Genomic DNA, 144,179 nt, shown 5'->3' with positions numbered 1-144,179 from the left:
TTATAAAACTAAATAGTTTTCTACTGAAACATATTTTTATTTTTATGTATGGTAAATTTTATATTTGTTCGATACAAAGTTTTTATATTTAAATTTTAAAAAATACCTAGGTTTATCAAAATTTAAATATATTTATTAATTAATACTTATAATTTTCAAAGCAATATTAAAAACGTCTGTTAGCTAATAATAATATGACATTAGTTACATTCAATTAATTTCTTTAAAAGAAAAATAAAATTATTTTATTTTTTTAAAAGGTTTGTATTTCAGAAATAATAAACTATCATATTTTTTATAAAATAAATATATTTATATAATAAATTAGACAAATATATTTATATTTTATATGTTTAAAATGTTTATATTTATTTATGATGTTTAAATTTTTTATTATATTTTTATAAAAAAAATGTTTATAATCTTAAGGGTTTTTTTGCAAAATATTTGTAAACTTAAGGGTTTTTTCGCAATAAATAATTAATAGTAACCTGGAAACCTGCTATTGCAGGTAATAAGGGCAAAACCGACAAAAAAATGACAAGTTTGCGGTATAAACGAACCAAAAATCTGCCGAAAGGTAAAACCGATATTTTCTGCCAAACTTAAGGTTTTTTATGATATTATCCCATGAAAATTAAGAAACAATTTTATGACAATTGAGATTCACCACACTAAAATTTCAAAAAATAACAACATGAAACAAGAATGAGAATGAAGTCTTTTATGAATGACATTGTATTCTTATAGAATGAAGATTTTTTCAAGAATGACTCACTATAAAACTTGTATTCTAATAGAATGCGACAAAAATTCAAAAAATAACGTTGTATTTTTATAGAATGTGACATTAAAATTTATTATTTTTTGTTTATTTTTGGACTTTATATTATTCAATAATATTAATAACAAATGATTATTCTTTAAAAAGACTGTTATTTTTGAACTTATGGTTCAAAAAATAGTTATTTTTCAAAATGTTCATTCACTCTGAATTTGTATTCAATAAGAATATATATTCTATTAGAATGTGTATTTTAAATTTTTGGTCCGCATTTATTTCTACATCCACACAATATTTATAATCCACGCTATAACCTATATATATATATATATATATATATATATATATATATATATATATATATATATATATATATATATATATATATATATATATATATATATATATTTAGTTTAGTTTTTTCTTTACTTAGTGAGCATAAAAACGTAAGTTAGATTGTTACTTAATTTATGATGTCAAGCTTTTTTTTTTTTTTTTTTTTTTTTTTTTTTTTATTTTAAATATAAATATTCTTTGTTAACAAGATTTTTTAAAGAATATTTATTAAAATTTGGCCACATTTTCAAGAAACATCCATATAGTCGTAAAAATGATGTATATGCTTAAAAATAATATATATCTTATGAACCCATTAATACTATGAGATTGCAAGTTCAAGGAGATCGAATATATTGGATTGCTTTTGTTAACATGCAAATGAGAAACTTATATAAAAAAAGTGGGTTAATTTGAGAAAAAAGAGTAGAGCAATTTAGATTTTTTTTAATAAAGAAATAATGGATTTAATATGAACCGGCTTTTACCGAATTTTGTATAAGATATAAATTTACCGTATACCATTTACAAATTAACATATAGATGGAGGATAATTAAATAATATAAATTTTATTCAAACAAACATGAAAAATATATTAAATAACATCATTAAATATTATAAACTAAAAACATAAAAAAATAACAATATATTTGAACAAAACGTCAAAAAGACTTTGTATTCGAAAAAAGGTAAAACTTATTTAAATAAAATGTAACGCAAATAATAATATTTTTTTAAATAATTTAAATAAAAATATAAAATAATAATAATAATATTATTTGTTTATTTTATATAAAGAAAAGAAGAAAACATATATATTAAACAATACATATCTTAAATAAAAAACTAAAAAAAGCATAATTATTAAAGGTTTGATATGAAAGATATAACATGAAGGTTTTTTTTTCCTAAAATTTAAGGTTATTTATTTATTTTTTAATTTTTTAATTTTATTTTTTTAAAGAAACCCCTTGGACTATAGTGTCCAACATGCAACTAGACCCTCGATTTTTTTTTAGTATATTTAACTTGACCTTCTCAATCATTATTTGTTGGTATATTTATACCCTGAGTTTTTTTAGTATATTTAACTTGACCTTCTCAATCATTAACTTTTTGGTATAACATTAAAATAAAACTCTAATGATTAACTAATCATAACTTTTTATTTTTAAATAATAATTAATTTTATTTTTAATTAATTATTAGTTATTTTAAAATAGAATAAATATTATATATGTCTTAATTATAAAATAACAAACTAAATTATAAGAATTGTTTTTCGAATGATTGTCAAAATACTTTGGTTTTTATTTTTAAAAATTAATTTAAATTATTTAGTGTTTGATTTAATCTTGCATGCTAGTGTCATATTTTTTTTCAATTAATTTAATGTTTTTATTATGATTTTCAATTAAAAAATAAATAATAAACGCCACCTTCCTTTTATTTTCCCTAATCTATCCACAATCAGAGAGAAACACAAACATGCTGACCGATGAGAGAAAAGGAAGACTTTAACTCGTTGAAAACACAAACATGCGAACCTTCCCAACCCCTTTCACTATGTTATTGATCGAGAAAACAAGAAACATAAAACACACAAGCTGTAGATAAATGGTTGTGGTTTTGGCTGGGTTTTCTGGGAGGATATCGGCGGTGGGTTAATGGAGATCGGAAAAAAGAGCATGAGAAGGAGGAAGGTGCGAGTGTGCTTGTCAATAAAGGAGGTCCGATCAGATTTTGATCAACCTGTATGGTGGCTACGACAGTAGTTGGTCTTGTCGGACAAAAATGATGAGGAGTACTAGTGAGGAAGTGGCATGGTGGCTAGGGTAGTAGTTGGTCTTGTCGGAGAAAGAAAAATGATGAGGAGTACTAGTGATAGGAAGTAGAGAGGAGAGCCTACGACGGGTAGGGTTTTGGGTGGTTGTTGGGGTGCAATTCTGTCTTCAACCTCCTTCACCTCCATCTGAGATGCCGCAAAAAGGACAAAGAATGGCAATGAATAAGATATCGAGATCCATACAGTCATCCTGTAACCACCACTTTTCAATTTCGTCTTCAGAGGTTAAGTGTCGTAGGACATGATTTATTGCGTCATGTGATTCTTGTTGCTCAATCATTATTGTTCTTCTTCAAACTTTACCGACCTATTCGTCTTCAACCAAAACATATCGTGAGTGATCGATTGAAAGCCAGATCAATCAAATACACAAAATTATAGAAGTTATGGGAAACATATGGTTGTAAACGAACCAAATAGATGTTTAAGAGATAATGATTATATGATTATCCATTTTATTGACTAATTAAATCATCAAATAGGATAATTGTTCGTCGTACACGTTACAAACTATATAAATATTTATTATTGTACTAGTTTATAACCCGTGGAAACCATAATTATAAAATTAATTAAACTTTTAAAGTAAAAACTCAAAATTATTAATCAATAATTTTAAATAAATTATTAATTAAGAGATATTTTTATTAGTTATATGAAATTATAATCGTTGATTCAAATAAATATGTAAAACTAATTTTTAATATATATTAGACATTTTTTATTTGTGAATTAATGAAAACAATAATATAAAATTTAAATTTAAAATTTAAATTAGAGAATAAATACATTGACAAATAGCAGCACATTAATGATGATGTCTAATAAATTTAAAATAAAAAACTAATAAATTAACAAGTGGCAACACATTAATTAAAATATCTAATATGATGACACATGGAAAAAAAACTACTCTTTTATTAGTATAGAGATACACATGATGTGTAGAAATATTATGAATATAAGAAAATCTTATTATCGTTAAATGATAAAATAACATTTTTAAATGAAATGTTATTTAGGATAAATAGTTTTAATGAAAATCGTAGTAGTCGTGATTACGAACCCGTGAATATAATGAACGCCCAAACCTGACTTCATATGAAGAAATTATGATTTTTCGAAGTTTCACGTTCGATACAATACAACGATGTGTTATAAAATATGAAATGAAAATAGGTTGCTCGTTAGCCAAAATAGTCTAAACGAAAGTTGATGTGTACGTAAATATGAATCCACCAATATTGAGAACGGAGTTCATATGAAAATATTATGAATTTCGTAGAGTATTTTATAGTGTAACCTTCACAAACTGTAAAATTAAAAATAAAATTTGAATTAGCTAGCGAACTCTAAATGAAACTTGTAGTACTCGTCAATACAAAAACGAGAATATAAAGATCGTCGAAAACAGAGCTCGTATGCGAAATATACGATTTTTCAAAGATCTGAAATTTACCAACAAACTTGATGACATGGATCATTGAGAAACGGATACGTGGTATCACCCGACGTGCGACACGTGTCATGCCAACAAGCAACCCTTCCTCACTACACAAAGAGACAGATGGCAAAAGGAGAGGTTGCTACGTCACCAGGCGTGGTACGCCTGAGTGTAACACGCCCCTCTTGAAAATTTGTATATAGTTTGAATTTTTTTATCAATTTTCCATACTTTTCTCTTCTGTGTTCTATCAAACTTTTCCTGCAACCCAAGGCCCAACTTTAGGAGTTTTTAAGTAGGAAAAATGTCATATTAGCCCATCGAACTTGTCACGTATGTATTAAAAGGTCACCATACTCCTTTTTTTTTCTTTTTTTTTTTTGCTTTTACATTAAAGGAATGAACTCATATTTGACCGTTAAAAAATACCCTGGCAGCGATGGATTTCGTGCCTATTCCTTAGGAAAATTCTTAGGAATAAATATTGAAGAATAGATGATTCTCAGGGTAGATACTTAAGAATAAAAAAGATAATGAGGATGGGTAATCGGGTTAATTGTTGGACATGAAGTATGTGAAGAGACAAATTAACTATATTATTATGGGTTGAAAACCCTATGTACTCACCGAGTTTCCCAACCTTACCCACTCAGTTTATTTGTATCATAGGTATCGATGCAAAAATATATTACACTGAAAGATTAAAGGATATGTAAATCATTAGTGTAAATGAATGTAAGGTCTGTTTATGCTTATATTTATGTATTGACGATGACATCCCAATGTTTTAATATAAACAAAATACATTTCTTCGGAAATGCTTTGATAATATATTTATCATATTTTTAGGGACAAATTGCGAAATAATATTCTTCAAAAAGGATATTCTGATTTTAAAATAAGCATAAATAAATTTTTTAAAATGATCGTGAATTTGGGGATGTCACAAAAATTCACTAAGCTTTATGTTTACCTAGTTGTTTATTGTTTCAGGTATCATTAGTGGCTATGGGAAGACAAAGGCGGGAGTGTACACACATCAGCAACATTGAGGATTTCGCGTTCACTATAATACTCTAATTTTAAATAATTATAATTGGGAACAAACGGTTTTCTTAAAACGGTTTTATAATTAGGAGGTTTTACTTTAAATAAAATGAAAAGTTTTTGGTTATGAAAATGGGGCATTACAAAAAATCTACTATGACTACTTACCCAAATGTAATACATACCTAAAATAACATTGTAGTTTTGTCTGGCTGTTAATACACCTAAAATAACCATGTACTTTTGTTTGACTGTTAATATACCGAAATAGACATTGTAATTTTGTTTGATTGTTACTACACCTAAAATAACATTGTACTTTTGTTTGAGTGTTAGTAGACCTAAAATAACATTGCACTTTTGTTTGACTGTTAATACACCTAAAATAACATTGTACTTTTGATTGTACTCTTTATGTTGACAATTAGGTAGCACACTAGCATCCCACTATTCTACCATCCATCTAAACACAATTTTCAACATCAAAACACAACCTTTAACACTGATCTACTAGTGATGTAAAAAATATTGATTCAAAATGCATGCACTAATAACAAATCAAAATATAACATGAAAAGGTAGTAGCATACAGTTTCCATTCGATTCTAAAGAACATTCATACAATAGTGGTCATACATACATGATTCACCAGGTCTTCTACTATCCAAAAACCCCCAAAAAAAACAATTTGAAGCCATCAAAATACCACTGTTAGTTACAAACTTAAGCCTAACATAATACTATCTTATGATGATGATGACTAGAACCAAAACCAACAGAAAACCCTAACATCCCCAAAATTCATAACCCAATATACCTAAAATCGCCATCATCAACCCACAAACTACTGCGACCCAAAACCAAAAACTCTATAAACGACACCAGGAAGGAAAGTAATACTAGTCGCTACCATCGACTTTAAGAAGTTCTTCATCCTACGAAGCTCATCCCTCACTGATGCCATATCTTCCTATAACTCTTGTCTCATCTACTCCAGCTCCTCTTGAGTTTCCATGGAAAAAAACTTGTATTCAGTAGGTGGAATGTCTAAATCCGAATTACGAAATCCACCGTTGTGGGAGAAGCGTTGTTAAGACATTGTCTGGAAATGGTCGGGGTTAAAAGGGTATTTGATGGAGAAGGAAGAACAAACGAGAAATTGATCAGGGTAACAAAGTGGGACATATTGATCTATTAGGGCATCACTTTGATTATATACTGGGTCCATCAACGACGTGGAAATTCTTGGGGCACAAGGGTTGTCCACTGGACCACACTCAATAGCCACCAAGTAGTGAGTTGACATCCACATCATTTTTTCTAATTTAGTAGCGACATTGTCTATCAATGGTTGAAGGGTATTTTAGAACGGTCAAATGTGAGTTCATTCCCTTAATGTAAAAAAAAAAGTTAGGTGACCTTTCAAAACAAACGTGAAAAGTTTGATGGGCTAATATGAAAATTTCCCTTTTAAGTATTAGTGGCGAAGCTCTTGAGCAATGTAAAACTCGATAAAAAGGAGCTTTTGGTATCGAAGTTCTGCCCGTGCAATTTATGGTTTTCTGCTAGAAAACCTATAAGTTGAGTTATAATTTGCTTTAAAGTGTGATTTATATTTATATTTATATTCGTTATTATGAACTTATAAAAAAGATTTATCAATAATACCAGCTGTTATACTGATCGATCTACTTACGAGAGTGATGTCTATACTAGATTTGTGAGGTGTTTAAAGTGGAATTTCCAAACGGTACATCTTTTTATAAAACATATCCTACCTCTAGAGTGATCTTACCTGGTCATTCGTTATCTAATAGAACTTGGTATTTCTTTGAGATTATTAAAGAATCTGATAATTTTTAATATAAATTTATAAATACGAAAGAAAGGTAAGGCTTAGTAGTATTCGTATTTAGGTCGTTTAAAAAGGAAAACTGAAGTGTTAGTCAGGAAGCTAACCTTCACGCGAGTCTTCCACCTCAATCAGGTGAGTGCATAGTTACTTTAATGAACATGATTTTAATATAAGTATTTATTAAAAGTATTAAATATCAGTTAAAACCCTATGTGTGAATTAAATGCTTATTATCTAAAGTACACATTAAATGTATATTTTGTAACATTATATAAACATTGTGCAAACCATATATGGTTATATATGTGTTAAAGTGTATATGTGGTATTAATACATGATAATCTAATGGAAGTATTATTACTTAAGAAGATTAAATGTATATTGAATACTTGATGCTTTAGGTTAAATATTTATACACTGTGATATGATAGTAATGCATAAACAGGGATTTGTATTGGAAATTGATTACATAGATTGTACTATTGTCTAGTTTTAAACAAAGACGTATAAAGGATGTTTAGTTCCAAGTAAGTTGAATAAGGGTGTAGTCATACCCTATATTGTGATAATATTGCATGACCAAGAAAACTGTTTTGAAAGGGAGTATTATAATCTGGTCTAGTTACAAACTAAGGTTTTTCAAGAATATTTAGTTCAAAGTAAGTTGAATAAGTGCCTAGTTATACCTTGTATTGTAATGATATTGCATAAAATGGATATTTGAATTTGAAGTTGATTACATGTATTGTAATCTTTTCTAGTTATAAACTAAGACCTAAAGGGGATGCTTAATTCAATTAAGTTTGAATATTGGGTAGCATCATACTAAAGGTATATGTGAGATTAGAACGAAGAGTAGAACTTTATTCTATGACACTATTGTGTGGCAGGGTATGTGTTATGTACTGGAGTACTGTATTAGTATTCACCCTCCTTTTTAGATAGTCATAAACGGTGTGTCTGTATCAAGCTACCGGTGGGTATGTCTGGTCATCAGCTGGAGTAAGATGACAACCACAAGCTAAACTGTCTTGTGGAAACGCTAGCAGACATATAGTCTGTAAGTGTTAACGAACTATATTGATCCTAGGAAAAGGATTTTATGTTCATTCGTTGTACTATATCCCCCATAGTTGCCTTTATTGACTAACATTTGTTGCCAATGAATCCCCAAAGCAGTATAGTCAACTTGTCTCTTACAGTGATCCATCGGTATAGATCTCATAAGATCACTGTTATCAGATCAGTATGTGAGGATCTACATGATGGGTAACTAAGGATAAAATGTCTTATAAATATTTATGTTGTGTTATTAGATAACAATTGGTTTTGCAGGTTTATTAATTATAATATATTATCATTAAAGTATTATGGGATTGAAAACCCTATGTGTCTCACCAAGTTTTTCAAAACCTGACTCACTCAATCTATATGCATCACATGTAACGATGTTAAGGCTGCTGAATCTTGAATAGGATGCCGAGTGATTAAAGAGACAAATCTGCAATAATCTTCATGACTGTTAGGTCTTTACGCTGTAACTATGTTATGTATTGATTATAACATCCTGAACGTTTTTGTTATTTTGAAAAGGGAAAATGTCATTGTAGCCCCACTAACTTACAAGTTTTGGTTTAAAAGGTACCTTATTTTATTTTTTAGCTTTAGAAAGGCATAAACTAACATTTAACCGGCTAATTTGGGATTTTGACCCAATTCAACCGGTTTTCTTGCCATGTCATCATCCAAGTAAGCTACTGAGTCAACTCAAACGAGTCGGTTTACACGTCATCGACTCACCACCGAGTTCACTTACTTGGGTACTAAGGGTTTGGTGGTCCCGTACTATATAAATGGATGGTCTCTTGGACAAAACCCAAAGACTTTGTTACCACTTCCGGCCAAACACAACCCGACAAACGAAAATAGAATACTCGTGTTCCCTTTCACTGCCTTCCATGGAGCCTACCCCACTACCATCACCAGATAATATAAACTCCAACAACTCGATTAGCTCAAGAGACGGGCTATACTCGAACGATTTGCACATGATTTTCTGCGACTGTGGTGATAAAATAGTCGAGCAAAAAGGTGAGGTGGAGCGTATGAAGGAGGAGATGGGTCGCGATTACCTTCATTCCAGGGTTGATGTCCTGAACATGCAGCTAAGGTTCGAGAAGGTTGAGAAGCATATTAAATCTATTGCGTTGTTGGTTGTGGGTCTTGTCATGGTGATGCTCCTGCTAATGATTTTCATCATTTACTTGATAGTCAGCAAGTGATTCTCAAGGAGGTGAATAGTAGTGGTATGATAATATAGTGTTCGTCGTAATCGTGTATTATGTTTAAGGTTTTTATTGTAATATATGTTATTAGGATTGTGTGTGTTCATTTGTGTTTGTGCTAATCATGTATGATGTTTGTGGTAATCTACTGGTGGTTGTTTACGGATGTTTTTTGAAGTCCTGGGAACATGTAACAAGCATTTTGATATTATCTTGATGAAATGTAAAGACCTTGAATGCATTTTGATTTGTTGGGATCAATGTTCTTGATTAAGACTAACGATTTGGACACTTGGTTGGCTTAATTAATGAAATTTAATTGTTGTTGGTACACCAACTGTCACAGATGTTAATAAGGTCAAACATTAGGGTAATTTCATCAAGGGGTATGTTCGGAATTTACAATTTTTAAGAACTTACTTCCTTACTCGGCTGGGGTATTTTCATCATTTGCTCTTTATAAGTACTTTACCTCCTTTACTCGGCAGTACATCCCAATTATTTGTACATGTTCTTGTTTGCATTTTGAAGTATCTCAAAAATAACGAAGCAAAAATGGTGAAATGCTCATGTGGATATTTGGCCATAATCAGAATGTCTTCCAATCCATCAAACCCTGGAAGACCATTCTATGCTTTCCCCACTAAGGTTTGTTTGAATTTCTTTATCAGGTCACTGTAGCCCTAATTTATTTGTTTTTATCTTTGCATTCTACACTTCTAACTTCTAAATTGATTTTGTTAGGGACCTCGTAATGGTTTTATTTGTTGGGTAGAAGAAGCAGACACTAAGAATATGAGTGCTGAAGCAGTTATGATTGCAGGATTGGCTAGGTCAAAAAAGAAGCTTGAATCAAAGATTTGGAAACTGAAGATGTCTTTAGTTCTATGTTGGATTATTTTCTTTAGCATAGTTGTGTACAAGTTGTAATTCGTATGTAGCAGGTTTTTATGTCCTTGTCAGGGAAACTGTTATGGTTATTTACATTATCCTTGTAATGACTTTCAATCACTAATGTCAATAATAGACACCAATGCCATGTTCACCTAGAGTAAATTGGACCATATATATCCAACACTAATGTAAATAATGGACCCCAATACCATGCACGTCCATAAACACAACACACCATCATAAGGACATTGTAACCTTTTGCATACATAACACCGCAGTGAGTTCATAACATAGTAATTTATATTAGATTAAAATTAAACAAAAATAGTACATAACATAAAATCGAAACACTTAATCCAACATTCTTTAGCATAACCAAAGTGACTACATAACACCATAGTGAGTACATAACATAAAATTGAAACACTTAATCCAACATTGTTTATCATGACCAAAGTGAGTACAAAAACATCAAATTAAAACACTTAACCCGGAATCAATTGTCATAAACACATTGACTACATAACGACATTGACCACACTTAACCTATTCTAGTTCCATTGGCTTGTCAATAGTGTGGCCTTCCCCATTTTTACCCTCAACCCGTGTACCAAGTTTTCTCTTCAAAATTCTTTCCGATGTCTTTCTTGTCTTGATAATTACCTTTTTACCCCTCCCTCCTATATCATCTTTACCATCCTTTGTCTTCCTACCATTGCTTCTTTCCCCAACATTACCATTACTGCCCTTTTTACCCCTCCCCCCTTTATCATCTATAACATCATTTGCCTTCTTACCACTGCTTCCTTCCCCAACTTTTCCATTATTGCCCTTATTACCTCCCCCCTTTATCATCTATAACATCATTTGCCTTCTTACCACTGCTTCCTTCCCAAACTTTTCCATTAATGCCCTTATTACCCCTCCCTCCTTCCTCATCTATCATAACTTTTACCTTCTTAGCACTGCTTCCCTCCCCATCAATAACATCTTATCTCTTCCTTTTCCTTACCTTTAGTTTTGTTGGCTTTTTAAATTTAGAACATGTAACCTTGTTATGTCCTGCTTGTTTGTATACACTGCACATAATATTTTTCCCAACCTTTGACACATTATGTTTAGCACCCCTTTCACTTGAACCCTTTCTTCTATTAACTTTAGGTCCACCTGGCATTTTTCATTTCAATGGTGGCATAGGTGGAATGAATTTAGTAGGTGGCCACATGTTGCTACCATTCATCCCACGCATAGGATACTTGTAAGTGTTCTTATAAATTGCTCCATAGTACATTGGATCCACATAATTACCAACATCACTGTTAAGGTATGAGATTGTTGCAACTGAATGCACACATCCATACCCATTTAGTTGCCACACTCTACATGAACAAGTCTTCTTATCTACATCCAGAACGTAAGACTCTGCCAAATTCCTTGTTTCAAACTGCTTTAAACCAGTAGGTAAAACCTGCCAATACCTGATGCAATGGTATAAAAGTTAGGGTGTATAGTGGAAAAACTAAATAAAGTATTTATAGAAAAGAAAAAACCTTTGAGCTCTTTTCAACTGATTCAATAGGATTGTAATGGCTGGTCATGGTTTATAATCAGGCCATGAACAACCTTTGATGGTAAGATTGAATTGCCTCTCCATAACATACAACCTAATTTCTTCTAACATTGTGATTATTGGTTTTTCCTTGCATCTCTAATGACATTGTTGAAGCTTTCAGATAATCCGTTTTCAACTGCATCACACATCCTCCCCTCTCTAAAGAAAGCTCTACACCATGATTTTGGGTTCTTTTCCATAAGGTAGTCAAATGCTACAGGATTTAGTACTTGTATTTCCTTCATTGCTGCATTGAATAAATGTTCAGTTGATGCTTTGCAAGCTTTCCAAAACATCCTCTCATAATGCACACCACTGAACATTTTCCTAAAGTTAGCAACAATATGCCTTGCACACTATCTGTGTTCAACATTAGGCATTACTTCCTTCACAGCCTCCAATAGCCCCTATACAATTTAAATTCATATGTTAAGAACATGGAAATTTATTAACAAGAAATATGAAGTATAATAAGTGATTTACCTTATGTTGATCTGACATCAGGGTGATACCACTACCATCATCAACTTCTAGATCATCTTGAAGATTCTCCAAAAACCATTTCTAATTTTCTTTATTTTTCACACACACAACTACCCATGCTATTGGGAAAATATGATTGTTAGCATCTCTTCCTACGGAACATATCAATTCTTCACTACATAATCCCTTTAAGAAACAACCATCCAGGTTTATTACTCTTCTACAACTTCCTTTCCAACCTTGTTTCAGCCCCTCAAAGCATATGTAAAACTTACTAAAATATGTCTTCCCATCAGGCATATTGTTGACATCCAATTTGACAGTTGATCCTGGTTTGGATCTTCTTATCTCTTCACCATATGACCAAAGCTTGGCATAATGCTCAACTAGTGTACCTTCAATAAGTTCAATTGCATATTTCTTTGCTCTTCTACACTGTCCCATACTCACATCAATTCCAAATTTTTGGTTTACTTCTTCCTTTAGTAGCCCAACACTCATTTTTTGTTTTTGTAAAAATTTGGATGTGAAATGGCTACCAATCCATGCATAACTTACAATTGACCCAATTTTAAAATTTCTAGCACAATTATGGTAATCTATAAGAGACTTAGTCTGAAAAGATTTTTCCTCACTCATCCATGAAGCCCACAATCTAAACTTGCATTGCCCTGAACAACATTTAACTAAAAGCCTCCTACTATCATTTTTTGTAGCACAATTGATATCCTTTAGCAACAACATAATTACACAACATATGTTTTAATTGTTTAGGATTTTCAAATCTCATTCCTAACACAAGTTTTTGTTTTTTCCAATGAACATTTTCATTAAAAGCTATTACCTCCTCATGAATTGGGTCGTGTTCATCCATCAGATCAAATGGATCTTCATGAGATAGATCCTCTTGAGGTGGAGTGTCTGGAGTTGGCTGCTCCTTGGGGCATAGCTTGTTCAAAAATACATCATTCAAGGTCTTGTTCATGGGGATGCAATCTCCATCTTCAATGTTATCGTCCAAATCACCTTGCACTTGTACTTCATCTAGGTCAATGCCTCCTTCTGTCTCAACATGCAACTCTTCTACTACTTTACCTACACCAGAAAACTTGTCATCAGGGGTGCATACTTCAGCCATCTCATCAAGAATCCATTGATGAACATGAACACCAACATGATCCATGTACACAAAAATTACACAACTAGAATTATACCCTACTTCGATAAACTCCTGGTAGTCTTTCTCAGTTGCTATTATCCTCAGTCCTTCATGGAACTCAATATCGGGCATGCAAAAGTACATATCAACACATGTATTGTTTGTGAATCTCTGAATGAACACTAGAATTTCGTTTTTGTCCATTCCAGCAAAATTCACATCATCAGACCTTTGCTCCACTCCATCTGAGTAATTGATCACTAGATACCTCGTAAACAAACCAGCAAAATGAAGATCTATCTTCATGTAGACGGCCATAGAAAAAATCCAGGTTTGATTTTCAGATGAACAGTAGAAGAAAAAGTAGATATTGGTAGATGAAACCGATTAAAGACGAAAATTACTTGGAGAGGAAGGGTTGGTGTCATTTATTGATACACTAACACGTGACATATGATTTAGTTTAATGACCTGACTTTCTTTTAATGACATGTCCAAGAAATAATGCTGATTGGGATTGGGGTCACCCGGTGACCCCTTCACTTTATAAAAAATGGCCTAATTAGCCGGTTAGATGTTAGTTTATGCCAAGCCAAAAAATAAAATAAGAGACCTTTTAAACCAAAACTTGTAAGTTAGTGCGGCTACAATGACATTTTCCCTTTTGAAAACAAACATGTACTAAAGATATTTTAATAAAACGAGACAGTTGCTGCAAAATGTTTTATTATACTGAGATTTTCCGCAGACAAAGATAATATGGTATTGAAAGCGTAAAGAAAAGTTTTTTTTTTCCGGTTTTGAAAAATACGAGTTGTCATACACATCAATCGAACATATCCACACCAATGCAAAAGGATAAAGGGTGGGGGAAGAATGCAAAAGGATAACAACTAAAAAATAATGAAAATAGGAATAAATGGTGGTGTTGATGTTTTGGTCTTACCGGAGAGATGTTTTGGTCTTGCCGAAGAGTCAGGGAGGCAATAGAAAATTAGGGGAAAAATGGGAGGGGTGGGTTGTCGGAGATTTAGGTAGAAAATAGAAAATTGGGGGAAAAAGGGGTAGGGCCGTAGGGGTGGGTTGGTGAATTTTCTTTATCTTTTTTAATCTAAAAATAAAAAATTAAAAAAGAAATTATTAAGTGCAAAATAGTTTTTTTTAATGTCCGAAGGGATAAAACGTGCAATTTAAAACAAACAAGGGACCGTCCGAGTTAATTTTTGAAAATAGAGACTGAACGGGTTTTTTTGTAACTGCACAAAGGATGATTCATGTAATTTATTCTTTTTTTTTTTTTAATTTTAATTATTTAACATAATCTTATTATTTGTGTTTGTTTTCTTAATACATTATTTAATGATTTTTTTATATATATATTTTATTGATTTTGAGTTATACAGGTGCACAAAAACGATCTAGTTCTAAAAAAATATAAATATTTATCCAATTAAAACCTAGTTTTTTTTTTTCAAAACAAAACGTTAAAAATACATTAAAAATATATTCAAACGAAGTTTTAAATTATAAAAAAAATTATTCTAACAAAACGTCAAAAATAATGTAAACAAATAAAACATTAAAAATTTTATTCGAACAAAACATCAAGAAAAATCGAAACGAAAAAACCTTCACGTTGCAAAAATAAATTAAATTTCAACAACGATGATAGTGATCATGAATACATAGATGAACAAAACGTTAAAAATGAAAAATACATTTGACCAAAACGTTAAAAAAATAAAAAATTGTTTGAACAAAACTTCAAAAGGAATGTGAAGAATAAAATGGCGAAAAAACATTAAAAATTTTATTCCAACAAAATTTCACAAAGAATAATGTATTCGTACAAAACTTCAAAACTTCAAAATAATTGAAAGGATTTCTAAATTATAAAAATAAAGATAAATAAAGAAATTGTATAAAGCCGGTTTTACGATTTATTAAAAAAGAATATTTGTTATTATTTAATAACCAGTTAATAATTGTAGGTAAGTAAATAAAATTTATTATTTAATACGGAGTAATATTTAATAATTATAGAAAAAAAATTATTTTATATTTTAAAAAATTATTAAAGGGTCTATTAAAAGTTTCAAAGCCTACCCATTATGTTTTGGTCAAGTCTAACATGAAGTAGGTGACATATACTAATAATAATTAGAAGTCTACCTTAATAATAGTTAGAAGTCTACCATGAAGTAGGTGACATTATGTTTTGATCGAGTCTAACATGAAGTAGGTGACATTATATTTATGGTTAATAGATGTAAAATACTTTGAATTGTCGTGGATGAAATTTCTCTTGGCATTCAAAAGATATTATGGTATATGTTTTTGGTAGAATTTCATTTATATTTTTGTATAATTTTATAATTACGGCTATAGGCTATATGCTTGTAAAATTTCAAATTACATGTATATCCTTATGAAATCTTAAACCGACATATATACCAAAACATTTAATTTAGTTATAGTTAATCTATTTAAACATTAAAAACATTATCTTTAAATTAGATTATAACTAAAGTATTAAAATACTTATTTTGAATCATTGCCATATATGATATTTTTATTTACTATATGGTTATTCATGACATTATTCAATACGAGTTATGCATAATCGATTAGCATAATTTGATTATATTGAATATTCCTAATCGATTTCTAAAGAATATATTTCATTTTTTATAATCGATTTAAGAGACTTGCGAATGTTCTTCTTTAAACATTATTGTTATGAAATAAGTATGGTCGTTATGCAATTGGTATTTACAGCTCCAAACATGCGAGTTCAATCAACCATGTCACTAATATCTATCAATAACTATCAATGTTGATACTGAATTTTGGTTGATGAATATGTTTTGGATTGATGACATTTCAATGCCGAATTTTGAATTTAGTAACCAAACTTTGTTTGATCGGTCAATATTATTGGGCGAATTCGTGAAAGAGATATCGAGTCTAATTCTATTATTGATCGACTATATCTAAATTTCTAGGGAAAACTACAATAAAATCTCTACATATTTGCCTCATAATCGATTTAGTCATTATATATATTTTTTATTCAATTAAGTCCCAAATACCGGTAATCGTATTCAATTTAACCATTTGAGCTGGTCAACAGGTCATCTAACTTTCAAAAATTATATTTTCGGCCCAGATTTCAAATTTTATTACAAATTTGATCCATATTTTACATTTCTGGCCCAGATTTAATTTTTTTTTACAAATTTGGTTCAAAATTTACACTTTTTGCCTAAATTTTAGAATTTTATTATGAATTCATCCTAACTTTAGTCTTTTTTACAACTTTTTTTCTCAAAAGTTTGTTTATAATATGTTTTTTCTTTAAAACTCATATTTATACAAAAAAACATATTTTTCACATAAAAATCTTATTTTTTCTATATAAAAACTTTTTTGTATATGAAATATCTAATTATAAAAATAGTTTTGGATTATTTGTGTGATTTCTCTTAAAAAATCAATTAAGAAATTAAAAGTAACCCTAAATTATACTATTAAATTATAGTTTGTCAAAAACTAGTTACACTAGTTACCCTAAATTAAAAATAACCCTAAATTATACTATTAATATAGATATTTTAATATGTGTTCTATTTAGTGTGTATTCTTTTTTTATGAGATTTTAATATAGTTGTATATCTGTATTTTTCAATCTGTTGCATCTTCATAATTTAAATCATACCTTCGATCACATATATATGACAAAAGGTATGTAAAGTTGTTCTAATCTCATATATAACAATCCATATTGATTTCAGTATGAGTTGTAACTATCAATGTTTGTAATACTTTTTTACATTTGTTAAATGCCATTTTCTGCCAAAAACCTCCTTATCGACAAATGACAATTGCTCCATTCTAGATAGTTATTTTTTGTTATTATAACAAACAAAATTGACACATGAATCCGATTTTACAAAGAAGTTTAAATAAAGAAATCCAAAGTGATAATGAACTATACGTATGAACATGTATTCAGCGAGAAACAAAAAAATATGAAGTTTTCAATATGTAGCATCTTCTATTATCTAAAATTTTCCTATAAATGTGATTAAAGAACAAATAAATAATATTAAAATGAGTGTAACTAGTTTTTGACAAACTATAATTTAATAGTATAATTTAAGGTTACTTTTAATTTCTTAATTGATTTTTTAAGAGAAATCACAAAAATAATCCAAACTTATTTTTATAATTAGATATTTCATATACAAAAAAGTTTTTTAAAAAAGTTTTTATATAGAAAAAATAAGATTTTTATGTGAAATATGTTTTTTTTGTATATGAGTTTTAAAGAAAAAACATATTAGAAACAAACTTTTGAGAAAAAAAGTTGTAAAGAAAACTAAAGTTAGGATGAATTCATAATAAAAATCCTAAAATTTGAGCAAAAAGGGTAAACTTTGGACCAAATTTGTAAAAAAAATTAAAATATGGGCCAAGAGTGTAAAGTTTGGACCAAATTTGTAATAAATTTTGAAATCTGGGCCGAAAATGTAATTTTTGAAAGGGTGATGACCTGTTGACCGGGTCAAAGGGTTAAATTGAATACGATTACCGGTATTTGAGACTTAATTGAATAAAAAAATATATATATAAGGGCTAAATCGATTATGAGGCCAATATGTAGGGACTTTATTGCAGTTTTCTCAAATTTCTATTCATATTTTTGGGAATTTTAAGAGAAGAGTAATGTTGCCATGTTACAAGTTAATTAGTTTTTATTAATAAAAAAATAAATTTAAAGATATTTAACAAAAGTTTAATTATGATTAAGACCTCAACTCTATTATTGATCGACTACGTCCAAATTTTTATTGATATGTTTAGGACATTTGGTAGAAAGGCAATATTGCAATGTTACAAGTTAATTAGTTTCTAATAATAAAAAATCAATTTAAAGATAGTTTTTAAAAAGTTAGATTAATTCTTCCTAATAAATGAAAATAACTTTGTCATTTGTCATCCTCTTATGCATTATGTAACATGTTATTTTGTGGTAAATTTAGATTAAATTCTATCTATGTATCGTTTTGTGGGTTTTTTTTTCTCCCATTTTATTAAATTTATGTAATACTTAAATGTAATAATAAATGTATATCCAATTTATCAATACAATTTTCTTTATAATTTATAAATTGAATACAATTAATTTAGCTGTTTATTTATTTAAATTATTAGTTTAATTTTAAAAATAAATAAGCATTTAAATTTTAATAATTAATATTTTACTTTTTTTTTCTTATAAACTTAAATTTTTTTAAATTGTTAGATCTTCATTTTTGTTTATTTTTTTAAGGGTAAATGACATCAAAAAAACACTTTTTTTACATATAAATTCGATTTTGATACCGTGTTTTTTTTGTGTGTCAATTTTGACATTGTGTTTTCCAATTTGTTACAATTCTGACCACTTCACCGGTTAACCAGGTTACATGCTGACGTGGCATGATGACGTGTTAGTTTTTGATGACGTGACATGCTGACGTGTCAAAATTGATTTTTTTTTCCCGCAAAAAACACTAACTTTTCACTTTTTTTTGATTTTGACACTAAGTTTAATTTTTTATTTCAATTTTGACACTATGTTTTTTTTTGTTCCAATCGAACATCATTTATCAAATTTTGTTCAATTTTGTCTATTTTCCATTTGATACCGTATAAATATATTTTTTTCAATTACATTTTAAACCGTATAAACATATTTTTTTCTTTTAAAAACCACATTTTTATTTAGATACAAAGTGTATTTTTTCTTACATTCAAAACATTAGTTATATCATGAGAATCAAACTAACCATAAGCTTCTAATAACATGTAAAAATTTGATGGGTTGCAAACTTGATATCCAAGTTTTGATCGACTACACGCCTCCAAACCTCCACACACATTTTAAAGTTGCATATTTAATATAAAATATAATTTTTATATTACTAATACATATTTATACATAAAAATATGGTTTGAGTGTAAAAAAAATGTGTTTAATACAAAACTATGGTTTTTAAATGAAAAAAAAAAACATATTTATACGGTTTAAATGTATTAAAAATATATTTATACGGTTTCAAATAGAAAATTGTCAACATTGAAGAAAATTGGAAAAAATGATGTTGATTTGGAACAAAAAAACAGTGTCAAAGTTGAAAGAAAAAAATTAAACTTAGTGTCAAAATCGAAAAAAATGAAAACTTAGTGTTTTTTTGTGAGAAAAAAAATTCAATTTTGACACGTCAGCATATCATGTCAGCATGCCACGTCGGCATGCAACCTGGTTAACCGGTCAAGTGATCAGAATTGTAACAAATTGGAAAACATAGTGTCAAAATTGACAAAAAAAAAACAAAACACGGTGTCAAAATCGAATTTCTGTGTAAAAAGAGTGTTTTTTGTGCCATTTTCCTTTTTTTTTTAAAATAAACTCATGTAATATATAGGTGTCACAACTACATATGATTAAATTAAGTATTTAGGTATGATTAAATTAAGTATTCAAGTATATATATGAGTTTCTAAGTTTAATAAGGATATACATTTAATTTAATTTGAAGATATTATTTTTCTTTGTTTTTAAAGGTTTGTAGGTTTTCTATCATTTTTGTATGACTTTTGATTGTGTGATGGGGTTGGTGCAAAAACCAGGAATGGAAATCACGGTACATTAGACCGTTTGGTAACTGGTATGTATACCACAAAATGGGTCGTGGTCTAAGTAGACACGATCGTGTTTGTGTACACCATCCTAAACCTTAGTGGTTCTTTGTAGTCGTTATAAATTGTGGTGGGGAGAACGGATGAGCATGCCCAATCAAATTTTTTCTTCTCTTTTCTTCTCTCTATCTCTCTCTACAATATGTGCATGTGAATATATATATATATATATATATATATATATATATATATATATATATATATATATATATATAATCAAAAAATAAGAGGGATATAATGGTAGGTATACCAACCTTTTAGTAGTGGTTAGGGTGATGATGTAGCATCCACCACTATAATGATTAGTAGTAGGTATAACGGATGAACTTAGGAATACCAAAAAATGGTATATCATTTGTTTACCTACGAGTATAGTAAGCGTTCCGACCAAGCATCATCGTAGTTACTATTTTCAATGCCACATAACCCTAAACAAATTCTATTGGCTCGTCGTAAGGAACTAAAATGATATCATTAAAAACAGGAAGTACCTAGTATCGTCTTGTGTACCAAAATATAGAATATATGGGAATGAGAGAGAGAAAAATACCTAATTGATTGTTGTTTTCTTTTCCACTACATCAGTTTTTGTTGGATCATCTTCCACTAAATAGCCTTTGGTCGTATATGGCAAACACTTTCTACACAGAGAAAAGGTAAGACTATCTAAGCCATACTTTTTTTTTCTTACCAAATGGGATTACAATATTTTGTGACCTTTTCCCCATTGGCCAGATTCAAATCAAACAAACTCCAATCACGCCCTTTATATAATCACCCCAACAAACAAGAAAAACAAAGACATCAACCATTAAAAATAAATTAAAATGATGCACACAATTGAGTTGGAAAATGGGTAGTCATTGAAAAGATAAAACCACCTAATCCTCTCTAAAAACTCTAATAATAATAATAATAATATCATCATCACACAACCATACCAACACACAATCCATCACCAATAACTTCCAACTCCACAATCAACACCAATTTTTTCTCTATTCGCCACTCCCTTCACTGAAATTAAAAATTAAAAATTAAATTAAAACGTAGTAAAAAAACTAAAACTAAAATGAATCACCAACCTCTGCATTCTCAATCTCACCACCAGTTTTACCACCACCATCGTGCTTGTGTAAATCTTCTGTAACATCAAAAACTTAAAGAGTCAAAAAACTAAAATGATAATTACAAGTTATTAAAAAAAAAACACATAAAATAAAGTTACCTCCTTCCTCTGAAATATCAGATGTCCACAAGGTGAGATTGTCCCTTAGAAGCTGCATAATCAAAGTACTATCTTTGTATGACTCCTCATTCAAAGTATCAAGCTCTGAAATTGCTTCATCAAAAGCCTGTTTGGCTAAGTGACATGCTCTGTTAATCACAAATGAAAAATCAGCTTGATTGATGATTAAAAGTTAAAACTTAAAACTTAAAACTTAAAACCAAACCTTTCAGCTGAATTCATGATTTCATAATAGAAGACTGAGAAATTTAAAGCCAGTCCCAATCGAATAGGATGTGTAGGTGGCAATTCAGCTTCTGCAGTAGTGGTAGCTGCCTCATATGCTTTCATTGAAAGATCAGCAACATCTTTCTTGTCATTTCCAGACTTAAATTCTGCCATATATCGATAGTAATCTCCTTTCCTGCAAGAATGGAATGGAATCCAAAATTTTCAAATACAATGAATGCAAAATCTTGAAATGGGATGAAGAAAGTAGAAAATTATTTGAGTTTTGAACTTACATCTTGTAATAGAATACATTTGATTCACCAGACTCGCCACATGAAGGAATGAGATGATCATCAATCACACTCATGATGTCATTGCAAATGGTGTTGAGTTCTGATTCTACTTTATGTCGATACTCCTTGATACGTTTTGCATTCTGATCATTACCTCGTGATTCCTCTTTCTGTTCTATTGATGAGAGAATCCTCCATGAAGCTCTCCTAGCACCGATTACATTTTTGTACCCTACTGAGAGCAGATTCCTTTCTTCCACAGTTAGTTCCACTCCGAGCTTTGCAACTTTCGTCATTGCTTCTACCATCTCTGTCAACATTAAATCGTAAGAAGAAGAATTAGAATCAACAAAAGCACTAAAGTCGAAACAAGAAACCTAAGTGAAGCGAAGGAAAATCAACAGTTAATCTGATTAGCGGCTTGCAATTTAACAAATCTGAAAAACAGATGGTGATCTAGAAAAAAAAAGAAGCATAACTAGTTAGATTAGGATCTTATTACGAAGCTAATCTATCAAGTTCAAAATCAAATTAACGCCGCAAAAATGTTCTAAAATTTCTAGGTCCTTGGAAATTTGAAAAAAACAGCATACCTAAAGACGTAAAAGTCGATATGTGCAATGGATATAATCAATTTAGGAATCGGAAGTTTATAAAATCCGAATTGTTCAATTCCGATCCGGAAGTAAGCATCCGGTTTAAAACTATTACTTGCTGCAAGTCGTATGTACTAATCAACTAAATTATACAAAGGAGTAGCAAGAAGAGAGAATGAGATCAGTTTTGAGCCGTCTCTTTCTCAATAAATTCCATTTCAGCAACTGGCTGCTGATATGACAAAATTATAAAACTGAAAAAAGCAAAATCACATGAAACGCGAATACAAATCGGATAATCCTTACTCCAAGTACGATGCGTAGTGAAATCGAAATAAAAATGGAAAGATGTACGAAGAAGAATTTTGACTGACCATCATAGCGTTCGGCTTGCTCGGCGAGCTTAGCAGTGTAGACAAAGATCTCGCGTTCTGAAGTAGCCATGGAGATCGATCTATGAGATTTGATGAATAATGGTATAAGGATTCAAGGTTTACTTTGCTGTTAGAGAGAGAGAGAGAGAGGGGGGAAAGATCCTCTCGCTTTTTGGTCGAGACGAGACAACAATTCGTCAGGGCAGAGGAAAGAGACGTCGTGATGGCCGCGTCTATGGAAATTTATTATTCACAAGTTGTACAATTTCTAAAATTTGGGTGAACAAGTCTACCATGGTCCTAGTTGTTTCAAGGATCAATGATTTGTTTATACAACACATTTGTTACTTAAAGTTATATGTGTGTATATATATGTAATGTAAGGTTTTTTAAATTTATGTAATTTTTCTAAACTATTTTCAATTAAAATCATTAGTTTATGTTCACATAAATAAGTAATAGATATATAAACAAGTAAGAGATATATTTTAATGTATAAGTGCATAAAATAGTTAAATGAATTGGTAAGTTGCTTAAATTAATAAAAGTGGGTAGTATCTTTACTTTTTTTTTTCTATAACAATATTATATACTATGTATTTAGAATATTTATTTTAATTTCTTGTATTGTTATATATTTATCATATTAAATGTTACTATCAAGTTATATTCTTTTAACAAATTATAACATGTACTTTAAAAAAAATAGATGAGGTGTTTTATATAATATCCAATAGAAATTAGGATATTTAGTTAATATGAAAAATATATTTTTAAAAAAAGTTAATAATTGAAAAAAGTTTATGATATTAGGTTTTTATTCGATAAGTTATGTTGGATATTTAAATAGTATGGAGCATAGACTATAGAGTTTGAGTGTTAACAGAGTGCGTAAACTTTTGGATTATGTAGCTACATGGGAAATTGTCCTAAAAAAAAGACAATTATGCACTATGATAATCTATGCCATATTATGGAATATTGGCTCGTAAGAAATGACAAAATCTTCAAACATAAGGTGATCTCTCTTGCAAGATTGGTGGATATTAACATGTCTCAAAGTTTTGAATGGAGCAAATATCGGGGGAAGTGTTGTAAAAGCCGGATGGATTAGAATATCACTCCTTTTTAAACGTACATTCTGCTGTATTTTTTTTATCACTACAAAACACCTCCTGTGTTGCTTTATTCCAAACTTATATATATATATATATATATATATATATATATATATATATATATATATATATATATATATATATATATATATATATATATATATATATATATATTCGTCTTTTTTCAAAAAAAAAAAAGTTAAAGAAATCAAACGATTGTGGATGTTATTTGTTGAGCACAAGCTTTTGATATTTGATTCTTGTTTGTATTGGTACTTTGTTAATGGATACGTTAATTACTTTTAGAAAAGGTTTTATTTAATTAAAATGTTATGATTACGGACTAAACTTTATAAATACTATAAGAAAATTTTAATTGGCAAATATCGAAGATAAAGTTATCATAAAAAGCCTAACACTATTTATTTCACAATTTCTAATGTTGAACATATCCATTAAAAAAACATTTACATAGTGCCACCTAATCGTTTGAGTTTTCAAACATGATGATTAGATAAGGGCAAAGGCCACTAAAGGGGAGGAGAAAAAAAAGACAAAGAATAATAGTATAGATTAAGAAAGCCATTTGCACCTAATCTAATCAATTAATCATAATAACAAATTAATTAAATATCGGCAAACACAACGGCGTTAGCCCGTTACCATTACCTTACTTTAACGGACTATAATAAAGAATAGATGACGTACCAAGGTATACTGTAGCAGTGAGATTGTAGTTAAGAATTATTGGCCCAAGTTTGTAATGACCCAATTAATTTGATAAAATATATATACACATTAGATCATGCCTAACCTAAAACGTGGTACATATAAAAAAAATATATATTTGATAAAATATAAAATGTATAAAAAGTTGACACAATAAAAAAAAGTTCATGAAATGATCAAAACAAGAGGTATCCACTATATTATAGTGTGTTGCAACATAGAAGAACATACAAAAAAACACATAAAGAAAATAACAATGTACTTTGGAATATATATACCATATATAGTATTCTACTTTCATTTTTCTATATTTGACAAAATAGAAAACAAGAGTACGATGCTATATTTGACAAAAAATAAAATTACATTGCTATTGGCAAAACAGAAAATAAAAGTAGGATGTTATATTTGAACAAAAAACAAAAGTATATTGCTCTGAAAGTATGAAGCATAAAAAAGATACCATAGTTTCACGATTTATCTTGGATCTGGATTAAACCAACCTGAAACATTGATAAAAGACATCAGTTTTGTTTTCCAATCTTTATGTCAAGAAATTGACCACTTTTGAAAAAAAAAAAATACACATACGAAGAGTTATAGACAATACCTTCAGACAATAGGGTTATTACTGGTACTTATAGTAACATTTTTTTGACATTCAGACCACCGATTTTTCCCCACAACAGCCCCCTTTCCTCACCTAAACAGACCCAAGATAGCAACAAAATACCAGTCATCCCAATCCTCCTTTAAAAAGGTACAAACGCTATATTGGATAACTTTTATCAAAGTAGAATGCATAAAAAATGAAAGGACACTGAATAAAAACAATCTACAATATAAATCCCAGAAAGTCCTTTATTTATTTATTTTTATTTTTTTGTTCTTCTAAAAACTGTCTCAACTCACCCTTTCTTTTTAGGTTGAATGCTAAAAAATAGCAACATACTTTAAGCCAATTCTCATTTTAGGCAATGTACTTGTAAGCTAAATAGAAAATAAAATTTTCCAATGGATTTTGCTAAAAAAATTCATTACAATAACTCACCTTCAAATAGTAATACAATAAAATGATATACAAAAATATTACCAATTTGAAGTAACCACCTACTATCAATTAATACAACATTTCGAATTTGTTTTTCAGTCAAGATCTACGTGTTCCGGATAAACATTTTTGTAGTTATAATTAAATATTTATTAAATACAAGTAAAATAATGAAGAACTTACTTGCAAAACCGCCAACTCATTGAATCGAATATTAATTATTCTTTGGGTTGGACCGGATAGTTCAACTCCAAAATCCCATTCCAATGTACGTAGTTTTTTTTTTCAAAAATAAAAATGAAAATAATGGTTACTTTATTAAAAATATGTTGTTTAGATTACTCAATTTCGTACCTAACAGACATGGTACTTATTAATTTAATTGCAATTACTGTCATGTAAAATCTAAATGTAAAAATCCTTCAAACCATTATGTATATCTGATTGGTTTTTTTGGTCAAGTTATTAGCTTGAGATATTTCAAAAACAAGCATATATCATCAACATTATGGAAACATTAAAGAAAAATAAATAGAGCAACCATAACCAACCAAGCTCAATAGATAAGAAACCATTTCAAACGTCAACCACACATAAATATTAAATAATCAAAAGAAACTCCTAACAAGTAACAACTCACTCAAGTCAAACAACCAAAAACCGAATAACAAATCCAAACATAACCACCTCTAAAGTCTCAAAACCTCGGACATCGATAATTTTAAGAAACAATGTTGTCATTCAATGACAAAGCAACAAGCTGTTCAGCAGGGCTTCTAACTCCACCCTGACCATGACCACCCACATTCCTCAACACATCTATATCATCGTCCACCTTCGACTCAAAGCTTCCGGAGACTCCAACAAATGAAGCACCTCTATCTGACCCATCTCCAACAACATCACTGTTATCTTAGCCGTTGAGTTACACTCCACCTGTTCCACCAACAGGTACAAACTCTCCCCCAACATCTACACACAACCAAATACATTATATTTACACTTTTACCCTCCATCCAGATTCAACAAAAACAACATTTAAATAAAACGAAAAAGAAAGGGCTTACAATTATTTGTTCTGTTGGAGAAGCATTTGCAAGACCAGAAGCCAAAGCTCCGATCGGAATTAGTTATGAAATTCCGTTCTCACAAAGTTGCATGTTGTTTCCGATGTTGTACGGAATGGAACCCATTGGGACTTCGCCAACGTTGCGTCCAAGTGGGTAACGGTACATTCGCCCATGTGGTACCATCTGTTGTTACATGAGGGGAACAGGTTGTTGCTGATTCTGTTGATCGAGCATGCCACCTCGATGCTGTCCTTGTTGACATGGCGGAACCATTAGCATGAAGAATTTGGGCATTGGACCCCCTATTGGCTTCATCCTTGGCACAAGTTATTGTTGGTTAGTTGGTACCCAAAACAAGGTTGCATCCACACACAATAAAAAAAAATCATAATTCAAAATTATTTTCGCAAAAAGATGAAATTGAAATTGGAATTACTTGGGGAGGAATGAAGGTAGGCTGAGCTTGGCCATAAAACATTTGTTGACCAAAACCGGGACCACCAGGGGTACATTGGCATGCGGGGACCACCAGAAGCTGGTGTCATTGCAATAGGCCTCATCTGTGAAATTTGTGCCTGCTTTCATACAATTTAAACCATCACCAATTTTTATTTAAAAATGGAAACAAATTCAGTTTACAAAAGAAAATTGTAAACAAACCTACAATCTTGCCCTTCTGTCTTCTTTGCATTGAGCAAGTGCAACATAAATAGGCTTGCTAGCAATCATCTTCCGATTCATCTCAGCCAACTATAAAATTAGATACAAAAAAAATTTAACTTCTAATATAAATATCCAAACATAATAAAATAATAATAACTGCTTACAACTCTAGAAGCTTCCTCAGAAGCGGAAAATGCAACAAAGCTTGATCCGTTGCTAGTTCAATTAGGATCCCACGTGACCTGTTAATTAAACATATACAATTAAATAACTAATGACCAGTTTATGAAATTAGTTTTGTATCTAATGATTATTGATTAATAGACCTTGCAAGAAGTTATGGTACTAAAAGGAGCAAAGAACTCCTTGAGGCTTTCATTAGAAATGGTATCATCAAGATTCTTAATATAAAGATTCAGCCCTTGTGATTTGTCAACAGCCTCCTTCGAGGTCTTTTTGAATCATTGTTTCAGTTCTTGTTCTCTTTTTATATTTTTATGGGCTTTTCCAAGATACCATTATTTATCATCAAACTTCTATCGAGTAAGACCATCTACTCCTTTAGCAACATCTTTAGCATTCTCAAAGTTAACAAAACGAAAGCACTTGGAGTTGCCTTCTGCATCTCTTATCAAAACAACACTTGTGATTGTTCCGTATTCACTGAATGCCTTGTTTAAGACATAATATGTTGTTGATTCAGACTATGGCGTCAACAATTTAATGTTCTTGTGGACTCAAATTACCAGGCACTTCTTGTTACCTTAAATTTAATTATAGGTTCATTATGAAAATTTTAAAATTTTAAGAGATTAAATTTATAAAAATTAATAAAAAATCATCTACCTTTCTGCAATAAAAATCAACAGTTGATACTGGCACCGACTATGTTCAACAATAGTCATAACATGTTCAATGACAGGAATGATGTTGGTCCTGTAAAAACATGAAACACAAACATAGAGGTTAAAAATGGAAAAATGGTAAATTTTATGTAGCATTCAAGAACATATTATAGATATAAGATCTCAAACCTACAAGCTTTAAATGAGGGACAATTTCCTTATATCTACTCAAGACTTCCTAAAATGCATTACAACCCCATAAAATCAATAAATAAAAAACCGAATATCATACACATTTTTTCTAAACTAAATTATAGCCTAACATTTATACAAACAAATTCAATAAAAAAAATAACAGTTTGAGCTCCAAAACAATCCACTCAGGTCCCTTTTTTTTTTGAAATACACATATTTGAAAATCTGGTTTGATATGGTCCAAAAATGACAGAAGTATAAGACTGGAAAATAATGTCCTAACATGTGCAATTATTGAATGACATATACTTACATAGAATGTTGTGATTGAGTAACTTTTGCAAAGGTAATCCAAGGCCTCTTGATCAGCTAGAAATGTAACACCCAAAAATTTCAAACCAATTTAAACTTTTTATACATGTCAAGCTCATCAAAACATTACAACTTTGTTTTCAAAATATTGGTTATCAGAGTTTTTCCCAGAAACATAAATATAATAGGAGGAGCAGTACGATCACGCCTTCGCCTTGCCGCGATCCTCTGATGTACATGAAACAATAAACTGAAGCTGTAAGCCCGAACGCTTACACCCCATTCCCGAGTTGTAGCAGAGAAAAGAAGAGAAGAGAAAAGAAAGTAAGGAGAGAAAAGAAGAGAAGAGAAAGGAAAAGAAATTTGTGTTTTGTGTTCCCGAGTTGGAGAGAAATGGAAGGAAAGTTAAACATTTTGTTCTTTCTCTCCAAATCCTTCCAAATCGGAAGGAAAGTTAGGAGGGAAAGTGATCCCTCCATTTCCTTCCACTTCCCTTCTTTAATGAAACTCGGGAACACCAATTTCTCTTACTTTCCTCCCATTTCCACCCATTTCCTTTCTTTTCTCTCTTTAAATTGAACTCGGGAACGGGGTGTTAGTGAGTTACCCCCAAAAAATACCGATACACATGCAGTCCACATAGCAATATCAACATTAGCATATCATATCAATAAAACATAACAGCATGCACTGGGCCCACAACTTTACAAGATGGATTACCCCTTGAGCCCTCAGTACGAGTCTGGAATGCCTGCTGGGCCCTTATCTCATATCTGGAATGCCATCGAGCCCTCAGTACGAGTTTGGAATGCCTACTGGGCCCTCAGCTCGTATCTGGAATGCTCCAGAGTCCTCAATATGAGTTTGGAATGCCTATCGGGCCCTCAGCTCATATCTGGAATACTCTCGGGCTTGTTGGCTACCGCACAGAGCAGTACAACCTCAACCCACCCCACATAACATGTCGACATGTAAAAGATAAATGCACATATAGGTAATCAATCAGTATCACAGGCAGTCCTACAGATCTACCCGACTAGCATATCAACTGGCATACATTACTGACTCAACTTATCATATCAATAACTACTAGGATATCAAAATCGTAATGCCCATAACGCGTCCTGAACGCTGTCTTTTGGATGTCCTCATCTCGCACCCTTACCCGATGATATCCAGACCTCAAATCGATCTTGGAGAACGAAGATGCTCCCTGTAATTGATCGAACAAATCATCTTTCACAACTGGTATTTTGCTAGGAAATTCTATTCTCAGGAAATCATTCACCTAGCGTAATAACTTATACTCTAGGTGAATACTATACTCTAATCTCGTTCAAATACATCTCATATGTTCAAATAAGGTTTGGAAACCCTAGAAATCCCGACTCAAGTTCATTATGGACTAGAATTCTCTTATTGGGCCTTAGGGACCAATAAATTATCAATTCATCCATCTATAACATTTTGGGCCATTTGGGCCTAGAATGATTCATTCTACCCATAATGGGCCTTATTGGGCCATAACAACTCCAATTAACCTTAATGGGCCATAAATCCATTCTATTTGTACTAATTGGGCCGTGAACCCTCCTAAATGAATAATGGGCCGAAAACTTATTTAGTGGGCCTCATATTTTCGAGCAAAGATAATGAAAAGGCCCAAATTAATAAACTCCCTTCCAAAATCCAAATTCTCGGCCCAAGTTTAAAAAAAAAGAGTTTAATCCATATAATATAAGGCCTTGACACCTCACTTTTGCTTGGTGGTAATCTAGGCAAAAGGACTCTCATGTAACAAGGTGATGCATCCTTAACCATCATACATTAACCTTGATCCTCTCTCTTCCTATTTCCTTAACCATGACCGAAAATATCAACATACACACACACAATTACACTTCCAAACTCTCTCAATACCATCTCAAAAACTCTTCCTTCACCCATCCAAAATTTCAAGATTTTGGGTGCTCTCAAAAAGATCTTCATCTAAATCATCAACCTTGGTAAGTTCTTACTTATATCTATGATTTAACTTCTTAATTTCTTCAAAAATCACTCCTCTTACACCATATTTTCGTGGATCATGACTCTTAGATCCATCTTGAATTCGAAAACTCTTCTAAAAAAAGCAAGCTAGGCCGAATTCTCCTTCCATCTTCTCACCAAAACTGAACCAAACCCCAAGGTGAGTTTATACCCCCTTGTTTTTTGGTTTTTACTTGTTTTTGGGGGAGAATACAAGTTTATTTGTGTAGATCTATGTGTATATGCATGATTATGTGTGTTTTCTTAAAACATTTGGTGATTATGTGTTGATTACTTCACTAATCTAAAAAAATATGTTAAGAAACTTGAAGTTTATCACTAGGATCTTCATATGCATCTTGAGAAAAGTATGTTTTATCACAAATATTACATGTAAACATGTAGATCTGGGATTTGTATACTTTATATAGCAAAAATGAGTGTTGTGTTCAAAGATTTAGAAACTAAACTCATAAAACAATTCTTGACAGAAAAGTTTTGGTCCAATCTCGGACTGTTTTAACCATCCAAATGGAAGTATTTTTCAAAACTGTTTTACATGGATAAAGTTCAGGTGTATACCTTTAAAATGACTACTCGCACGTTTTCAAACGATTTTTCTACAATTTTTGGCGAATTTTACAAAACTGCTTATCATATTTGAAATAATTTCGGACCAACCTGTGATGATGAGTAATTTCACACTAGTTTGAGGCCATCAAAAATTATGAGAAAAATTGTGAACAAAGTAGACAAAATTTCCAAACTTCCAGAATTTACAGATCCAAATTTTGACTTACGATGAATTTTCTACAAATTTTCTAAAAACTAGGTCGGAAAAGCCAAAAACCAGAAAAATGTGTATTTTCACAAAAACCAAGCCAAAAATGATATTTTTGACAAAAATGGGTTTAAAATGTTATTTTTATCACAAAGTAGTCATCAACACAAGTTTTTAAAAAAATTGGAGATTAAAGTGTTATTCTTACAAACATTGGGCCTTAATTGTAAATTTTTGGCTTATTGGGCCACGAATGTCGTTTTACAAAAAGGTGGGTTTTTTATATCAACATAGTAAATAATCAAGCTAAAATAAACAAAACAATAACAAACGGGTTAAAAACGATATTCATATCCTTATTGAGCTTGGAAATAATGTACATGTTTAGCGGGCCTTAGTGTCCTTTTACTTGTATATTGGGTCTAGGATAAACGTTCACATTCCTTTTGTGCTTGGAAATAATAGACACGTATAGGGAGCCTTAGTGGTCCACTTACATGTTTATTGGGTCTGGGAATGGGTTTTATATGCGTTTTTCTTTTTAAGCTATTTTAGTGAATACTTGAACTAAAACCAATGATAAACCAACAAATGAATTTAATTTGATCATTTTCTAGGTTATTGGGCCTTAGCGACCCATTTCTATGTGTGATAGGTCCTGTATACTATTGACATGTTTATTGGGCCTCATTGACCCATTAACATGTGCGACGGACCTTGGATACTATTTGTGTGCTATTTGGGACTGTAAATACTTTATATGTGAAATGGGCCTTAGTTGTCCTTTCATATATATTTCGGGCCCATGTTATATAATCTCATTCCATTTGGGTCTTGAAATGATTTGCATGTTTAGCGATGCCTTAGTGGTTTACTTACATGGATCATTGGTCCTAGAATGAGTTTATACATTTTTCTTCGCGTAAATTCAATTAAGGATCTAGCGAGTTTTTATCGGTTGGCACCTATTAAGTGTACGATCGTAGCCTGTCGTTATAACCAGAGTCTCCTGGAGGGATAACGGGGATTTGTGTATAGATCTATACAGGGTTGACACCCCACACCTCAGTTGTTCGCTACAGTTAGACTTACTCAGTCTAGGGTGACGAAAACCTAATTCTATTTTCCGTCGGCGTCCAACGACGCCAAGACAGGTGAAATTGTCATTATTTAGTATGGTTATGACGGCTCGCTTAGAGGTATTAACGTTATGAAGTTTACGGAAGACATCTTCTTTTTTTTGGGCAACGTCGGGTTGTTTGGGAACATTCTCTTTACATGCTCTTACATTCTCTCTACATTCTCTTTACCTTTTTAGTCAAATAAACAATAGCATACATGCATTAATACAAGATCTAACACAAACACACTAAACAATTTTCAGAAAATATCGGATTTTCTGGTGGTTTTCAAAGTTATACAAATAATTTTCACAAACATGCTTATGAACTCACCAACATTTTTATATTGACCGTTTTCAAAATAACTTGTATTCTCAGGATACCGTTGAAGCAGGATGAACGAAACAAACTAATGGATATTGTGTGATATTTTGTTTCATCATACTCTTACTATTTTGGCATGTAATATTCAAATACAATACTCGATATAAACAATGAATGTTGTAATATGACATGTGTGATGATGATGATGTTATGTTTCAATTATATTCACTGTAATGATATTTCAAGATGAAGTCACGCGCAAGCCCCCGGACGTTTCCGCCGTCTGGTTCGGGGGTGTGACATCGTCGATCCTCGACAACGGGTAACGGTTCTTGACCGTCAGCTTGTTCAACTCCCGGTAATCAATGCACATCCGGTGTGAAACGTCCTTCTTCTTGACAAAAAGGATAGGCGCTCCCTACGGCGAGCTGCTCGGCCGAATAAATCTCTTTCCCAGTAGCTCCTGAAGCTACGAGGATAACTCTTGCATCTCTGGAGGTGCAAGCCGATAAGGCACCTTGGCAATAGGCGCGACCCTGGGAACCAAATCGATACTGAACTCTACTTGCCTCACGGGAGGCACACCCGACAACTCCTTTGGAAATACATCTGGGAACTCACGCACTATCAGAACCTCCTCCACTGACCTCGGCCTCTCTGAATCAACCTGCGTATCCATTACGTACACCACAAATCCCTTACAGCCCTATTGTAGACATTGCCTCGCTCTAGCGGCCGAACAAAACGGTGACCCAGAACGTGTACCCTCGCCGTATACCGTAAGAACTCCCCCGCTAGGGTCTCGTACGGTCACCAGCTGCCGCTCGTAGTCGATAACCGCTCTAAATCCGCTCAACCAATCCATGCCTACGATGACACAGACGTCCCCCATCGCAATCCGGACCAAATCAATAGGAAACTCTACATCGAAAATCTCAAGTACACATCCTCGAATCACCTCCGTGGCATATACTGCTCTCTCGTCGACGATGGAAACTCTCAGAGGTCGACTCAACGCCTCTCAAATAATGATGATGGGCCGACTGAAAGCCAACGATACAAAATATCGACTCGCTCCCGAGTCAAATAACACCAAAGAAGGTACATAATTCACAAGAAAAGTACCTACACATATCATAATATTAGCATAAAATCTTAAACATTAAGTAATAACATGAAAGAATACATACCAACCATGACATCGGGTGCTGCGCAGACCTCCTCCGCGGTCAACTGGAAGAATCTTCCTCATACCTTCGGCACCTCGGCCTTCACTGGCCGACTCTCGGTAGCTCTGATGGCGGCAGGGGTAGATCCCTGAGGTGATCCTCGCAACTACGGACACTCTGCCTTCCGGTGTCCATTCTGGTTGCAGTGGCAACACACTGCAAACCCCTTGGGGCAGTCCTTGGCCATATGCCCCTCCTTACCACACTTGTATCAAGATCCAGCTCTACAAACTCCATCATGACCCTTGCCGCACTTCCCATAAGTGCGGCCCTTCTGGCTCCCTACTCTGGGATCAGCGCTTGGCTTGCTTCGCTGCCGGCTGAGACTGTGCCGGTCGTCGATCCCTCCCCTGAGACTCCGCCTCCTCCCTCGCCTGAGTCTCTAGCTCGATCTCCATCTTCCGTGCATTTGCCTGAAGCTTGGCAAATGTCCGGTACGAGGAGTTCGCCACGAACTCCCGAATATCCCTCCGCAAAATACTCAAATAACGTCTCATACGTGCCTACTCAGATGACACGTGCTTAGGGCAGAACATCGCCCTCTCATGAAATGTCCTGGTGATAACCGTAAGAGACTCTGTACCCTGCTTAAGGGTCAAAAACTCTTGTGCCAACCGATCCCGTTCCACCGGAGGAACGTACTCATCATGAAACATGGTGGTGAACCTCTCCCAGGTCACTGCAGCAAGCTTTGCTAGAGAATAGTGTGTTGTCGTGAACTTCCACCAGTCCTTCGCCCCCAGGCGAAGCTGGTTCAGCGCAAATCGAACCCTTAAATGCTCCGAGCACGAGCATGTGTAGAAACAACCCTCAATGTCAGACACCCATCTCATCGCCGCAATCGGATCTTACGTCCCATCAAACTCTGGTGGCTTCGTGTTGCTGAACTCTCGGAACAGCAACGCATCACCACCCTGCGGCCTCGCAGCAGCAACAGCTGCGGTGGCCGCTGCAACAGCAGCCACAGAAAAAGCAGCATAACGCTCATCAAAAGTCTCAATCAACGTGGTCTTAATAGACCCGAATATCTCTGGTATCTCTTCCCTGATGGCCGCAGCCACCTCCTCATGGATGATCCGGTGGATCTCCTCATCACTAGCCCCACTGCTCTCTGGCATAAGACGTGTCCTCACCATGATCTACCTTTGAAAGACAACATACGATATATTAGAAATTCACTCGAGTATACTCGCACTCGATAACTCATCCCTCCTTGATCCCTGGCATCCCAAAGATTCTTACTTGGACTGTACACCGACTCGTTGCTTTCAGTAGTACGGGCCCAATACTATTGTCCGCACCGTATCAGTATACACCCAAGTCCTCCTCTTCGGATCCCAAATCCCAAGTACTCTACTATGCATAATCCACTCTCTAACAGATCTCTCATAAGCTCCTCGCTGATACCTATTCACTCTCAAGCATCTCACAGCAGCTCACCTCTCCCTAGGCTAAGGAACCATAAATCAGGCCACTCTAGTCCTAATAGGAATACCTAGCCCACTCTAGCAGTAGAATACATCATATCAATCTCATAAACATTTAACATAAGGGTATTTTGGGAAATCACCGTTCGGGCGCTGACTGATCGTACACACGTTTCTGCTCTATGTTTCTCTAATAATCTTTTACTTGTTTTAGAAAATTTGGTTCTCTTTTGAAAATATTTTCCAAATACTTAGTTTGAGTTCAAATACTCCCGAAGGTGTACCCGAATCCCTCAAACCAAGGCTCTGATACCAACTTGTAACACCGTAAATTTCCCAAACAATTTTTTTTTGCATTTATAAAAACAGAATTCATTTGTAAATCATAAAAACATCATTGTTTGAAACTCAATGTATAACATATAACAATATCCCAAGATCTCGTATCATAAAAATCCCGTGTGTGTACTGGTCAAGCCGGCGCCTTCCCGCGATCCTCACTATTACCTGAAACACATAACACAAAACACTGTAAGCACAAAGCTTAGTGAGTTCCCCAAAATACCACATATAACACATGTTAGCCACTCGAGGCTATAGTTCTGTGAGTCCGTGCACCCAAACTCTGTGAACCCTCAGTTTCTAACTCTGCAAGCATGCACAGTATAAATCACATAGAAGAATGCAGTACAACAATTAATATATATAAAGCACTGTATCACATAACTCAATTTACCTACTCAAGGTAAAGTATAGTGAGAAGACTCACCTCGCGTATCTCGGTAACTCGTAAATCCCTGAAATCACTAGTGCTCGATCTCCCGAGCTATAGTCCTCCTATAACACAATACATCTCTAATTAACACTTTCCCAACTAAGGTTGACTAACCCTATCAAGTCAACACCGGTCAACTCTGGTCAATGGTCAATGGTCAACCCCAACTCGCCGAGTCTGGCGTGGACTTACCGAGTCCGTACGAGGACCCCATTTCCTCTTAGTCCCTTCCGACTCACCGAGTCACTCACCCAACTCGGTTACTCAACCCTTGGTTCGAAATCTATGAACAACCCGCACCAACTCGTCGATTCTGCCAATGGACTCGGTGTGTGCATTCCATGCACAACCCCAAACGACCTTCTGAGGTCAGATCTATTCCACTAATGCATAGATCCAGTCCTTCCAAGCTTATTTATCACGTAAAGTTCATGTCTTAGCGCTCATATCACACCTAATAACTCATAAATGGTGTTTTGACCTCAAACACAAAGATCCCAAACCAAAACCTCCATGGATTCATAAAAAGCTTGGACAAAGGGACACTCTGGACCTCCAAGGGTCCAGATCCAGAACCTAACTCGCTTAAGGGACCAAATGGGCACTAGATCTAGCCATAAAAGGGCTTAATAAACCCTAAATCAACATGAACATCACCTCAAATGTGATGTTCTGGACCTCAAATGTGATGTTCTGGACCTCAAATCTTCAGGAAGTTGTTCCTCTTGCTTCCTCTTGGCTAAAACTTCCTTTCCCTTGCTAGACAACACCTCCAAGGTTGATAATGGCTCATTGTCTCACTCCAAACGCTCAAGTGCACTAGGGTTTTGCTCTCGGGGCTGGTGAGCACAAATGACGGCCATAAGTCCCTTTAAATAGGCCCCAAACCCGAGAAATCCAGGTTTCATTAAACAGCGATGACTCGCCGAGTCCACCAATGCGACTCGTCGAGTCCGGTCATTAATCCGGATGAGAAATCGCGTCTTTACTCGGCGAGTCTACGCACCAACTCGCCGAGTTCTTCCTCAAAACTCAACATAAAAAGAATAAATATAATACCTGAACTTCCAGATGTTACAGAGATAGAGATAGAAAGGTAAGGAAAGAATGACAAGAAAAGGGGACATAAAGAGTAGAAAGTGAAAGAGGGTTGGTATGTCCAGAGAAAGAAAAGAAAGATAGAGAAAGTCCATCTTAGAAATAACCTCACGTCAAAGAGTCAAAGAGACAAAGGGTCTATGAAGTGGACGGAGGAGTACAAGAGTAGATTGGTATTGCTTAAGAGCAAGTAGACATAAAGAAAAGAAAGTCCAGTGTTATGTGGAATGTATGTGAGATATGATGCGTAGAGCTTGCACCATGTTATTGATGCTATAATGATAGCACTGACCAGAGATAAATTAGAAGATATATGAGACAAATATGTAAATAGAGAGAAAGAGGTGCAACAACAGTCATGATTGACACTTAAGAGAAAGTTAGTAAGAATATGCAATTGTTGTTATGTTATGTAACGCATGTGTTTCTGGGCTCATCATTAATATTGATATAGTAGTCTAGGTTAACCTTTGTAACCCGTTTTGAAATAATATAAGTGTATTATTTGAGTATTATGTGTTATGTGCTTAATTGTGTGTCTTAATTTAATCAAGAATAAAAATAAGCGCAAAATGAAATGTTAGATAAAGCCGATATCTATGGATAATGTTTTAGTAGTTGAAACGAGGTTTCCGAATATATAAAGAATGACGAAATCCGAGTTATAATGAAGAAGTTATGACCTGTCGAAGTTTCGCGACAGAACTGGCAACACTGAATGACGTAAAAAGTGAAATTTATGTTAGAGCGATATTTAGCCTTATCGATCTAAATGAAATTCGTAGAGTTCGTTAAATCGAGAGCGTGCATGAAAAGAACGCCCAAATCTGACTTCGTATGAGGAAGTTATGATTTTTCGAAGTTTCGACTTAGTGGTATGCAACCCGAATACTCGAAATAGAGATCGAGTGATATTTAGACAAAAATTTCTAAATGATAATTGAAGATCTCATCGATAGTAGTCCAACGATAAAAAGACAGACGAAAACGGAGTTCAGATGAAGGAGTTATGAATTTCAAACATAGTTTTCTTGTCCCGGTCTACTAAAAACAATATATAAGTAATATACTTATAATATATTAAAAAGCAAGTCAAAATTAGCCAATGGAGTCTAAACGAGAGTTGTAGAGCATAATCTCACCTTTGCGTCGATATAAAGAACGTCGAAAACGGAGTTTGTATGTGAAAGTTATGAATTTATCAAGTTCGGGGCACGAAACCCCAAAACTATCAGATACCACGACGTGGCCAATCTTCTGACGCCTCTGGGAGTCCCCTAGACGCAACATGTGATGACGCATGCAGTGACGACCAAGCCCACGACGTGGAAAAGGGTGCCACGACGTGGCAAGGGCCAGTTTTACCCTATAAATAGATTTGAAGGGCCAACCAAGTTTGGTTGCTCATTCTCTTATCTCTCACCTGTATTGTATCGATTTACGTGCAAAGAAGTACCCCCGAAGCCCCGGTATCATCCCGGGTCCCGAAGCCCCGAAGATCCCGAGAAGTAAGATTCCCGAGCCGAAGCTCTGCCCGCGAGGAGCCCGGTTTTTGTGAAGATCTTCCAGATCTACCGAAGAATACTACTTCTACAAGTCGTAGTGTTGTCCGATCATCTTCTGATCAAGTGAATGTGTAGTTACTTTCTTCTAATTCATAACTATGAAGTATCTTATACGATATACGTGTTATGTGTATATTTTGTTGTTATATGTGTGAATGTATATTCACTTTCTTCTATCTCATAAATCTGATTTATTCTCTATGAAATGTGTGTTATGTGTGTGTGCCTTGTCTGTTATGTGGGATATGTATTGATTGAACATGTTATATAGGTTTTAAACTATGTATAAACATATATATTTTTATCTACTAATATGTTGGGTAGAACATGGGTAGATAGTTGACGTGTGATAAACAGATGAGAGGCCTCGATGTTGTTATTATTGATCTAGTTATTCAGCAGAGTATGGATAACGACCACATACTCTTTTTAGACAGCCTTGTGGAACGCTAGCAGGTTCATAACCTGTAGGTGTTGTGAACGATGTGTTCACCGATGTTGAGGAAACCTCTTAGCAGTAATGTCCATCCCGATGAAAATCCTAGATTAGGTCCCTTGAGATAGATGTTGTTTTAGGGACGTAAAGTGAGGATAACGGGAATGAGTAATCGGGTTATTGTTGTTTGGTGAAATTAAATATAATTTATTTATTGTGGGTTGAAAACCCTATATGCTCACCAGACTCCCAAGCCTAACCCACTCAGTCTTATTTGCATTACAGGAAGTGGCGTGAGGCCATAAGATGGATGAATCATCAAGTTGTTTTGTTTAAAAGTCTGTATATATATATATATATATATATATATATATATATATATATATATATATATATATATATATGTTTGTTGAATGACTTGTAATGTTATCGTTTATGCTTTATGGTCTGTATCGGAACATGACATCCCGAGTTTTGATTATATAATGAAAATGCATCTCTTGATAAAATGCTTTGATAAATATTATTTTATCATATTTTGTTTTGGGAACAAATTCCGCAACTCTTTTAAATCAAAAGGATTTACTCTGAAATTATTTCAAAAAGCATAAATGAAATCGGTTTTTTATGGCCGTGATTTTGGGGATGTCACATGCTAGGAGATAAGGAACACGATAGAATGAGTCAAGACTTCTGAGGAAGTAAGAGGTGTAGAGTATGCAAAGTAAGATGACTCTTTGGTAGTGTGTCCACAAGTGAGAAAAAACAGGAGGTGAAACTCCTAGGTTGAGAAAAGATGGACCTGTAAGATTATGTAGATATGTATATGTTATGTAACAGTTTACTTGTGAGTAACTATTACAGTCCCGCTAGAGAATATAATGGTAAAGTGTCAAATAAATACAAAAGGTTATACATTAAAGGTGTGTGACTTCCTAATGTAAGAGATGGGTATTTATGTGAAAATACATCTTTTTAAATGTATCAGTTATGAAACAAGTAAGAAGAAGAGAGGAAGTGACAACAATTGGATTGCGAGCAGTTGAGGGCTAAAGAAGATGAATACCCATGAAATTTTCATGATCAAACATTTAGGTTATGAAAAAGGAAAAGAGATAGTTGTAAATTATGAAGTGGTAATATTGAAACTAGATAAATATGATGTGCATGTATTGAATGTGCTTATTAAAACTTATGGTGCAATGAAAACTTTTTAGATTTATGTTTATTGTCTTTGTAATTGAACTTCTACACAAGATTTGATCAATGTATTGGATACATTGTGGTAAAAAATATAGAATTTTCATGTCGTTTGATTTTTTTAAACTGCATTTTTTTTAAATCCATTGGAAAAATAAATCCCATATTTTCCCATAATAGCATTGGAAAAATATAACACTTTTTTTTTTTAAAACTAACGCAATTAGTTTTGGTCGAAAATACAATTGTTGAAATTGCATTGATAGGAAACCCTTGTGTCAAAAATGAGTTAGAATGTTTTGGTCGGAAATGCATCTGATATGTGTTGAGAATGCTTTGGTAAAAAATCCATGAAAAAGCAAAATTACCAACATTAAGATACCCACTCTCGTTTTGTTTAAGCAAAAGTGAAGAAATTTCGAACATTATATTATAATCTAAGGGATTCTAGCGATGATCAAACCTAGATAATATTTATTGATTATCCCCCCTTTATGCGATGTGTGAAAAGTGTGTCGATCCTTACGACGACATTTATTTGTCGAAAGCGTTGTTGGAAAGTTTCATAGGACTACCATTATCAAAATTAGTTTTTTCGAAATAGTATCGCTAAAGCTATTTCCTATGCAAATTCTCCCATTTTCCCAATATTGTTCATGGTCTCATGCTTATTTCACAAAGGAGCAACATACTATGACACCCAACTCTTACGTTACTACATCCGGCATCAAAATGGAAAGGACAAGTGTCTCTGCATGTATTTGGGTGTTACAATATATATATATATATATATATATATATATATATATATATATATATATATATATATATATATATATATATATATATATATATATATATATATATATATATACTAGCAGTGTATCCGCGCAAAGCGGTGGGGCGTGTAAATTCTTTCGGTGATATGTTTCCTCTACAAAAATGTTATGTTACAAAAGAAAGTATATGTCGAAGACAAAATAATCAAACTATGGTGTTATTTGGGAGATGAAGTCATCTTTTGTTCCTGGGCGGTGAGCTTTATAGTAGAGGAGGGAACAAAGAGGTATATACGATTGGAGGGATATTTGAATCAACATGCTAAATTTAAGGATATCTAAAAGAGTTCAAAATTTGAATGAATCCGTAATTTAAGGGAACCATATCAAATTGCTGAGAAATATAAGGAGATTTGATGATAAATTTTTGAATTCGAAATGTGGTTAAAATTTAATATTATTTTATTAATGATTACTTGTACTATCAGCTTCATCATTTGAACGTCTTAAAAAATATTATTATTATAATCAATCTATTTTTAGAAATAGTTAGATTTTTTTATAAGATAGTATATATATATATATATATATATATATATATATATATATATATATATATATATATATATATATATATATATATATATATATTAGTTTATAACCCGTGAAACCACGGCTACAAAATTAATTAAACTTTAATAGTTATAACAAAATTATTAATCAGTTATAATCGTTAATTTAAATAAATATGTGAAATTATATCACGTTATAATGTATTAATTTTATTTTAATTTTTATTGATTGTTATTAATTTATTGTAATTAAAAGGAAAATTTTAAAATTTGAAATAGAAAATTAATAAGTTGACAAGTAACATGCATTAATTAAGAGGTTTAATAGGATGACATATAACCAAAAGAAGATTAAAATTATTCTTTTATTAGAATAGGTATATTATATATATATATATATATATATATATATATATATATATATATATATATATATATATATATATATATATATATATATATATATATATATATGATTTGCATCGACTTCAAAAAAATTTATGAGCCACAAACACTAGAAATGTGTTGTAAAGAATATGAAGTTCAATAGCTGTTAAATTCTTCCACGAGAAAAAAAAAAAACTCTTTGAATTCTCAACTATATGTTTTATTAAATATTATAGAATTCAAAATGTAACTTTAAAAAAAAAAAAAAAAGTTTTGTAAATTATAGAATAATACGAACACTTAGTTAAAGAAAAACTCAAATCCACGTGTCACGAATTAACAGTGGCCCTTGTAATTGCCACATGCATTGTTTGACATTACATCCTTTGAGTTGTGTCGAGACCCTCGGTAATGCCTCTGAGACTGATCATAACTACTTTTTATAATAGTTTTAAATGCGAACAGTCAAACCCTCCGTCAAGTAAACAATCAAAATATATAGGAACTATTGTTAAAGACATGTTTGAATCTATGTCCATAGAAATGACATGATGATTTTTACTCATCATAAATAATTATACTACACATTTACTTCCTAACCTATTTGGTTTCGTTCCACTCTTTGGTAGCGTTTTTCACCTATCATGTATGTATGATGTATGAGTAATTAAATATTTTTTTATATTTTATTTCTACTATCCTACTATTCATATTAAATGATCACGATTGGAATAAAATATTATTAATTTTATTAAATGTATTATTAAATATCACATATTAACATTTGATAGGATATTTGATAAGATAGTAAGAAAAATAAAAATAAAATATAAAAGGATATTTAGTTTCTTCGTTATGTATTATATGAATTCTTTAATTGCATGGAGGGTTTCACCGTGGCTCCTATTATTTGTATATAATATGTTCGCATATATAATTGTAAAAATATTAATATATATTTTCGCAATACATAAAAAATTAAATTTATAAATGTGCAAATAGGACGATTTTATCACATATTTGATGAATATGCCAAAGATGTGTGTACAGTTGTACTGTTTTTTTCATTTATGGTATTTTTCGAATTAAATATTCTGAAACATATATAGATGCATTGATTTTACTGCATGCCATCTGTTGACGCGCGTAATGCTTTATTTTGTCGCTATACAAGAATAAATTTTAACAAAATAATTAGAAGAAAACTATTAAATTTAGTAAATAATATGTGAACATATCTATATTGCATAAGCAAGAGTTGCAATTTATTAAAGTAGATTAATCAAAACACTTGACATATAAATAATCCATGTAAAATATAGTATAAAAGTGAACATTAATAAATAATGAGGAACCTAAACCCCGACACATTAAATAAGAAATATAAATAAAAAAAAACTGCATAACAAGCTTCCAAACGTAAAGACACAAGATAAATTAAACCACTGAATACTAATCATGCAATTAAACTGAAAACACATAAATGCTATATATCTTAATTAGTTTCTAAGCTTCATATGACCCTCGTTCGCCAGCTTGAACACCCGAGCCTGAGCTGCGGCAGCCTTGTTGGATCCGACAGCAGCCACGAAACTGTCTTTGACATGGCTGGTTGTGTACGGAAAGTTCTTGTTGACCATGGAGTTTAGTAGGGAAGCTGTTCCTTCCCTGTAAAGTGCACCAATGCCATCTGTTCGGGTGTTTGACAGTGCTTGCACCAAGTTCAGATGTGCTCCGGTTCCGGGAAGAGTAGTAACGCCGAAGGCTGTGCCTACCGTCGTTCCCCACCACCCAAACAGACCCCAGATCACCCCTGGGTGGTTCCTCCAGAAACTGCAGTTACAGAGAAAAGTTAATTAAACATGCATGCATTGTTTATTTTTTTTCTCTTCAAGAAAAATTTGTGAAAACGTATGCATGTTAGTCAAATCAAAGTGGAAGTAGTCACTTACTCGCATGTACCACCAATGGGGGGTGAATTCGGGTCGAATGGAGGTGATGGATATGGCAAACCAGGAGTGGTGGGTGGAAGTACGGTTGGTGGCGTTCCGCTGCCACCACTACCACCAGGACCACCGCTGCCGCCATTACCACCATTACCACCGTTGCCACCACTACCGCCACCACTGGGTGGTGGGCTGTAGTGATATGTCGGAGTAGCTGGAGAAGGGTTGTGATGGGGAGGTGAAGGGTCGACATGCTTTGGTGGTGAGTGATGAGGTGTAGGGTTTCCGCAGTTCTTGGGAGGGGTTCCTCCATGTCCATGGTGGCCACCACTACTACCACTACCATGAGACGGTGTATGATGAGCCGGTGGTGTGTTTCCTCCTGAGCCATGAGTAGGAGGTGGACTATTAGAGTAACCTGCATAACAACAAACAATTTCGAATTGAAGTGTTAGATGAATATATAAACCTCTTACGCATATATATTATATTGTACGTATAGATATGGTGGTGTAGGGAGGTATGTACCTATGGGTGGAGAAGGGTCGACAATGGGAGGAGTGGGGACAACTGGTGGAGAAGGATCGACAATGGGAGGACTGGGGATCACAACTGGTGGAGATGCAACAACACCAGGGTATGGAGGGAAATAGAAAAAGTTCTTTTCATCTTGAAAGGTTGCAGAAAAGGCAGGAAAAACCAAGTTCTGGGAAAGCAAAGCTGCAACAAGACCCCAAACAAGCAAACAAGTGCTTTGGGTTCCTCTTGTTCTCTTCATGATTCTTGAAAAGAGAGATAAGTACTGAGGTAAATAGGTTTTTCGTTGATATATATAAAAGATGGAGTTATGGATGGGTGAGAATAGGTAGGTGATGTTTTGCAGTATGCATTTAAGACCACATTCATTGCTCCCCATTTTCTTCCTGTAATCCAACTAATGCCTTTTCCTTCTCTCTCGATCGTAACAAATTCTTTCACTTACCGGTGGGTGATTCTTCTCACTTGTAAGGTTTCTTTTAGATATTACATCAACATTATGTATTATCTAATTAGATTGTTTTAATATACATCAACATTATGTATTATAAGCTTGTTTAATAAAATTTTAATCGCTTAAAATTTATTTATTAGTGGAATCTTTAGTCAACTAATATCAATATCATTTAATAAATATTCAACACAATATAGAGATTGGGAGTTGAACATTTTTTTAGATTTCTCAAATCAAAATCAAGCACACATGCTGATTAGGCTAGTTGGATCCAATTGCATGACAAGGGTATATATCCGATTGCATGACAATTATCAGACACGTACTAAGGGTTAAATAACGGTGACTAATTAATTTCGCCTTTTGTCACGTCCTCGTATGGAGTAAATATTTGTTTCCTAGTATTTGAATCGTATCGAAATTACAGTACTTTTTAACTCTCGATTTTTGTTGTTTGCAATATATAGTTGGGAACTATTACAATATGTATATATATGTATTTATAAATGGAAATGCTACGGATACACTTTATGTGGTAGAAGTGTTGAGATCCATTTGTGTATATATCATCACATATTTAGGTATATTGGTGGAGGAATGATGGGCCATATTATACTATACATTTATCATCAAGACTAAAGAGCGTAGTGGTTAATTACCCAATATATGTGTAGGAGTGATCGAAGAGGAGAAATAGCAATGAACATTTAATTCGACTAGTACACCAAAAGAAGAAATAGTTTGTACATCATCATTGATAACGAGAAGAGGAGAGTGGCACACAATCAATCGAAGAAGAGGGATCAAAGAGGATAAGAAGGCTTGTGCACATTGTAGGCTGAATCGATCAGTCGTAAAGTAAAGCGATGTCGTTGTATAAGAGCAATCCAAGCCCGAAGATGTGCACCAACAAAGAAAATATGAACTATGAAGTACAAAGGATGTATAAAGTGTTGATAGGATAAGCTTCAACCATTAGTATGTTAATGAGTATCGAGTCACTTATGGAGGATGATGGGTATTTTGTGTTCTCTTTATTTTATATAGCTACTACAGATAATATAATATTTAGTGGCAAATAAAAAGTTTCATAAAATAACAAAAAAGTGTTACTAGATAATTAGCAGCATTAAAAGTGTTGCCACTAAAACATTAAAAAGTGTTGCTAGATAATTAGCAGCATTAAAAGTGTTAGATACTTTTGGTTTTATCGCCGCAATATTTTTGGGTTTTAAAAGCATATTTTTTATGCTATTATAGATTTTTATTTGGTTTTATTGATTTTTTTTTTGCAACTAGATACTTGCTAAAAATAAATGTATTTTCCATTCTTTTAATTTATTTAATAGGAATATAAAATAATGAAAAAAAACCATAACAATAATATTGGAAAACACAATATCATTATTTAAAATAAAAATCAACTTGTCTAACAACAATATTCACTACAAGAATAATAGGCTATCGCGACGACACGTATCCTGACGACAAAAGTCGTCGCTAAAAGGTGGGTTCTGCCGACGACACGTTGTCGACAAAACGTTTCACTACTTTGACCAGATCCATTTGACTTTAAAAGGTATCCCGACGACAAGTCGTTGGGACAACGTAGGCGCGAAAGACAAAAATTTTCGCGGTCATCTGCCGACGACAAGTCGTTGGTATAGGGTACGACAAGTTGAATTTTTATTTATTTTTATTCGATTTTGTAGAAAACCGAAACGACATAGTTTTCTGAAACTCTATACCGACGACAAGTCGTCGATATAGGGTAAGAATCCAACGTGGCGATCCGTGTGAAAATTTTAATTTCTTTTAACAAAAACAAAAGAAAAAACGACGTCGTTATTTGAACCCTATACGGACGACATGTCGTCGGCATAAGATTTTACCCTTACAGAAGAAGGTATCAATGCATCGTTCATTGTTCAGTTGCAGTGAATGATACACTCTTTCTCTCTCAGGCTGATCGGCGATTTTGCATCATCTTCATCGGCAACGAGATATAGGTAAATATTTGGCCCTTGTTTTCTTGATTGTTTATGATTACTTAAGTTTTTAACTCCAAATTTGGGGGGGGGGGGGGGGGGGGGTTATCTGTTGCTGGCCGTGAACCACCCTCCACCCTTCACCAGTTCACCACTGTCTTTCCTTCACCACTATTGTCGACTACCTCACTCCTTCCATCTTATCTTTTTTGCTACAACATATAAGGTTGTGGGTTTTTTGATTTTTGGGGGTTTTCTTTTGTTTTCTTATTTTCTGTTTTTCCAGTGCCCACCAGCCACTACCGGAAGACCACCATCAGATCCGACCATCACATGAAGAACATAACAAATCTGTGAAAAATATTTATAAAAAAAAATCTTATACTGACGACATGTCGTCGGTATAGGTTTATCTGTAAAAATTGTTGGAAACTTTTCGCGACGACATGTCATCGGTATAGATTTATAATAAAACTTTTTTTTTTTACCTCGAAAATCTTTCCCAACGATCCCTTATAGACGACAAGTCGTCAGCATACGTGCATTTGTACCAACGATATCTATACCGACGATATTTTTGACTTTTACCGACGGAGCTATACCGACGACTTTGTAGGGTCGACAAGTCGTCGGTATAGGTCTTACCGATGACATGTCGTCATCATAGGTGTTGAAAAAGTCATTGGTATAAACCTTGTTCGTTGTAGTGATTCTCAATATTTAAAACATAAATGCATTCAAAGTTGTTAATAACTCTAAATATTGTACTAGTAGCACTCAAAACATAAAAATAACAAACTAAGTAGTTGTTGCAGGAAGAATTATGAAACTTAATTACTTAATTCCAGATGAGCTTTATATAATTTCTCATTGTATTGATTCAACTTACGAACAATTTTCTATCATATAAAACATGTAAAAATTAACATAACACATAAAAAGAATAAATCACTTAGTTACCATAGTTAAAAGTAATTATCGTTTGTTATTATGACTTTAACATTATAATCTTTGATTTTCAGATGAGGAACCATATAAAACTTTAGGAACCAAACACTTTTCAAGTCAATATTTGTTAAGAATAGATGATATGGAAGGTACATTACAAGGAAAATAAAATAGTAACTTAAGACATCATAATGTAGTTCTCATTAAAGCAATGCATTATCAGGTCCATACAATGAGTAAACACTCATTATATATATATATATATATATATATATATATATATATATATATATATATATATATATATATATATATATATATATATATATATATACCAATATTTGGATACAGATTGTGACAAGACAATAATTAAAAGAATCATTTTTTATGTGTTACAATGTTAATAAAACAACTTTAAAGACAAACATATGAGCACTATAAATATTTTAAAGACATAAACATATGAGCACTATAAATGTTTTATTATATGTAAAAAAACATCCAATAACAAAACAATTATAGAATTGTTATAACATATGATTAAATCACAAGATAAGTTATAGAGTAATAAAAAACATGAGAGTGGAGAGAACTTTTATTTTCATACTTGTGATGAAGTCATCAAGTTTCTAATACATATGACTCACTATTTATACTATCAAAATAATATGAAAGATGAGTTATAATATGAACACACATTATGATGATGCATTATTGCATTCATAAAACACATTGAAATGGTTGTTACTAATGCTGAATAATAATGAGAAGTTATTGGAGAAATGAGAATCCAATGGTCATTCACAAACTAATATTTCATAATACTCTCCCTTGAATGACGATTGTATCATGCCTCATTAAAACCTTAATTGGTAAATCTCATGGGAAAAAACTCTTTATTAAGGAAAAAGAGTACATAGTTAATAATAGATATTGGGAACACTTGCCTCGTTAAAAACCTTGCTAAGAAACCTCAGTGGGAAAAACATAGCTAACGAAAAGAATACAATATGTTTCTAACTCCCCCTGATCATCACATCACTTGATTTCCTTAAAGTATCACATTCCAATGTTTCGTACCATGTTTTTAAATTTGGATGTAGGAAGCACTTCAGTGAACAAATCTGCCAAGTTGTTGATTGAATTTTCTGGATGTTGATACCATGCTATTTTTGAAGATCATGAGTAAAAAAAAAACTTTGGTGATATATGTTTGGTTCTATCTCCTTTGATAAACCCTTCCTTGAATTGGGCTATACAAGCCGCATTATCTTCATATAGTATGGCTGGAACGTCCCTTTTAGAACTTAGACCACAATTTCACGAATGTGATGAGTTAAATTTCTTAACCAAATATATTCACGGCTTGCCTCATAATTGCTATAATCCCTACATGGTTAGAAGAAGCAACAACTAAAGTTTTTTTTAATAGAACGCCAAGAAATTGCGGTACCTCCACAAGTGAATAAATAACCTGTTTGGGATCAAGCTTTGTGTGGATCAGACAAATATCTAACATCTGCATAACCAATTAACTCTGCATTTGATGAATTTGAATAGTATAAGCCCATATCTATAGTACCTCGAAGATATCAAAGAATGTGTTTGACTCTATTCCAGTGTCTTCTTATTGGGCAACAACTGTATATTGCTAATAAGTTTACAACAAAAGATATATCAAGTCTCATATTATTAGCAAGATACATTAGTGCACCAACAACACTAAGATATGGTAATTCGGGACCAAGAAGTTTTTCATGTTTTTAACAAGGCTGAAATTGGTCCTTTTGGCATCTAAATGCCTTACTACCATTGGGTTACTCAATGGATATGAGTTATCCATATAAAACCATTTAACCACCTTTTATAAATAATTGGATTGATATACAAAAACTCCATTTTTGGTGTGTTATATGTGAAGACCCAAACAAAAAATTGTTTTACCAAGATCATTTATTTCAAAGTTTTCTTTCAAAAAAGAAGTGGCATTTTCCAATTCTCCAGGAGTCTGTAACGTCCCAAAAATATAATAAAAAGTTTTCATTTTTAGTTTAAGTAAAACAATATTCCAATCATCAACCATACATCCCAAATAAAACAAATGTATCAAATATCATAAAATCAGGGTGTAATATCAAATGCGGAATCCACGTGGTGTGTGCAATTCACTTATCCCAAGCTCTTCTCCTTGGAACCGTGCAACGCCCTGTTCCAAATCGCTTTCCTAATTCGGGACTATGGCCTAAAGATAGGTTATACTAAGGCTTAGGGCCTTTGGAAAAGATAGTTCTAGACCTATTTAGGTACGGATAATGTAATTGAGGTGATCCAGGAGTTTGGGTTGTATCTTGGAGCCAAGGGGTATATTGGTAAAGTGGTAGTTCGAGCTCTTTATGAATTTTGAATTTTCGTTCGAAAGGTTTTGAGGTGAGGAGATGTTGATAGTTGTGTAGAGATTCTCAACACCTTTTTGTGGATATAAAGAACGTCAAAAACAGAGTTAAAACGAAGTAGTTATGGTCGTTTGAAGTTGGAGTAGTTCGGGTGAGTGATCGTTGACTTGTCGACCAAGCTCATTTAAGGCTCACGTTGTGAGCATGAAGTGCTCACGATGTGAGGAGCACCTGATACATCAAAACCCTAATTTTCGGGTATTTATGTAACGACCGTCACTTGAGGTAATAATTATTAAATATTTCTTAATTAATTGTTGGGCTAAGTGTTAATAGAAGGACAAATTGAGTGGACCTTTAGTGAGTAGCTGAAGACTTGGGCTGCCCATAAGACATACGTTGGGCGTAGCCTTGGGGTACGTGGGGTGTAGAGAAGCATTGTATGTGGGGGACGCATGCACGTACGCGCAGCATACCAAGGAATACGCGCAGTGTACGTGAGCAGATTCCAAGCCCTAATTTTTAGGGTTTAAGCCATATAAATACCACATTATGACTTAAACCCTAGCCTCCTTACCAGCCCCTCATCCTCAGAAACCCTAGATAGCCTCCCTTTCTCATTCTTGTGTGTGTTTTGGCCTTGTGAAGCTTGTTTGGATCTTAGAAGCTTGAAAGAAGGAATAAGAAGCTAGTGAAGATGAACTTGAGTATCTTGATCTCATAGATCCAGGATAACACCAGCTTTTGGGACTTACCGGAGGTATAAAGCTTTCAACTTTCTTTTTGAATACTTAGATCTAGTTTAGTGTTGTTATTGGGTCTTTTTAGTTTCAAGAATGGACCTTTATGACTCAAGTTCGTTTCTAGGCCAAGAGGTGCCACTCTCAGTGATATTCATGTCCCATAAGCAGTAAAGTCTTGATCTTTAAGGTGCTTTTATGACCATGCATGATTTTGGAGTCATTTCCATGAATTTAGTTGCTATATTCCAAGTTTGGTCTCACTTGGTGGGTTGCAAGCCACCAAGTAATCAACTTTATGAGTTAAGACAGGTTATTGGACTCATATCTGTAATATGGACTTAGTGTCTTAAGGGATTAAGTAGTTTTGAAGAAAAAGGCTTAACAAAGTAGTACATTGGGCATACACACTAGTACACACAGCGTACAAGCCATGCAAGCTATACGGATAGCGTATAGAGGAGTACGCTCAACATACTATTAGATTTTGGGCTTTGCGACATTTGGGCCTCGGTTTAGACCATCTTTGGGCTTAGCAGATGTTAGGCTGAAATGGTCCATCAGAAGTAAGATAATGGACCAAGGACATGTTTGGGCTTAAGGGAAGGCCCATTTGAGGAGTCGGGCCCAATTTAGAAAATTGGGCCATTAGTGAGTTTGGAAAGATTAGAAGGAATTGGGCCTAGGTTATGGTCCAAATTAGATCAGGGGTAAAATGGTTATTTTACCCTTAAAAGGATTCTCATTTTTTGACTAAGTGTTTATTGTGATAATGATATTCGGGGAGTCGTTGGAGCAGCCATAAGAGATTCCCTCACACGAGTTTTCAGCAGCCAGCTTGAGAGGTGAGTTTTCCTCCGGTAGGAATGGGTCTAAGGCACCAATGTCGGCCCGTTTATGTATGTTAGCTTATACCAGACTTGGGTCCGATGTTGGGGCTAGCCCAATGTAGCTTATATGTTTCTGGAATTTGGTTCGATGACGGAGCAAGCCCGAGGAATATTTGTATGCTTGGTGTCTTCGTGATTCTTGCATGTGTTTGTTATGTGTTCCGGACTTCGGTCTGATGCCGAGGAAATCCCGAGGAATGTTTATATGTTTATGTTATGTGTTTATGTTATATGCTTGATGATATGTTATATGTATACCGGACTTCGGTCTGTTTCCGAGCAGGCCAGATGTCGGGCGGGGCCCGATATCATATTCGTCTGATGTCGGGTGGGGCCCGATGTAGTGGGCAAGGCCCAATGTATGTTATTATGTGATTATGTGTATGGTATGTGGTAGTTTGGTGAGACTCACTAAGCTTCGTGCTTATAGTTTTCAGTTTTGGTTTCAGGTACTTCCGCTAGTAAGGGGAAGAGTTCGGGATAACTATTTCCCAATGTATGTTATTATGTGATTAGAAATGTTGCATAAAACCAATTAGCATCTCTAGTGGTGGATTTGAAGGGCCCACACATGTCTGTGTGTATGAGATCCAACAATCCTTCATCTCTTTCACAATATCCAGTGAAATGTGATTTTGTCATCTTGCCCAAAAGACAAGATCCACATCCATCATTTGGAATTAGGCCAAATGATTCCAAGACTCCAACCTTTTGGAGTTGGGCGATGTGTTTTTTGTTAATGTGCCCAAGACGACAATGTCACAAGCATTCCTTGTCTAATCCATTAGACGAATCAATGTGAAATACATTAATGCCTAAGATATCAACACAAGTCGCAGTTTCATACACACCATTACATGGTAAAGCTTCAAATATAGAAACACCATTTTTATAAACTAGAATTGAACCATTTAAATCATCAAAAGAGTAGTGAAAACCTTGTCTACACAGTACATGAAATGAAATAATGTTTTGTGTCATTTTTGACGAGTAACAAAAATCAATTAAACTTATCCTAACATCACTACTAAGTACAAGTTGATAAGTCCCAATCTTAGTAACAGGAGAAGATCACATATTTCCCATGATTAGATTCATCGTTGCATGATCCACCTCCTCACTTTCTTTCAACCCTAACAAATCAGAAAAAATGTGAAAATCACATCCTGTATCAAGGACCCAAGAATGAGTAGATGATGATTTGTTAGTTTGAATAGTGTATATAACTGCTGAGGATGGCTTCACCTTTCCATCCTTGATGTCTTGCAAGTATTTGGGGAACTCCTCTTCCAATGAACCTTGTCATTGCAATAGTAACAAGTGACCTCTTTGGGGTGACTAACAACTGGAATGTCTAATTTGGGCTTCGCCTTTGGCCCATTTCTTGATGACCTAGCTTGTGCCTTGTTCTTTTATCTGCCTTTAGGAACAACATTCCTTTTCTTTCCTTTGCCTTTATGAATGGTGAGAATGGGAACATTAGTAGGAGGGGTCGAATTCTTCCCCTTTAATCCTGACTCAGTTGTCTGTAGCAAGTTGTGGAGTTGGTCCAATGTAGTTTCTGCGTTGTTCAAATGATAAGCTAATATAAAATGATCATAACAACTTGGCAAGTAGTTTAAGACAATGTCAATGGCCAACTCCTCGTCAAATTCCACATTGATCTTAACCAGGCGCTCCAAATATCTTTGCATTCTATGCACGTGGTTGCAGATATACTCTCCCTCTTTCATCTTGCAAGACATGAAGGACTTGAACACTTCAAATTTATCTTGACGAGCTCTCTTGTGGTACTTTTCCACAAGGTCATTGTTCATCTCAAATGGTTAATAGTCCTCATAGAACCTTTTTAATTCAGGAGTCATTGTGGCGACCATGATGCAAGCAACTTTTGTCACACTGTTGTAGTGTTTTCTGTAGGAGGCTAATTGTTCAAGTGTAGCAGTGGCTCCATCAACTTCAATGAGTTTTTCTTCAAGGACATATTCTTTTCCCTCGAATCGAAGAGCCATTCTGATGTTGTGCATCCAATCATTATAGTTGGATACGATGGAGAGTAGGGAAAACCCCAAGTGGTGGGTAGAAGATGATGGATCAGAAGCATCAACAGGAGTAGACATCTATAGAGAAAGAAGGTAAGTTTAATTAGATGACAATTATCCTTGATATTTAACCCATAATAAATGATTAAGGCTAGGACCCAAAATCTCAATTCATAAATAAGAAGAGGGATGTCGTAATCTTATTGCGAATTTATGAAGGTCAGTAAAAGCAATTCACAAATTTTAAACTATGAAATTCCTAGACCTTTTGAGATTCGTTGAATCTATCAATGACATCTTTAATCTCAAATTATGCTCTACTATTTGTGACTGTGATACCGAGGATCAGAAACAAGATGTGAATAACCATACAAATATGTTTGACACTCTCAATTTCATTTATCATCTCATTTTAATGTGTCGCTTAACCACACATGCTCCATTAATAAATGATAATTTCCGAGATTCCCATTACTACTCTTTATAGTCACTATTAGTGTGTCGGTTAACCACATGCGCGCAACTAACTACTATAAAGTATAATGTGAAATTTTATGGATTAACATACTTTTCACATTACACTTTTAATGAAGTTAATGTCCTATCAGATCTGTTCTGCTAATGACCCTCCACCAAACAAGGAAATGGTGGGTGAGAGTGAACACCTAGTTAACTACCATTTTATAGGCAGTTTCCTTATACCCCTTTATAGTTCAACTTCGTGAATGAAGATACTAGAGATCTGGCTGACTTAGTCTAATACATATAGTAATTAACTTTTAATATTATATATGTAATGTGTATTTTAAAACTTTTTCAAAAAATTGAAGTTTAATTACAAATTCGGAATAAATAAAAAATTAATTCACTTTAAATTAAACCAATAAGGATTCAACAATTTATTTAACATTTAAATAATTAATCAAATAAATTTTAATCCTAATCCAATACCCTCTAATTTCAAAAATATGGGTTTGGAATTTACCAAATTTATAATTATCCAATTTAAGGCATTTAAAACTAATAATTATCAAAACAAGGAAACCTTACCTAAACCCTAGCAGTTTTCGAAAAACAAGGACACTAGGGTTTTTGAAATCCTTGCCCAAATCAAAAATCACCAAAAAAGGGTTTTTAATCTTATTCAACTGTGTGCAAGATCACATAGAACATACGCGTTGATACCATTGAATGTTATGGCCACCCTGTAATCTTACAACACTTCTATCATTGTCTGCCAATGTAGTGAATGCTATAGTCACCCCGTAGTTTTACAGCACTTCTACTGTTACTTGCCAATCTAGTGAATACTATAGCCACGTCATAGTCTTACATCACTTCCATGATAGCAATGGACCAAACCCATGGCCTTGCCACCATCTACCATATCACACCATAATCAATTAGGAGTCAAGACTTTATCCGACCACACTTTAGTCAGGTGTGTGGGTTATGCTTCGAACCCTAAAGCCTTAATCAGACAATAATAGGTAAAGAGGCTCTAACACACCCTCAACTTGAACCTAATTACATATCCGCCATGCACCACTGTTGATACGCAAGGTAACCCGAACCCTCATTCCTTGACCAAACCTTAGTCCATACTACGATCATAACTGGTTCTCATCTTTTCGAGGGTATGGAAGTTCTCCTCGTCACATGTCTGAAATCATTCTCATTAATCGAAACGGTTCTCCCCCACTTGGATTCAACTACGTTGTAACATCCAAAATATGGTCCCAAAAATTTTGTTTTTAATAATAAATAAAACAGTGATTTCAATAGTATCCAATCATCTCAAATAAAAACCAATGTATCAATTGTCATAAATCAAAGTACATCATGTGCAGAATCCCAATGGTGTGTGCGATGCAGTCATCTCGAGCTAAAACATCCCAAAAATCATGACCAAAAATATCATTTTTAATTATTAAATAAAACCATAGTTTTCAAAATCATCACATCATCATTAACGGTATATTAATAAAAAAACATCTATCAAATATATTAGAGTAAACATCCCAGGCTAAAACATCATAGTGTGTGCAATGCAGTCATCCCGAGCTCTTCCCTTTGCTACCGGAAGTACCTGAAACCAAAATTGAAAAATGTAAGCACAAAGCTTAGTGAGTCACCCTAAACTACCACATACCATACACATAACATGCAACTAGGAGATATGGGCCCTGCCCACACTCAAGGAGACACGGGCCTCACCTACACTCGGCTAATGGGCCATGCCATATACAATACAGGCCCTGCCCACACTTAGTGAGATATGGGCCTCGCCCACACTCAGCTATCTAGGAGATACGTTCCCCGCCAACACTCGACTAACTAGGAGATTCGGGCCCTGCCCACACTCAGCTAATAGTGAGATTCAGGCCCCGCCCACACTTAGCTAACTAAGAAACACATACAAGTATCACACAGACAACAAGTATAACCAAATCTACCAATCCATTCATATCCATACTCATATAATGCTAAGATACGAGCCTGCCCACACTTAGCTACTAATCTGCACACATAACATACACGGTCCGGTATTGGTGCCTTCGACCCGTTCAAACCAGGAGGAAACTCACCTCGCAAAGCTGAATGCAAAATCTCATGGTAAGAAATCTCTAGCGGCTGCCCTGACGACTCCCCGAGCTATTAGTACATAATAACATTTAGTTAAAACCCAATATTCTTCTAAGGGTAAAATGACCATTTACTCCTGATCTAATCTAGTCCATGACCTAGGCCTAAATCCATAACACAAAAGGCCCAAATCTTTATAGCCTTTCCAAGCCCACTAGTGGCCCACCAATGGCCCAATTTGCTAAATTGGACCTAACTCCTCAAATGGGCCTTCCCTTAAGCCTAAACATATTCTTAGCCCAATATAACTAATTTCTATTGGCCCACTATATCCCAAAATAGCAAAGTCTAAGGAATGGCCCAAACCGAGGCCCAAATGATGCATAGCCCAAATCTAGTGAGTACGTGGGGCGTACTCCTCTATACGCTAAGCATACAGGCTGCATGGCTTGTACGTTGGGCGTACTGGCTTGTACGCCCAACGTACTACCCTGTTAAGGCATAATATCCAAAAATAGATTAACCCCTTAAGACCTAAGGCTCCAAACATAGATCTGAGTCTCATAAAGTGTCTTAACCACTAAATTTGATTACTTGGTGGCTTACAAACCCCCAAATGGATCCAAACTTGAAATATGGAAACCTACTTCCATATAAATGACTAATTCTCATGCATGGCCACATGAAGACCTTCAAGATGGTAACTTTTTTGTCTTTGGGACTCAAATAGCACTATGGGTGGCAACCCAAAGCCTAGAAACGGATTTGGAACCATAAAACTCCATTCTTGGGACCAAAAAGGTCCAAAACCCCATTACAAGAGATCTAAACATTTATGAGGAAAGTTTTTAGCTTTTTACCTCAAATGAGTGCTAAATGATGGTGATGTCTTAGATCCTCAAGCTCAAGCTACACAGGTTCTTCTTCACCTGTGTTTATATGCTTTTGGACTAATGTCCGATGTCGGGCTTCGCCCGACATCTTCTCTTCTGTATCTTCACGAGCCGGACAGAGTTCATCTAATTTGGGAATTGTCCATGATAAAGTCGAAAGTTAAGATTCTAAAGAAAACATAGAGAAACAAAAAAACTAAAACCTTAGCCTCTGTCACAAAATCTTTGGATGGAGAAAGATCATGGCCAAGAGAAGGAACATTGAGAAAGAAATGTATCTTCTTCGAGTCATGATCAATTAGGGAACTTATCAAAACCAAGTAAGGCCTTGAAGTTTGTATCTTAAGAACATCATGAGAATACCAAAAAGTTTGAAGATTGTAAATGCTTGCTATCTTGGATAGTACAAGATATCTACCTTCAGACTCATTTAGATGATGAATCCAAAACAAGATACACCAAGTAAGTGACATAACTTGGGCATAAGAAAGCCGATGTCTTCAAAAAACTTTGAATTCAGAGGAGGAAAAGGGAATGAAAAACCAATATCAAAGGAAATTCATAAAAATGGTTCCAAGTAGGGGAAATATAATCTGATCTCAACAATGATTTAGGAACCCTAACATGATGTACAGAGGAAATTTATCTGATGATCAAAGTAACTCAACATTGGTATTAGAGAAGGTGCTAATCTCACTTTCATCTTAGGGAAACATTCCCAAATCAATGAAGTCCTCAATAAACAGGAGCCTTGGACCTAGTATGCTTCTTGTCCATAATAAAGTCAATAGGAAGCAAAATGAGGTAATAGCCTGAAAGAAATAAAGAAAGAACCCTTCTGACTATGGCTGAATGAAAAAGATCAACTCAAATTTATAATAGGTTTGTTACAATAATCTAGGTCATTCAAAAAATTTAGTTTCATATAGGATAGGGTCAATTATGGAGAAACGTGCCACGTAACATCACTATCTGTAGAATGAATTTTGAACTGAGAAATCTTCACCTCCATGGATCCTGGATTGAAGATTTTTTGGGGGAAATTGTTATGAGTACAAAAATTACTTCTAATTTTTAAACATCTTGATTTATGTTAATATCCCAGGTAAGTCCAAGATCTTGGATTTAGCCAATATATTAGGACTAACTTTATTTTCTTATAATATATTATGTATGTATCCGTGGATTGACTAGAAAGGGATAGACCATGTGAAAAACATGTGGTCCAAAGCCTTGTGAAAGGGATAGATTAGGTGAAAAACTATGTACATAAAGCCTAGTTGATCATCATTCATTGACACATTCTCACTTCTACTCTCACTTTCATTCTCTTAACACTTAAGCTCTCTTACACTTACATCACGATCAACTAGCACTTGTAATTTCATTTTGATTAATATAAGTTCTAAGGCAGATGATTTCATTACCTCCCGATAAAATATTATGCCAGAGATCCAAAATGATAAAAGGCTTTCATTATACATCATTGTGTTTTTACACTTGTTTTTACTTATTTACCTTTTTTTTTATCGATTGCAATATTTTCTCATAATTACATGATTGTTTATCTAATTTTATAGTTAAAACTACGAAAATATTTTATGCTATCTTGGTACCTTTTGAGTATCTTAAGATTAATTGTATAAATTCATTCATTTATGATTTTAATATAAGATAATGGATTGATTCTTATTCAAAAGACAATTACATAGGAATAAATAAAGTATAGCTAAACCCTAAAGGGCTTAGGCCTAAACCCTAATCACTAACATTGTAACATCCGGATTCCCAGGTATATTATTTATTCATTTATTTTGGAATTTATAGAGGGACTCGGCGAGTTGGTGCTTGGACACGCCGAGTAGGGTCGCGGATTCTCATCCGGGTTCATGACCGGACTCCGCGAGTCCATGAGTGGACTCGGTGAGTCCATGCTGTTTAATGAAGCCCTAATTTCCCGGGTTTGGAACCTATTTAAAGGCCCTTAGGGCCGTCATTTGCGGCTACCAAACCCCAGAGAGAGACCCTAAGAGATCTAGAGCATTTGTGAGGGAGGAGAGGCCACTTTTGATCATTTTGTTGGTGTGATTGCAAAAAGGAGGTGACCAAGGCAAGAGGAGGCAGAAGTAGGAGTGGATTTGGTGATTTCACAGTTCAGAGACTTCATCTTGAGGTATTTATTCAGACATTCTTCAGTTTTGGTGTTGATTCTTAGAGTTAGGGTTTTCTAACCCCCTTTAGAGAATGGATATGTCGAGCAATTGGTCCCTTCTCGAGTTTATGCTTTGGATCTGGACTCAAAGAGGTCCATAGACCTTAACCCTTGGAGCTTTATGGGTTATTTTGGGAGCCATGATCTTAGGAGTTTATTTTTGGGGCTAAATCACCAAGTAGGACCATCTAGATGTTATATGAGTGTCAAGGTCTGAACTTTACGTGATTATCATGCTTGGGAAGGTTAGATCTATAGATTTAAGAAACAGATCTGACCTTAGGAGGTCAATGGAGTTTTTGCATGGCATGAACTTGCCGAGTCCAAAGATCAAACTCGACGAGTAGGGTTAGGGTTTCCCGTAAATCACTCAGCGAGTAGACTCACCGAGTTGAGGGAATAACTCAGTAAGTCAGAGAGGGATTTGAGGACTGGAGTTCAAGATGGAACTCGTCGAGTTGATCTTGAGACTCGGCGAGTTGAGTCGGGGTAGCCCCGCGATTTATGCCAGGTGTGACTCGTCAAGCAAGGGGAGGGAATCGACATGCCAAGCGAGACTAGGGGGTTAGTGGACACGTGTAGACTCGCCGAGTTGCCCAAGTGTACTCGACGAGTCGGGTCAAAGTTTGACCGTTGACTTTGGTTGACTTTTAGGGTTTGGTCAACAATAGGTTCCTTTGAGCCAAATGAGGGGTAAAATGGTCTTTTACCCTTATGAGGGTGCCTAGAAAGGGTTGAGTCTAGTCTTGAGAGTTATATTTATGAGAATATTACTTTATGTGATTAGGTGGAGGCTAGATCATATTTCTACCGAGTCAGAGATTTACCGAGACATCTGAGGTGAGTCTTCTCACTATACTTTACCTTGAGTGGCAATTAGAGTCATGTGACAGAGTTACTGTATGCTATTATGTGATGTGTTGCACTGCATTATTTCTATGTGATTTATGCCATGAGTATATCAGAGTTAGAAGCGAAAGGTTCACAGAGCTAGGATCAGAGAGTCCACAGAGTTAGGGCCCACGGGCCCACAGAGTTATAGCCTCGAGTGGCTAGTATGTGTTATGTATGGTATTTTGGGGAACTCACTAAGCTTTATGCTTACAGTGTTATGTGTTATGTGTTTCAGGTACCAGTGATGATTGCGGGAAGGCGCTGACATGATTTGTACACACGCATGGGATTTATGTATTTTGATCTTAGGAAATATTTTGTGAAACAAAGATATGTTACAATGGGATTTTATTAATAATTGTGTTTGGCAAATGTGTTTAAAAATGCGAAAATTTGTTTTAAATTTTATGGTGTTACAAACATCCCCCCTCCCCTACAGTTTGATCGAGAGGGGATGATTAAATAGGGGAAAAAACATAAAAGCTAGATGAAGATAGTGGCAGCGGCGGTGGTATGTCTTTGACGACGGCGACTAACATCAACTACTTGTCGGAGAAGAAGAAAGAAGAAGCAGTAGCTAGAGACGAATCTGTTGTAGAAGAAGAGAAGGGTGACAACAACGACGATCATGCACCAATCAATAGTGGAGTCTAGAGAAAGATAGCGAGAAAGAAAAAGGGCTCGTGTTGTGGCAGACGGAGCCAATTTCAGTGAGATCGGCGACTATAATGTTGCTAGGGAAAGAGATGAGTACATATAGAGGTTGCACTGAGCGAAGAAACAGCAACAACAACATCAAAAGGGCCCGAATTAGAAAAGAGATCTAAAGAAGATGTCAACTGTGGAGGAGAGGAGACAGAAGTATACGATGCAGTAGAAGAAGCCGATGAAAGAGTTGGTTTAGTGTTGGCGGCTATTTTATTATTTAGGTGTAAAAGAGAAGAAAGAGAAAAAATATCAAACATAATAAAGACACCTCCGACGACTATCAGAGAAGGTCGTTGGAGGTGGAGGGCGGCGACTACGGGTTGTGGTTAGTAGTAAGGTTTAACATAGAACTCTGATATCATGTAAGATAATAGATTGATTTTTTTTTCAAAAAGACAATTACATAGAAATAAATAAAGAATACTTAAACCCTAATAGCTAAACCCTAAAGATTTTGGGTCTAAACCCTAATCACTAACATTTAACATTATTTTTATCTCAAACACTTCGGATACATTGATTTGCGTTTCGAAATAAATTAACTTTATTAAAAAGCTTTCTAAATATCATTATTTTCTTCCCATGATCTTGGACACGACCAAGATGTTCGGCATATTTGAAGATCTTAAGCATTTCAATTCTAAATATTTTATTTAAAAATCTCACCACACTTACTAATTTGATTACAAACTTAGTTTATTATTTTTTTTACCAAAACAAAGGTATGAGAATTTTGGATCAATGGGATTGGAAACATTTACCAAAACAAAGGTAATGAGAATTTGGATCAATGGGATTGGAAACAAAAGGAAGCTCATGTCTATAATATATGGTTTTAAGTGAAATTAAAAAAACAAAATTTCATTTCTTATGAGACAAGTTTAAGGAATCTAATAGGGTACAACCTTACCTTAGAAGAAACAAATTTATTGATATTTTGGAGGATTAAAGAATTATCTTGGGCTCCCTTTGTTTTGTAACAACTTTCCTATGTAGTTTGGTGATGCACAAATGACAAGACTTCGATTCTGGATGGATTCATCTCTGATTTTATAAAAAGATTATGGATGTATTGGGGCGTCCATGATTTAAAAAGATGTAAAATAATTTTAATACAATACTATAGTTATTAAAGGGAAAATTATTCGTTTATTATCGATAAAATGGGGGATTCTCTTTCTCTTGCAGATTATATTAGCAGGTCTATCCCCAAAAAAAAATAAATAAATAAATAAAAACTTCGACCATAATTATATTTACAAAATATTGAATAATTTTTGAAACCGATCCAATTTTATAATTGGTTGGTTATAATAAAATTTTAATTTAATTTAAATTATTTAACTCCATATTTTAAAGATGGAAATCAATTTCAAATTACTAGATTAAATCGGATTCATCAGCCCAATTTGACATGAGAACACATTTGACTCATTAAGATATATATCAATTTTCCGGTTGCCCATGACCCCATGTTATAGTGTGTCCTTTTCCACCAACATCTTGACACGATAAATTAATTAATCAAGCTGCGTTTGTGTTTGGGTTTGGCCCATATTTATTTGTTCGGGTCAATCCGAATCGACCAAAACGAACCGGTCACAAATTGCAATCTCTAATCAATACATAAAAAAAATATATAAAAAAATTTGATTTTCTCCAGTGTAATTTACGATGCTCTATAAACACACGCCATCAATAAAATTTGTACATGTGTTGTTTGTATGATAGATGTAATTAACTAATGTATATACATCTTACTATCTTACCTTGCATGAACGTTAGCTTACACAAACAGAAATCATACCAAATTCGATCGCGCAGTAATTCGTAAGTCCAAACTGGACTCGATGAGATGTGGTATAAATTTCACTCTTAACTCTAATGACCTTCAATTTGGAAATCAGACAGGAACCTAAATACATAATCTAGGTTTAGTTCCAAATGTACACAATCGTACGAAATACTTTGATCAGTATTCTCTTTAATATTTTCTGATGCAAAACCAAGAATTATGACTAACAGACAATCAACAACTAATTAACTGACCTCTAATTTGCATGAATATTTTTAAAATAAAAAACTTTTGTCTGAACCAAAACATGCATGCGATAGCTAGTAATATTAATTAAGTTGAATATGATGAAGTCCAGGTATGAGCGTCTAAAAGGGAAAGGATAATATATAAAGTTTGAAGTATGTATGTTGGATATGACAGACAACAAGGATTGTATGATAATTATATGCTGGCAGTGGCAATGGCATTACTCTTGCAGGACACTTCATGTGCTACGACTGTATAATGGCTCTGAAACTGAACTACCTTCGCTGTAGCAGTTTTAATGTAGGGTCAAATTGAAAAGATTTTTCTTGCTCTTGCTCATTGCTCATGTGGAGGACCAATATTTTTAATGAAATCACTGCCTCCAACTGCACACACACATGCAAATTCAAATTCACTCCTTAAATTCTTATCTCTGTATATATTAATAAAAACCGTAAATGTATCATCTTTTACATATGCTTTATAATTACTATTAACATCTAATTCCCTTTTTTACTTATTTACATCGTTTTCTTTGTTTTTACTTTTACATATGTATCTTTTATTTCTATAAAACATTATATAAAAATATATAAAATGTTTTAGAATTCGCAAAAAATAAATATAAATTTCTTGTATTACACTTAAATACATAAAAATATATGAAATTAAAAAAAAAAAAAAAAAACTTCATTTTATATTGCTATAAGATTATATAATACTTAAAAACAATTTTTAAATGCATGTTATATATGTTCAACATGCTTGTTTTTTGAAAGCAGTTAATATAATGATATCAATAGTAGTTATATGAACGCATAATCTATCTAGCATTTTTTATGTTTAATCTACATACCAATGAATATATCGAATAATCTATTTCTTTGTGCAGCTAGAGAAATTGATCTGATAATTATTTTGACATTAAGAGGCCTTCCATTGACATTTGATACATAACTTAAGCATATGAATCCTTTATTTCTACTTGTACTTAATAAGTTAATTTGTACAAGACCTCACGCGCGGAATTGTGCCGTTACACTTAACATTTTTTATATAAATAGAACAAATATGAAACTTATAGATAGTAATACATTATAAAATAAAGTTTGAGATATCTAGATAAAGCGTAATTGAATTAGTTATTATTTAATAATATTAATCCAGCATTTCTGTATAACAAACTTGTTATCATTTACTAAAAAAAGTATATGGTATATACAAAGGTAAATAAATAATAAACTTGTATATGTTTGCCTGAATTAATAAATACTAAGAAATCTCATATATTTTAGGCGTTAATTATTTTATTATTTTTTATGAATAAGTATGACAATTAAAACCTTTAGAGTAACTTATAAAATTGACTTCGATATGTAGTTTGATGAAAATAACATGTTTTGCCCAGTTTTTTTTTGAATGGATCGGTTTTTCATATTAGGCTTGAGAAAATCGTGTATGTCATATCATGCTGTCACATTTAGTTTTTACCTCAAACTTGATGTTACGTTATTTTGGCCACACAACATAAATGATATACCATTTTCAAAATGTTGATCAAGATCGATTTTGGTTTTTTTTTAATTAAACTATTTTTTTTAATAAAAACTAACATTTCATTGAAATAAAAAAGAAATCTTCAACATTTAAAATATTAGTTAACTTGACTTGATATTTAATTTAATACTATACTTAGAACTTAGATTTAAAAGTTGACTTAAAACTAGACTTAAAACATGCCTTAAATACATTTAATATTACTTGTCAAACTCATATTTTCTCATAAGCTTCTCCTGCACTTTCTCCACGACTCGACGTTGACGTTCGGATAATTTTGAAACATTTTTCATCATTAGCTTTCACTCAAGATTTTTTTTGTTCTACAAATTGCAACATTCTTTGGATGTGCTCATTTAACTGTATTGCTCCATTTTTGTAACACCCTTTTCTATAATGGATCGGTTTAGGGTGTTAAGGAGTAAAAAACTTGGTTATTGGGGAAAATCGGGTGTCACAACATGACCATAAGGAGGTCACGACGTAACGAGTAAAATGGGAAACGCGTATTCGTGAAGCATGCCACGACGTGACATGAGTATGGTCAAGTCGTGATGATGGATGCATCCCAAGCCCATTATCTTTTAGAGTTTCCTCCAGATTTAAGCCATTAAACTTGGATTTAGGGTTTTATTTCCAGCCTCCATCACCCCTTTTGAGCCTTGAAGCAAACCGTAATGCTCTCCTCTTCATTTGTAAGCTTGTGCTTAGTGTTTTGGAGCCCTTGGAAGGATGAATAAGGCCTTAAGGTGTAAAGAATCTCTTGGCAAGTGGTGTTTGAGCCATTTTTGGATCATTCTAAGGATCCAAGATCCAAACTTTATGATGATAACTTCTAGATCTAGGCTTTTTGTCGATTTCCCTTCATGTTATGGATGTTTGGATGGAAGGATTCCATAAAGTTGGTAACTTTATGGGTCCTTGAGATCCCTTAAGGGTTGTGGTTGTTGGATCTTGATTTTGACTAAGTTTAGAAGTCATTCATGTTATTGTGGTTACAATTCCTTATCATTTTGACCTAATATGAGATCAAGAGATGCATTGGTCATGCATGCTGGATTTTTAGGGTGATTTTTGGATTAAGAAGGCCCTCTGGAAAGTTGGAATGGATGGCTCAAAGGATTAAGGGCTGAATGCATTAAGTTGTCTCATTTTGTTGTAGTTACGACGTGGTTTTTCCCGATTATTTTGGACTGGCTTGATCACGACGTGATGTTGGTTTTCGATTGCGACTGAGTTGTTCAAATCTGGAGTTTTGGTTCGAGGTTGAGTTCATTGGCCATAACGTGACCAGTGGTTGGTTACGACGTGAGAAGCATTGTTAGTGATGTTGAATTTTGACTTTAACTTTGATAATTGACTTTTGACCAATTTGACTTTTGGTCAAACTTTGGTAGATGTGAGTATTTGACTAAGGGATAGTCTTGGTTTGGCCTTAGGTAAATCGGGTTATTTAGTATGTTATTGAGCTTCTACTGTTAGCTCAGGTGATTTTTCTCAATATATTGTAAATTGCAGCAACATGTGTCCTTGTGTGTAGGATGGTGGTATACTGTAGTGATCTATTAGATTAGTAGATATATCTGATTACCTTTATTTTTTTTTTATTATTGTTTATCTATTTCATATGCTGATATGGTGCAGTGGGGTTAAGGCGGTATAGCTTTGTGTTGTAGGCCAACAAAACCAGTGCAATCCAATCTTCTGACTGTGGGTCGGGGGCAATCTAGTCTTATGACTGTGGGTCGGGGCAATCCAGTCTTCTGACTATGGGTCAGGGACAATCCTTTCTTATGATGTGGGTCACGGAAATTTGGTCTTCTGATTGTGGGTCAGCAGCAATATAGTCTTCTAACTGTGGGCTCGAGGCAATCCAATGTTACGTTGTGGGCCCGGTATGCATGCATTGTATATGTATTGTTGTGTGGGGTATTTTGGGCCAGCTCACTAAGAGTTAGCTTACAATTGTAGATTTAAATGTTTTTCAGTTACTTATCAGGAGTGTACACACGCACATAAATAATTTTTATGATTCAAGATTCTACATCGTTTTCTTTATAACTCTAATTTTGAATTATGGTTTTTGAATAAATGGTTTGACTTAATGTAATTTTATAAAAATGGGTGTTTATCTTACTTTAAAAATGAAAATTTTTATACTAGAATTTGGGACGTTACAATTTTGAATATATTTAATTTTTTGTTCAATATGAACGGCTCTTCATGCGCTTAATAAAAGATTTTCACATCTTTACATAAAAAGTGTCTCCATCTTGGTAGTCCAAGGATAGGATCCTCTGATGTGTCAACCTATGTTTCCGCTAATGCTTTTCCTTCACCCGATGACCAATTTTGGTTGTTAGCCCTCCCTTTTTCTTGTTGTCAGCTTAAGGGTTGTGTGGTTGGGGTTCGGGTTGAGTGAAGGGTGGATCTTTGGATTCAGTTGAATCCAATTCAATAGATTGGAAGATATTTTCTTGAAATGTTTCAAACGCATTAAAATCAGGTTTGGGAGTGGGTTGGGATTGGAAATTTAGAATTGGGGTGGAAATTTGGATTGGGTTGGAATGTGGGATGGAGATTGGAATTGGGGTTGGTTTGATCTGTATGTATAATATGGAACATTTGTGTGATAATAACAAATTGGTGGCGAGTAGATGAGTGCATCAGGTTGAGGTCGATACATTGAATGTGAAAAACTGCTTTGTGGAGTGTGCGAAGCTTTTTTCTTGTTTCTTTTAGAGGTTTTTTGTTACCTTGGAGAAGTCATTTTTGAATTTGAGAAATTGAAAGATGTTTGATGTTTTGAAAGTTGGTGTGAAATGAGTTGGAAGAAATAGAAGTATTCATAGAGGATGGTTGGGATGTGACATCCCTATTTTCCACGGTCAAAAAATAGAATTTTATTTATGCTTATTTTAAAATAGAGTTTATTTATAATTACGGAATTTGTTCCATAAAAAGTATTTCCGTAGAAATGCTTTCATTGATTATTAAAAAAAAAACTTAGGATGTCATAAATGATACAAGAAACATAAGCATGAATGTAATCATTACAGGCCTTACAACATCCTATAACACATGGCCTATATTTCCTCAATATCTAATTGGATCCAAACATCATTATCTTTGAATTGCTATCTGTGATACAAAGAAACCGAGTCGGTTAGGTTGGAAAACATGGTGAGTACATAGGGTTTTCAAACCACAATATTATAATTAATTTGTTATAGTTATATATTTCGCATCAAAAAAATAACCCGATTACCTATTCTCATTATTCTCACTCCCTAATCATAAAGCAGATGATCTAAAGGGATCTATCCTAAAGGATCTCTAACTAGACAATGCTGCTTCGGGGATTCCATAACAATATATACTAATAAGACAACCATGAGGTGAACAGAATACCTACATGAATAATTCACCCATACCTGCAGGTTCTAGTCCTGTCCGTATGTGGTTTATAACATTTACAGATTGAGGACTTGCCCATGTATAGTTTAGTAACACCTACAAGTTGTGAAATTGCCCATGTATGATCGATTAAGACCTACAGGTTGTAAACATGGTCGTGTATGGCTTATAAACATCTACAGACTACAAGCATGTCTATGTTTAACCTGACTTGTCTAGAATAGTCTATGGTCATCATCAATACCCTACTGGGTGGCTACGTTACTAGTCTGGTAGTACTATAAAGTCTCAGCCTCTCATCATTGTTTTCATCTCTCTTTACCCTCTACTACCCCATATATTATAAGTATGAAACTACATATATGGTTAAATAAAATTAGCTCATATATTTTTAACTAACACAGAAGATCTCAATCACAGATAATAGGCACACATAGAACTTAATTATCTAAATAATCCATATTTATGTGTAAGATGAAAATAACTATGCACCCACTTGTTAAAAGTGGATAACTGGTGAATTCGGCAACGCTCCGCCTAACACTTTGGTTGTTTCTTCGATGTGACCTAGGTACGAATTCCATTAAGTCTCAATCTTATAATCATTGTGACTAATGATAGTATAGATTCCTCAATAATCTCGGTGTCTACTGATCTATAGCTAATAAGGAGCAACCAGGTTAGATCATATCGGAGGTAGGGCCTGTTTAGCATAGAAAGTATATTGTTTGGGAATCCAACTTTAAACATCTCATTAAATCTAGACCAGACATCACCCCCGTAAGTAGATCAATCAATATTATGACATGGAATTACTAATAAATCTTATTTATAGATTCATAATAACAGTTATGAATATAAATATAAGTTACTTTCATCTCATCATTATTTTCATCTCTCTTTACCCTCTACTACCCCATATATTATAAGTATGAAACTACATATATGGTTAAATAAAATTAGCTCATATATTTTTAACTAACACAGAAGGTCTCAATCACAGATAATAGGCACACATAGAACTTAATTATCTAAATAATCTATATTTATGTGTAAGATGAAAATAACTATGCACCCACTTGTTAAAAGTGGATAACTGGTGAATTCGGCAACGCTCCGCCTAACACTTTGGTTGTTTCTTCGATGTGACCTAGGTACGAATTCCATTAAGTCTCAATCTTATAATCATTGTGACTAATGATAGTCTAGATTCCTCAATAATCTCGGTGTCTACTGATCTATAGCTGATAAGGAGTAACTAGGTTAGATCATATCGGAGGTAGGGCCTGTTTAGCATACAAAGTATATTGTTTGGGAATCCAACTTTAAACATCTCATTAAATCTAGACCAGACATCACCCCCTAGGCATGGCGTAAGTTGGAGCTACGCCTTGTATAGCTCATTTAAGTTGGTCGCGAATTTTGTCTTGTACGTTAGGCGTACGTGGAGGTATACAAAGCATACTCGTGTGGGGTTCAAACCCTAATTTTAGGGTTTGGACCCTCTTTAAAGGACTTCATGTCCTTAAATCCTTCCTTACTTCCAGCCTCCATCCCTCTTAACCCCCATCTCGAAACCCTAACTCTTTGGTTTGAGTTTTAAAGCCTTTTAGTGATATTTTAGTGTTCGTGGTGGTGAAGGGAGACCTTTGGAGTTGTGGTGTTGCACTTAAACTCTTGGGGTCCAACATCTAACCATCTTTGTGCATCTTCTGAAGGTATAAAGCTCAAATCTTGATTCTTGCCTTGCTAGATCTTGTTAGGTTGCAAGTTATGACCTTTTGTTCCAAAAAACTTGGTCTTATGAGTAAAGTCTACTCCATACCATTTGATTTGTCCTTTCAGGCATTTTAGAGTGTTTGGTGACATAAAAATGCAAGCTTGGTCCTTTATATTCTTTCATGCAAGAGTTATGGAGTTTTAGATGGTAATACAAGTTAGTATTTTGGTTTTGAGCTCCCTTTTTCCATGGAAAGGCATAAAGGTTGCAACTTTATGATTTTAGATGTTCATTAGGGTTAGATCTGAATTTTAGACGTTAAGTCTTAAAGCATTAAGTCCTTAATAGAGAAATTGGACTTTTGAATTGTATGTTGGGCGTAACCCTATGTACGCTAAACGTAGGAGGTTGTTTCTCCATAAAGCTTCCAAGAATGGGTTGTACGTTGTGTGTAATATGGAGCACGTAGGGTGTACTCCCAGAAAACTCACTTGGGCTATTTTTGGGCCTTGGATCGTTAGGGGTTTTAGGCCTTGCTTTTTGGGTAATGAGTAGGAAGGGCAAAATGGTCTTTTACCCTTGGTAAGATAAAATATGAATTGGATCATTAATTATAGGTTAAACCCTGATTACTAATTACAATTGTCTTTAGGTTTTGATTAATGTGAGGAGTCGCGTTAGCAACAACTCGAGTGTGTGATTCAGTTATCTTCAGTTAGAGTTGAGTATTCTTATTGTACTTGTGGGTCAAAAGCACTAATGCCGACCCAATAAATTATGTATGTATGATGGTAGCTGCTTTGTGACTCTTTGGGTTGAAATAAATCATAGGGTTGGGCCCATTACGAAATGTTTGGGTTAAAGCAAACCCTAGGGTTGGGCCTATGAGTATATGATGGGTTGAAAGAAACTCCAGGGTTGGGCCCCAGGGCTAGGCCTATGATTGAATATTAGGTTAGATATACCTCAGGGTTAGGCCCAGTTGTATGTTTGGTATGTGGTACATTGGAAAACTCACTAAGCCTTGTGCTTATAGTTTACGTTTATGGGTTGAGGTACTTTCGATGCGAAAGGGAAGGGCCCTGCATGATAACACAATAGCCTCCCATCATGATTTCCGCACTATTTGGATAATTTGTACTCGGGTGTTTTTGGATATTGTAATTTGTGATTGACATGGAATTATTTGAGGAATGAAACTATTTGTTAACTTTTAATGAAATTTTTTATCACTGTTTTTGGGGCTTTACACCCTAATTGCTTAGTTAAACCCTTACTCTAAACGATTCATCAAGCGATTTGATTCTTCTTGATAATCGTGGACTAGGATTTGTAAGAATCGGTTGGGATGGGTATGTAGGGATGTAATGTTTTATAGATACCTTAGTTATGAGATATATCTATATTGTTTGGTAATAGTTGGTTTTGAAGGTATATATATTATATATGATGCTTAAAATTATGTTTTATAGATACCTTATTTATAGATGCCTTAGTTATGAGATATATTCATATGGTGTACATGCGAACCCTATTATTCTCCGATGCATAAAATTATTATATATGATGCTTAAAAGCTTGTACCTCTTAAAATTCAGCAAAATCTTGTAAATGTTTTTTAAGGTATATATATATATATATATATATATATATATATATATATATATATATATATAAGTTTATAACCCGTTGGAACCACGGTTACAAAATTAAGTAAACTATTATAGTGAGAATTAAAAATTATCAATCAATTCTTTCAAATAAATTATTAATTAAGAGATATTTTTTTAGTTATATAAAATTATAATCATTAATTTAAATAAATATGTGAAATTATATCATTTTATAATTTGTATTAATTTTAATTTATTTTTTATTCTAATGTAATTAAATTAATGTAATTAGAGTGTGAAAATTAAAATTTAAAATTTAAAATCTCTATACTAATAAAAGAGTAGCTTTTTTTGCCATGTGTCACCATATTAGACATTTTAATTAATGTGTTGCCACTTGTCAATCTATTAGTTTTTCATTTTAAATTTATTAGACCTCCTTATTAATGTGATTCTATTTTAAATTTTAAATTTTAAATTATTGTTTTCATTAATTCACAAATAAAAATATTTAATATATATTAAAAATTAATTTTATATATTTATTTGAATCAATGATTATAATTTCACATAACTAATAAAAAAATATCTCTTAAATTAATAATTTATTTAAATTAACTTATTAATAGTTTTGAGTTTATACTATAAACATTTGATTAATTTTATAACGGTGGTTCCCACAGGTTATAAACTAGTTAAGAATTAATAGGTCGATAAGTGACATGTATTAATAATGAAGCCTAATATGGTGACACATGGTAAAGAAGAATAAAACTAGGAGGTTTAATATGATGCCACATGTCAAAAGGAGATTAAAACTATTCTTTTATTAGAATAAGTATATATATATATATATATATATATATATATATATATATATATATATATATATATATATATGTTCAGGTTCATTTGAGACCATTCTAATTTTGTGAGACCGTGAGACCAAATCTAAAAATAATTTTAAAATGCAAAATAAATGGAAAAATCCAAAAATTCTTTTTTTAAATATTATTTTCGGAACTTGAATTAAATAAAAAAAATAAAAAATAAAAAATAAATCCTTTTTTTTTTTTTTTTTGAAAAATACATGAAATATTCTAAATAGAATATTACACTGACATATTTTAAAAAATAATTTTAAAATGCAAAATAAATGGAAAAATCTAAATGTTTTTTAAATATTATTTTCGGAACTTGAATTAACTAAAAAAAATATAAAAAAATGTTATTTTTTTTTAAAAAATACGTGAAATATTCTAAATAGAATATTACACTGTACATATTCTAAAAATAATTTTAAAATGCAAAATAAATGGAAAAATCAAAAAATTCTTTTTTTAAATATTATTTTCGGAACTTGAATTAACTAAAAAAAATTAAAAAATAAAATAAAAAAGAAATAAAAAAATAAAAAAATGCATCTCACGGTCTCACAAAATTATGCCGTCTCACATGAACCTAACTATATATATATATATATATATATATATATATATATATATATATATATATATATATATATATATATATATATATATATATATATATATATATATATATATATATATATATATATATATATATACTTGAATAAAATATGAAGTGGTTATCCCCGTAGAACACCTAAGACAACCATAAAGCAAAAATCCAAAATTACTCTAAATATGATATCTTGATTGTAAACCTACACATTTTTGTAATTTACTCAAACTTTTATAATCGATGAGAACTTGAAGCGTAGTTAATTCCAATAAAATATAATGGTTCATCTCATGTAGACTTTGCGGTATGTATTTTACTATTTCTTCCACTTGTTTAAATGTGTTTTTTAAACGACGTAACAATTATACTTTAGAACCATAGTCAATGTTATTTTCCACTTATTTGCTAGACATGGCGTTTTGATATTTTATTGACCACATGTAAGAGATTTATGTTATTTATGACACATATTTACATCTAATGTATCAGATTATTTGTTGTTAGTACTTAGTAGTAGCGTATCTCACCAACTAGTCAAGCCCAAACTCGTTACACTATAAAAGCTGGATTCGGATTTGATATCAAAATACAATCCCAGACTCATAATGAGTGAACGAACATATAAGTATATAACCTTAAGCTTGGCCCACATGATAGTTTATTAGCCCACCAAAATTAGGCCTAACGGTATACTCTTTTCCAGATTTTCGCTTTCAAGCCATCCCTCTCAAAGAAACCCATCGGTCGCCATCTTTCGCCTGATTCTCCATCACCTACCGCCAACTACAACAACCACCACCACCTTCTCCACCGTCATCATCAGTCGCTGCTCTCCGTAAACCCTATACGTCATCACCACCACACCCTACAATTTCTTTTTTCTGTCTTATCTTTTATTCCCTACTTTCTTTGACGATATATCCAATGTTGAAAATTCAGAATACCCCTAAGCTGAAACATCCCTGATTACTAAACGATCCCCTCAAAACTCAAAACCCATGTAATATTAAAGATATAGAGAACAATTACAAAAAGTGGACGGTGGTTGGCTCCGGCAACGACTCAAGGTTTCCACATTCACTGGTTGATCGTAAGTGTTGTCAAAACCCTGTTATTCACCTCTTTTGAATGGATCTAAAATGACTCACGAATGCCTCGGAAGAAGAATTGATTCCATAATTTTTTTTTTCCTTCTAATTGGTGCGGTTTTGTGTATGAACCTAAGCTACTATTTAACTGATTTCTTGCTTAACCAAGGGAAAATTTTCATAAACAAGGGCAGTTAGTTAATATCTGTCGATTTGGGTTCTGTTAGTATGATTTTTTCGTTCACCTTTTTTTATTGTAAAAACGTATCTCAGGTTTGGGTAGTTGTTCATTGCTTCTGTATATTGGGTAAATTTCTAATTGTAAATTATGTTCTTTTACTTATGCAACGATAAATTTGATAATCATATTGCACCACTTATAGGAGTTATTTGAATCTGTATGATGGTTGACCTTTAAATATGATTTTGACCTTGAATCTGCAAGAACATGAAGTTTTTTGTAAATTAAGCTTACAACAATTAGGAATAAGGTTTTAGTATTCGATTAGTTATTGATATTTGTTTTTTGGTATAAAAGGCAATGGAAGATCAATGTTCTTTGGATAGCCCTAGAAGGACTCTAAGTTATTCTAGAAACAGGGGAACAACTTTCTCTGTTTTTGAAGCAGACAACAAAAGGGCTTCAGGTGTTGGTGTTTCAGGAGACCATGATTCTGAAGTTTATGGGTTTGTAGGAGCCATTTCAACTGTTGTTGCCACAAGTATTCTTCCTTCTTTACATTTTTAAGTAAATGTTTTTTTTTTTTTTTTTAATCAAATAATCGTCTTATAGTGATGACAAACTAAGAGATTCTTGAAAGCTCCTCCCTTTTCTTATATCATGTTACTTTGTTGTACAAACAGTTATTTTCATGGTGTGGGCATATGTTGCTGATCCTTGGTTACATTCCATTGGTATCTTTTACTATCCTAGCAAGTAAGTAGTTATGCACAATTTTTTCTAACTCTTAGCATAATGTGCGTTTTTTTTTTTTTTTTTTTTTTTTTTCATTAAGTGTTGTCTGGTTAAAGTGTATGTTACATTTTATTTTTTACGTAAGACTTATTATGAAATTTTATATAACAAACCTTTTTTTTTAAAAAAAAACTTTGAGGTACTGGGCATTGGCACTTGCTGCTTATGCCATGGTGATCATTGCAACAATCTTCACATTCTACATTGGCCTCAACTTTATGGCAACTCCATCTCCATCATCATTCAAGTCAATATTTGGTGAGTTAATCTCACATAAGGCTTCTTATTTATGCAACAAAGTGGTCTCTAGATGAAAAATATTTAACCATGTTAATGTGTTTCAGTGGTTGCATATTTTGTGTCAGTTTCATAAGTTGGTAAAAGAAAGTATATTTTTGACAGATGAAAACAGCAGAGAACCTGTGTGTTGTGATTCTGTGGTGGAGGAAGATGATCGACCCATTGAGCCTTACTCTGATATGGGAATTGATCAGATTAATGAACTCATGTGTTTTGGGAGATTAGGTGGTGAAAGTTAATATACTTGACATTATCACAATCAGAATCAATGACATTATCCTCATCAGATTGTTGATGCAAACTGGTTAAAGTTCATATGAATGTTAGAATCATGATTAATGATTCCAAAAAAGGGAATAAGTTAACGAAGGAATTACCATTCCCCAATGATAACGAGTCATGATGATGATCACACCCCGCTCCCGAGTTGTAGCAAAGAAAAGAAGAGAAGAGAAAAGAAAGTAAGGAGAGAAAAGAAGTGAAAAGAAAGGAAAAAGAATTTGTCATTTGTGCTCCCGAGTTGGGGAGAAATGGAAGGAAAGTTAAACATTTTGTTCTTTCTTTTCAAATCCTCCCAAATCGGGAGGAAAGTTAGGAGGGAAAGTTTTCCTTCCATTTCCTTCCACTTCCTTCCTTTAATGAAACTCGGGAGCACCATTCTCTCTTACTTTCCCCTCATTTCCTCCCATTTCCTTTCTTTTCTCTCTTTAAGTTGAACTCGGGAGCGGGGTGTCAAACTACCACAACATTAATTTGCAAGAGACCGACAAAAACCCAGGTCTACTCCTATTATTGCTACTCCCACTTAGAATGAAAATGAATGCAATATAGATAAACACCTGAAAGGACAAAAATACCCATCAGGTGTTAAGACATTAATTCCTTAACTCTTTCTCCTTTGATTCAGTTCAACTGGGCAGAGGCACACTCCGGTTTTCCTCTCTCAGGGGGAATGGTGCTGAGTTCTATCCGCATCCAAAGCAGTGAAGCCTCTTAAAGGGTAAACATGTCGATTTGCCTGATAGTCAAAGAAGTAATGAAAATAAGTTGTCTGAAAATACGCTAATTGATCTTTCTTTAATCCACAATTGAAGCTCACGTATTATTCATTTCGTATTCTCAGTCTTACAATCATTGTATTATTATTGTTATTGTTATGTTAATCGTCTGAGAAATTCTGTTTATATATCATCTTGTTCTGGAAATGATTTGATTCTTCTATTGATCCATATGGAGTGTTATATAGAAGACAGCGGCCATGCTGATTTAGTTTCAAATCGGTATCAACAATGCTATTTAGATTTCGATTCAATGCAAATATGGAATAGATTATACTTTATGAGAGTTCTTTCGATGACCAACAACATGGAATTAATCAAAATAAAGGTTTAATTTCGTACCCTTATTCGTAAACGTTAATTCGGATAATGTTGACAGTTCAGGTAATTAGGATTTTTATTAGTTAGTTAATATCAAAATGTTTTGTGTTAAGTAATCTATTATTTGTTGATACGTTCAATCACAATGTAAATTCATTGTTTTTTTCCTACAGATGTTAATCAATTTAATGACAATCAGGAACATTCTAATCATCATCATGTGATTATTAATGGAAAACAGTACTTGATTCCATAGCTACCTGATGAAGTACTTGATACCAAAGGTACCTGATGAAGTTAGGCCAAAACTCAAAGGCCATTACTAGTCGTATGAAGATATCACATATATGTATTACAAGAACGCTCTTGCAGCATGTTTTGATGTTAGGAAAATGATGAATAAAAAAAATATGTATGGTATTATTAGATTGAGATACCTTGTGTGTAAAAGACAAGGTCTTCCTAATATGGGTCATGTTGATATATTGAACCCAAAGAAAAGTAAGATTCAAAGAAGGATTGGATGCAAGCATGTATCAGATTTAGTATGGTAAAAGGAAAGCTCTACATGGTTGATATATGAGTTTGTAGAGGAACATAATCATAAACTTATATCTCAAGATAACATGTTTTCCCAATACCATAGACAACTTACTTCATGGCAGAAATTGTTCATTATTAGTGTTTCTAATCAGAATGTTGGTGCCACCCAAGCTCACAGGATCTTTACTGCTATTAATGGTGGATACAATATTATTGGAGGCATGGTTGATGATTTTAAAAATTTTGATAAGGGATTTTAGTTACTTCATAGGTGGGACTGATGCTCAAATGTTAGTTGAAAAGATCACTAACTGAACAAAAAATGTTCCTAATTTTTCATTTGAATTTAAAGTTGCAAATAAGCAGCTCAACCCTATATTTTAGGCTGATGAGACTTTAAAGATAAATTATAAAGAGCTTGGTGATGTTGTCTCCTTCGATGCAACATTTCGAACTAACAGGTTATGTATAATTTATGTTTATGTTGTTGCAACTCTAAAGTCGAATGAAAAATTAGGAACATTTTTTTCCACTCTTTAGGTATGAAATGGTATTTGTTCCTTTCACTGGAATCGACTGTCACAAAAAGTGTTACTTTTGGTGCCGGCTTGCTACGTAAAGAGGCTATTGACTCATACACATAGTTGTTGTATTCTTTTCTTAAAACTTTTGGTAAGAAACCAATATTGGTGTTATCTCATGAAGATCCGGCGATGAAAAAACGCTATAGCCAAGGTTTTCCCGGATTCAATTCATAGGTTGTGTATGTGGCAGATCACTTCCAAGTTATTATAGAAGGTTACAAGCTTTTATTTAATAAGCTTTCAATCAACATTACATTAATTACGATTTATTGTTATTTATATTTTATATTCTGAAAAGAATCATTCATAGTATTTTTGTATATCTAACTTATAGTTGTACATTGGCTACTGGCCTATAACATTATTATATATTCAACAATATTAGTGTTGTTTGCCTATATATATTCTGGACTGAATCAATGTTTGTTATTTTTAACACTTTGCACATGTTTTCGTTGTAAGGTATCATTGGATATTGTTAACGCCGAGGAATTCAAGTTACGATTTAACCCCTTGATTTGGAATTCTAAGCTCGAAGAGAGATATTTCGAACACGGATTGCAAGCACTATTGGATGAACATGATCTTAACGACAATACTTGGTTGAGTAGAATGTACAACTTGAGACATTCATGGATTCTTGCTTTTTTTCAAAAGAGTCCCTATGTCAGGTCTCATGAAAACAAAATCTTGTTTTGAGAGTTAGAACTAAGCCTTCATCAAAACATTCATTATGGATCCACTTTAGTAAACTTAATGATTTCGTTTGAATTTGCCTTGGAGAAGCAACATTATAATAAATCCTCTTTGGACTTCAAAACAAAAGAAAATTTCCCTAAAATGAGAACACTATTTCCAATAGAAGAAAACATTTCTCTATTCAACACACGTAAAGTGTTTAGACAGGTTCAAAACGAAATGTACAGGTCAATGACAACATGTTTCTCGTTAAATACCAACATCGTTGACCATGTCCATGATTTTCTGATAAAAGAATTTAGGTTGCATAGATCTTCCACTTTGAATTAACTTGATCCTTGAATTGAAAGTGATGATGATGATAAATGGGATAAGCTGCTAATAGACTATATATGTACGATATCAATTTAAACTTTGATATTAGTTTTTTATTGCACACCAAAATTTTCATATATATGTAATTATTTTGGTATGTAGATTAAATGTGACTAGAAAGAAGACACACTCATTTGTAGCTATATGAAGTTTGAACAATTTAGGATTCTTTATTGCCACATTTTTACAGCAGTGAAAGCCTACACCATCTGATTCATACCAGCAAAGTATCTTCTAAGGCGATGACAGAAGGATAATATTCCACTTGAATTGTTACGAAGATGTTTCCGGTATTCAGATTCTGTTGAGAATATTCAAAAAGTAGCAATTGACATTTTTTCAACGGTTGATAACTGTCATTCTTCTTTGAACACCAACTAAAAAAAACTTGAAGAATATTATGATGCACTTAAGGAATTGGAGACCAAAGTTTATGGCTGGCGTTACTATACATGAACGCCCAAACAAGACAATGGACTTTGGAGATAGACTTGGTGTGTCGATACCCGCATGTGTTCAAATTCAAAACCCCACAGGAATTAGGAACAATATTTCTGGAACAAAAAAAAGGATTAAAGGTGGTCAAAAAAGTACAGTTCAAAAATCACGCTGTAACTACTATCGTAAGGATAACGATAATGACTGGCGAAATTGTCCTTCAAGAAAGGAAGATGAGAAGAAAAACATTTTTAAAGAACATCCTGGAAAGAAGCACTAGTTTTTTTGTTTGTCTTTTATTATTTCATATTAATTTGTTTGGTTTGTTTACTTTATGGTAAAATAGTTGTTACATTCTCATTCAATTGTTACTTTTTAGTATTATGTTAATTTAATTGGTGTAGCCATTTTACAATTTAATTCCAAAATTTGTTTATATAATAATAATCGTGACAAATATAACTACCAGTTAGTATAAATAAATAATACACATGTAAATATGTTATACATTATTTAGTAAATGTCATTCAAATATTTTTTAAAGCTTATGCACATATTCCTCAGTTTTTTTAAACAACCCAACCCTTACAACATTCTTATACGTATACAAAAATCAATACAATACACTTATCAATATTTGATTACTAAAGTCATATATAAAACTACATTTACTACATATATTTAAGAATTAGTATATATAACTTCAAAAAGATGTGTCTTATTCATTACATACTTGTTACATACACAAAATATTACATACTTCTAAATACAATTATGATATTTATTCAATTTAGGATTTATACAAACAAACTTTATTACATGGTTCTAACCAGAAATATGTTAATTCCTAAATTCATATTCGCTACAATCAATATATAACTTTCATCTCCATTATACATATTTCTAAATTGAGTATACAGACTTACTCTATTTTCATATAGAAAAGAATCAGCATATACACTTAAAAAAATTGTGTTATTTACTATATAATTGTTGATAATACCACTTTACACATCGTTCAACTTAGAATTATGTTAACTATTCAATTTAGAATTTACACATAAAGTCGTGTTATAATACTATAAACATAAATTTTTTAGTTATTCTTTTTACAATTCCAAATCTAAGTTAAGTCTTACAAACTATGGTAATTTAGTACGAATTTGATGTTTCAAAAAAAAATTAATTACTCACAATATGTATTTCGTTTTAACATCCATATATTCAACCAAAATGTTAGTCTAATAGTTATTTAAGAAACATTTACATGCTGCTTTATAGTATTTACAAATGCACTGCAAAACCATAGATTTAGAATGATATGAGTCATATATCATATATTAATTGAGCTTTGCTCAGTGTCATATACCATATATTACATATGGAATATAAGCAATAATTTTAGGTTCACACTATTTATAATAACCATACTTTCACACATTAAATAAACCCACTACATAGTTTTACTTAGAATACATCCAACACATAACGATCCAAACAAAATTACCATATTCCAAAAAACCAACAATACAAAACACTTCAAAGTTCATAAACAGTCATCAACTTTTATAATACTAAAAAACCTAATTAAAAACCACCATCTTCTTCACAAATCATTCTACTGCACCACGCTTATGATTTCTTTCTTCTTACCTTCTACCAACTTCACCCTTTCAAACCTATCCATTTTTTGATAGCTGCATAATGCTTCACAAATTTTTGCTTCATAACATTAAAATCTACATCAACTTATCTAGATACTTATACCTTAACCGTCCCAAAATCTTTTCTTGCATTTTAGAAGCAACACATAGACCACAATCCCATTTATGTGCCACTTCTCCCATGTATGTTTCCATGCGTCACATAAAAAAAATCCCACAATCACCACCAACTATTTTCCTTTGACACTTCATTTTCATAACCACGAGTTCTTTTTTAAGTAACACATTTGCTTTTTTGTGTTAAACACTATTCAGATAATGAAAAAAGAAACTTTGTTGCATGTCAAATTACATAATAATTCATATTATAATAAATATATAACAACAATTATGATAATCTATATATGAATTGATTAAGAAAGCAAAATATCTAACCAGGATACGTGGTCTATTCTCATATGCAGACTCAATTGTCCCCGACCTCTTAATGTGATCAAATATATAAAATGCAACCATTTTCAAGCAAAAATAGACTAGGTAGTAACTGTCTTCAACAACAATTGGAATGAAAACCTACAGTTAAACAAAATCAATATCAGTTCAACATAGATGTGTGATACAAATCATGTATAATTACCGTAACATGTAACAATTCAATACCAAGTCCACTGTTTTCAAATATGGTTTGTCCATTATGTCATTAATCACAACTACAAACATAATTCTGAATTGATTGTACCTTAGCTCCTCATCTATACTTTCATTAACCATGTACTATTCTGTTTTATGATAAAAAATACCAACCATATTAAAATTCATAGCAGAATATGACATAGAACATAAATAGTCATATTAAAAACTTATAATCATATTACATGTGAAGTACATCCTAGGGTAAGATGCCTCTAGCTTATGTTCCTCATTTTTATTAAGGAAAGCAACCCATGCATATATTACATTGTCATGCACTTTGTTCTCATAGCTAATGTACGTGCAGATTCCAAATGCATTCCATGACCTTCAATAGTTTCCCATATTATTTCCCTGCATGTGTAACATAAAACGGTAAAACTTTCATGAGAAAAACAAATTTCCTATTTCCATTGACTCATATAAAATGTACATTCTTACCCTTTATCTTTTCCCCATATTATTATGCTTTGAGCCACAACGTTTTCATCATCTTTAATTACCTCATCCATGTCCGTAATCCGATCTACATATGGTGAACACCTCAACTGTCCAAGTTTCCCCTTCCTTTTACCTTTTCCACTTTTGAAGTCAACAACATGCACCTTTTAAAATTCCATAATATCTTTTCCATTTCTTTTCTTTAGCTTATCTTCCACTACGGATTTCTTTGTATATCTAATTATTGCCTTAGTTCCTTCCATATCATCCATATTTTTATCTTCCTCATTCAATTGTGTTATTCTCAAATCGAATATCTTTGCAAAAATCCTTTCTTTATGACACTCCTTTCCATAATTTCATCAGACATATTCAAAACATCAGGAGTCAAAACAACTAGATTATCCAACGATGTATTTCCTTTATAATCAAGAAAGAGTAGAAAAGGTGAGTCACACAGATCCACAACCTTTGTCTTCTCGTTATTCCTTCCAGTAGATTGAACATTGCATATCATATTACTTCCTTTCACAAAATCACTTTGATTAAAATTGACAACTTTAACCGGCATTTTCATTGTTGCTTCATTTGTGGGCGAGCTATTATCTCCCGGTTCCACAGACGTCACATAAAAAAGTTGACTTACTTTCCGTGATCACTCTTTTACCTCCGCATCATTTGCATCATTTTCTAACCCCTTCTTAATTGCTTCTACAATTTTTGTTCTTATCATCACAAATCCTACAATATAGCATTTCAATTGTTTCCACCTCTACCAGTCATTGTTATTAAGAAGGGTTACACATTTATCTTATGATTTCTATTGTGAATTTTACACAACTTACATAACATACATAATAAAATAACTTATCGGCTTATCCTCATCATCGTTTACATCAATAAGATCCACTTCCCCATCTCCACGAAATTCCAAGTTCCAAATCTTCCCATTTGCAATCCATGCTGCTCCAACATTTCCAAATCCATCGAGTCAATCTGTTTGATCAATAGCCTTGATCTACGAAGATTATAGCCATTGAAAACTACTTTGTCCACATACGTAAGCTGTAACAACATAATTGATGAGTTCTTATTACTTATTTTCATAATAGAATTAAAAATAGTACAAACCTAAATGCAAATAATTACAATTACTTACTAGTAAGAGAGTAATTGGACATGTATAATAATAGTTTGCATCATTTGGCCTCCATTTGTATTTTGCCTTCTCTAAACATTCCAATATATACTTGTACCAGTTTTTTTTGAATATCTTCACACCTTGCTAACTTCTCCAGAAAAATAATCCAGCTTGCCCCACTCATCTCTATCTCCACAAACGTGTTTATGAATAATGTCAGGAAATTAAGCTTGAACATGTCATCCGCCACCTCCGATTGTCTAATTCTCTTCACATAATTTCCATTATTGAACTTTCCTTCTGGATATTTACTTCTCCTTGCTTCAATAACTTGATCTGTTTTATCACATTCCACCAACTAGGTGTAGTCTAAACCTTCACTTGGTAAGCTAAACCTTTCTTCAACCATTTTCTTTGTAATAATTATTTCCCCTTTCTTAGTCTTAATCGTTGATGTTCTTCCTCTGAATTTGTCCACCAAGTAGTATGCCAATCTAGAAGGTATTAAATCTAACTTTATCTCAAGGAATGCACTGAAACCCATTCTTCTCACCATTTCTTTCTAAGTGTATGACAATCCCTTCACCGCCATATACATTGATTTTGGGGACATACAACAACTTATTTTTTGTAGCTCTTTTGTTGTGTCGTCCGCAACGACTACATCTTCATTTTTATTCTACATTATCTCTTTTTGCTTTTCTTTTCTTCATTCCTTTCTTATTCTCAACTTCCTTTAATAATTCATTCTTATGACTTTTTTTTTTCTAGCACTTCTTCTTACATTCACATCATGATTAACTTCATTATATTGATAATGTTCATCTTTCCTTTTGTTTCTCTTACTGACATTAACACTTGATTCACCTACAACAAACACAAAATAACATATGAATGATTGGGATAATACTACACTAATAAGAATCATGTATATATGTTTTCTGTTTTGAAGATTCCCAAATATAATACGTGTGTATGTGGAAAATCTAAACTGATAATAAATGATCATACAATAGCAACAAAAACCTATAAGAATTTTCTTTACACTAATGTATTATGTGTTGAAGCATTACATACATAAGGTATTCTTTATTGAATACTAAATCAAACCTTAAAATAATATTTTGAAATAATACACAATACCACAAAACTTACTAGTGAGAATAAATTTTACAAATAACATAAATAAAACTTCTACATAGTAATGTAATAGTTTTAGATAAATGTAATAAACAAATAATGTTAGTCATATCAAAATTTAGTAAAGAATATTTAAGTATTGAAACATATTCTGTATAGAATTCTTACAAAATGTATTCAATATTGAATACATGTGGAGGCATTGCATACATAAGGTATTCTTTATTGAATACTAAATCAAACCTTATAATTAGATTTTGAAATAATACATATTAACACAAAACATACTAGTGAGGATAAAATCTCCACAGAGCACAATACCACATCTACATAGTATTTTACTAATTTTAGATAAATGTAATAAAATGCTAAAGATTTTTTTTTTACAATACTGTATCTTGAATTGAATAATTGCATACATAAGGTATTTTGTATTGAGTACTAAATCAAACCGTTAACTAATATGTTGAAATAATAAACATTAGAGCATCCATAATGGGAAGTTTAACGGAAGAGTTGAATGAGGTGTCATGCCTACTTGTCATTCAATAGATACAACTCCACCATTGTGAAATGCCACCTTGGCATTCAATGGAATTGGAGTTCAATGGTCATTGAACTCTTTAATGGGACACAGGAAAGTCTTTAAATCTTTAAATAAATATTTTTTTAATATGTTCCATTAAACTTGTAGAGTTTAATGCATTGTGGGATAAAAATGAATAGAGTTGTATGGAATAGTAAATGATGATGTGGCACTCCATTGAACTGTATAAAGTTCAATGCATTGTGGATGCCCTTACCACAAACCATACTAGTGAGAATAAAATCTCCACAGTCCAGAAATAAAGCTTTTGCATGTTAATTTAATAACTTTAGATAATGTAATAATTTTCTCTAATAAATGAAGGTTTTTTTTGCCACTTGTCACACTCTCATTCATTTTGCCACATGTCATTTTGTGGTTATTTTGAATTAATTTTTATTCCATATGTAATTTTGTGGTTTTCCTATTTTATTAAATTCCATATGGTATTTAAATTTAATAATAAATGCATATCAATTTCATTAATGGACTTTCCTTATAATTTCGAAATTTTAAAATAAAATCTCATTAATTTGCTTTGATTATTTTATCTTAATGATTTGTTTAAATTTAAAAAAGAAAAAAAAAACACTTTAATTTTAGTAATTCAATATTTTTCTTATTTTCTTATAAATTTAAATTTCTCAAATGTTTATACATATTTAATTGTTTTAAATACACCCATGTAATACATGAAGCTCACACATAGTCAAATAATGTTAGATAGTGTTTGTTTTTTATCTACAGATTTGCGTGGTCTCTTCTTTCTGTGCCGCGCAGACCACGCGCAGACATTAGCCTTCACAGACTGTTTGTTTTTTTGAAGGCTGCAGAACTAAAAATGTCTGCGCGCCCTCTTCTTGGCGCAAATGTGGACCAAAGTCTTCTTACATCTTCAGACATCTTCTAGCCTAAAAAAACATATATATCTTTATTTTTTTAGTTTTTTTTTAATTTATATTTTTTCAACTTTATTAATGATAAATCATTTGAAAAGAAAATACAAAACTTAAAAAAAATGTTTTACGATACAAACATGATATTTTTGACAAATTTATAAATAAAAATTTATTACAATAATAGTCGTTGAAGTTGTTTATATAAATATGAAAAAAAATCATAATATATTCTTATATTTTTTTGCCAAATTTTGTAAAATATTATTTAATACAGTATCGTCAATTTCTCGAGAAAATATTTATAGTACGTTTTTAATAGATTTAATTGAAAAAATCAAAGTTTATTTCCATCCATTTATGTATCAAATTCTTTGATCACTAATTATAATGTTTAGTTATAACTTTGCAACCAAAGTTGTTGGTTTTTATCAAATATATATGTTAATTCATACCATTTTTATTTTTATTTTTAATACTATATTACATAAAAGTTGATCTAAATTCGTTAATTATTTATAACAAGGTTATAACAATATTAAAAAATCACTTTGCAGTTTAAAAAAATCAGTTTATTTAGATTTCAGTTTATTTTAGTAGCCCGCGGAGGTTAAAAAAACAAACAATCTTCTTTTTTCAGACTGCAGACGTTTGATCCACCTCTTCTACTGCAGAGGTCAACAAATGTGGTCCGCAGACCGCAGACATTTTGCCTCAAAAAAACAAACAACACCTTAGTCATGTCAGCATTCAATGCAGAACATTTAAGTAATAACATATATTTTGTATTGAATTATTACATAATGTATTCAATAGCGAATACATGTGGCTAATCATAGAATATTCAACATATAAAAAAACAAACAACATCACTTAATCAAACAAAATAAAAACTAACACATTAACACTTACAATAGGAGTACCTTTTTCAATATGGCATTTCACCTTTTTTTTGCTAATGGTTCCATAGTAAGGATCACCACACTAGAACCTCTGCAAAAAATTACAAACAAAATTGTTTAAAAACAGACTAACTATTATTACTTATATCAAACCCTTAAATAGCTAGACATTCTTCTATTTAGATTCCCTGATACAACCACACCTACATTCTTAACTGTATTATGTAATACTAGTATTAAAAAAACCTAACTTGAAACACAAAAAGCTAACAGTCATCGTATTCAACAAAACCTTAAAAAAACAAACAAACAAAATTTCGAAGATGTGCATCATCGTTTTCAACAAAGAAACTAACTTAAAATTGAAACACCTACATTCTTAACTCTTTTATGAATATAATATGAGTATTAAAAAAAAACAGTCGTCGTCTTAAAAAAAGAAACTAACTTAAAGTTGTATATGAAAATCAATGAGCAATACATGAATGAATGTTCACGAAATCATCATCATCAAGGTTAATGGCTTCTTCAAATGTGTTGCTGAACTTGTTGCCCTTCATTTTTGAGTTTGATCGAAGAATCCTCATAATGTGCTATGTTTAATAATCGATGATTTTTATACTCGATTACCGAATCAACTTTAATCGAATTCCATTCAAAGTTGAAATCGGATAATATCTTCAACCAAAAGTGGAAGATGTGGATCGATTTTGAAGATGGATTCACCTGTGTATGTTACGAACTGAATCCCCTTTTCCTAAATTACTTACCCTAGTTTTTTACCCATATGCCCTCCCAAACACGTGATTAGTTAAATTATGTGTTTTTTCAAAAAAAAAAAAAAAAAAAAAAAAAATTCCTTTTTACTTAAATAGAAAGTAGTTAATTATCATAACCATCTATTTAAATAATCTAATAGTTGTAAAATGTCCTCATATTCTCATAATAATAGGTGTTTTTACAATAACTATCCCATATATATATATATATATATATATATATATATATATATATATATATATATATATATATATATATATATCTTATACTATATTATAAAGTATTTTAGTCATATCTTGAATTTTAAGTGGTACAAGATACACAACTTTTTTGTACAAGTCAGTTATGTATAAACAAATCATTCATAGTTGTCAAATGTTTGAAGATATGAATTAAGGAAGGTTATTAAGAAATTTAATATGGAGTAAAATGACAATTTTAAAATATTAATTTTATCTATATAAATTAATTTATATTTCTTGAACTAGACACCAAAAATAATTAATTTACATAAAATGTATAAACAAACAATATAAGTATAAGTTCTAAACATAAATATTTTATTTAAAAGTGGTAATTTCTATTACATAATAACTAATAATAAAATCTAATAATCATTTCTACATAACAAAACTATTCACCAAAATAGCCATTTATTGTTGCTGCTTTGCGTGGGGACATATCTAATATATATATATATATATATATATATATATATATATATATATATATATATATATATATCCCAAAGAATGTTCTTAGCAAGTGTTTAATTTGGAATGTAGTTAATTTTATAGTTGCAAATATTCTTATTTTTCACTTTATGATTGTATAGATCTTTACATTTCATGAGGAAAGCTATTGATCCCAAGGGCATTTAAGAACCATGATATTGCCATGTTTTTATGACAAATGTTACTGTTATCAAGCTATTCTTGACATTTCGTAGGGAAGTTACTGTTATGAACTTAAAGCTTAGCTACTTCTTTGTTGGTGTACTCTTAAAGCAAAATGTCTTTTGTTTTCAAATTTATTATAGTGATATTCTATGAGGATCGGAGGAGAAAGAGTTACAAAATTTAAGATGTAAATTATCTTACTTATATGTGAGAAACAGTTCATAGATTACTCTAAACAATCAAATTGGCTCCAATTCTAATCATATTAGTAATTTTGCATTTGTATACATAATATAATATTAAGAAATTAGCAAACTAATAAGATAATTAAGGAAACTGATTCTAAGCAGCTAAGTCTAATAAAATGACAAACATGTAAATATTAAACTAGTAACATTGGTCATTTGATTTCTAACTTATTAAAACATACCCGAGGCTGTTGAGCAAAGAGACGAGAGAGAAAGTCAACAATGATGCATGAGTTGAGTCCTTCCAATTCCAAATGAGAGTTGAGTGCTTCTAATTTCTCAATTCAGAAGGAGATTGACTCCAGTGATAATTGAGAAATAGTGTGATCATGTGATGTGACAGGGAAGGATTTGAGTGCTTCCAAATTGTAAATTCCATTGTAACCTCTCAATCATGATTTTTGGCAATTACCATCAATAATCACCACTCTTTAAATATGATTTTCATTTTAGTTTTATCATCTTATAGTTTATATTGGGTTATCGTTTCCACTTAGAATTTAAAATAGACATATCAAATGGGCTTCCTAAAGTAATATTGGTATTAACATTGTTTGGTTAAATTATGCCCTCTAAAATCTAATTCCCTGAACTTGTAACAACCATAAAATTCATGAAAAATTTGAACTTTTAAAACATTCAAAAATCATCGTTGTTTACAGACTATTTCCAAAATAAGACTCATATCAAAGTAATCCCAAAATTGTGAAATAAAAACATTAGGAGGTGCACGATCACGCATTCGCCTTCCCGTGATCCACAGAAGTACCTGAAACATAATCCAACAATTATAATCCCAAAGCTTAGTGAGTTTCCCCTAAAGTACCAATACATAACAAATAACACAATATAATAACAACATGAAATGGGGCCACAACTTTACATACTGGATCACCCCTGCGTCCACATCATAAGTCTGGCTTGCCTCACAGGCCCACAAATTATGTCTAGCTTGCTTCCCGACCTGGTCAGTCAACAGACTAAATACCACAAAGCCCTCAGTATGAGTCTGGCATGCCCAACCCGACCCTCAGATTGTATCTGGAATGCTCATGAGTCCTCAGTCTGAGTCTGGCATGCCCAACCCTGGACCTCAACTCATATATGGCATACTCTAGGGTTTGTTGGCTACAACATAAAGCAGTACAACCTCAACCTAACCCACATAATATGTCGACATATAACAGATAATATCATAAGTAGTTAAAGAAACAATTCACAGGTAGTCCTACAGATCTACCAGGCTAGCATGCATAACTATATCATACTTAACATATCAACAATATTAGGTTATTAAACCAATGTGCCAACCTTGGTGCCTTCGACCCGAACGTATAGTGAGGAAGACTCACCTTACAATGACGTATCAAACAGAACCTCCGGCCGCTAGCTCATGAAAACCTCGAACTATCATAATAAATAAACCTCCAATTAATAATCAAATTATCACCTCAAATCTCTTAACCTATAATTGTCCGTTAACTCTTCCTTAACTGGGCCAAAGCTCAAGTCCAAACCTTGATCCAAAAAGGTCCAAATATACAAGGCCCATAATTGGCCTAATTTTTCAAATTAGGCCCAAATCCCTAACTGGCATAGAATACTCCTACCCAGAAAGTCCATTAAGGGCCCAAGACAAATTGGCCCATATATGGCCCAAATTCGAAGCCCAACAGAAGGGGTACGTTAGGCATACCCTAAAGTTATGCAGGGCGTACACGAGCCTCACCTTGACTAGAAACTGGGGCGTTGACAGCGTACGCAGGCGTACTCCCCTCTACGTTGGGCGTACACTCACAAAGTTCAAACTTCAATAAGTGCTTAATACCTTAAGCACTGAAGCCCAAACTTCAAATCCATTGTCCAAATGAACTTTAGAATCATAAAATTTCCAACTTTATGACTTTAGACGTCCAAAAGTTCTTAATACAAGATCTTAGCCCATTAAGACCTTTGTACCAAATGCATGGGACACTATTAGTCATTGGGACTTCATTTTTATGTTTAAGGACTCCTTTAAGGGTCTGAAAGGACAACTCAAATAATCCAGAATATGTCATGTTCAAAATAGAGCATCCGGGACCAAATTAATAAGCAATAAAGAACCCAACAAGAGATCTAGCAAAACAACCATAAGAGCTTTATACATTTGGATGATGAAAAAGGAATCCAAAACCCCATATTTATGCCTTCCTTCACATTTCCAGGCTTCTTGATGTACATCCTTTGGCTCTAAAACACCAAGGACACACTTTAAGGCTCTCACTCTCACTCAAGGGCCTAGGGTCTTGCAAGAATAACTGAGGGACTTGGAAGCTGAACATATAAGGGCACTTGGTCCATAATGATGGTTAAATACTCCTCAAACCCTAAAATTTAGGGTTTCACTCGAACACTAGTACGATCAGGGTACATATGTGTAAGCCCAACGTACCAGGGTGTGCCCTAATACTCTTAGCGTACGCATATGTACGCGCATTGTACATATCATGCCCTCTAAATTTCCAAAATGTCAATAGGGTTCCTTAGGGCTAACTCCAAACAACTCCAAGGACCAAAATGTCACAAATTAAATATCAAGGAAATTATTCAAAAATACCTACAATTCCAGGATGTTACAAAACTCATTGTAGGTTCCCTATAGCCTGGGCAGATCGTTATAATATTATGGAGTATCAATATTTTTTCTACTTATATAGTTATACTATGGTATTAGTTTTGATCCTCATGGTAAATCTTTTGATTTATTTTTTTCTATAAGGTAACTATGATTAGAAATTTTAATACGGGATATAAAGATAATCAAAATTTAGATAACATTCGGACCATCAAGATCTAAGTGAAAAACTTGAAGCTTCTTGAAATTTCATTTTTGCTAACAAAAATTATCTAATTGATGATGGAAGACTCATATTGTTCTCATCGCTAGACTTTTGGCAAAGGAACTTAAAATTTATAGCTAACATTTACGAGTTTCTTTGCTAAAGATTCATTACATTATATTCATAAAATTAAGAGAAAATTACAAAATAGCTATTTTCCTAATCTTTTTGTAGAAAATAGTTAAAAAAAAACCAAAGATTACAAAAATACACACTAAAATCGCAAATAGATTAAAGTCATCTGCGATTTTTCCTTCTCATTTACGAATGTACAAGTTGTTAAAGTAGGCTCGTACAGTGGGGAGTTGCACGTTCGTTGTCTATCTATGAACATGGTAGATAGACTTGTCCATCTATGAACATGGGAGACCATCTCCAATTTTAGTTTTTTCATGATATAAATACCTTAAAAACAAAATTATTAATATTCAACAGCAATTATCTCCAAAATCATAATAAACATATAGTAATAATCCAAGAGACTAATTCTACAAAAATAATAAATTGATAAAGTAGTTATATTACAAATATGTACTAAAAATTAATTAATTAAATGAATAAGATGTGTTTTATTCCCTATTTCCAAAAACAAGAGTCAAAACGTGAAAATCTTTTCATATTTTCTAATACACAATGATAAATCAAAAATACAAAAGAAAAAAAAAAAAATCATGAACAGTAACACTATTACTTTTAAATGATAAAATAGAAAATTTGTGTTTTACAATATGTAAAAACTTATCCTGATTAAGTTATCATAAATCATAATAATCTAAATGTATAACCACAAAAATATTAAAATTAAAGTAGTACGTAACTTATAACTGCATATATAAACTAAGTAAGACACCTATTTTGGCTTAGAAAACGTGAATGGTTGTTGCATAATGTTTTCCCTTAGACCTTAGGGTTGGGGAGAATCTTTACAACTGTGAAACAAGGTCAGCGGGTTTTCCCCTGGCAAGCAAAATATTTTGAGGCACATGCAAGGAATACGATTTGAATCTTTTAGTCGGCCCGACTTGAGATTTTATCCGCCACCCTCCAAAACAACTAGTGTATATACTATAAACCACCAGTTGACTTTAGCAACTGACTAAATTCGACCAATCTTTTCCCTTTGAAATTTGAATCACCATATATATACTCCACTTCCTACTCATCTGAAACCACCAACATACACAACCATACAATACACACTCAAACCCTCCATCATGATGATCTTCATCCCATTTCCCCTAACATTCTCAGTTCTCCTTCCATTCTTCCTCATCGTACTCTTTATTTACAAAAACTCCAAACGAAGAATCAACAAAGCGCGACTACCCTCTGGCGAAATGGGTCTCCCTTGGATTGGAGAAACAGTCGAGTTTTACAAAGCTCAACGTACCAATCAACTGTTCGAGAACTTTTTTCAACCAAGAATCATGAAGCATGGCCAGGTCTTTAAAACAAAGCTCATGGGATCACCAACGGTTGTCGTAAATGGAGCCACCGCAAATAAGTTCTTCATGTCCAACGAGTTCAAGTTGGTGGTAAGCTCATGGCCAACTTCATCAGTAGAGTTAATGGGAAAGAACTCCATCATGGAGAAACAAGGAGACTCTCATCGCTGCCTTCGTGGAATCATCACTTCCACCCTCAGCATTACCGGACTCCAGGCTATGGTGCCAAGAATGTGCAGCTCAATTCAGAAACATCTTCAGAAAAACTGGCAACACAGTGAAGAAATTAGTCTGTATCGATCCACAAAAATGCTTACTTTCACCATCGTGCTTGAATGCTTGTTTGGGATTGGGATTGAACCAGAGACGTTGTTTGGTGTTTTTGAGCGTGTCTTGGAAGGTGTTTTATCTCCTCCGGTGAATTTTCCGGGGAGTAAATTCTCAAGAGCCAAGAAAGCAAGAACAGAGATAGAAAAGGTATTGATTACTGAGGTCAGAAGAAAGAGAGAGGAAATGGAAGGTGGGAGAGATGAAGAAGACGACATGCTATTCTCTAAGTTGGTGGCTGCGTTGATTAGAGGTGAGATTACAGAAGAGGAGGTTGTTGATAACGTGGTTTTATTAGTCTTTGCAGCTCATGATACCACGTCTTATGCCATTACGATGACGTTTAAGATGCTCGCAACCCATCCAGACTGCTACTCTCTTCTACTAAAAGGTACCATTGCATCATTTAATTGGCTTCCCTTTTTTCATTAAGGTTATACTCATCATGTGATTAATATATATTTGGTTTTCTTGCGTTCATAATGTTATTCCCAGAACATGAAGACATTGCAAGAAACAAAAAGCCAGGCGAATCTTTGACGCTTGAAGATGTGAAGAAAATGGAGTACACCTGGCAAGTAGCTCGTGAGACCATGCGACTCTGCCCTCCCATCTTTGGTTCCTTTAGAAAAGCAACAACTGACATTGAATTCGAAGGATTTACAATTCCCAGAGGCTGGAAGGTATAACTTATATGATGATATATATAATATCCTTAATTACTTTTATTCACACACACACACACATGTCATACACATACACATGAAGATAGCATGGATTCGCAAGTATCTAACATAAGGCGTACTGTGTTTCTCTGATGCTGTGGTGAGCAGGTGCTTTGGACTACATACGGAACACATTATGATGAAAGGTGCTTTCCGGATCCAATGAGTTTCAACCCGAGTAGATTTGCGGATCCAGTTCAAGCTTACGCTTTTATACCCTTTGGTGGAGGACCTAGGCTATGTGCAGGCTACCAACTGGCGAAGCTCAATATTCTTGTTTTGGTGCATTATGTTGTAACACAATATAACTGGTCGTTGTTAGACCCTGAGGAGCCAATATTCATGGATCCACTCCCATATCCTTCTAAGGGGATGCCTATAAAAATATCTCGCAAGTCTGATAATTGACTAGCTCTTCTCTCTACCTCTTTGTAAACCTTGCTCTGTCATAATTAACATTCTTTCTGATTTATTTCATTGTTTAATTCAGACGAGATGACGCAAATTTGTAAAATTTTATGTTTCTTTTTGGCAACCAGGGCATCTCAGCTTTGAGGTTGAAGAGGGAAAACATATCATTCTTGTATGTTGAAAAATATATAGTTAAATCGATGAAGGACTTGCACAATAGGAGTGAACAACGAATATCAAATGGTCATGGGAAGGGTACATCCTTTTGGCATGTTTGTAGTGGATGACAATTAATTTCACTTATAAAGTCTAGTCGATAATTGTGAACCATTAGATTTCATATCCTATCCTAATAAAACCACTCTCCTAAAACAAGCTCCTAGCTAACTTTCCCGCTCAAAGTTTTTATGTGAAAATTTAAGGTTGATATGCCGGAAAATTCACATTACGCAGAAAAATATTACATTGTTTTTTAATATTTGAGGAGTTGCACCTGCCACCCAGAAAGCCCCCTATATGTCCACTACGACTGAACACGACATGATTATCACCTCTAAATAGTGAGTAAATTATGATGGTTACATTTACATCTTCCAGAAAATGGGTTGTGATCTTTTCCGAGGACCACTAGTAGTTGGGAAAAATATCAACACAATTATAAAAGGAACAAAATCCATATCAAATCTCAAGATCCTCTTATTACCAACAAGATAGAACCTCGTAGCCCCATAATAAAATTTGAAGACGCGTTCAAGACACATGAGTACATGACGATGGAATTGGATTCTTAAAAAAAAAAACTTTAGTGAACTCATTCAACTACAACTATAAGCGACTACTTTCCTTTAATCATAAACCCTATGATATAGCTTAAAGTTAGACTTTAGATTAAAAATGTTATGCATGTATTCATGTCTGAACATGTTTGACTATAAATTGTTTAAGAAAAAACACGCCGAAGGAATTGAAATAGAATAGAGTATTTGTATTTTCCCCAAGTCAAGGAGCACATGATGCTTATAAGTTATAACATGAATCTTTTAGTCGGCTAGACTTCAGATTTCATCTGCCACCCTCAAAAGTCAAAACACAGCTACTTTTATATAAACAATTAGTTGACTCAAATCTCTATATAAACCTAACGTCTTATAAACCAAACAACATCAACGATAGGCTTTATCTTCTCTCTCTTACCACCATTGTCCTTCATAAAACCTACAACCAGCGGAAAAAGATCAAACTACCTTCCAGTCAAATGGGTCTATCTTGGATCGGCAAAACAATTGGGTTTTACAGTGCTCAAATCAAGAATAAACTGTTCAATGACTTTTCTCCAACCCAGAATCAGAAAGCATGGCAAACTGTTCTAAACAAGACTCATGGAGTCATGGCATATCACCAACTGTGGCGGTAAATGGAGCTTCAGCTAACAAGTTTTCATGTTGAATGAGTTTAAATTGGCAATAAGTGTGAGTGTAAACCTACTTAGGTGTGTGAACCTAACATGAGTAACTGCACCACCACCTATGTTGACAACAAGAAATGGCAGCTTCTTCATTTTATACGGTGAACACAATAAATAACTACAATAACTTTGGTAGGCTCCTTTAGTATAAATAGATGTTCTAACCTCAATTGTAGAACACCACAAAACAAAGAGTGTAGTGTGTAATACTTAGAGTAGAGTGAGTATTAGAGGGTTGTTTCTTTTTCCTTGTAATATTGAGCATGTAAGTTTTTCTCTTTTTTTCTAGTTATGAATAAAAGTTTGTTTCAACCCCCAACAAGTGGTATCAGAGCTTGGTTAAGCTCCGGGGAAGCATTCTCTGTTTTTTGGTCGAAATTTTTTTTGTCTCAAAAACAATTTCGGAGTACACCATTGGAAAGGTCTCGTTCTGAGGAATCCGAAATATATATTTTGAATTTTTTGACCACCGGAAGGCCTCCAAATCACCGGTCAAAGTTGGTCAAACTCACCGAAAAACCAGTCTGCCGGAGAAAACCGTCGAAGAAGACGACACTGTAGTAGTGACGTCATCAGTGACGTCAGCAATACTGTAGCAGTACAGTACTGTAGGAAGTTCAGAAAATTACAAATTAGCCCCTGCTCTTTCGAAAAGTGCAATTTAACCCCTATCTTTTAGAAAAATTGCAATTTTGGTCCGGTTTTTCAAAAAAAATTCGTTTTAGCCCCTTTTTACTTCCATAAAAGTTTTGTTTGCCCCTTGAACTTCTGAAAAATTCATAATTATCCCCGTATTTAAAAAAAAAAGTTCAAGTTCGTGTATGCCCAAGTATATGCCAAGAATGACTACACTAACATCGTCATGTTCTCAACCCGAAGTTGAAAGTATTCAAAGGACTGGGAAAGACGGTAGTGTTACGTTACACTATCCAATGCCCGCGAAGATGAACTACACAGTGTGGGCCATAAAAATTCGAGTGAATTTACAAGCACAAGAAGTGTGAGATGTAATTAAAAATGAAGAAACGGACGAACGTAAAGATCGGATGGCTCTTGTGGTTATTTATCAAGCAATTCCAGAGGACGTATTTCTGATGTTAGCTGAGAAGGACACAACCAAAGAAGCATGGGAAACGCTTAAGATGATGCACATGAGAGTCGATCGCGTCAATGACGCTAAAGCTCAAACCTTGAGAAGTGTCTTCGAGGTGATCCGAATGGAAGATAGTGAATCGGTAGATGATTTTTCCGTGAGATTGAATACTATCGTAGCCGGTATTCGATCTCTAGATCAAAAGATTGAATAAATTATGGTTGTGAAGAAGTTTTTGCGAGCCGTACCGATACAATATATACAAATCGTAACATTTATCGAGCAATTCGGAGATTTGAAGAATATAACGGTGGAAGAAGTTCTGGGTCGTCTTAATACCTATAAAGAGAGACTTCGAAGCTATGGAGAAAAAGAAGGAGGACCTTCTCCATTTCTTACACATGTTGATTGGGCATCTCGTTCGAAGCAAAATGACGAGAGAAACTCGTCAAACACTTCAAGAGGATGGGGAGGACATGGTAACCGAGGACAAGGACGAGGCCGAGGTCGTGGACGTGGCCAAGGAGGTGGTCGCGAGTACAATAAAAATTGAAATGACCATAATCCTTCTCGAAAGGATAAAAGTAAAATCAAACGTTTTACTTGTGAAAAATTTGGTCATTATGCTTCGGAGTGTCCAAACAAGAATCGAGGTGAGGAGGCAAACCTCACTCATACCAATGAAGAAGAGCCTATTTTGATGATGGCAGTCTCATAAGAATATGCACACAAAAAGGTGTCTCTAAAAGAGAAGGTTTGTGTTAATCTTCTTTCATCGGGAGAAAGTCGAGTCGAGTCTGAGGTATGGTATCTCGAAAACGGTGCTAGCAATCATAAGACTAGAGACCGCTCAAAGTTAGATGAGCATGTTACGGGTCACGTGAAGTTTGGGGATGGTTCGACCATCGCTATTTTGGGAAAAGGGTCGTTTTATTCGATAGCAAAAATGGCGACAAAAGACTCCTTAGAGGTATATTTATTCTAAGTCTAAAAAACAATGTTATTAGTCTTGGTCAAATAACAGAGGAAGGGAGTCGAGTCATAATGGATGAGTTGGATCTGACATTGTTTTACAGAAACAAAACTCTACTTTTGAGAGTTAAACGATCCCCAAATCGGTTATACAAAACTCCTTTAAGGATTGGTACACCGACTTCTCTTTTAGAAACAAAAGACGAACCAACTTGGATATGGCATTCTAGACTCAGTCACGCTCACTTTCTCTCCTTAAAGAAGTTGTTTGAAAAGAATATGGCAACCGGAGTCCCAAAGATAGAGCACCCAAACCAAGTATGTGAAGGGTGCGTTCTTTCAAAACAAACCCAAATTCCTTTTCCGGATCACACAGTTTTCCAGGATCAAAAACCTCTACAACTTGTTCATGCAGACTTATGTGGTCCGATCAAACTTACGTCTATTGAGGGAGTAAATATTTTCTCCTTTAGTAGACGATTTTAGCCGGTGGATGTGGGTTTACATGCTATCGGAGAAGTCTCAAGCCTTGAGCGCTTTCAAATAGCACAAGTTGATGGTTGAAGAGTATTCGGGTCATCAAATGAAGACACGTCGAACGGATCGTGGAAGAGAGTTCACTTCAAAAGAATTCTCAGTATTTTGTGTAGAAAATGGTATTCAAAGGCATCTTACGACACCATATTCGCCTCAACAGAACGAGTTGTAGAAAGGAGAAATCGGACCGTTATGGACATGGCAAGAAGTATGCTCAAAGGAAGAAATGTCCCGGGAGAGTTTTGGGGAGAAGCGGTTAGACATGCAGTTTATCTTCTCAACCGTCTGCCAACAAAAGCACGTCCTAACATGACACCTTACGAAGCATGGTTTGGCAAATAGCCCAACCTTTAACATCTAAAAGTTTTTGGTTGTGCTGCTTTTGCTAAATTTGTAGGTGGTCACTTGAAGAAGCTTGAAGATCGAAGTAAAAAGATGGTGTATTTAGGTGTGGAAGATGGAACTAAAGGCAACCGTTTGTTTGATCCGCAAGAACGATAGTTGTGAGTTAGTCACGATGATGTTTTTGACGAAAAAGAAGAATAGAATTGGTACAAAAACAAAGATTAGGAGATGGAGACTCCTAAGACCTTTACCATAATTGAACCACAATCCCAAATACACCTCGGAACACCTCCAAATAACCCCGAAGTCAACCCAGAACAACCAGACAGCCCCGAAATCGATGCTATCTAAGTTAGACAACCATATGCTAAATTTAACGAGCCTGAATCATCCCCACACACTCTTATCTCTCCCCCGTTTTCTTCAGCTCACCCCATATGGAAAGCCCTTCTAGTGAGATTGGGCTAAGGGGATTACGTACGTTAACAAATATTTATTCTAAAGCCGAAAATGTGTTCCTTGAACCTGGAGAACTGTTGATGATTGCAGCGAATCAACCCTTTAATTTTAAAGAGGCGGTAACCTCTAAAGCATGGAAGGAGGCTATGCAAACAAAGTTGAAACAACCAATCCTCCAGTTGAAAATTTTCAATTGCTCCATGTTTGGTTGTTTTTGCAGTAAGAATGTGAGAAACCATTTTTCAGGCTCCAACGTAGGGCATAATCATATTCTTTATGTATGATCTTTTTGATATATAGACCGATTGTGGGGTTGCTTTTAAACTTCTTATGCTCAAAATTATAACAACTGTGTTTTAGTTGGTACATTTCAAAATAAGTATTAGTTGATGACCGACAAAAATTCTAATGTTTGATGTATGACTTTAGGATTTTTTATATATTAGTTATAAGTTCTATTTTGAAGTTGTATTTCACTTTACATTACAATTTGGTTTGTGATTGGACAGGTAAGAATTGCATTACATGGATGGGGCCAAAACCTATATTGCATATAACGGATCCAACAATGATACGGGAGATGTTGGGAAAATATGAAGACTACCAAAAGGCAAAAGGGCCAGATATGTTGTTAACGTTGCTATAGCAAAAGGATTGGTGTTAGTCGAGGTTCATCAATGGGTGAAACACATGAAGATCATCAATCCTACCTCTCATGTCGAGAAACTTAAGGCTTTGCTTCTTTTCGAATCCATATATAGAAGTCGAGATGAAGAAATTTATGGTGTCGAATACCAAAAATCTTACTTTCCTAAAGATAGTGACTACGCTTTGAAGTTTAGTTTTGTAAATATTCTCTTGATCATGTTTCTTTATAGCATATTGTGTCCTATATTTATGTGAGTTATGAGATAGTCAAAAAATGTGAATAGACATTAAAGGAAGAAAACTCTTGTGAAATGGATGTGTGGCCTCATCTCACAACAATGACTAGTGATGTGATTTCACGTACAACTTTTTGTAGTAGTTTGGTGAAAGGATGAAAGGTATTTGAACTTCAACGAGAATTGTTGAGCTAGTTATAGCGGCTTCCCGATCTATCTACATTCCATGGTCACAATGAGTACATCTATCCAACAATCTTTTGTGGACATTCTTCATGTCATTAGAAAACTTCCTTTCATTAATTACTTGAAAATTAAATAACTAATTTTAATTTTGATTATAGATTTTTGCCAACAAAAACCAACAAGATGATTAAAGCAATTGACAAAGAAGTAAAGGGTTCGGTAAGGGCATCCACAATGCATTAAACTTATTAGAGTTTAATGGATTGACACATCATCGTTTTACTTACTATATAACTCTACATCACTTTTCCTACAATGCATTGAATTCAATAGAGTTCAATGGAATATGTATTTAATAGTTAAAAGATTTTCTTTTCCCCATTGAGGAGTTAAATGGCCAATGAACTTCATATCCATTGAATGCAAACATGACATCCCACAATGGTAGAGTTTAATCCATTGAATTTCATTTAAGCATGCCACCTCATTCAACTCTCTCATTAAACTATGCATTCTAGATGCTCTAAGGGGTATTGCTGATAAATGTGTGAGCGAAATGAAAAGCGGGAAATGTAGAAAGGACCACCTTCTAGAAATACTTCTAGACAACAATTATAGAGAAATTAAATGTAACATCCCAAAACTCATGACCAAAAATTTCATTTTTAATTTAATAATTTATAAAACGGTTTACTGAAAACAATATCCATATTATGTCTTATCATAAAATCCATAAGTCACAAATCTCAAAATATGTCATAGAGTAATAATGTCATAGTACAATCCCAAGAGTCTTATAATGCAGAATCATGTGTGTGTGTGATGCACTGCTACCGAGCCAACTCCTTTCCCCTTGAAGCTTAGTGAGTTCCCCCATCTTACCTCGCACCATACAATCACACACTGTCAAGCATACCGAGGTGCCTGACCTACCCCATACCATACATATCCGAGTGCCCGGTCTACCCTGTTGAGCATACCGGGGTGTTCAACCTACCCCATGTCAGGCATATCTGGGTGCCCGACCAACCCCTAGTCCCTATCGACCAAATATGGGGACTGTTCCCCCTACTACCACTATCACATAACATATCATATGCTAACACATAAACACACAGACAGTGGAAAACCAGACAATTATCAGAAAGACAATCATCCACATACAACTCCTACTAGTGGGTCGGCATTGTGGCCATTGGCTTACTTCTACTGGAAGGTAACTCACCTCAATGTCGCGTAGTAACTGAACTCTCCTCAGTGCTGGGGATTTACTCCTCTCAAACTCCTACACATAACAATTTCTTCCAATCACTCTACCATACTCATAACCCTTCCAAGGGTAACCTCAGGTCAAAGTCAAGTGAAGGTCAACATGCTGGTCAAAATCAACACTCTAGTTGACTCGACTCGCAAAGTTCGCCCATCAACTCATTGAGTTCCATATACTAGAACTTTCTGAAATCACGAACCAACTCGACGAGTTCTTCCACACTCGTCAAGTTTCTCCTATCAATAGTATCGGGACTTTTTAATTCAGCTCGTCGAGTCCCTCCTTAGACTCGTCAAGTCCCACCTTTACAGAATTGAGACATTTGTTCACAACTCATCGAGTTCCTCCTTGGACTTGTCAAGTTCTTTGACCTTCAAGTCCAAAAACCATGTCCAACTCGCTGAGTCATCTCCTCGACTCAACGAGTTCACTCAGAACCAAAAAAGGTTGAGGACCACGACCCGACTCGCCGAGTCGCATAAACAACTCATCGAGTCCCCCATATGTTAAGTCCATACATTTGATTTTACTCGAGTTCAATGCTTGTACTCCATAGATCGGGTGTCCTAAGGCTAGCATAACACATAAAGTTGCTAACTTTACGTGCATGCATGGTGTTATGAAGCTAGAACACCAAAACTAAGCCATAAAAGAGTTCTAGTGGATGGGATAAGGCCATAGCTCAATAAAGGTGGCAACTTTAAGCTTCCTGAGCTCAAATGCTCCCAGATCTAAAGTCATCATTCTAATATGCACTCTAAACCCGAAAGTGACCTTGAAATGCCCTAAAAATGACAATATACAACCCTAGAGAAGATCTAAGTGATGGAAAGCCAAGGTATAAGCTTTATACCTCAAATAAGTTAGAAATGAAACCCAAGCTGTGGATCCACTATCTTTTTCTTGAGTCTTCAAGTCCTTCCTTCCTTCTCTAAGCTTCAAGTCACAAAAAATAGCACAAAAAGCTCAAAAACACTCAAAAATTGATTAGGGTTTTGTGAAGAGGTTTGGAGGTGATGGAGGCTGGAGTAGAAGCCACTTAAGGTGTTTAAATAGGATGCAAACCCTAAAAATTAGGGTTTCACTCTGATAGTCCTACTCGTCGAGTCGGGGCTCCCCAACTCGTCGAGTAGACTTTGCCACCCGCGTCCAAAACCATTCCTACTCGACGAGTTTGGGGCCTCTAACTCGTCGAGTCCCTTCATAAAGATAAATAAGCTTTATTTAAAATGTGTACCAAGAATCCGGGCGTTACATTAAACAACATATAAATAACAAATTTAGACAAAGTATTGATGTTGTCATTAAAGAGTGTAAGCTTTTTTACTTTGCGTGCCAGGAGACTACCATGACTTTACTTGTTCGGACTATGATTTTGTTGGCTCAACATAAAAATTGTCAAGAGCGTGTGAGAGATGAAGCTTTATAGGTCTTGGGTGGAAAAAACATGATACCGATGTGTTGAATTAGTTGAAAATTGTAAGTTCTTTTTTTCCTTCATTTTCTTAATATATTTCCAATTATTAAGCTTCAGTTTATCTATTTGCATATTAATTCAATCTTCCTCGAGGTTCTTAGATTATACCCTCCGATAGTAGCAATGACACAGATGATTCACAAAGAAATAATATTAGGAAACATAACTTTACCAGCGGGATCACTAATCCAACTGCTCACAATGCTTTCACATTATGACCCCGATATCTACGACAATGATATGAAGGAGTTTAACCCATAAAGATTCTCTTAAGGTGTGTCAAAAGTAATGAAGGGGAAATCAATATATTTTCCTTTCGGAGGGGGTACTTGTGTCTGTATTAGATAAATTTTGCTATGATGGAAGCAAAAATAAATCTTGTTATGATTTTATCACACTTCACATTTTGGGCTTTCTCCATCATATTCGCCTGGTCCACATACCATCTTCACTTTTCAACCTCAGTTTGTTGCTCACTTAATTTTTCACAAATCAACTCATTATTGATTAATAACCTTGTTTGTTGCTCACTTAATTTTTCACAAATCAACTCATTATTGATTAATAACCTTGTCATTGGATATTAAATGTTACATCATTTGTAGCTAAAAAAATGTAAGCATCTTATTTTGATGTATAGTTACAACTTCAAATCTATCAAGTTCTATAATTTAACGACATATTGCATTTCATCGGTTATTCATTGGAAATTACCGATGAAATTAAAATAATATAATCTATTATCTATCGGTATTTCGTTGTTACTTTGGAAAGTTCTATTTTTTTTAAATTTTTGGGAGGTTTTTTTTATTAATTTGTAATATATTATAATATATAATATTTATTTATTTATTTATTTATTATATATATATATATATATATATATATATATATATATATATATATATATCCATCTCTTAGGAATAGTGAACTTCCTAAGAGGTTGTCGGAAATGGTCCCCTTATTATGGACTCGTCTCCTACCTGGAAGTTTTTTCCTCGTACACGCCGGTTGTAGTAATTTCCGGTGTATGTAACACCCGTGTTTCTGGACTAAGCATTAGTGGATGATGTAATAGTCCAGGTCAACCAATTTAACTCATTTTGAAATATTAAAGATGAATTATTTGAGTATTATGTGAATTATGTGAATTTATGTGCTTTATACTTAATTATAAAAGTATAGCAAATAAATGATAAAAATAAGCATCAAAATTAAAGTGTGAGATAAACCCGATATCTATACATAAAGTTGTAGTGGTTGAAAAAAAAAAGGATTACGGGTATATAAAGAACGCCGAAATCCGAGTTATAACGAAGAAGTTATGATCTGTCGAAGTTTTACGGCGAAATCGACACGACACCGGGAAACGTAAATAGGGAATTTACGATAGAAGACTTTTTAGCCTTAGCAATCTAAACAAAAGTTGTAGTGTATGTTAAACTGAGAGTGTGCATAAAAAGAACGCCCAAATCTGACTTTGTATGAGGAAGTTATGATTTTTCTAAGATTTGGCTTAGTAGTGCACAGCCCGAAACTCGAATTTTAGATCGAGCGGTTTCGGCCAACACGACCTAAATGAGAGTTGAAGATCTCATTAATAAGAACTCAACGATAAAAAGACAGACGAAAATGGAGTCTGTATGAAGAAGTTATGAATTTTACACGGTCATTTAACAGTATAATCTCCTCCTACTGTTAGATTTAAGATCGGTACAGAATTAGCCGATGGGGTAAAAATGAAAGTTGTAGATTTTATTTTTACCTATGCGTGGATATAAAGAACTTCAAAAACAAAGCTCATATGCGAAAGTTACATATTTTAGAAGTCGGAAGTGTGTTGTGCAAAAATGGGTGACGTGGCATAATCCTGACCGTTGCTTTCTCCCCAAGGCTTGCCACCAGATGGTGACCTGTGGCACCAAGATGAGCCATATTTCACCCTATAAATACAACCCCTTCCACCTTCATTTCTTCAAACCTTTCTCATTCTTTCTTCTTTGTACTCTCTCTCTCTCTCTCTCTCTCTCTCTCTCTCTCTCTCTCAACCTCCCAACCCCCCCAAGCCTTAGGTAAATCCCCCAGCGCTAGAAGAAAGCCCCGGAGCGCTCAGCAGCTCCGAGAAGAAGAGCTTTTCGGGTCGGAAATGCTGCTCCAGCGAAGCCTAGTTTTTAATAAAAACCCATTGTATGTGAGATATTGTAGCACCTGGTTCTTGGTACGTATTCTTTTATTAATATTTTTGCATTTTAGCCTTGGACTTGGCGATTTGAAGGACCAACTTGCCGAGTAGAAGCGGGATGAGACGCGGGGTTTAAGCTGTGGACTCGACGAGTCGGGTCCCGGACTCGACGAGTAGGCGCTGTCTGGAAAAAAAACCCTAACCTGAGGGTTTGCACCCTATTTAAAAACCTTAACTCGGCTTCCTTCATCCCATTTGCTCCCAGAAGACCCCCATAGCAAACCATAGCCGTTATTGAAGCAATATAAGGCATTTGGAGTGATTTTGGTGCTTTTGTGACCCAAGGAAGGAAGGAAAAGCTTGAAGGATCAAGAGGAGGCTAGAAGGATCAGATTTGAGCATCATTTGCAGTCTACAGAAGGTATAAAGTCTATACCTTGTTTGTTCTTTTGATATATCCCATTTATGGAGTTTTAGGGCTTTTTTAAGCCATTTTGGTCACCAACCATGATTGCAAGCATGGTTAGGGGTTGATGTTTCAGATCTAGACCCTTAGAGGGGTTACAAGGCAGAAAGGAGTGGCTCTTGCACTCAAAGAAGGCCTCATGCATTGTAAGAGATTGTTTTAGGACCTTTTTGAGCTCAAAGTCCCATGCAAGCATGTAAAGGTTGTAACTTTACGTGCTAGATCAATTATAGAAGCATAGATCTATGTTTTGATCAAGGGTTGTACATCAAAAATCGAAGATTTAGTGAGAGGATGTGACCAACTCGACGAGTCCATTCTTGGACTCAGCGAGTCCAAGGTTTCTGTCCCATATCAGTTGAGGGTCATAAGGACCCAGTTGAGTGTGGAAAGGTTTTAGGAGGTCCCGGAGAGTGGCCCAACGTTCTAGACTAAGATATTGTTTTGGAAGTTCATGGGTCTCGGCGAGTGCATGAGTAGACTTGGCGAGTCCAAGGCAAACTTCTTAAGGATGAAGATGAACTCAACGAGTTGTTCATACAACTCGGCAAGTCAAGGACAGGAACTGTGTATCAGTTGAAGATGAACTCGACGAGTTGTTCATATAACTCGGCGAGTCAGATGAGGATTCAGTCGATCTTCATTTAGAAGGAAAACTCGTCGATTCATCGCCTAACTCGACAAGTAGAGACGGGTATAAGGACAAATGGAAGGATAGGGACTCGGCAAGTTGGCGAGCTAAATCGGCGAGTCAGGTCAACTAGAAGTTGACTTTGACTTTGATTTGGCCAGGGGTAAAATGGTCATTTTACCCTAAGAATAGTTAGCAGTGTATGACTAAGTGTTTTGTGGGAATTATACCCAGAGGATTTCCGCGGCAGCAGTCAGAGGATTCCCGCACAGATCAGCAGCTACTACGAGGTAAGTTACCTTCCAGTAGCGGTGGGTCTTCGGCCACAATGTCGGCCCACCAGTAGGAGTTGTATGATTAGATGATTGTCTTTGTGATATCATCTAGGTTTGCTACTACCTGATATGTTATATGCTACCATGATATGTTATATGTGATAGTAGTAGAGTTCGGTTGTTAGGACCGGAGGGTAGGTCAAACATCCTAGATATGTCTGATAATATATGCTGATATGTTTATATGCTGGCATGATATGTTATATGTGATAGCGGTAGTAGGAGGGGAATAGTCCCCAAGTTCGGTTGTTAGGATCAAAGGGTGGTTCGGACACCCCAGATATGTCTGATAGTATGTTTATGTTATGATATATGTGATAGTAGCAGTAAGGGGTGGAATAGTACCCGAGGGTCAGTTTTTAGGACCGACGGGTAGGTTAACACCCCAGAATAGCTTGACATGGGTAGGACGACACCCCAGAATGGTCGCATGGGTAGGTCGGCACCCCAGAATGATCGTACCGGGTAGGTCGAGCACCCCAGAATTGTTCGACAGTATATATGCTATGTGATTGCAAGGTATGTGGTACGATGGGGGAACTCACTAAGCTTCGTGCTTACAGTTTACAGTTTTGGTTTCAGGTACCTCTTCAGCGAAGGAGAAGGAGTTGGCGCGGTAGCGACACATCATACACACATTCTTCATTTTCCGCACTATGAGTTATTTTGGGAATTGTACTCTGACATTATTATGTTTTTACGATTCGGTTTTCAGATACGAGACATGCTTTTATTAAATGATATGACCGTTTGATATTTTGATGCAAATGTTGTGCAAATCACTTAATCAAAAATGAAAATTTTGGTCGTGAAAATTGGGTCATTATAGATACACCTACCATACTTTAAATATAACTTATATATAAATATAATATCGTTATTATAAATAAGATTTATCAGTGATTCAAAGTCGTTATAATGATTGATCTACTTATAGGAATGATGTCTAGACTGTGATTTAGTGAGGTGTTTAAAGTGAGATTTCTAAACAGTATACTTTGTATACCAAACGGACCCTACCTTCGATATGATCCTACCTGGTTGTTCCTTACTTGATAGATCATGAAGTAGACTCTGAGTTAATGACGAATCTAGACTAATAATTAGTCGCAATAATTATTAGACTAAAATCTAGTTGTAATAATACTAGGTTTCTTCGAAGGAAATCATATTGTTAAGAAGAAAAGCGCTGCTCGAATTTCGATTTGTCACTTTAACAAGTGAGCACATAGTTACTTTCATCTTACACATAGATATGAATTATTTTATATAAATTACATGCTATGTGTACATATTATCTGTATACTTGCTATCTATGCTAGATGAACGATTTTATACATGTTTTAAATGATTTAAACTGTATATGTATTTTATATATACAAAATGTGTTGGGTAAAACATAGGTAGATGTAATAGTTGTTGTGTGATAAAATAAAATAATGAGAGGCCTCGATGTTATTGATGATCTAGTCATCTAGAGGAATATAGATGACGACCACAGACTATTCTAGACAGTCCGGTGGAATGCTAGCAGGCTCGCAACCTATAGGTGTTTATTTGAACTTAGTGTTCACCAGCAGTACTTCATCCCCCACCTGGTTGCCTTATTTGATATAAATTGTTGAGGTACCCCCGAAGTAGTGTTATCACTCGGATGAAAGTCCTTAGGCTAGGTCCCTTGTGTTAGATGTTTGAGGGACATAAAGTGAGGATATCGGGAACGGGTAATCGGGTTTGCTTGGTTTGATAAAGCTAATAAATTTATTTATTGTGGGTTGAAAACCCTATGTGCTCACCAGGCTCCCAAGCCTGACCCACTCAGTTTCTTGTATTACAGGTAGTAGCACACGAGCATAGATATGATGTTGGGATGAGGGATTACAGATTATAGGCCTATAAATATGAAATAATGTACTAAGGCTTACTGTTTATGCTTTTGATCTGTATCGAACATGACATCCTGAGGTTTTTAATGAAATACATTTCTTCGGAAATGCTTTGATAAATCTTTATCATATTTGCTTTTGGGAACAAATTCCGCAACACTTCTTTAAAATGTTACTCTGATTTTTAAACAAGCAAAACAAAATCGGTCTTTTTTTGCCGTAAAAATGGGGATGTCACAGTGTAGGCCTTGTAGGCCACTTGGCGGAGTTGGTCAACTTCGCACTTTTCATTGAGTACGTCTAGATTCTGACGGTGTTCAACCTCATTGGTATTCGCATCGAACTCTGTTACTCGTAATGATCTTCTTGTGATTTCAAGTGGGAGTACTGCTTCCGTGCCATACGTTAAGCTGAAAGGTGTTTCTCCGGTGCCAGACATTGAGGTCATGCAATACAACCAAATTATTGTTGGCAGCTCTTTGATCCAAGCTGCTTTCAATTTCATCAAACACTTTTTGAGATCGTTGGCAATGATCTTGTTTGATACCTCAGTCTGGCCATTGGCTTGAGGATAGGCTATTAAGGTGAACTGTCGATGGATTTACTTCTCATCGCACCACTCTTTGAAAGGGCTACCCTCGAATTGAGTATCGTTGTCACTAATTAGGACTCTGGGGGTATCGAATCGCATGAGGGTATTCTTCCACATGAACTTTATCATTTGCATGCTTGTGACCGTGGCTAATTGTGTAGCTTCGATTCATTTGGTGAAGTAATCAACAGCGACTAGCAGGAATTTGAATCCCCCCTAGGCAACCGGGAACGGTCCTACAATATTTATGCCCCATTGATGGAAATGCCAAGGGTTGTTGATGCTGGTTAAAGGCATAGGAGGCTGGTTCTGAAAGGGGGCGAAGGTTTGGCACTCCGGGCATTTCCTCGTGAGTTCGTTCGCATCCTTATATATGTCTGGCCAGTATACTCCCAGGCAGAGTATCTTTCTCGTGAGCGCATGTGCACCTTCGTGTACCCCGGCCTCGCCTTCATGGCTTTCTTCCAAGAGCGATTGTCCTTCTGCGTGGGCAATGCATATGAGCCATGGTAGTTATTGGGGGTAGGAATGTGGCATCTGTGGATCTCTCACATTTCCCTTGTTCCTCTCTCTCTCTCTCTCTCTCTCTCTCTCTCTCTCTTTCTCTCTCTCTCTCTCTCTCTCTCTATTCACTTGGAAAATGGATTCTCAAGGTAACTACCGCTCATACATCCTGATTGGTTTGTTGTATGGACCCGATTTCAGTGGAGGGAACAATTTTCATGACAACATGTGCTATGTGATGTAAGATCTGTTGGATAAGGTGTCTAAGTCCATAACTTATTTGGTATATACTTAACCCGACCCGGCATGCTCCATTTGGGTTGCATTTCATCCAAACTATTTATGAATAATTTTATGAGAGTTATACACATATGATTATTAATATATTATAAGTTATAATATATTAATATGAAGTCATGTTATTTAATTAGTCTTAGTCTTAAATTAATTATGAATTAATTTAGAGATTAAAAGGAAGACTAATTAGATTGTGGGCTATTGGTTTTATATGGTGTGGGCTAACACTCATTTGTTAATGGGCTAGGCTTGTATGGAAGTTCATGGATGATCCATGGAGCTTTTAACCCATGGATCCTTGGAAAAGGAAAGGTCATGGGTTATTAGGGTTTCACCCTAATCATGTACACTATATAAGCATGCTTATGTTGCATGAAATAGCCACTAGTGAAACTAGTGTGACTAGTGTATGTGTGTTTGTGTGTGACCGATTTTATAGTGTGTATACACTCTCTCAAAGTTTTCCAAGATTTTGTGGTGATTTGTGATTTCATTTGAGGCATTCACACTATTGGTGATTGGCCTTCAAACTCCTTAGGAATCAAACTCATCATCAAAAGGTATGTAATCTCATCTAATTCTTTTATGTTTAAAAGTACCCCATGCCATGTTAGATAGGTTATGAACCTTGGAAATATTATTATTTTGCATGTATTTAGACAAACATAGATCCAAGGTTTATTAGGGTTTCATGCACACTTAGGAAGTGTTAGATTGCTCAAAACCCAACAGTGGTATCAGAGCCTAGGCTTGCTTGTTTGATACTTGATGCAAAATAGTGAAAAAAGTCGAAATTTTTGCTGTCTGCATGATGGACTCGTCGAGTCCATGGGGGGACTCGCCGAGTCCAAGGCAAAATTCATCCTACTCGCCGAGTAGGTTCGTGCACTCGGCGAGTAGACGGTTCAGAATGCAGATTTTCGACTTTTGCTGCTGGAAATGGACTAGAAACTTTACCCTAAACTGTTTTGATGTTTTAAAACTTATTTTAGTTGGTGTAATGGTTGTTCTAATCCATTTACAATAGCATATATCAAATTTCATGCTTTGTATGTGTTCATATAATTCTTGAAACTTTGATAATCATGTTCATGTTCTTATGAATTTAGAAGATGATAGGAATTATTTGTTGAATTGTTTAGGATTAATTCTTGATCATTTATGTGTTTTAATGGAGTCCATAATTTGTCCTCAAGTTATGGATATCCAAAGGTCACTTTTCTTTAACACACATTAAAAACACATAAGTTACATAAAATGAAGAGTCTTCATTTTATGAACCTTTAATTCATAAGTTATGAAATGAAAAGTTTTGAAGAGTTACAAAACTTGCCCTCAAGTTTTGGAATTTGGAAAAGTTTCACACACTTTAATAAACTTTAATTCCAACACTTAGAATTTTAAAAGTTAAAATTCAACACTTATACTATTTATAACATTAATGGTTAATTATATATATATGTATAAGAACAAGTCGTTTTACCGCTAGTAGGCCTCATTCACGAAGCCGGTCTATAAGGTGGGTATAAGGTTGTTGCCTATAAAATGGAGACTTAATGGGTGTCCACTCTCACCCACCACTTGCTTGATCGGTGGAGGGTCGTTAGCCAAACGGGTAGGACAATGACTGTAAATTCTCATTAAAAGTATAATGATTATTATAAAGTAACTGAATATATATATTTTTTATTTAATTCTCAATCTTAGTTACTTTAGGAAAAATGTGAATTTGGTGCTAGCCCATGGAATTCATACTTTGTACCTTACCAAGTCGTTGGTGGAGCGTGCATGGTTAACCGGCACACTAACTTGGACTAGTAAGGACCACGAAGGGTGACTTAATGTTTGACGTAGATCAATGGAGCGTGTGTGGTTAACCGGCACATTGATTAGGTGATAATATTAAGGGTACCAAGTGAATTGGTATGGTTATTCACACCTTGTTTTGTGATCCTCGGCATTTCAGTCACAAAATTTGAGAGGGCACACTCGAGATTGAAACATGCCATTGAAAATTTCAATGAATCTTAAAAGATCTAGGAATTTCAAATCCAATTAAAACCTAATAAATTATTTCGTTTTTCATGGTGGAAATTGGTGAATCGTCATTCGCCTACCTTCAAATATTCTATAGCTTGGATTACGGCATCCCTCTTCCAAGTTATAAAATATTGTATTGGGTCCTAGCCTTAATATTTCATATTGGGTGTTATATTAAGGATTTTGAATCAACTAACTTGATTTTCTCCCATTATAGATGTCTGGTTCAGACAACTATGATCTTCCCAAATCTCTTGAAGATGGTGTCTCTCAATATCATGCTTCACTTCCTCCACCTCCTCCAATTATTCTCCCTCACCCACAAGTTCTTGAAAGTTTAAAGTCACTCAATCCCTATTGGCAAGCATAGTCTATGTGTGCTCACATCTTGGAGATAAAGTCACATATTGACAAGCCAGGAGAGTTGGGTGTCAAAGTCTCGTGAAAGTTGGATGTTCAATCACTTTCTTAGTAACATAGTGAGTCTCTTTGGGACTACTATGAGACAGACTATGACACAACCCTTAATGGTCTTATATATTTGCTTGGTGTTGTGGAATCAGCAATGATTTGGAACACCAGTAAAGCAAATTTGATTAAAAGAACAACTTCCCAAGTCCTAAATGGACATTGATAATGGTAGCATTGGATATCTAGAAAAAGATTTCTCTTCCCAATCTAAAGGGATCGGCCATAGTCAACTCGGTTGACCAAATGGTAAAGAGAAAGGCAAATTCTGAGATAGTCTCATGTGCCATTACCAAAGGGTCCATGTGTTTTGTTGCCAAAGGAAAGGGCACTGATTGCGAAGCTGGCATATTTACCTGAAAGATCATAAAATTGATCAAGTCAAAAAGTTTGACTCTACTTCAGTTAAAGTCCACTGACTAACTCTATTAAGTTCCTATTTGGAGATTCTTATTACATAATGTGAATGGGTCACGTGCTGATGTTTTAAGAATCAAAGAAAAGATAGGAAGCTTAAAGTAAGTATATGTTGATTCTGATTGCGAAGGTGGGTTTCGATCGCATGGTTTGGTAATCAGAATTTTGAGTTGTTGCTTAAGAGTTATAATATATTGCTTATGAATAGATAACAACAAGGTTTTAATGTGGATTGTAAGGATAAGTTTTTCTGCAAAGTTTTAAAATAAAAGAAAAAAAGGGTTTTAATTTTATTTATTTTAAAAATATCCTTACAATGGCATCTGTGGAAAATTGTTGCTTATATGTTTCCAGTAATAGCAATATTGGAAAGTGGATTTGATTCTTTCATTTGTGGTAGTGTCTGAATTTACCAAATGAAGAAAGTTTTTCATCACCCAAGTTTCAATTGGACAGAAACTTGGAATCATACAAGTTGTATTGTATGATGAATGAGAATTTTCATCTTTGAAAATTAAGACTAATTCTTTGATCACATGTATATGTGAGTCAATTGAAGGACTAAGGAATTAGGTACATTGGGTGTGCGCTGGTCAAGGTCCACCCCAAAGATTGATTTGTCATGATTTACTAAAGATTAGTAAATATGATTATACTTATAAGGTTAAGTAAAATTCTGTAACATTGGAAAGGTTACAATGTATGACAAAACAAATGAGAAGAATCAAATTAGGCAGAAAGATAAAAGTTTCTCAAATATGAAAGGATGGGAGAGTACTTTAGTATCATATTTCATGATCATCTTAATGATTATGAAACCATATCACAAATTCATACTCTAAGGACGTCTTAGTGCATTGTTATGGCTAAGAAGAGAGGTCATGAATTGTTGGATTGGTTAAAATCAAGAAGATGAGTCATACTTCGTTCCAAAACAATTCTTAGAGTCATACTCCAAGATTGTAACCTTGAGTGACATAAAGGAAGATTTATTAACACTAGTCAAATGTATGAGTAAAATGTTTTCTACTCTTGTACATTTGAGATTGGTAAGTTGTGATGTCTTGGATGAGACAAAGACCAACTAAGACCAATTGTGTGAAGTGTTAGTCTTGATAAGAATCCGCACTATCCCTTGAATATTTGTTTTGTCAAGGAATGGTTCTTGACTGGGGAAACTTATATGTCAAGGGGACAGTGGGATTAAAGATCCTGAAAGAGTTTTAAGATTTAATCAAGAGTAAAACCTGTAATTTATCACTAGCACATGACTTAAGGTTTGCAATCTATCGTGTTGACATAATTCTTATTTCTGTACCTACTTCAAATAAGTTGAATTTGCATGTGAGTTATCAGAGTTCAACTTGGAAGCATTGGTGGGCCTTGTGCTACCAAGGTGACAAGAAACTAAGATTTAACAAGTTTAATCCATGTAAGGCTAAATTTGTCACTAACCTTATCTTGTGATTATGGTTTTGACAAATTCACATGGATAGGAACTCATACACTATAAAATCTAAGTGTCATAAGGTTTCTCTCCGATTCATGAAAATGATGGTGAGGAAACGCTTTCACTAAGTAGATTTTGCGTAGATATCAATTGTGTTATTTGCATTTTCAAAAGTCGTTAGTGGAGGGTGTGTGGTTAGCCGGCACACTAACATGGACTTGTGAGAAATGGCAAAGGTCTAAGAAATTGAGACTATGATTATGGCATCCCTTTTCATAGTTCTTGAAATTGCTTAGACACATAGGTGAGCTATCTACGGAAAGGTGTATGAATCTAAATTTCAGAAGTCCAGTAGATTTCTGGAAATATGTCAGAGCTAGTGGGAGCATAAGTGTTATGCTGATAATCATCATGTTAGTGGGAGCATGATTATTACATTTAGTATTGCAAGTTAGCAATGTTAATTATAGAAAAACAAAAAGTTTCAATTCGTGAAGTTGCAGGGGTTGAAAAATTGTTTTGTTATAATTAAGGGAGAGGAAATTATACATGGGTCAACATTAACTTGAGATTTTAATCATCTTTAGTCAAGGACATATATAAGAATTTTATGTCTGAATGGTTCGACTTAAGCAAATTCTATATATATTGCGTTCTCAAAATTCAATTATGACTACGACATCCCTTTTCATAGTTAAATTTTGAAAACATGGCAAATAAAAATATTGTAGCAAAAGAGTGGTCTAGTATCATATCTATATATCAAACATCATGAATCGTGTCCCATATGCTTCGGATATAGGATCGATTGCATGTGCTATAATATTCATCTTTTCTAAATTTTCCAAATGCTTAAGGCATTGAGAAGGGAAAAATCTAGAACTGGATATGACTAAAGTGATTAAGCAATTGTCGAGGACAATCTGAGGTTCGCCAAAGATTGGTTGCTCAGGGAAAGTTGGAAGTATGATGTAAGTTGTCGGAAAGGAACGTATTGACATGTTCTGAAAAGAAGTAACTCTTGTTCGGAAGTGATAGTCAAAATGGGACTATGGAAATGTCTCCATAGGTGGAAGTTATTCAATCTATGTAAGATTAGAAAATGTTAATGCAAAAAGGATGTTCAAAGTAATGTACTTTGAATATAAGACTTTCGTTCCATAGAAGTTGACCTTCTTTGGAATACTCTGTAATGACTGGTGACAAGGTTTTGGTGACTTTGTGAATAATCATTACAAGAGAAACATTGCATAAAAGTTTAAAATCTAACAGATTTTTTGGTAAATGATAGGAATCGGGGATTCTCACATTTACAATAAGGATTTGGGATTGTGAAATGAGTATCATTGGAATCATGTTCAATTGATCTACATCACAATGTAAGGATCATAGACAAACATAGTGTGCATACTTGGAGTATGGCATAACTATTGTTTAGAAAAACAAAGTGTACATGCTAGGAGCATGGGACGACTGTTGTTTTTTATTCAAGTCTTAAGTTGATTGTTTGAAACATTATACAATGAATAATGTGTAATCAATATGGTGATAAATAAAAGGTGGTTCTATTTATATTCAAAAGGGTTCTGAGACCATATTGGATTCGATTATTATTGTGTTTCACTTTGCATGTTTTGACTTCCAAAATAGCTAGGTTATTCTTTCCGAATGACTAAGTTATTTAAACACTCCACAGTCGTTCATATGTTGGAAGTAGGTATGAATCAAGACTGTCATGAATCGAGTTTGTAGATGGCTAAATGGGTTTAGTCATAACAACGGTTGCTACAACATTCATGAGTGCTCATAAGTTATGAGTATTGGAATAAACCCACGCTCACTTGTATCACTTCATGGAATTTATCTCGAGTGATCGTGAGACGGTAATATCATATAAATCTTCAAACCTAGAGATATGAGTTGTTACCTATGAGTTGGTTATGCATTGATTGCACGTAAACGCATCAGTAACTTGATGTTATAAAACATGCCTTTGTGTACAATTCAACAAGTAGTAGAACAAGTATATGAGTCGAAGTTAATCTGTTCCTTCTAGAAATAGAAGCGATATCTGGGCCCCTCGATGATTTTGTTGTGACCTATGTACCGGCCGGTCAGAACTAAATTGATGTGTTCGATTAAGTTCTTTGTCAAACAAATCGAAAATCGGGAAACAAACTACTGGACAATAAGTACGACGTTGTTCCATGTATTTGTCCGGCTAATATCATAAGAACAGAGGATTATATGATCACTTATCTAAAATGACGCTTCATAGTTCAACGGAGTTTTCGAGAGCTACGATTGCTGGTTGGTTCCTGAAGTAACATACGCAAATATAGTTATTAGACTTATCCAAGTGGGAGTCTATTGGATAAGGTGTCTAAGTCCATAACTTATTTGGTATATACTTGACCCGGCCCGGCATGGTCCATTTGGGTTGCATTTCATCCAAACTATTTATGGATAATTTTATAAGAGTTATACACATATGATTATTAATATATTATAAGTTATAATATATTAATATGAAGTCATGTTATTTAATTAGTCTTAGTCTTAAATTAATTATGAATTAATTTAGAGATTAAAAGGAAGACTAATTAGATTGTGGGCTATTGGTTTTATATGGTGTGGGCTAACACTCATTTGTTAATGGGCTAGGCTTGTATGGAAGTCCATGGATGATCCATGGAGCTTTTAACCCATGGATCCTTGGAAAAGGAAAGGTCATGGGTTATTAGGGTTTCACCCTAATCATGTACACTATATAAGCATTCTTATGTTGCATGAAATAGCCACTAGTGAAACTAGTGTATGTGTGTTTGTGTGTGACCGATTTTATAGTGTGTATACACTCTCTCAAAGTTTTCCAAGAGTTTGTGGTGATTTGTGATTCCATTTGAGGCATTTACACTATTGGTGTTTGGCCCTCAAACTCCTTAGGAATCAAACTCATCATCAAAAGGTATGTAATCTCATCTAATTCTTTTATGTTTAAAAGTACCCCATGCCATGTTAGATAGGTTATGAACCTTGGAAATATTATTATTTTGCATGTATATAGACAAACATGGATTCAAGGTTTATTAGGGTTGCATTCACACTTAGGAAGTGTTAGATTGCTCAAAACCCAACAAGATCGTCATTGATATTTTCACTGAGACCGTCATAGACATTTGACTTCTAGAGATTCGGGGGAGGGGTAAAGAGTTGAAGATTGATGGGTACGGTTGATTTAGACCGGAGATCATCATAGGGTTTGGCAACAATGATGTGTGTTGGATGATGGTGCAATACAACTACACCTGAGTCCTTTAATGCCATGATTTTGAATTTGCAACTTATCTCTAATAAATTAGGTCTTCTGATTACAAATTGAGTCATTATGCTCTGATTTTGAATTCATCATCGTCTTTTTGCAAGGATTTAGTGGTGGAAACACATAAACAAAGGTATGGTTTGGATGCGAGTCTCCAAGCATATAATCCTTTTCAAAAATCGTCACTATTGTTCTTTTGATTGGTTTGTACCCGAGTCTCAACATGATGATTTAAGTGTGATAGGTTTTGGAACCTAAGATTTTGTTTTCGGTTTTTATTGTCATTTTGTTTGGGTTTATTTTGATTTGGGTTACCGATTTAGATTCTGATATCATTCGGTTATTCGATGTAGGTTTTAGATTTCTACCTTATGCTTTTTTACTCATTAGTTGATGTTGTAAGACTACAAAATCACTTGCCGGCTATGGCTTGCTGGAGAAGATGACCATCCTCGAAGACATCATTGTTGGAGCACATGAACATATAAGTGGGAGTAGGTGAGGATATGGTGGCAGATTTAACTTATTAAATTACAATCAACAAATAAATAAAAATAAAATTTAAGATACAGAATGAAGAAGAGCATGTTAGTCATTTTATATGTTTTTAATAGATGTTTACTATCATAATTAGACAGAATGACCAAAACGGTAATAATTGAAGTGCAATAATTGAAAACCATAATGACTCAACCATTTAACTTTTTGAAGTTTGGATTAAAACTACGGATTTGACTCAACCACAGGAACCATTTCTGTAATTTACTTGAAAACTTATTTATCAGCCAGCCAGTCCGTCTGCTGGTATAACACTAGTTTGAAGAATTGAATGGTTCAAGATTCGTAGAGGATGGAAGGTGCAAACATAGAAAGTAGATGGGTGAAATGTGTAAATTCATGTCTCTAATGTGATATGTTGTAGTGTTACAGGTGCTTTGGACGACATATGAGACCCATTATGATGAAGTATCCATTCGAACCGAGTAGATTCTTGTGTTGTTCATTATGTCGTAAAACAATATAATTGTGAATTGTCTTTTACCCTAACACAAAATGTTGAGCATTCATTCTGCATACTAGCATTTGCGCTTCATTGCAAACTTCAAAAATTATAAATACAAAATTGTTTATTAAAACTTTACCAAAACATTGTGTATCACAACCTAAAGGTCTTAGAGAATCAACTGTTACTATTAAACCAAAGTCCCCTTCAATCCTCATGATGAGATTATATTTTAACTTCAATATATAGTAAATATTCGAATGCATTAGTAGTAGATTAGAACTAAATTCCTTGCATTAGTCAAAATGATATTGTGTAAAGGACTCTACATAAGTAAAATGAGCTAAAAGCAAACAAATCATTAAAAAATTCTACCTAAAAATTCAAAACAATATCTATCAAAAGGGTATCAAAGGTAGAACTTGCTACCAACTTCATTCTAATTTGCATCATAGCAAATAGCCAAAGCAGTTGAACTCGAAGACGATTTGGAATCTAACACAAACACAAACAAAATCCCATTACTCAAACAAAGAAATAATAATAATAATAATAACAATAACAATAACAAAAAACACTAACCTTGTACACCATTTTGCATCCAATCTTGTGCACAAATCAAAGTTTGCAAAGTATCTTCACTCAATGAGCTTCTATATTCATCAAGAACTCTATCTCCAGTATCAAACACGGAATCCAACGAAGCCTTAGACATAGGAATTCCCAAAATGTTTCTCGCCATCATCGACAAAACAGGATACCTCGGGGTATGAACTTTCCACCAATTCAATATATTAAAATCAATATTCCTAGGAAACAAAGGCTCTTCAAGATACTTATCAAGGTCAGACTTCACATTTTGACTTTGCGATGTTTCATGAAGAAACCGGTCAAACCCGGTCAACCGGTCTCTCGTATCACTCGTGTCACTTCCGCCTACCTGGCTGTGAGATGCCAGCGTGGAGTACACGTCATGCCCATTGTACAACGCCCTCATACAGTTAGAGACTATATCTACACAATCAGGAGCATCACCTCCATAGATTTGAGGGTAATAATACTCCACCAATTTCATTTTAAACCTGGGATCTAAAATTGCTGCAATTGCTAAAGCCAAACTGCATTTCTTCCAATACTCATCGAATTTGTTTTTCATTTTTAAAGATAACTCGCTTATATGTTCATCATGACTTTGACACCAGTCGATTAGTTGTAAATGAATGTCACAAACTTCAGGAAAATATATATTAGCAGTTGGATGTTTGCTTCCTGCAAAAACTGTAGAAACTTCTACAAATAGTTTCAAGAAACTAGTGATTGTAGAAGCTCGACTCCAATCATCATCTGAAGGACACATTGTGTAAGCAAAATCTTGTTCTTGGAGACGCGAAAAGGCTTCTCTGTACTCCAAAGCAACATCAAGCATGATGTAGGTTGAATTCCAGTGAAGGGTATTATCGTAATTTAACGATTTCTCGCTGTTTACTCCGACTTCTTGAACCATTTCATTGAATTTTTCAGTAACGGATTGTGAGCTTTTAATGTACTTGATGCTTTCACGGATTTTGGAGATTGTTGGAGATAAAGCTTCAAGACAATCATCAACCATGACTTTTATAAAATTTGCAGCACATCTTACTTCAAATAATTGACCATTACATAAAAGAAACCTGTTTTGTGATAAACGATCTCTGAGTTTGCATACAATGTTGTCATGAATTGGACAATTGTTGCAAGTCAAAGAGAATAACTTTCGGTCAATGTCCCATTCCATTAATCTGCTCATGATAAGTTCAGAAACCATGTCTTCTGTTAGAAAAGGGTCGATGTTTATGAAACTTAAAATCTTTTTTTTCAATGCCCAAGTTTCATCAACAGAATGTGCAGTTAAACATAAGTACTTAGCATCACCTTTTGCAGACCATGTGTCAACACTTAAACTGATTTTACCTGGAAGGGTATCCAGCATTTCAGTAACTTTTTGTTTCTCTTTCAGGTAAATTTCTTTACAATCAGCCACGATTCCATCAAGTGTTGCAAGCTCAAACAATGGCTGAAGTTTTCTAACAAAGATTTTGAACCCAGCATGTTCGACCATAGCTAAAGGGTACCCATGTAAAATGATCATGCGAGCAAGGTCAAAGCGACTCCTTTTGTAGTCAAAGTTACCAGTGGTTAAAGTAACAAGACTGTCTTTTACTGGGGTTTGTTCGTATTTAATGAGGTTGGGGATGTCGGGTTTTGTTTGATCATGATCGTATGTGAAACTTACAGGTGTTAAAGATCCTTCCTTTTTCTTACCTTTTGATGTTAGCATTTGAGATACATCGTGATTTGATCTTCTTCTACATCTGATTAAGTGGTTTCTTAAATGTGATGTTCCACTGGTACTTGAACCACTGAGTTTCTTCTTACAATGCTTACAAACAGCAACGCAGGCATCGCCTCTTTTGATCCGATCAAAGTCTTTCCACACAGCTGATTTCAATCTGCTACAATCAACTAGTACAGCCTCATCAGAAATCTCCATTGAATCTGCATCCAAATAAAAAGAATTTATGATATAACAGGATTAGAAATGTTTGATACAGTAAATCGCACTGCATATTATATGAAAAAGCATATAACCACTTCCAAATAAAAGGTATTACATCACAATGCACATAACAAAAGAAAAACAAAACCATGAACTTCTTATAAGACATAATTTAAATTCAAACCAGCAACTCATATATGAACGGATAAACTGTAAGAACTCAAATTTAGAAATGAACATGAAGGAACAATCATCAAGCGTTGAAAACTCTCAAAGGTAATTCGGCAAAGTTTGCAGGAGAAATAACCGACCCATATGTAAAAAAAACCCAGTTTTGACCCGAACTGGATCCTAAGACAACCCGCGGAATCGGGTAAAAGCCAAAGGGTTTTTAATTAAATAAAACCCTATTGGAATCGGATCGGGGAATACGCCGATGAGAAAAGAATCGGACTTCGGGTTTCCTTTTTACATTTAAAATACAAAAGCTAACGAACAAACGGGACTACATGAAAGACCATTTGATGAGCTTACACTTATCCAGACACGTAATTTGAAATTCATGCATAAACAATTCACAAAGAAATATGAGAGAGGAGGAAGAGAAAACGTACAGAGAGTGTTAAGAAGTTGCGATTGCAGATAGAAAATTTGAAACGCATACAGAATAGAATTTTTAGGGTTTAGATTTTCGGTGGATAGCGTTAAAAGGGTGTTTTCTGGGAGATGAATCCCACGAGAGTCGATTTGCAGGAGAGATAGAAATGTAGTATTGGGCAAGATTGGAGCAGCCGTAAGATAGTAAGAAGGCGCCAACCCGATACACAGAACTTTGGGCCTTATGCTCAAATCATTGTTGGGCTGCTATTTAATTGATGTTCAAAACATATAAATAAATAAAAACTCAATATGTTGAAAACTCTCACAAACACCAACTATAGTTGTTTTGGACTTTTGGTGTAGAAGGTTAAATAGGTCTATCTTCTCTCAAAGATATTATAACAATATCTAATTAATAATAAAATATGTTTCAAGTTATGAATTTAATTGAATATTATATATATCCGAATATGGACATGATATAACATACTTACATTGATTATTGTTTAAAATTTCATGAGAATGGTGATTGCAAACCAAATTCTTCAAAATATAGAAGGAAACAAACTTATGTATATCTTATTCTTAATAAAAGAGTACTTTGCACGCCACATGTCCTTCTTTTGCACTTTCAACTTGCCACGTGTCCTTACCAGAGATGTCTTTTGAATCAAATTTCCGCCCATTCTTTGCACCACAAATTCGATTATATCATCTCCTATAAATCAGCTCATACTTTTAGCTTACCTGTTTGTTTCCATTTATTTCCATTGATAATGAATTGATGATACCAAGAATCATGGAGAAAATGAAGGATTGAGGTTTTGAAAGTCAAAATTCGTATCTTTGATGATTTCAGTTACATTCTTCCTCCTCCATGTTTAGGGTTTCCGTTTCATATAATACCTACAACCCTCGTATGAATCGTCAACTAATATATGTTATTCTAAATCGCAATATATCATTGAACAATAGTAATGAACCTCATTTTATCTCCATAACTCGGCCGCCTGCCACGGTACCACTATAATCTTCACCTTCGATTCTTGCACTGATCTAAGTTTCTCTCTTATCTTTGTTTAAATTGAAGTTTACTTCAAGTGGATATGCATATTCCAATCAGAATCACAAGTGCTTTCTCAAAATTTCATCTTCAATTGCCTTGCTTTAGCTGTTGATAAGTGATTGCAATGGTAAGCTTCGCATAAAAATAGTTGTTTTGTACAAAGATCATTTTCTGAATCAATTTTGTTTTTTTCCTTTGTGCATCAAAGATATTATCCATATAAAGACTATAACCATCCATGGAATGCTACTATTTGGTAGTGGTTATTAAAGTTTTCAAAGTTAAATGGAAACTATGGGGAAGTTAAAGTTGCAGAGCAAGTGTTCGATGAAATGCCTGAAAGGATTACTTTACTTTAGCAAACAATGAAGATAATGGAACTGGTGAAGAATCAAATAAAACTTTTTTTAACAAGCATGGTCGTCATGCATCTGTGCAAGTGAATTTGGTATCGAGTGGAAATGAAATCAGTAAATTTATATTTTACTTCTTTTATTTGTTTGTATATTTATGTCTCAAAATAATATGTTCAGTTATGGAAGATTCATGGGTTTGATGGGGGTCATACGGTATATACGGTAGGTTCAAGTTTTCTTTTTAGTGGTCTTTCCTACATATATTCAAGTTTACCATTTAAGCCTCTAATAGTCTAATATATCTTTTCGAGGGGCAGGGGACGTGGTGGAATGTATACTGCTAATACCACGGCATGAGAATGTCTCTTCCTTGAAGGTAGGGTCATTTTGTAATACCCTAAACTTTTTCTATATTCTATATTCATTTCTTTATTTCTTTTGAGTTGGTTTAGTTTACAGGAACACCTGTAATCCTTCGTTACCTTTTGGAGTTTGGGTATCTAGATGGAGATTGCATTACAGGTAGTCATAATAAAAACAAGTGTTTGACTAATTGACTATTGGCCTTCCAAACAATTGTACTTGAATTTTTATTGCAATGTATAATCCTTGTGAAAACACTACAAAACTCTAAAATCAACACAAATTAAGAACTTTAATGGCCAAAAGAACCATCTTTTTTGACACCATTTGTCCAAAATTATGTGTTCTTGTTTGTATTTTTTATAAAGTGGTTCAATATTCTTTATAGTTTAAGGAATTGAAGTTGTTTTTTCTGGTTATTTTCAGTTACAGGGAAAACATTGACAGAAAATGCAAAACTTTTATCTTCTTTATCTGAAGGACATGTGACATATCATAATCTTTTTGATTTGCAGCCTAAATTTTCTTGAAAATTCATTTAATATAGCAAGAATTTGTTATTTTTTTTATAGAAAATTATAAAAACACCAAAAAACCCGATAAAGAAAACAGGTCATCTTCAAATATTATATGGAAATCTTGCAGCTGAAGATCGGTAGCAAAGATCATAGGAAAAGAAGGGTTATATTTCTATGGAAATTCATCCATTTTCACACGGATATTTTGTTGGACACATTTTCCCTGAAGCATGGATTTCATTTTTTTTATTTTTCTAATCTAAACCCATGAAAACTTACACCTTAACTACCACCCAATGGCAATTAGGTAACTTTAGCCGCAAAATTCGCCACAAAAGAAAAAGTTGGTGATTTTGATTTACAATCGCCAAGTGTTTGATTGAATAAGAAGGTTCATTTAAAGATCAACACCATACTTATGTTTACTTGAATGAACAATGTAGTTCTTTCTATTATATAATATTTTTTTTATCAAGACACTAATTGTAGTATGAAAATATGGGGATGCAGGAAGGTGGTCTAATCATAGCCCATCTTGCCGACAAAATATCACTTGTTATCAAGGCATTCATTTCCAAAAGGTTCACACATGTTCATTATAAATTTTTTTATTTAACCGTCATGGTTATAAACTTAACTTTTTATATGTCTTTTATTCTTTACACTCATTTAGGAATGGGATGCCTTCGTGTAATCTACTTTAGCATAAGAGCAACAACAACGTAATAACTTAGTCATTGTTTTAATAGAAAGTCGAAAAAAAAAACATAATTTGATTAAATTATATTTTTTGAATTTAAGCCACTTATGCATGAGGTGATTATTATATTTTTACATAAAACCGAAAAAAGAAACTAATTTGTTGAAATTAGAATTTTTGGTCCTAGGGCTTACAAAAGCAGGTAAACTTAATTCGTGAAAAGTTGTATTTGATAATTGCATTATGCATAACTCTAATTATTGAGTTTTCCCATTGTGATCAAGTATTGGTGAATAGCATTATAGTTTCATTTTTTTTCAATTTTAGCATTCAATTTTCATGTTATTGTTAATTATATCATTGAACTTTCATTTTAATGTTGATTATAACATTTTAATTGCATTTTTTCAGTTATACCATTCAACTTTCATTGTAATGTCTATTATATCATTTTACTTTCATATTTGTTTCCATCATAACATTCAATTTTTATGTTAATGTCAATTATAACATTTTTCTTCCATTCTTTTCAATTATAACATTCAACTTTCATTTTAATGTGATTATAGAGTTATATTTTCATTTCCTTTTCAATTATATCAATCAACTTTATTATAATGCCATTTATAGCATTTTATTTTCCTAAAACGTTTTTTTGAACATAGACCGAAAATTAAATAAAAAACATCTTTTATAGCATTCTACTTTTTTAAAATGGTCCCTTTCTAAGAATTCTAACATGGGGTGGAAAACTTACAGAAAAAACATCTTTTATAGCATTCTACTTTCTTTAAATTGTTATTTATAGCATCCTACTTTCTAAAATTGTATTTTCTTTTTAAGATTTTGAACATCGAAGAAGTAGAGACGGTCATGTAGTTGAGAAATAGTTAGCAAAGAGAGCAATATACATTCGGTAATCTTGGAACGAAGTGTTTTTATTGGAATGTTGTATACGAAAAGTTTTTGTAATTTTATGGCATGTAAATATGTTCTTGTTATTATCTATGTCATTTTGAAAATAAATGATTAATAATTATGAGTTTTTAGCATAAAAATTTAATTATTTTAATAACCGTGGTTCCCACGGGTTATAACCTAGTTAGATTATAAACTATTGTTTTGTCAACGCGGTGTATTTTTTTGTCAGCACGGTGTCAATACATTAATTTTGATAATTGTATTGATAAAAATTAGGTGTCCTATAGTGACATTTTACGAAGTAAAATGCTGGAAAATGTTATTTCACAAATTTGAAGGGTGGCAAGTGTCGGTGAAACATCTAGCGAGGGTCGGTACCATTGACTAACTCAAATTTTATATCATCGAATGAAAACGTTTTATATGTGACCAAACTCATATGTAGAAAACATACATCAATATTATAACGAAAATGTACACAAAATTTACATTGAAACGTAAAGAAAGTCTGATTTATACCGACACGTACATAAAAATAAGCAACTAAGATTTTTTTAGCTAACGAACGAAAGTTCAAAGACTAAAAAACGTATTATATGTGACCCGACTTATATGCATTAGTTGGCAGCTTAGTTATGATCGTTACGAAGAATGAAGGAGCGACGAAGGAGCTCACTTCCACGTCATGGTGACTCCTTCCTTTTTCCCTTGCTAGCATCATAGTGATATTCGGCGTTTAATGGTATATTCAAGTTTTAGTGGCTCAACATCATCCTAGAAACTATTGTTTCCACCTTTCTAGGGTTCGCTATTCATTATGACTTGTATATGGATCTCTCTATATAGTAGTCGGACTGCTAGAAGTTTCACTTATAGGAAGCAACGAAGTGTACATAAAAATAAGCACGAAAACTTCAAAAAAATCATACATAAATAAAGTAAGTCAAAACGTAGACAAACCCTAATTTATACCAACACATACATAAAAAAACCACGTAACGAAAGTTCTAAATTCACATTGAAATGTTGACCTTCTTGAATTTATAACGAAACATATAAAAATAAGCACGTAAAAAGGTAATTTTTATAAGTTAACGAACGAAAGTTATTAAGAGAAATTTGAGTGTGTGATTTTGAGCTTGAAAAGAGTGTGTTCTTGTGTTTGTGAAGGAGGAAGAAGGAAGTGAAATCATCTTGGAAGCTCGAGGCAACTTACATCCGGAAGTATCTCACCCTCAAGCATCCCTTGAAGGTATAAAGCTTCGAACTTGATGAATATGCTCTTTGGATCTTTCTAGTTCTTAAGTTTTTATGCATTTTGTCCCATAACCTTGATATTCATGAGTATGGCTTACTATGAACCATAAGAGTTATCCATTCAGACGTTTTTAAGTGTTATGATATTAACCTAGGGTTACTATGAACCATAAGAGTTATCCATTCATGAGTATGGCTTACTATGAACCATAAAATTATGATATTAACCTAGGGGCATTTTGGTTAATTTGAGTAGTAGTTTGAATTTGGGTCATTGTTTATTGTATTGGTGATCAGTAGAGTTAGCAGTTAGAGTAGTGATCTGTTCAGCTACATTTCAGACTGAGGGTGAGTTTTCCTCACTATGCTCGTGGGTCGAAGGCACCAATGTTGGGCCACTAAGTTATGTATCCTAGTATATAAGATGTTCTTATGATATAGTGATTTGTTACATCTATATTATTATGTGTTGCTATTATATAATATGTTTGTTGCATATGTCGACATACTGCGGTATGGATTGAGGCTTTATTGTTATGTGCGTAAGCCAACAGACTCAGGCATTCCAGTCTGATGACTGATTTGGCTGAGGCAATCGAATCCGATGACTGATTTGGTTAGGGATAATCCAGCCCGATAGTTGTGTGCATGAGGGTAATCCAACAACATGATTATGGGCCCAGCATGCATGTTTGTATATGTTTTGTTGTGTGGGGTATTTTGGGGGGTCTCACTAAGCTTTAGCTTACAATTTAAGTGTTATATTTCAGGTACTTCAGAGGATCGGGGCAACGTGATCGTACATGTAACGACCCAAAATTCAAGACCAAAAATTTCTTTTAATATAACAATACTTTAAGCAAAGTCATCATTCCAAAACATAATCAGAGTATTAATTTTCAAACACATGTTCATTATCAGAGTAAACATTCCCAGGCTGTCTAATCTATGGTGTGTGCCATGCGATTACCCCGAGCTCTTCCCTCCACTACCGGAAGTACCTGAAACGAAAACTGAAAACCGTAAGCACGAAGCTTAGTGAGTTCCCCACCCTACCACATACCATGCATAACCATATACTGCACATCCTGGGCTACACCCGCTATCCTAGGCCTCACCCTCTGCCTCGGGTCTCGCCCGCTATAACGGCCCCGCCGCTCCATGCCCCGCCTGGCTTCGAGCCTCGCTCAGATACAGATCTATTTCAATTAGGCCTCGCCTGTCACCAGGCCTCGCCCACTAACAAATAATAACACATAAACATATCACAACACATAAACTAAACACATACAACTGGTTATGTCCTAAGGCCTCGCCTATCCTGGGCCTCGCCCTTGTCCTGCTACTGATGAGTCATGGAACCCCATCCACGCCCTTACTGATAGTAAGATACGGGCCCAGCCCACTCTCACTCTTTCCCTGACTTAGGCCTCGCCCCTGTTCTGCTACTAATGAGATGTGGAACACCATCCACACTCTACTATTGGTGAGATATGGGACCTCGCCCACACTCACCTCCCTACCAGGCGCATACATGTATCACACAGACCACAAGTATAAACTATCATGTAAACAATCCTTGGGCACCCTCCTGCTATTAATGGACCTCGTCCTGGATATCATACCAGCGTACTGTGCCTAGGGCTAACCCCCGGGCCTCCTACTCATAACTACATGGGCCGACATTGTGGCCTTAGAACCATTCACACAAAGGGAAACTCACATGCACTGGCTGAACTTGCTGATGAACTCACTAGCTGTTGCCCGGCAACTCTCTGAACTCCTGCTCCCCTTGCTCCCCGAACTACCAATAGCAAAGCAACACTGAGTCTAATTAACCCCCGAGAGACAACCAAGTTGACTCTGGTCAAAGTCAAAGTCCTAGTCAAGGTCAACCTCCCAGGTCAACCCTACTCGCCGAGTCATCCTACTGACTCGCCGAATTCATATATTCAGAGTCCTTCCTTTCGCATCTCGACTCGCCGAGTCAGTCCATGACTCGCCGAGTCTAACGATTTATGAGTCCTGACCTGTCTAACTCGTCGAGTCTCCACTCAAATCACTGATTCGAGTCTCAACTCGAAGGGTTTGGGGTTTCGCTACCTGACTCGCCGAGTCCAAGAACAGACTCGTCGAGTACAAGGCAATCTTTATCTGACTCGACGAGCTGTTCATCCCACTCGTCGAGTTGCTCCTAATCTTCATGCTACTCGCCGAGTCCACTCAAAGGACTTGCCGAGTCCATTCAGATCCCCTTACATGCAGAGGACTTTTCAGTCACGCATGGACTCCAAACTGTAGATCTACCCTTCCCAAGCCTATTCCTCATGTAAAGTTGCAAACTTTACGTGTAAAGAAGGAGATTTAGTCAAAATATACCATAAACTAGGGTTTAAGGCAAGGAGGCTCCATAATCAACTCAAGGGAAGATACTTTATGCTTCTCAAGACCATAATATGATTAGATCCAAAGTAGCAACTTCATATCTAGCTTCTAACTCAAAAGGGGTAGCTAATCATGGCAAGAAAACCCCCAAAACTCACAACCATACTAGATCTAAAGGAGAGAACGACTTAATACCTTCAATAACTCAGAAAGCTTCCCCAATCTTTAGATCTAACGCCAATCCTTGAAGCTTCAATGATTCCCCTTCTTCTTCTTCCTTCAAATCACCCCAAAAATGGCTTGGAAGCTTGAATGAGCAACAATGGGGTTTAGGGTTCGATGTTCTGAGTGAAAGAGGCAGTAAAGGAACCCTAGGGGAGAGAATAAGACGTTTAAATAGGCTCCAAGTCCCGATTTTAGGGTTTTCCTCGCACAGACCAGACTCGCCGAGTCCCCTTGGCCGACTCGCCGAGTCGGTCACTTACTCCTCGACCCGGATCCCGCTCGGACTCGCCGAGTTCCTCCTTGGACTCGCCGAGTCGCCCTTTAAAATTAGGGTTTTCTTTCCTTTCTTTGCCTTCCAGACTTTGGTTGTTACAACTCTCCCCCACTTAAACTAAACTTCATCCTCGAAGTTTGCTATGATCCACCGCCTGCGATCTGCCTCCAATACCCCACCAATTATTCTAACACCAGCTGCCTACCTTCACGGGCCTTCCGTTCAGTCATTCAGACTAACCTCAATCCTTGCGGGTAATAATCTCGGGTCAACCCTGACCCTGAACATTCTGGAAACCCAAATTACTCAACCGATAATCCTTCTTGTACTCTCCGAGTACTACAACTGAACCCATAGGGTTCACCCCTTCTTTCCTTACGCGATTTCCTTGCCTTCCCAAGGTAATGCTCCATAACCATCTATTTCCTCTGCCACTGGGCTGTCTTCACCAAATCTATCACTCCCGCTACTCCCAGTACGGGTCATCATCGCCAGTATCCACTAGGCATTCTTTCTACTATCATTTGGTGTCGAGCACCCCACGATCAACTAACTGAATTCCACCATACGCTGCATACTCACACTGCTACTGACTAGAAATTCTGCTATTCCTTATCTGGCTTCCGAATGAGCTGAGACCACCCTGGTCCCTACCAACCTATCAATATCTAGATTACCGGCTCCCACCGATCGCTGACCCAACACAACTACTAGTCGCTCCCAGCGACTTTCGAAGAAACTTCGACCACCTAAAACTACTCAATCTATCCTGCCATGCAGGCACTACAATTTCCTGGTACCCCCGATCCCCTATCTTGACTCTAAGATCCCTACTAGGTCCCACCTGTGCTTCTAAAACTCACGGGCCTCGCCCACGGGTCTCACCCAACCATACTAATGAGCAACCCTGCTCTCAGGTCTCACTTATACTGCTATTCTCATACGGGCCTCGCCCGCGGGTCTCACCTAACTATATCCTAGAGCGGCCTCTCCCAAGATCTCACCTCTCAAGGGCTATAGAGGCAAACTCCTTACCATTCTCATCCATTACCCCTTTCTGATCCCTATCTGAATGCTAGGAGATAAGGGCCACGCCCCAACTCCGCCAACGAAGCTACTATGGAATGCTACGGCTTACCCGCAGTCTTACATCACCTTCTATCTCCGTCTGCTAGTGAATGCTACGGCTGCCCCGTAGTCTGACAACACTTTCCACCACTAACTACTAGTGAATGTTATGGCTGCCCCGTAGTCTTACATCACTTTCCACCACTAACTGCTAGTGAATGCTACGGCTGCCCCGTAGTCTTACATCACTTTCCACCATTAACTGCTAGTGAATGCTACGGCTGCCCCGTAGTCTTACATCACTTTCCACCACTGACTGCTGCTGAAGAAAGTTGAGGCTCTCCCGCCGCTCTTCCATGCTCTACATGCTGCCTCTGCCACTGTCTATTAACACGAAAGCATCCCATGCTATCTATCCTCAAGATCTTCATTCCGACTCACACGAGTCCTACAGGCGATCCTTCAACCTGAATTCCGAACCACATACTCACCATCACCATTCCACGCACGGACTGATGGGGAGTTTCTCAAACTCCCAACCCTAAACTACTCAATCCATCAAACGTTGAACTACCTCTTTTCCTTCTTAGAAATCGCGTACTCGTTCTGGATTTGCGTGCTCTTACCCTTGTACACTCGGAGGATTCTCCCCCACTTCGACCCTGCTTAACCCTTGCTGCTGAATGCTCGAAAAGAAATCCCAATCCTCGCTACCATTCCATAATCAACCTGCTGAGGAATCTCAAGCTTACCATAGCTAGGGATCTAACCAGTCCATTTCTAAAACTTATACAACTCTGAACTAGCGAGACATACCGAGTCCCTCCAAGGCATGCTACAGTTACTGCATCCTAAGAAACCTCCCTCAATAAGGCACATCCCCTAACTACCATTCAAATATCCAAGGTATGCAGATGACATATAACTCGATCACAATCAAACCGCTCAAAAATAAAATACTCATACCGATAATGATGCAGAACCATAACAACATAATCATGCACAAATAAAAGAACGGAAAACGGAAGTCGCATACCTGTAACGTCCGGCGCTGCTCGCGTCTCCAAGGTAGCCGTCTGAAAAGCCCTGCCTCCTACCGCAGGCGCCTCTGCACGGCCCTGACGACCGTCTATGATCCTCAAGGTTGCAGGGGCAGGTGCCATCACCCGTCCTGCTGAAAACAAACTGGGGCACTGGGCCTTCTTGTGGCCCCGCTGATTGCAGTGAAAACATATCAAGTTTGATCCCTGAGTGGTGGTAACAGTACAATCCCTGCTAAAATGACCAGTCCGACCGCACTTGAAGCAACCAGACTCACCACCACTACCACTCCTACACGCGCCCCCGTGCGCCCTACCACACTTCCCGCATTGTGTAACACCCAAAGTTTCAAAGGCCAAGAAAGGAAAGAAAAGCCCTAATTTAAGGGTCGACTCGGCGAGTCCAAGGAGGGACTCGGCGAGTCCGAGCGGGATCCGGGTCAAGGTGTAAGTGGCCAACTCGTCGAGTCGGCCAAGTGGACTCGGCGAGTCTGGTCTGTGCGAGGAAAACCCTAAATCCGGGACTTTGGGCACTATTTAAGCTTGTTATTCTCTCCATTAGGGTTCCTTAGAGCCCCCCTTGTTCAGAAAACGAAGCCTAAGCCTCCATTGTTGTGCATTCAAGCTTCCAAGCCATTTTGTGTGAATTGAAGGAAGAAGAAGGAGGGGAATCAGTGAAGCTTCAAGGATTTGCTTCAGATCTGGAGTTTGTGGAACCTTTCTGAAGTATTGAAGGTATTAAGTCATTTCCTTCTCTTAGATCTAATTTTGGTTGTGAGTTTTGGGGCTTTTAAGCCTTGATTAGCCACCCTTATGGGTTAGAAGCCGGATCTGAAGTTGCTACTTCAGATCCAAGTGTGTTATGGTCTGGAGAAGCATAAAGTATCAGCCATTGAGTCGATTTTGAAGCCCCTTGGCCTTAAACCCTAGTTTATGGCATATTTTGCCTAGATCTCCTTCTCTACACGTAAAGTTTGCAACTTTACATGTGAAATAGGCTTGGGAAGGGTAGATCTACAGTTTGGAGTCCATGCATGACTCTAAAATCCTGTGCATGTAAGGAGAACTGAAGGGACTCGGCGAGTCCTTTGAGTGGACTCGGCGAGTAGCATGAAGTTGTGGAGAAACTCGACGAGTGGGATGAACAACTCGTCGAGTCGTATGAACATTGCCTTATACTCGGCGAGTCTATTCTTGGACTCGGCGAGTCAGGTCGCGAAACCCCAAACCCTTCGAGTTGAGACTAGAATCAGTGAGTCAGGTGGAGACTCAGTGAGTCGGATAGGTCTGGACTCAGAAATCGGTAGACTCGGCGAGTCGAGTCGTGAATGGAAGGAATCTGATCATTTTGAACTCGGCGAGTAGGGTTGACCTGGAAGGTTGACTTTGACCAGGACTTTGACCTTGGTCCAGGGTGGACTTGGTTGTCCTTCGGGGGTTAGTTAGACTCAGTGTTGCATTAATATTGGTAGTTCGGGGAGCAAGGGGAGCAGGAGTTCCCTGAGTTGTCAGGCAGCAACTAGTGAGATCATCAGCAAGTTCAGATAGTGCAGGTGAGTTTCCCTTTGTGTGAACGGGTCTAAGGCCACAATGTCGGCCCATGTAGTTATGAGTAGAAGGCCCGGGGGTTAGCCCTAGGCACAGTATGCTAGTATTATTTGCAGGACGAGGTCCAGCAATAGTGGGCGGGGTGCCGTAGGAATTGTTTATATGATAGTTTATACTTGTTGTCTGTGTGATACATGTATGTACCTGGTAGGGAGGTGAGTGTGGGCGAGGTCCCGTATCTCACCAATAGCAGAGTGTGGATGGGGTTCCATATCTCATTAGTAGCAGAATAGGGGCTAGGCCCAAACTAGAACAGGAGTGAGAGTGGGCTAGGCCCGTACCTCACTACCATTAGGAGCGTGGACAGGGTCCCATGACTCATCAGTAGCAGGACATGGGCGAGGCCCAGGATAGGCGAGGCCTTAGGACAGAACCAGTTGCATGTGTTAGTTATGTGTTGTGAAATGTTTATGTGTTATTATTTGGCGGGCGAGGCCCTGTGACAAGCGGGGCCTAAGTAAAATAGATCTGTATCCGAGCGGGGCTCGAAGCCAGGTGATATGTGCATATTTAGTGTGTATTAAGTGTAGTTTATTTATTCATATATTAGCTAAATTGTTGCATATTATGGACAAAAGGTACTTAAAAGTGTTAAATTATGTTTTTCAGTCCAAAGATGAAGCTCGGAAGCGAAAGGAAGCAGGAGAAGCGGTTAGGAGCTCAAGAGTGGAAAGAAGAAAGAAAACACCCGTAAAAGGCTTCTACTCGTCGAGTTGACCCTTGACTCGACGAGTCCGGTCGCGGAATCAGAAGGATAATCATTCGGAAGTCAAGATAGTTATCGGATTACGGAGAATGTGAGAGGGACTCGACGAGTCACCTTATGACTCGACGAGTCGGAACGAATATATAAAGATAACTCTACAATTCGAGAAGAGAGAATTTTGGGAAGTTTCAGAAGTACTTAGCTGCGAATAAGAAGTCAGAAGAACCCTAGAAGCCGACCAAGGAAGCTAGAATCCAATCCCGGGAGTAATTAAGGCATAATTTCACCATTCTACTTAATTCTTTTGTTTTGTCAACATGATTAAGCAACTTGAACTTATTTGTTTGCTGTTATTTACCTTAGTTATGAACTAAATTCTTTAGACTTCTGTTTGGGAATACAAAGTTGACAATATGGTTTAATTAATTGGTAGGATTAATTCCGAGTTGGTGATTAATTGTTATTTTAGCTTGCTAAAGAACCTTGTGTATGAATGATAATTAATTTTCTGTTAATAGGAAGATAATTGATTAGCATGAACATCTATTGATTATCAACCTCATATGATATGTGACCACTATATCATATGTTTAGAATTAATGAACATGAAACTAGGATTAATAAGGAAATTGAGTAAATTCATGTGCAAGCTTGTAAGATGACCATCAAACAAGAGGTTAATTAAGAATAACGAATTAATTAGCTATTGCAAGTTTAACTTAACCCGAATAGTTAATCTAGTAAATATAATTAAATTAAGCAATTGGCCACTGTTTGAATTATTTTATTTGCTAAGGATTAGGGTAGTGAACACAAACCTAATCACTTGAATCGGTAACCAACGAAAGAATTAATCCATTGCACTATTACCTTAAAATCAACCATAAAGTTAACCGAGTTGAACTAAACAGAAGTTTCTTTCCCATTATTGAATCTAGTTAATTTGTTCTTTTCTAGTCTTGCATTAGTTTTAGTTAGTAAGTTTCTAGTCTTGTAAAACTAGAGAAAAACCCCTTATTTGCTTAATCAACTTAGATAGAATTAGTTTTTAATTTAATTTGCTGTTCCCTGTGTTCGATACCCTACTTATTTAGCTATACCACAATTGATAGGTTCACTGCCTTTTGTGTGTTATTTGATAATTAAAGTAGGATTAAAACTAAGTGAGTTTTACACACATCAAGTTTTTGGCGCCGCTGCCGGGGAACGGTTCTAAAATTAGCATTAAAATTCTAATTCGATCGATCCTTTGTGTAAAATTTATCTTACACAAAGTTAATTTCTGTTTCATTTTTGTTTAAGTTTTTAGTTAAAAAAAAAAAAAAACCTGATTTTAACTTGATCTCGCCGAGTGCATTCACCCCGACTCGGCGAGTGCAACGCTGAATCAGATTTAAATTTTTGTTCTTTTTTACGCGTTTTGTTTTGTTTTTGTTTGCAGTTGGTTCATGACCCGAGGATTTGCTACGCCTCTAGTTCCCCCTCTTGAAGATCCGGAAACCGCATTAAGAAGAAACAAGGGCAAAACCGTTGGAGAAACCGCTTCTTCAAAGAACTCACCACTCAAAAACCTCAAATCCATTTTTAGCAAGAAAAGGAGCAGCAAATCAGGAGCATCCAGTGCATCGTTGACAACCGAAGATCCGATCCCAAAAGACACCGATTACGAGACCGAAGAAGAAAGCGAGCACACATCCGAGTTTGAAGACGACTTAGCCACCGCTATGGCTAATATTGACGAAATCCCCATGGGGGAGTGGAAGAAAAGGATGCGTGATGACACCGGCCCGGGACTTGTGCAACCCGCAATCCCTGCTACCGCTACGTTTGAACTAAAGGGCCATATTCTCGCTCAACTCAAGGAGATACCTTTTCACGGGAGAGATCATGAAGATGCTTATAAGCACTTAGATGAAGTAAATGATGTGACGGATTACTTCAATGTACCTAATGTGCCCCGCGAGATCCAGCTACTACGCATGCTTCCTGTCACATTTAAAGGAGCTGCAAAGGATTGGTTGAAGTCACTCCCTCCCGGATCGGTTACCACATGGGCCAAAATGAAAGAAGAGTTCATAGATCACTTCTGCCCACCTTCCAAGATAGCCAAGCTAAAGAAAGCCATTGCCAACTTCGAGCAACAACCCGGTGAATCCCTTTATGAAGCTTGGGAAAGATACAAGAGCCTACTTCGAAATTGCCCCCACCATGATCTCAATAGCCAACAAGAGGTCTCTATCTTTTATGATGGAGTAAATGTCACCACAAGGCAACTACTCGATTCACAAGGCCCACTCACCCGAAAGCCACCTCCGGAAATAAAGGAGTTAATTGAAGAATTCTCCAGGCACTCTAGAGAATACCACAACCCGAGGAATGAAGTGAGTCGTGGAGCAGTAAACTCGGTAAACGATGGTATGGCGACGGTGATAGCTAAACTCGATAGCCTAGACCGAAGAATGACGAAAATGGATCAAACGATCCATGCTATTAGAGTTGGATGCGAAAATTGTGGCGGTCCCCATCTTACCAAGGAATGTGATCGAGACGAGAATGGAAATAAAAAGGCTCAAGTATTCTATTCCAGCGGCGATAGATACGATGAAGACTGGAGGAAACCGAAGAAGGAATGGCTCCCATACGAAGAGTACAAAAAGGCTAAGGAGGAGAAATACAAACAGAGGGAGAGGGGATATTATCAAAAGGAAGAACCGGTGACGGACAAGAAGCCGAATTTAGAAGATATACTTACAAGATTCATAACCGCGTCCGAGAAAAGTCATAATGATCATGATGTGGCAATGCAAGAAACCAGAAACATGTTGAGGAATCATCAAGCTTCCATTCTCAACATTGAGAAACAGGTGGGCCAACTTGCACATCAAGTAAACGAAAGAAGACCGGGCCAACTTCTGAGCGATACCCAGCCCAATCTAAGAGATGAGAACGTGAGCGTAATAACCTCCAGCGGTGAAGAAAAATTTACAGACACACTAAGAGTCTCCAAAAAGAAGGCAGAAAAGGAAGAAAAACCAGAACCAGGAAAACTCGATTAGACTCGCCGAGTCACCATAATGGACTCGACGAGTCCAGTCGGGAATGAAGATATTGCCAGTTTTCTGAAGCCATACAATCCTCCTTTGCCATACCCAACCAGAGCCATGCCTTCAGAAACAGTTCAAGCCTATAGAACCTTCATGGAGCACGTTAAAGCTTTACAAGTCAATATGCCATTTGTGGACACAATGCTCCAAACTCCTAAATACTTTAACTTGCTTAAAGGCCTTTTTGCTGCTAGGAAAGATCTTGCTGAAATCGCGGAGATATTGATGAGTGAGCTGCCTGAGAAGAAGGGTGATTCGGGTAACATAGTAATTCCGTGCCAATTTGGTAATGAAGTTTCTACACGAGCATTGGCTGATTCAGGTGCAAGCATTAATTTGATGCCCTATTCATTCTTTAAGAAGCTGAATTTACCAGCACCAAAGCCGGTAAATATGAGAATCCATTTGGCAAACAAAACAATAATTCATCCACAAGGCATAAGTGAAAATCTCCTTATCAAGGTGGACAAGTTTATTTTTCCAGTAGACTTCGTGGTGGTGGAAATGAAAGAAGACCCCGAAATACCAATTATTTTGGGAAGATCATTCTTAAACACCGCATGTGCCCGAATTGACATATGTGAGTCTACATTGACATTAAGAGTGGGTGATGAGTCGGTGATGTTTAAAGCTAATCCAGAGGTCAAGCAAGAAGAAGAAAAGAGAGAAGAAATCTCAATTATCCAATGGGATGATGAGGTATTACAAAAAGAGCTTGAAATTTTACTAAAAGAAGACCCAAGTAAGTTCACGCTACACTCAGAAGAAGTTGAAGATGCTAACAAAGACTTGGAGGAGCTAGAAAAGCTACTGGAAGGAGCCAACTCAGACAACACTCCAGAATTGATGGAACCCGATCAGACTCGCCGAGTCACCATAATGGACTCGACGAGTCCAGTCGATTTGGATAAAAACTTGACCAAATCTGATTTATTTGTTGATAGTTCTTCACATACCCTGGGTTCAGTTACTGTTATTGGTTCTTTGGAGGAACAATCGGCAGAAGAAGTAAAAGGAATGGAGGTCTAACACGCCGATGTGGCATGCCTTGATACGATGCCATTTGGAGAAGAGTTGAGCACAAAAGAGGATGAGGACATAAATGGAAGCAGAGCGGAAGCTGATCACCAATTCACCACTAAACCTAGAGCACGGACCACTATGAAATATGAAGTTATTAAATTTAAAGAAAAGGAGGTTCAAGTGTTGGTGAAAAAGTATGGGTTGAAAAAGAAGAAGAGGAAAAGAGAAGCCCAAACAGCTGAGGATGATACTGAGAAAAGGAGAAGAGACGAATCGAAAAGGGCTTACAAGAAGAAAATTCATGCTTACAAGACCAAGTATAAACCACAAAAAGTGAGGCGTACATTCCCGATGCTTGAAGATGACAAAACGTAAATGGGAAGGAGTCTAGCTAATGACTCCTCAAAAAGAAGCGCTTGGCGGGAGGCAACCCGTCGTTAGAGTTTGATTTCTTTTACTCTTTAGTTTTTTTTATTTGTTTTTGTTTGTGTTTCAATTTTAATCTTCTAAATCATCGGACTTGTCTGCTTAAGGGTGTGCCTAGCTTAAGGGTGGGGTGGAAAGATTTTGAATAAATAACAAATTTTTAAAAAATCAGTAATGTTTTACAAGAGACTCGCCGAGTCTGACCCTGACTCGACGAGTATATATATTGATTTCAAAAAATAAAAATAAAAAAAAAAAAATATAAAAAAAAAAAAAACTTTGAATGCGCGATTAGACTCGCCGAGTCTACCCCTGACTCGACGAGTCGATTTTATTTACAGAAAAAAAATAATCATTTCGAAATTACTTTTACATCTGTCAAATAGGGTTTTAACCCTAAAAAAAAAATTCAGTTTCCACACCACACTCGCCGGGTGCCTCTTTCTCCAACTCTCTCTCAAGCATTCAAGTGTTCTTCAACTTTTCTTCCAAATTCTCAAGGTTTAAACTCAAAAGAAATCATGTTTAGAAGAGGACAATCTTCAAGTGGTAGCCAAGGGGAATTTCCATGGTTAAATTTCCCGCAAATCGAATCCACTTCAACAATGTGGAAGTGGAAGAAGAAGCTCTCCGATATTAAAAAGAAGGAGGTATATGTACCAAACAGAATTGATTGGGAGTGGCTGCAAAATGTGCGATATGAAGAAGAATTAGCTCTGTACCTTTTAAAGGAGTTCCAACATGACGGCGAGTCAATGATATGTGATGGGTGGAGCCGGGTCTTCCACATACAAGAGCCGGTATATTTACAGCTTTGCTTGGAGTTTTTCTCCACGGTATCTTTTACCGGTGGAGTGGATGTATATCATCCGGCGAGCTTCACTTTTTGTCTTGGGGGCGAGTATCATCAATGCTCGGTGGTGGATCTTGCCTGCCGACTAGGGATTTATGATCAACCTTTGGTGTCAACGAACCTCTTTCGGGCCTTTTTGGCAAACACTCACATGGTATTCCCCGATGGAGTTACAAGCACGGGTTGGTGGAATACTATAGGGAATAAAGTTTACATCCCAAAGTCTGCACAAGAAGGGAGCATCCGATCCCCGACTCACCGCCTCATTCACCGCCTTATTTCCTCCACCATCAACCAAAGGAAAGACGATGACAAGGTCTCCAACCTTGACGTTTTCTACCTATGGAGCATAATCACACCCGACGTATTTTGCAACATTCTGTGGTGCATTGCTTCATACCTCTCAGCGGGTGCGGTCAAAGATCGCAAAACATCTCGTATCAATGGAGGAATGTTTGTCACTCGATTGGCTAATTCATTCGGGTTGATGAATCGTGGTGCCTGGAACTTCCTGACATTGATCCCGACACCCCCATTTAATTCCATTCTTTTCCGCAGAGCACGGATCATTGAAGACTATGGTGGTGGCCATTATGCCATCCCAAATGATGACCCAGTTGTAGGTCCCGAAGCACCCGGAAGGAGGGTGAGATCGAGAAGAGAACGGGATGTGGAGGATGAGCCGCCAGTGATTCCGGTAGAGACTGAAGACGTACCAATGGATTGGTACAATGTAGAGATGAGGCGGATGCAGGATCAATTGGCGAGGGGGCTAAACTTTAGCAACCAATCCCACATACAACTTTTTGACCACTTCAATATTCCACATATTGATGGTGGGAATTACCCATACATTCCATCTTGGGATGAGAGGATTGGTGCACGATGAAGCGGAGCTGGGGGAAGTGGAGCCAACAATGATGAGGAGGAGGATGAAGATTGATCTTTGTGTTTTTGTGTTTTTAATCAAACAATTTCAATTTTTATTTTGTTTTTATTCCGTTATTTTCAGGATTGCATTATGATTGCTTGCTTAGGATGGTATAAAGATGTAAAGCATGGATGTTTTTGCGTGTGAGAGCGAGTCAAGGAAGTGGGTTTTTAACGTCAAAGTGTCGAGTTCGGTCTTAGGGGTATGAGCGATTGAGTCCGCATGTGAGGAAGGGTTAAAGAAGTTTTTAGAGGCTGAAACAGTTGCCGCATACCAAGATTTTTCGTTCAGTGGCCAACTCGTCGAGTGCACTAAGCTGACTCGACGAGTCGCCTTGTATTTTCAAAAATTCTGAGAAGGCACGCTGCTACTCGACGAGTCGTTAATTTTTTCATGCCGAACAACTGCTGATTTGATGCTAATACTTATACCACTTGCATCCTTCTAATTCCATATCCATTCTTGAAGATCTTACGCCGATTTTCGTATATTTAGAGCGACCCACACGAGACATGGATGGGATGTTCCCATGTATGAGTTTCTTGAAGTTGGAGCTTAAAAGAGAGAGATCAGCCTATCCACTGCTATTCCAGGGGAGTTTGTTCCAATTCCCTCTTTATTTTTCTGTTTTTATGCATAATATGCAATGAGGGCATTGCATCACATAAGTGTGGGGTAGGGGGTTGGTTACATAATAGTCAATTTTAAAAAAAAAAATTGCATACCAAAAGGATTATTTAGGATACTAATTTAGAAAATTTTGGTAAAAGAAAATTAGGATTCCATGTTAGAATTGTGTTGATGATTGCATGAAAACCCAAATGTTTAGTTGAGCCTATATACGTTCTAGTGCATTTGTGGCTTCCTTATTTCAGTGAAATCATGAGACAAAAACACGACCTTGCTCAGCCTGAGGGATGCAATATGTTTAGCAGCCTAAACCTGAAATGTATCCAGGAATATTTTTATCATTAGCCAATAAAGGTTGAGATTGAGCGCCCCTGCTTAAGCATGTAGGGATTTGAGTGAAAAAAGTGAGGTATACATGTAAAAAAAAAAGAGAGAATTACAAGAAAAATTGTAAGAATTTTGGAGCAAATGAAGTGAAGATCTGAAGATCAAAATTCCAAGAAATCCGAAAAGTTGAAGATACCAAAAATCAAACAACAAAGGTGGTGAATTCAAAGAAATTAAAGATCAAATGTCAAAGAAGTGAAGAATTCCAAAGAGCTCCATAGTGGTATCGAAAAGTTGTAATTCTAGATTATGTATGCTTGGGTTGCTCAATTAAAAATACCTTGAGGGTAAAGAGGTTTTCTGAGGATGGATTCGGAGGGTTGCATAAAATGAGCATAGTTCGGGGTGAGTGGGCGAATGTTTATGAGGATTGTGAGTATTTGAAGTATGGGGAGTTTTTAGGAATTTTAGACACAAATGCATGCGTTGCGGTCTTGGCATAATGGTTGGGTTGGATTGGAGTTATTATTTATGATTCTAATGTGTTAAAATTCAGTTTTGCTTGAGGGCAAGCAAAAGACAAGTGTGGGGTATTTTGATATGTGCATATTTAGTGTGTATTAAGTGTAGTTTATTTATTCATATATTAGCTAAATTGTTGCATATTATGGACAAAAGGTACTTAAAAGTGTTAAATTATGTTTTTCAGTCCAAAGATGAAGCTCGGAAGCGAAAGGAAGCAGGAGAAGCGGTTAGGAGCTCAAGAGTGGAAAGAAGAAAGAAAACACCCATAAAAGGCTTCTACTCGTCGAGTTGACCCTTGACTCGACGAGTCCGGTCGCGGAATCAGAAGGATAATCATTCGAAAGTCAAGATAGTTATCGGATTATGGAGAATGTGAGAGGGACTCGACGAGTCACCTTATGACTCGACGAGTCGGAACGAATATATAAAGATAACTCTACAATTCGAGAAGAGAGAATTCTGGGAAGTTTCAGAAGTACTTAGCTGCGAATAAGAAGTCAGAAGAACCCTAGAAGCCGACCAAGGAAGCTAGAATCCAATCCCGGGAGTAATTAAGGCATAATTTCACCATTCTACTTAATTCTTTTGTTTTGTCAACATGATTAAGCAACTTGAACTTATTTGTTTGCTGTTATTTACCTTAGTTATGAACTAAATTCTTTAGACTTCTGTTTGGGAATACAAAGTTGACAATATGGTTTAATTAATTGGTAGGATTAATTCCGAGTTGGTGATTAATTGTTATTTTAGCTTGCTAAAGAACCTTGTGTATGAATGATAATTAATTTTCTGTTAATAGGAAGATAATTGATTAGCATGAACATCTATTGATTATCAACCTCATATGATATGTGACCACTATATCATATGTTTAGAATTAATGAACATGAAACTAGGATTAATAAGGAAA

General features: G+C 34.8%; 6 protein-coding genes and 1 pseudogene across 10 annotated transcripts; 2 read left to right on the top strand and 5 right to left on the bottom strand.

Annotated features, from left to right (window-relative positions):
- Positions 1 to 21,278: 21,278 nt before the first annotated feature.
- On the bottom strand, positions 21,279 to 23,436 carry LOC145035124 (14-3-3 protein 9-like). The gene is made up of 6 exons (XM_078983717.1): positions 23,216 to 23,436; positions 22,246 to 22,555; positions 21,948 to 22,145; positions 21,722 to 21,870; positions 21,579 to 21,637; positions 21,279 to 21,510 (listed from the first exon to the last, which is right to left on the bottom strand). Exons 1-6 carry the CDS (start codon positions 23,283 to 23,285, stop codon positions 21,508 to 21,510), a joined length of 789 nt encoding a protein of 262 aa, XP_078839843.1. The 5' UTR covers positions 23,286 to 23,436; the 3' UTR covers positions 21,279 to 21,507.
- A 3,398-nt stretch (positions 23,437 to 26,834) lies between these two features.
- LOC145035345 (polyadenylate-binding protein 2-like) lies at positions 26,835 to 29,750 on the bottom strand (annotated as a pseudogene).
- A 14,469-nt stretch (positions 29,751 to 44,219) lies between these two features.
- Positions 44,220 to 45,683, bottom strand: PDF1 (protodermal factor 1). The gene is made up of 3 exons (XM_078983716.1): positions 45,395 to 45,683; positions 44,873 to 45,284; positions 44,220 to 44,753 (listed from the first exon to the last, which is right to left on the bottom strand). Exons 1-3 carry the CDS (start codon positions 45,642 to 45,644, stop codon positions 44,420 to 44,422), a joined length of 996 nt encoding a protein of 331 aa, XP_078839842.1. The 5' UTR covers positions 45,645 to 45,683; the 3' UTR covers positions 44,220 to 44,419.
- An 8,545-nt stretch (positions 45,684 to 54,228) lies between these two features.
- Positions 54,229 to 54,633, bottom strand: LOC145035344 (uncharacterized). The gene has a single exon (XM_078983898.1). The coding sequence runs from the start codon at positions 54,631 to 54,633 to the stop codon at positions 54,229 to 54,231; it is 405 nt and encodes a 134-aa protein (XP_078840024.1).
- Positions 54,634 to 74,677: 20,044 nt separating this feature from the next.
- LOC145035122 (phosphatidylinositol N-acetylglucosaminyltransferase subunit P-like) lies at positions 74,678 to 78,308 on the top strand. 5 transcript variants are annotated; one of them, XM_078983714.1, is made up of 7 exons: positions 74,678 to 75,077; positions 75,614 to 75,797; positions 75,940 to 76,012; positions 76,191 to 76,309; positions 76,454 to 76,585; positions 77,259 to 77,351; positions 77,930 to 78,308. In XM_078983714.1, the coding sequence occupies exons 2-6, from the start codon at positions 75,617 to 75,619 to the stop codon at positions 77,336 to 77,338; spliced, it is 585 nt and encodes a 194-aa protein (XP_078839840.1). In that variant the 5' UTR covers positions 74,678 to 75,077; positions 75,614 to 75,616; the 3' UTR covers positions 77,339 to 77,351; positions 77,930 to 78,308. The 5 variants fall into 5 exon arrangements, 4 of the variants coding, with proteins under 4 accessions (XP_078839840.1, XP_078839838.1, XP_078839837.1 ...); XM_078983712.1 differs by having other exon boundaries at positions 77,904 to 78,308; XM_078983711.1 differs by lacking the exon at positions 77,930 to 78,308 and having other exon boundaries at positions 74,679 to 75,077; positions 77,259 to 77,535.
- A 15,617-nt stretch (positions 78,309 to 93,925) lies between these two features.
- LOC145033527 (taxadiene 5-alpha hydroxylase-like) lies at positions 93,926 to 95,607 on the top strand. The gene is made up of 3 exons (XM_078982123.1): positions 93,926 to 94,801; positions 94,906 to 95,093; positions 95,244 to 95,607. Exons 1-3 carry the CDS (start codon positions 93,976 to 93,978, stop codon positions 95,541 to 95,543), a joined length of 1,314 nt encoding a protein of 437 aa, XP_078838249.1. The 5' UTR covers positions 93,926 to 93,975; the 3' UTR covers positions 95,544 to 95,607.
- Positions 95,608 to 120,099: 24,492 nt separating this feature from the next.
- Positions 120,100 to 123,147, bottom strand: LOC145035121 (zinc finger BED domain-containing protein RICESLEEPER 1-like). The gene is made up of 3 exons (XM_078983710.1): positions 122,978 to 123,147; positions 120,410 to 122,362; positions 120,100 to 120,322 (listed from the first exon to the last, which is right to left on the bottom strand). The coding sequence occupies exons 2-3, from the start codon at positions 122,355 to 122,357 to the stop codon at positions 120,267 to 120,269; spliced, it is 2,004 nt and encodes a 667-aa protein (XP_078839836.1). The 5' UTR covers positions 122,358 to 122,362; positions 122,978 to 123,147; the 3' UTR covers positions 120,100 to 120,266.
- Positions 123,148 to 144,179: the final 21,032 nt, after the last annotated feature.

Source organism: Lactuca saligna, chromosome 3, assembly GCF_052625555.1.
Source record: "Lactuca saligna cultivar CGN05327 chromosome 3, ASM5262555v1, whole genome shotgun sequence".
In the NCBI taxonomy this organism is placed as follows: Eukaryota; Viridiplantae; Streptophyta; class Magnoliopsida; order Asterales; family Asteraceae; genus Lactuca; species Lactuca saligna.
The sequence above is the reverse complement of the archived record's forward strand: the minus strand, read 5'-3'. Positions and strand labels throughout refer to the sequence as shown.

Coding starts and splice junctions, on each gene's coding strand:
- LOC145035122 (XM_078983714.1), top strand. CDS start 75,617: ATGGAAGATCAATGTTCTTTGGATAGCCCTAGAAGGACTCTAAGTTAT. Junction 76,013..76,190: donor ATCTTTTACTATCCTAGCAA/GTAAGTAGTTAT, acceptor AAAAACTTTGAG/GTACTGGGCATTGGCACTTG. Junction 76,310..76,453: donor ATCATTCAAGTCAATATTTG/GTGAGTTAATCT, acceptor TATTTTTGACAG/ATGAAAACAGCAGAGAACCT.
- LOC145035121 (XM_078983710.1), bottom strand. CDS start 122,357: ATGGAGATTTCTGATGAGGCTGTACTAGTTGATTGTAGCAGATTGAAA. Junction 120,323..120,409: donor GATGCAAAATGGTGTACAAG/GTTAGTGTTTTT, acceptor TGTTTGTGTTAG/ATTCCAAATCGTCTTCGAGT.
- LOC145035344 (XM_078983898.1), bottom strand. CDS start 54,633: ATGAACAATGACCTTGTGGAAAAGTACCACAAGAGAGCTCGTCAAGAT.
- PDF1 (XM_078983716.1), bottom strand. CDS start 45,644: ATGAAGAGAACAAGAGGAACCCAAAGCACTTGTTTGCTTGTTTGGGGT. Junction 45,285..45,394: donor CGACCCTTCTCCACCCATAG/GTACATACCTCC, acceptor GTTGTTATGCAG/GTTACTCTAATAGTCCACCT. Junction 44,754..44,872: donor CCCATTGGTGGTACATGCGA/GTAAGTGACTAC, acceptor CTGTAACTGCAG/TTTCTGGAGGAACCACCCAG.
- LOC145035124 (XM_078983717.1), bottom strand. CDS start 23,285: ATGGCTACTTCAGAACGCGAGATCTTTGTCTACACTGCTAAGCTCGCC. Junction 22,146..22,245: donor AATGTATTCTATTACAAGAT/GTAAGTTCAAAA, acceptor CCATTCTTGCAG/GAAAGGAGATTACTATCGAT. Junction 21,871..21,947: donor ATCATGAATTCAGCTGAAAG/GTTTGGTTTTAA, acceptor TGTGATTAACAG/AGCATGTCACTTAGCCAAAC.
- LOC145033527 (XM_078982123.1), top strand. CDS start 93,976: ATGGGTCTCCCTTGGATTGGAGAAACAGTCGAGTTTTACAAAGCTCAA. Junction 94,802..94,905: donor CTACTCTCTTCTACTAAAAG/GTACCATTGCAT, acceptor TGTTATTCCCAG/AACATGAAGACATTGCAAGA. Junction 95,094..95,243: donor CAATTCCCAGAGGCTGGAAG/GTATAACTTATA, acceptor TGTGGTGAGCAG/GTGCTTTGGACTACATACGG.